General features: G+C 35.9%; 3 protein-coding genes and 6 long non-coding RNA genes across 19 annotated transcripts; 4 read left to right on the top strand and 5 right to left on the bottom strand.

Annotated features, from left to right (window-relative positions):
• The first annotated feature begins 6,211 nt into the window (after positions 1 to 6,211).
• LOC125384672 lies at positions 6,212 to 7,226 on the top strand. The gene is made up of 3 exons (XR_007223313.1): positions 6,212 to 6,653; positions 6,873 to 6,920; positions 6,995 to 7,226. It is a non-coding gene; the product is annotated as an uncharacterized LOC125384672 (long non-coding RNA).
• A 30,315-nt stretch (positions 7,227 to 37,541) lies between these two features.
• Positions 37,542 to 93,153, bottom strand: LOC125384779. Of its 6 annotated transcripts, XR_007223546.1 has the most exons (6): positions 92,846 to 93,153; positions 90,588 to 90,727; positions 89,340 to 90,472; positions 89,079 to 89,200; positions 41,468 to 41,632; positions 40,341 to 41,196 (listed from the first exon to the last, which is right to left on the bottom strand). XR_007223546.1 is itself a non-coding variant. In XM_048404675.1 (5 exons), the coding sequence occupies exons 2-5, from the start codon at positions 89,079 to 89,081 to the stop codon at positions 37,686 to 37,688; spliced, it is 816 nt and encodes a 271-aa protein (XP_048260632.1). In that variant the 5' UTR covers positions 89,082 to 89,200; positions 89,340 to 89,493; the 3' UTR covers positions 37,542 to 37,685. The 6 variants fall into 6 exon arrangements, 3 of the variants coding, with proteins under 3 accessions (XP_048260632.1, XP_048260633.1, XP_048260634.1); XM_048404675.1 differs by lacking the exons at positions 40,341 to 41,196; positions 90,588 to 90,727; positions 92,846 to 93,153 and adding exons at positions 37,542 to 37,904; positions 39,558 to 39,986 and having other exon boundaries at positions 89,340 to 89,493; XM_048404677.1 differs by lacking the exons at positions 40,341 to 41,196; positions 90,588 to 90,727; positions 92,846 to 93,153 and adding exons at positions 39,309 to 39,367; positions 39,558 to 39,986 and having other exon boundaries at positions 89,340 to 89,600.
• Positions 89,629 to 120,526, top strand: LOC125384780. 4 transcript variants are annotated; one of them, XM_048404679.1, is made up of 4 exons: positions 115,824 to 116,071; positions 116,160 to 116,514; positions 118,645 to 118,811; positions 119,732 to 120,526. In XM_048404679.1, exons 2-4 carry the CDS (start codon positions 116,454 to 116,456, stop codon positions 119,999 to 120,001), a joined length of 498 nt encoding a protein of 165 aa, XP_048260636.1. In that variant the 5' UTR covers positions 115,824 to 116,071; positions 116,160 to 116,453; the 3' UTR covers positions 120,002 to 120,526. The 4 variants fall into 4 exon arrangements, with proteins under 4 accessions (XP_048260637.1, XP_048260638.1, XP_048260636.1 ...); XM_048404680.1 differs by lacking the exons at positions 115,824 to 116,071; positions 116,160 to 116,514 and adding an exon at positions 89,629 to 89,760; XM_048404681.1 differs by lacking the exons at positions 115,824 to 116,071; positions 116,160 to 116,514 and adding an exon at positions 105,095 to 105,125.
• LOC125384783 lies at positions 95,288 to 95,864 on the bottom strand. Its single transcript, XR_007223551.1, has 2 exons — positions 95,546 to 95,864; positions 95,288 to 95,469 (listed from the first exon to the last, which is right to left on the bottom strand). It is a non-coding gene; the product is annotated as an uncharacterized LOC125384783 (long non-coding RNA).
• Positions 120,527 to 121,463: 937 nt separating the features above from the next.
• Positions 121,464 to 123,245, bottom strand: LOC125384784. Its single transcript, XR_007223552.1, has 2 exons — positions 123,107 to 123,245; positions 121,464 to 122,913 (listed from the first exon to the last, which is right to left on the bottom strand). It is a non-coding gene; the product is annotated as an uncharacterized LOC125384784 (long non-coding RNA).
• LOC125384782 lies at positions 122,910 to 124,410 on the top strand. Its single transcript, XR_007223550.1, has 2 exons — positions 122,910 to 123,072; positions 123,156 to 124,410. It is a non-coding gene; the product is annotated as an uncharacterized LOC125384782 (long non-coding RNA).
• An 897-nt stretch (positions 124,411 to 125,307) lies between these two features.
• Positions 125,308 to 127,054, top strand: LOC125384781. Its single transcript, XR_007223549.1, has 4 exons — positions 125,308 to 125,487; positions 126,140 to 126,264; positions 126,733 to 126,825; positions 126,979 to 127,054. It is a non-coding gene; the product is annotated as an uncharacterized LOC125384781 (long non-coding RNA).
• A 4,170-nt stretch (positions 127,055 to 131,224) lies between these two features.
• Positions 131,225 to 135,694, bottom strand: LOC125387227. Of its 3 annotated transcripts, none has more exons than XM_048414737.1 (3): positions 135,142 to 135,338; positions 133,232 to 133,660; positions 131,225 to 131,587 (listed from the first exon to the last, which is right to left on the bottom strand). In XM_048414737.1, the coding sequence occupies exons 1-3, from the start codon at positions 135,304 to 135,306 to the stop codon at positions 131,369 to 131,371; spliced, it is 813 nt and encodes a 270-aa protein (XP_048270694.1). In that variant the 5' UTR covers positions 135,307 to 135,338; the 3' UTR covers positions 131,225 to 131,368. The 3 variants fall into 3 exon arrangements, 2 of the variants coding, with proteins under 2 accessions (XP_048270694.1, XP_048270695.1); XM_048414738.1 differs by lacking the exon at positions 131,225 to 131,587 and adding an exon at positions 132,854 to 133,044 and having other exon boundaries at positions 135,142 to 135,694; XR_007227806.1 differs by lacking the exons at positions 133,232 to 133,660; positions 135,142 to 135,338 and adding an exon at positions 131,706 to 131,847.
• Positions 134,015 to 135,141, bottom strand: LOC125387228. The gene is made up of 2 exons (XR_007227807.1): positions 135,003 to 135,141; positions 134,015 to 134,870 (listed from the first exon to the last, which is right to left on the bottom strand). It is a non-coding gene; the product is annotated as an uncharacterized LOC125387228 (long non-coding RNA).
• Positions 135,695 to 144,179: the final 8,485 nt, after the last annotated feature.

Below are 144,179 nucleotides of genomic sequence, written 5' to 3'. Positions count from 1 at the left end.
AAATGTATCACACAAGTATCGGGAAAAAGATCATCGAATTATTGGAAAAACCAATTTTGTTTGCTACGTCGATAAGCCACGGTAAATAGCGAGATCGTTTTTGAGACTAATAGTGCGTTTAAAACTACTGTTCATACCGTGTGCTAATTTTTCACTAATACTAAATAAACTACGTTCGCAAGTAAATGTCCAGAATAACGTAATTTCCATCTGCATTGTTGGTTTCGTTTCAAATTTCACTGTTATAATTCTCGCAGCGATTCCTGTCTCGTTACAGCGTTAACAAACTTTCGGAAAGTGTCGCGTAATGCGCATTTGGAAAAAATTTTCCGTTGCGAACGTTGGAATAGCAGCGCGAGCCACCGCGCAAATAGCGGGAAACAATTTTTCCTTGGGAAACTTGGAAGCTCGTGTCATCGTTTAGAACACGTACCTGCGTTGTGTTTTATCTATGTTTGGTACTTTGAAGTCTAAGTATAAACCTTGTTTGCACGGTGCAACTAATCCGTGACAAATCGAGCAAAGTAGAGGCTGCATTTCATCGAATCAAGGAACGTTTGACGTGTACACCGTGACATACAGAAACTTGTACATCTCTGAAAGCCAACGCTTTGATGTTTAACGATGAATGCTCAATTCTCAGAAACGATGCTGTCGTTGAAATTAAGCTAGTCGTTTCTGCCGGCGTACGCGGAATTTCCTTTCTATGGGCTCTCGCGTACAAACGTGTTTATGTTCATTTACACCGTCTTTCTATACGAGAGGTCTAATCAGTTCGTAGAGCCGATTTATCGGTTTCTGTGCGTACAGCTGCGTTACCGTTCGTCGAACGAATCATGCAAACCAGACAATTGCCCGATTTTAAGACGCGACGCGATAAACGCGAACAACTGGTTCAGTGGGACGACGATAATATCGATCAGAACGTTCTACGTAAAATTAGTTAGAAACGATCCGCCTGTTACGATCGAACTTGGGCTATTGGCATCGATTGTGGTAGTTACACTTGGCTAGCAAGTGTAATTAGAAGAATACGAATCCTTGGCAAATTAACGAATAGTTTCTTTCGAAATTTACTCTTAACCGAAGCATTTATCTTTTATACGATATCATACACAGCAACTGGAGAACCCGGAGAAGCGTTACCACTGCGAGAATTACGCTCAGCTAATAAACGCAAACGAACGAGAGACAAATATTCTGATAAGTTCGGCAAGCAAATGTTATCTCGTTTCTAGAAATAATTGTTAATAAGGAATATGCTAACAAGGAATTTGCTAATAACCGTAAGGTTGTATTAAGCGTACGATTTATGCTAAATATAAATTGCACGAATGCGACGACAGTTCGTAACAAATTGAGTTCGATAACGACAATGTTAATTGTTTATCGTTTGTGCAACGCCATGAGGCGATTCTTCTCGAAAAATTGCAAGTGCCGAAACGACGGTAATTAACGCCATATTATTATAAAATAAATTCTAGGTAGTTTTAACGCGAAAGATTTATACTGTTTGAATAAATTCTCGTTCGTAAGTATTTGCCCGAATGCTGGTCTCGTGCGAAACGCGATAATTAAAATTGCGGATTTTTAGCATACGCAATACACGCAAGAAGATATAAAATTGCACAAATATTTGAGATATAATTGTAGATGAAACTTTCAGCCTGAGATCCAATCGAACCGGTAGCCTTTCTAAAACCGATCTCTACTTTCAAATCAACTTTAAATTTCAGCCTGTTTTTATGAGAAAATTCTCAAACTAATACGATGCTCCTCGGACAGCTCTTCTCTGCCTTCTCTTTCGCTCTCCACTCGTCTCCCCCTAGAGAACAGCGTAATAGGACTACGTGTGCTCGTAGTCGGAGACAAAATTGGCGTTCAGGTGATATTCTACGGGAGCTTATTTTTCTAGATGACTCGTAACCCTGGAAAGTGTCAGTCTTTAATCTCTTAACGTACAATTTTGCTCCGCCTAACCGGTCAAAGACGCGCAATTTCTTCCTCGATCTACGTTCGCGATCTAAAGACGCTCGATTATACGCACACAGAGACGCACGAAGATACTCGAAGACTCTTAGAAACTTTTCACTTTTCCTATATTACACGAAATATTTAGAAACTTCATTAACAGCACGACGAGCCACGATTATACGTGATTATGAAATTTCTAAAATTTCTAATTTCTCTGCAAAACCGTATCCAGAAGTTACATAAAATATTCGTCGCGCAAAGACGATGAAAATATTTGAGCAGTCAATTATTCGCTGTGTTAAGCCACGATATTTAGCGAAACGATCTTTATCACCAGTTGTAATGTTTAAGACTACTTCTATTCATGCTGTATACTAATTTTTCGCTAAATGTATATTTGCCATAAATGTTACAATTACAAGACATCATAACTGTTACAAGAGAAGTTTCCAAAGTTGCGATATGAAGGTTGATGTTTTTAATTAAAAAATTTTTGATCGCGAATAACCGTTAAAACGGATTAAAGTTTTTTTGATTGCTGGTAATCGTTATCGACGAGAGAAATTTCACTTTGGTTACCAATAACCAACATAAATGACCGGATTTTTAAAATATTTTTTTTTTTTCTTTTTTCTGTTACGAGTAACTGTTATCCGTGGCGAGAAAATTTTATTTTGGTTATCGATGACCATTATCGATGGCAAAAATTTGCTCTACATTGTCAATTATCACTGGCTATGTTATCAATCGTTATTAACGTCACTGATAATTATTGGGTTGGAAACTAGGTGATTGCGAATTTTGTCAATATCATCTAATGACAAAACTCGCAATCACCTAGTTAACAAGCCAATAGTACGTGTGTTCGCAGTTATTCATAAAACTTGTGTGTTTTATCGAGCAAACAAAAAGATATGAAAATATATGAAACGAATAAGATGAAAGATATCGCAGTAGAATATTTTTATTAACAGTTGCGCCGTGATATCTTTTATCTTATGCTTTGTTTCGTACATTTTCGTATCTTTTTGTTTGCTTAATAAAACATATCAGTTTTATAATTAGGCTTCTTTACGTTGCCAGTGAAAACCGATTATCAGCAATGTCAATAAATATCGACGATAGGCGAATGTGACTAGAAAATATTTTTTTCATCGATATTGCTTGGCGATAATCGAAAATCAATTTCGTCATCGATAATGGTTATCGGTAGCTAAAGCAAAATTCGGTTTTCCTTGATAATGGACACTGTTCGATAACCGAACAAAAATTCAGGTCACTTCCATTGATTACTGTTTCAAATTAAATTCCCATGATCTAAAATTATTATCGAGCGACCGAGGAACAAATCGAATCGTTCGTAATGATTATTCGTAATCAGAATTATTAACGATTAAAATTCTTGAATCGTATCGCTTTTGGAGAAATTGAAAACTGGCTTTCGTTTAAATAAAAACTAGTTTCTACCCAATGATTTTCCTGCCAAAAAATATTTAACGTAGTTGTTATTTTGGAGCTTCGCTTGTAACTTCCACGTAGATTTCCAGATTGATTTCTAATTTTCCTATTGTAATATAACAATTAATACGATATAATATAATAATCTTAATATTAGATTATAAATATTAACATTGTAGGATTTTTTTATTTATTTATTTTATTTGGGTATGGTCGTTGTCACAAGATCACCGGCGATCTATCGGTTTCGTGATTTCTTGCGTTTCCGACGTGATACTGGCAACCTCACCATACACGCCTATTACATCAATGCACTCGTGTTCAGTGTCTCCATACACTGCACTCGCATTCAGTGTCTCCATACACGCCTATTACATCAATGCACTCGTGTTCAGTGTCTCCATACACTGCACTCGCATTCAGTGTCTCCATACACGCCTATTACAACAATGCACTCGTGTTCAGTGTCCCCATACAATATAATTTAGCTAAACTATAAAGGAACAAAATACCAGTTATATCAAGTTTAATGTTAGGAAAACCCAATATTTTAGATCCACCCGAGGACGTGTGATAATCAGAATGGCCGTGTCGGAGATGAAAGAACACCGGAGCCTCCCCTTTGGAGCGGTGGGAGGACCCCCTTAGTGCTGTAATCCAGATTTCATCATAGCCGCACTAAGAAACTGTTGTAATTCGATCCGACTGTACTTATTCGAAATTTATGATAGTGAGCTCGGGCTCGAGGCGACAACCGGTCGCCGAACGTAGTCGCGGTCAAGGGATGAACGTTTTATCTAACAAAGGCATGAAGTAACTCTATAGCTTTCCTTAAAAGAAATACTTGGGACGGGGCACGACGGTAAACATTTCAACGATTTCTGTCCCGTGGCTCGCCACACGCAGACTTTGTCCTTCGGGTAAGACGATTGCCAGATGCCAACGCATCTTCACAGTATATGTTTAGCTGGGCGAATATTAGCTACGAATATTAAATTTCAATTACACAAAGTCTCTCAAATAGACAAATGGCCTGTGCCTCAACTACGGGAAGATAAGAGAAATCTATTCTTCCACGAACGACGCTTCTCGCTAGCAACTTTCCCCAAGGACAGCTAATATCTTTTTCTAACCACCAACATGGAAATTGACCAATTAACAGCAACGTCAATTTCCCTCACCCTTCGAACGAAGACTTTTCTCCGCGAATCCGATGATCTCGTGCTCTTAGGTACACCCATCATAGTTTTCTTCGACAGCGTCACCGCGACGGAGAGTCACTCTCTAGTGCGATCTCATCAGTAATCGACCTGTCTTTCGTACACGTAATAATTGCCCCCTTGCTCTAACATACAGTGTAACTTAGACGCAAACGAAGGGTAAAGTTCAGCATCCGTTGACCGCGGAAACGTTGCCGGAGCCGAGACCATTGTCATAGTGCCGCGAATATCGAAACCTTGCGATTATCTATCGACGCTGTAATCTCCCTAATTTGTGTCAATAAACTCAACTATTGTTACACCGCACCTATGGCTAATTTCAACGAAGATTCACCGAACACCCCCACCCCCAATCCTGACGTGCATCCGACATATATATTATTATATTATTATATATTATTATATTAAATCTTCAGTTGGTTTAGTTGAATGTTCAGTAATGTAATTTTCACAAGGTGGTTTCGTATATTAGATGAGTAGTTGGTCGATATAATAATATGTGAATATATATATATATATACATTTCACAATGTAATTTTCCATTATGTAAAATATATATATGCATATGTATATGTGCGTGTATTGTTATTCTCATTGTTTCTCGGATCGTTAAATTTTCAAACTTTAAACAATATAGTAGTCGCTGCCACCAGAAACAGTCTAAGGACTGTTTCAATTAGATATTTCTTGTTAGATTAAGCAGCGTTGATTGGAGTTTAGGCCACTGGTCAACAATCTCCACGTTTCGGCTAACCTGCTATGCGCAGGAATACTAGCACTAGCACGGGAGAGGATTGTTTGGAATAAACAATTATATTATAAACAATTATTACTGGCGGAATTAATGACGAATTATACTAATTATTAATATTATTTATTATTTTAGTTATTAATTATTAATAATGATTAAAAGTTGACTCACCTGACGTTGGCCTCCGCTGATGAACGGGCAGGCCGCTGGGGTGATTCCGGTTTTACAAAGATTGACACTTGTATAATTTTTTTTTTGTTTTAATCTTTATTTAACTATTTCTTATTCTAACTGATAACAATTATTCTTCTTTATTTTAACTAAATTATTCTACTGAACCAACTAATCACAATTACTCTATTCTATTTCTTTATTCTAACTGAATCAACTGATCACAATTACTTCTTTTTAATTTCGTTAAATTCTCCGGAACGCTAACAATTTCTCTGACTCTGATTATTCTCTTATTCAACTGAACCGCTAACAATTTCTTTATTCTAACTGATAACGATTACTCTTCTGTAATTTCGCCAAAATCTCCCGAACAGCTAACAATTACTCTTACTCTATTTTCGCTAAATTCTCCCGAACGCTAACAATTATTCTTACTCTATTCTAACTGAACCAACTAATGACAGTTACTCTCTTTTCACAATTACTCTTCTTTATTCTAACTGAACCACTAACAATTACTCTCCTTATTTTCGCTAAATTCTCCCGAACGCTAACAATTAATCTGATTTGAATTGTGTCGCTACGTTTTTTATAATGACATCCCCAATGGGATGACAGTCATGTGACAGTTCGTTCCGGTGGGAATCGCAATGCTGCAGGTTTTTTAGAGTTTCCATGAGAGAACGTGGATTTTGATGATTGCTGATGTCTTGTTTGCTTCATCCCACGCCGTGTCTTGATTTCTCTTATACCTTTTCGATGCTGATGGAAACACTCAAAATACGTGATAAAATATAGATATTGCAGTGGTTTGTCTTTCGTCGAGATTGCGTCTGCAGTCCTTCCGAATCCTTTCCTGCTGATGCCAATGGGAACGATCAAGGCACGTGCAATCCGTTTTGTCAAAATTGCAAGGACTTTCCATACGCGTGTAGCAACGTGTCTTTGCCGAAGTTGCATCTGCGATGCTCTTGTAACCCTTCATAGCGGTGGTCATCTCGCAGTTCCGCCGTGGCTTTTGTATGTGTAGCACGCGTTATTTCTTGTTTCTTCCAATAAAATATTTTTACATAATGGTAAGTTTTAATATATCATTTTGAAGTCGTTGTAGTGTGATCGTGAGGGTTTGATTTAATTATAAAGTTGTATAGTTTTATATTTTGAGGTTATCTTGTATTCACAATGGCGTGCTATGAACTTTGGTTATATGAATCTCGATCAGTGATTTTTAATATGCGATCGCTATTTCGGTATTTTAGTTTATTGGGGTTTTTATCTTCTTTTGGTGATTACAGGTTATGTTGAGTCATGGACACAAAAGCGTCCGCGCCTGTGCGAACTGTGTGAGTATGTGTTTTTAGTATTCTATCTCGTTTCGCATGTTGTTTGTTTCCTTAAACTTGTGAATTTGTTTTAGCGCAAGAGGAGGAAGATATGTGAATGGTACAAGATGACGTGATCGACGTGCGTGTGTGAATATGTGCGAAGGATGATGCTGAAGTGGCGGTTTTCCACCCAAGTAGGCACAGTGGCACCTTCGTTGGCGTCGTGTCCTGATGATCTTTTGACAATTTGGTTTTATTTGACAATATGAGATATATTTTGCTCCTTGTAGATTTATATGTCCATATTTGTTATATATTAAATCGTGTATATTTTATATTACTTTCTTGTTATTAGGTTATTAGTTGTGTAACTCCAGTTTCTGATCTATGGAAAGTAGTGAAACGTCTTCACGAAATACAATTTCATTCGTTTTCCTCCCTTGCATTGGCACGCTGTGAGTGGTGTCGACTTCCAAATGAGGTTTGTGCATCTTGATTATTATGCGTTTAATGATAGATACGGAGGTATCTTTGTCAGAGGTTTCCATGCGGACTGTCTCGGTGTGTATCTTGTTATGATTTCTTTTATTTAGTTCATCCTGCTTCTTTCGTGTTTTATTCACTGCATATGATATTTCAGTGCAAGAAGAAGAAGAATTGTAAAGAATCCGTAAGTGGCCCTAGAAGACGCAGTCATCGTGTGAGGTGTTGTCGGCAGGAACGAAGAGTCGAAGTTGTTGAAGAAGTCGTGTGACATTTGTATTGTTTCTGGTTATATACAACGCTATTTCACATATCTATGTATATATATATATATTATTATATTATTATATATTATTATATTAAATCTTCAGTTGGTTTAGTTGAATGTTCAGTAATGTAATTTTTACAAGGTGGTTTTGTATATTAGATGAGTAGCTGTTCGATATAATAATATGTGTATATATGTGTCGGAGATGAAAGAACGCCGGAGCTCCTCCTTGGATTCGCGGGAATATCGCAACTCTGTAACTTGGATTAAACAAATGCCGCTCCGATTGTTCGAGATTTATGATCATGAGCTTGGGCTCGAGGCGACAATCAGTCGCCGAACGTAGCCGCGGTCAAAGGGATGAACGTTCTATCTAACAAAGGCACAGAGTAACTCTATACCTCTCCTTAAAAGAAATAGTCGTAGCGACACGTGGCAGTAAATACTTCAATAGTTTCTATCCCGCGGCCCGCCACACGCAGATTTTGTCCTCCGGGTAAGATGATCGCCGGGTGTCGGCATGCCTTTGTGGCGTATGTTTAGCTAACGTGAGGACCCGCTATAGATCTTAAGATTTAGTCAAGCGAAGTCCGTCAAATAGACTTTGTTGCAACTACGGGAAGATAGGAGAAACCTATCCTCCACGAGCGTTGCCCCCCGTCAACAACCTCCCCTCAAGGGCGGCCAGCATCTCTTTCAAAACGCCGATATGGAGATCGACCAATTAGCAATAGCGCTAATTTCCCTCACCTTTGGAACGAAAGCTTTCTTTGACGAATCCGAGGATCTCATGTCCTTAGACCCATCCATTATAGTTTTCCTCGACGGTATCGTCGAGACGGAGAGTTACTCTCCGGTACGATCTCGACGACGATTCAAGCAACTCTCGGATACGTAGTGATTGCCCCACGCATTAACATTGAGTACAACTTAGACGCTAAAGAAGAGTAGAGTTCGTCATTCCGTTGACCGTGGATTCGTTATTGAGCCTAGGATCATTGTCATTAGCTTCTCGAGTATCAATTTATCGCGATTACTTGTCCAATTCCAACATGGTCATGTTTGCACTAGTAAATATCTCCTCTATTGCATAGTGATCACGTCTAGTGTCAATAGGGATTCGTTTACGCCCTTAACCCTAACTCTAATCGTAACGCCAACCTGACATATATATATATATACATTTCACAATGTAATTTTCCATTATGTAAAATATATATATGCATATGTATATGTGCGTGTATTGTTATTCTCATTGTTTCTCGGATCGTTAATTGGTTGAATATTCCATAATGTGGATTTCGTATATAATTCTCTAGGTTCGTAGAAATGTAATTCTATATATTTATTTCTTTGCGTTTTAATGGCGTAATAACGTATACATACATACATATATATATATAATGAATTTTTCCGAAAGATACGCGTACGCATGTGTATATCTATATATGTGTGTGTCGCAGAGCAATCTTCTATACAATTTTCACTTTTATTAGAATGCTGATGTAGTGTAGTATATTTTATTTCTTTTATTTATTTTATTAGATTACCAATTATTCAGATTCACGAAGTAGGTCACACACACAGATATGCATACACGTGTGTGTATATACATGTGTTTTCGCAGAGAAATCTCATACATTTGATTCGCGGCTTGTTTTATTTATTGGTTCATTTAATTATTTCATTTTATTTGTATTTTCTATGTCATTGCTGATTGGTTGTAGTGTTTCTTCTTATTGATTCATTTATTTCATTTTGATTGTCTGTCGTATAATTCTTTTTATTTTGATTGGTTAGTTATTAGTTAATTTATTATTATTGGTCGTGTTTAATTATTCATAAGTTATTGATTCGTGGCGTCACGTGCGGAACGCGGGACGTGACAATGTCCTGTCGTGACATGTCGTGACTGTCTTTATACGATCGTTTGCCGTCTAACGTTTTTAAAATATATCTATCTCCTTCCAAAATCTCGGTTATTACGAATGGACCCTTGAATTTCGGCTCTAGCTTGGTTTGGTTTCTTTCCTCGTTCTTGCGTAGTACGAAGTCGCCGAGGTTAAACTTAACCACTTTAGCTTTGTTCCTATCAAATCTTTCTTTGTCGTATTGGGCGTTACTTTCTATGTTCTGTACGGCCTGCTGTCTTACATCGGAGATATCGACTTCTTTTTCTTCGATATTGTCGGGTAGCAATAGGTCATACGGTCTCGCCGATCTACCGATTAGTAGTTGTAAAGGGCTCGAATTAGTCACGCGGTTGACGGTGCAGTTCAACGCTAGCTGCATTTCCCCAATCGCGTCTTGCCACGGCCGCCCGGTCGTCTCTACTGTCGTGAACATGTTTTTCAACGTGCCCATAACACGTTCTACTTGTCCGTTAGCCCTACTGGCACCAGTCGCTATCAAGTGAACTTTAATTCGTTTGCTTTCGCAGAACTCGCGAAATCCTTTACCCGTAAAACATCTTCCCTGGTCCGCTATTATCCGACAGGGACTCCCGAATAAAAATATAGCGGATTTAAGCGCTTTAATGGTGTTAAGAGAATCTATCCTACGAGTATGATGCAGGAATACGAATTTAGTGAAGGCGTCGATCAACACAATGACGTACTCCTTCGAATCGCTTTTACCGCTCAGCTTGCCCGTTATATCCATGTGGACCGTGTGCCAAGGTATGCTGGCCTTAGATATGGGATATAGTTCGGCTTGTATCTTACCTGAACTAGCCTTCGAAACTCTACAAGCATGGCAGTTCTCTACGAACTTGCGAACGTACTTCGCCATTCCTTCGAACCAATAATACTCGTACAGTTTCTCGAGCGTCTTATCCCAACCCAAGTGCATAATTGACTGATGCACATGGTTAATAACGGACCACCTAAACCCTCTTGGAACAATAGGTAAACTGAGAGTCCTGCCTCTTCACGAATTTTACGTTATACGTTAATACGTAATAGTATATATCGTTATACGTTATATGGTAATACTATATATCGTTATACGTAATATGGTAATACTATATAACGTTAAACGTTATTACGTAATAGTATATAACGTGATACGTTATTACGTAACAGTATACAACGTTATACGTCATATGGTAGTACTATATAACGTTATACGTTATTACGTAATAGTATATATCGTTATGCCTTATATAGTAATAATACATAACGTTATACGTTATTACGTAGTAGTATATAACGATATACGTTATATGGTAATAATATACAACGTTATACGTGATATAGTGATACTATATAACGTTATACGTTATTACGTAATAGTATATATCATTTTACGTTATATTGTAATACTATATAACGTTATACGTAATATGGTAATACTATATAACGTTATACGTTATTACATAATAGTATATAACGTTATACGTTATATGGTTATAATATACAACGTTATACGTGATATGGTAATACTACATAACGCTATACGTTATTACGAAATAGTATATAACGTGATACGTTATTACGTAATAGTATATACCGTTATACCTTATATGGTAATAATACATAACGTTATACGTTATATGGTACTAATATACAACGTTATGCGTGATATAGTGATACTATATAACGTGATACGTTATTACGTAACAGTATACAACGTTATACGTTATATGGTAGTACTATATAACGTTATACGTTATTACGTAATAGTATATATCGTTATACGTTATATGGTAATAATACACAACGTTATACGTGATATGGTAATACCATATAACGTTATACGTTATTACGTAATAGTATATATCGTTATACGTTATATGGTAATACCATATATAGTTATACGTAATATGGTAATACTATATAACGTTAAACGTTATCACGTAATAGTATATAACGTGATACGTTATTACGTAACAGTATACAACGTTATACGTTATATGGTAGTACTATATAACGTTATACGTTATTACGTAATAGTATATATCGTTATACGTTATATGGTAATAATACACAACGTTATACGTGATATGGTAATACCATATAATGTTATACGTTATTACGTAATAGTATATAACGTTATAAGTTAATACGTAATAGTATATATCGTTATACGTTATATGGTAATACTATATAACGTTATACGTAATGTGGTAATACTATATAACGTTAAACGTTATTACGTAATAGTATATTACGTGATACGTTATTACGTAATAGTATATAACGTTATACGTTAATACGTAATAGTATATATCGTTATACGTTATATGGTAATACTATATATCGTTATACGTAATATGGTAATACTATATAACGTTAAACGTTATTACATAACAGTATATAACGTGATACGTTATTACGTAACAGTATACAACGTTATACGTTATAACGTAATAGTATATATCGTTATAGGTTATATGGTAATAATACACAACGTTATACGTGATATGGTAATACCATATAACGTTATACGTTATTACGTAATAGTATATAACGTTATACGTTAATACGTAATACTATATATCGTTATACGTTAATACGTAATACTATATATCGTTATACGTAATGTGGTAATACTATATAACGTTAAACGTTATTACGTAATAGTATATTACGTGATACGTTATTACGTAACAGTATACAACGTTATACGTTATATGGCAGTACTATATAACCTTATACGTTATTACGTAATAGTATATATCGTTATAGTTTATATGGTAATAATACACAACGTTATACGTGATATGGTAATACCATATAACGTTATACGTTATTACGTAATAGTATATAACGTTATACGTTAATACGTAATAGTATATATCGTTATACGTTATATGGTAATACTATATATCGTTATACGTAATGTGGTAATACTATATAACGTTAAACGTTATTACGTAATAGTATATTACGTGATACGTTATTACGTAACAGTATACAACGTTATACGTTATATGATAGTGCTATATAACGTTATACGTTATTACTTAACATTATATATCGTTGTACGATATATGGTAATGATACACAACGTTATACGTGATATGGTAATACCATGTAACGTTATACGTTAATACGTAATAGTATATATCGTTATACGTTATATGGTAATACTATATAATGTTATACGTAATATGTTAATATTATATATTGTTAAACGTTATTAAGTAATAGTATATAAGGTGATACGTTATTACGTAACAGTATACAACGTTATACGTTATATGGTAGTACTATATAACGTTATACGTTATTACGTAATAGTATATATCGTTATACGTTATATGGTAATAATACACAACGTTATACGTGATATGGTAATACCATATAACGTTATACGTTATTACGTAATAGTATATATCGTTATACGTTATATGGTAATACCATATATAGTTATACGTAATATGGTAATACTATATAACGTTAAACGTTATCACGTAATAGTATATAACGTGATACATTATTACGTAACAGTATACAACGTTATACGTTATATGGTAGAACTATATAACGTTAAACGTTATTACGTTATAGTATATAACGTGATACGTTATTACGTAACAGAATACAACGTTATACGTTATATGGTAGTACTATATAACGTTATACGTTATTACATAATAGTATATTACGTGATACGTTATTACGTAACAGCATACAATGTTATACGTTATATGGTAGAACTATATAACGTTAAACGTTATTACGTAATAGTATATAACGTGATACGTTATTACGTAACAGTATACAACGTTATACGTTATATAGTAGTACTATATAACGTTATACGTTATTACGTAATAGTATATATCGTTATAGGTTATATGGTAATAATACACAACGTTATACGTGATATGGTAATACCATATAATGTTATACGTTATTACGTAATAGTACATAACGTTATACGGTAATACGTAGTAGTATATATCGTTATACGTTATATGGTAAAACTATATATGGTTATACGTAATGTGGTAATACTATATAACGTTAAACGTTATTACGTAATAGTATATTACGTGATACGTTATTACGTAACAGTATACAACGTTATACGTTATTACGTAATAGTATATATCGTTATACGTTATATGGTAATAATACACAACGTTATACGTGATATGGTTATGCCATATAACGTTATACGTTATTACATAATAGGATATAACGTTATACGTTAATACGTAATAGTATATATCATTTTACTTTATATCGTAATACTATATAACGTTATACGTAATATGGTAATGCTATATAACGTTATACGTTATTACGTAATAGTATATATCGTTATACCTCATATGGTAACAGTACATAACGTTATACGTTATTACGTATAGTATATAACGTTATACGCTATGAGGTAATAATATACAACGCTATACGTGATATAGTGATACTATATAACGTTAAACGTTATTACGTAATAGTATATAACGTGATACGTTATTACGTAACAGTATACAACGTTATACGTTATATGGTAGTACTATATAACGTTATACGTTATTACGTAATAGTATATATCGTTATACGTTATATGGTAATAATACACAACGATATACGTGATATGGTAATACTATATAACGTTAAACGTTATTGCGTAATAGCATATAACGTGATACGTTAATACGTAACAGTATACAACGTTATACGTTATATGGTAGTTCTATATAACGTTATACGTTGTTACGTAATAGGATATAACGTTATGCTTTATATAGTAATCATATACAACGTTATACGTGATATGGTAATACTATATAACGTTATACGTTATTAAGTAATAGGATATAACGTTATGCGTTATATAGTAACATTATACAACGTTATACGTTATTACGTAATACTATATAACGTTAAACGTTATTATGAAATAGTATATAACGTGATACGTTGTTACGTAACAGTATACAACGTTATACGTTATATGGTAGTACTATATAACGTTAAACGTTAATACGTTATAGTATATATCGTTATACGTTATATGGTTATCATATACAACGTTATACGTGATATGGTAATACTACATAACGTTATACGTTATTACGTAATAGTATATAACGTTATACGTTATGTGGTACTAATATACAACGTTATACGTGATATAGTGATACTATATAACGTTGTACGTTATTACGTAATAGTATATAACGTTATACGTTAATACGTAATAGTATATATCGTTATACGTTATATGGTTATCATATACAACGTTATACGTGATATAGTGATACTATATAACGTTATACGTTACTACGTAATAGTATATATCATTTTACGTTATATCGTACTACTATATAACGTTATACGTAATATGGTAATACTATATAACGTTATACGTTATTACGTAATAGTGTATATCGTTATACGTTATTACGTAATAGTATATAACGTGATACGTTATTACGTAATAGCATATAACGTGATACGTTATTACGTAATACTATATATCGTTATACCTCATATGGTAATAATACATAACGTTATACGTTATTACGTAATAGTATATAACGTTATACGCTATATGGTAATAATATACAACGTTATACGTGATATAGTGATACTATATAACGTTATACGTTATTACGTAATAGTATATAACGTTATACGTTAATACGTAATAGTATATATCATTTTACTTTATATCGTAATACTATATAACGTTATACGTAATATGGTAATACTATATAACGTTAAACGTTATTACGTAATAGTATATTACGTGATACGTTATTACGTAACAGTATACAAAGTTATACGTCATATGATAGTACTATATAACGTTATACGTTATTACGTAATAGTATATATCGTTATACGTTATATGGTAATAATACACAACGTTATACGTGATATGGTAATACTATATAACGTTATACGTTATTGCGTAATAGTATATAACGTTATACGTTAATACGTAATAGTACATAACGTTATGCATTATTTCGTAATAGTATATAACGTGATACGTTATTACGTAATAGCATATAAAGTGATAAGTTATTACGTAATACTATATATCGTTATACCTCATATGGTAATAATACATAACGTTATACGTTATTACGTAATAGTATATAACGTTATACGCTATGTGGTAATAATATACAACGTTATGCGTGATGTAGTGATACTATATAACGTTATACGTTAAGACGTAATTGTATATAACGTTATACGTTAATACGTAATAGTATATATCATTTTACGTTATATCGTAATACTATATAACGTTATACGTAACATGTTAATACTATATAACGTTAAACGTTATTAAGTAATAGTATATAACGGGATACGTTATTACGTAACAGTATACAACGTTATACGTTATATGGTAGTACTATAAAACGTTATACGTTATTACGTAATAGTATATATCGTTATACGTTATATGGTAATAATACACAACGTTATACGTGATATGGTAATGCCATATAGCGTTATACGTTATTACGTAATAGGATATAACGTTATGCGTTATATAGTTATCATATACAACGTTATACGTGATGTAGTGATACTATATAACGTTATACGTTACTACGTAATTGTATATAACGTTATACGTTAATACGTAATAGTATATATCATTTTACGTTATATCGTAATACTATATAACGTTATACGAGATATGGAAATATCATATAACGGTATACGTTATTACGTAATAGTATATATCGTTATACGTTATATGGTAATAATACACAACGTTATACGAGATATGGAAATATTATATAACGGTATACGTTATTACGTAATAGTGTGTAATGTTATACGTTATAGTGTAATACTATATAACGTTATACGTTAATATGTAATAGTATATAACGTTATACGTTATTACGTAATAGTATATCACGTTATACGTTAATACGTAATAGTATATAACGTTATACGTTATATGGTAATAATATACAACGTTATACGTGATATAGTGATACTATATAACGTTATACGTTACTACGGAATAGTATATAACGTTATACGTTAATACGTAATAGTATATATCATTTTACGTTATATCGTACTACTATATAACGTTATACGTAATATGGTAATACTATATAACGTTATACGTTATTACGTAATAGTGTATATCGTTATACGTTATTACGTAATAGTATATAACGTGATACGTTATTACGTAATAGCATATAACGTGATACGTTATTACGTAATACTATACATCGTTATACCTCATATGGTAATAATACATAACGTTATACGTTATTACGTAATAGTATATAACGTTATACGCTATGTGGTAGTAATATACAACGTTATACGTGATATAATGATACTATATAACGTTATACGTTATTACGTAATAGTATATAACGTTATACGTTAATACGTAATAGTATATATCATTTTACTTTATATCGTAATACTATATAACGTTATACGTAATATGGTAATACTATATAACGTTATACGTTATTACGTAATAGGATATAACGTGATACGTTAATACGTAATAGTATATAACGTTATACGTTATATGGTAATAATATACAACGTTATAGGTGATATAGTGATACTATATAACGTTATACGTTACTACGTAATAGTATATAACGTTATACGTTAATACGTAATAGTATATATCATTTTACTTTATATCGTAATACTATATAACGTTATACGTAATATGGTAATACTATATAACGTTCAACGTTATTACGTAATAGTATATTACGTGATACGTTATTACGTAACAGCATACAATGTTATACGTGATATGGTAATACCATAAAATGTTAAACGTTATTACGTAATAGTATATATCGTTATAGGTTATATGGTAATAATATACAACGTTATACGTGATATGGTAATACCATAAAATGTTATACGTTATTACGTAATAGTACATAACGTTATACGGTAATACGTAGTAGTATATATCGTTATACGTTATATGGTAATACTATATATGGTTATACGTAATGTGGTAATACTATATAACGTTAAACGTTATTACGTAATAGTATATTACGTGATACGTTATTAAGTAACAGTATACAACGTTATACGTTATATGATAGTACTATATAACGTTATACGTTATTACGTAATAGTATATATCGTTATACGTTATATGGTAATAATACACAACGTTATACGTGATATGGTAATACTAAATAACGTTATACGTTATTGCGTAATAGTATTTAACGTTATACGTTAATACGTAATAGTACATAACGTTATGCGTTATTTCGTAATAGTATATAACGTGATACGTTATTACGTATTAGCATATAACGTGATAAGTTATTACGTAATACTATATATCGTTATACCTCATATGGTAATAATACATAACGTTATACGTTATTACGTAATAGTATATAACGTTATACGCCATGTGGTAATAATATACAACGTTATACGTGATATAGTGATACTATATAACGTTATACGTTATTACGTAATAGTATATAATGTTATACTTTATATGGTACTAATATACAACGTTATGCGTGATGTAGTGATACTATATAACGTTATACGTTAACACGTAATTGTATATAACGTTATACGTTAATACGTAATAGTATATAACATTTTACGTTATATCGTAATACTATATAACGTTATACGTAATATGGTAATGCTATATAACGTTATACGTTATTACGTAATAGTATATATCGTTATACCTCATATGGTAACAATACATAACGTTATACGTTATTACGTAATAGTATATAACGTTATACGTTATATGGTAATAATATACAACGTTATACGTGATATGGTAATACCATGTAACGTTATACGTTAATACGTAATAGTATATATCGTTATACGTTATATGGTAATACTATATAACGTTATACGTAATATGTTAATACTATATAACGTTAAACGTTATTACGTTATAGTATATAACGTGATACGTTATTACGTAACAGTATACAACGTTATACGTTATATGGTAGTACTATATAACGTTATACGTTATTACGTAATAGTATATATCGTTATACGTTATATGGTAATAATACACAACGTTATACGTGATGAGGTAATGCCGTATAGCGTTATACGTTGTTACGTAATAGGATATAACGTTATGCTTTATATAGTAATCATATACAACGTTATACGTGATATGGTAATACTATATAACGTTAAACGTTATTATGAAATAGTATATAACGTGATACGTTGTTGCGCAACAGTATACAACGTTATACGTTATATGGTAGAACTATATAACGTTAAACGTTAATACGTTATAGTATATACCGTTATACGTTATATGGTTATCATATACAACGTTATACGTGATATGGTAATACTACATAACGCTATACGTTATTACGTAATAGTATATACCGTTATACCTTATATGGTAATAATACATAACGTTATACGTTATTACGTAATAGTATATCACGTTATACGTTAATACGTAATAGTATATAACGTTATACGTTAAATGGTAATAATATACAACGTTATACGTGATATAGTGATACTATATAACGTTATACGTTACTACGGAATAGTATATAACGTTATACTTTAATACGTAATGGTATATAACGTTATGCGTTATTACGTAATAGTATGTAACGTTCTACGTTATTACGTAATAGTATATAACGTTATACTTTAATACGTAATGGTATATAACGTTATGCGTTATTACGTAATAGTATATAACGTTATACGTTAAATGGTAATAATATACAACGTTATACGTGATATAGTGATACTATATAACGTTATACGTTACTACGGAATAGTATATAACGTTATACTTTAATACGTAATGGTATATAACGTTATACGTTATTACGCAATATTATATATCGTTGTACGTTATATGGTAATAATACACAACGTTATACGTGATATGGTAATACCATATAATGTTATACGTTATTACGTAGTAGTATATAACGTTATACGTTAATACGTAATAGTATATATCGTTATACGTTATATGGTATTACTATATATGGTTATGCGTAATGTGGTAATACTATATAACGTTAAACGTTATTACGTAATAGTATATTACGTGATACGTTATTACGTAACAGCATACAACGTTATACGTTATATGGTAGAACTATATAACGTTAAACGTTATTACGTAATAGTATATAACGTGATACGTTATTACGTAACAGAATACAACGTTATACGTTATATGGTAGTACTATATAACGTTATACGTTATTACGTAATAGTATATTACGTGATACGTTATTACGTAACAGCATACAATGTTATACGTTATATGGTAGAACTATATAACGTTAAACGTTATTACGTAATAGTATATATCGTTATAGGTTATATGGTAATAATATACAACGTTATACGTGATATGGTAATACCATATAATGTTATACGTTATTACGTAATAGTACATAACGTTATACGGTAATACGTAGTAGTATATATCGTTATACGTTATATGGTAATACTATATATGGTTATACGTAATGTGGTAATACTATATAACGTTAAACGTTATTACGTAATAGTATATTACGTGATACGTTATTACGTAACAGTATACAACGTTATACGTTATATGATAGTACTATATAACGTTATACGTTATTACGTAATAGTATATATCGTTATACGTTATATGGTAATAATACACAACGTTATACGTGATATGGTTATGCCATATAACGCTATACGTTATTACATAATAGGATATAACGTTATGCGTTATACAGTAATCATATACAACGTTATACGTGATATGGTAAGACTCTATAACGTTATACGTTATTACGTAATAGTATATATCGTTATACGTTATAACGTAATAGTATACAACGTTATACGTTATATGGTAGTACTATATAACGTTATACGTTATTACGTAATAGTATATATCGTTATACGTTATAAGGTAATAATACACAACGTTATACGTGATATGGTTATGCCATATAACGCTATACGTTATTACATAATAGGATATAACGTTATGCGTTATACAGTAATCATATACAACGTTATACGTGATATGGTAAGACTCTATAACGTTATACGTTATTACGTAATAGTATATATCGTTATACGTTATAACGTAATAGTATACAACGTTATACGTTATATGGTAGAACTATATAACGTTAAACGTTATTACGTAATAGTATATATCGTTATAGGTTATATGGTAATAATATACAACGTTATACGTGATATGGTAATACCATATAATGTTATACGTTATTACGTAATAGTACATAACGTTATACGGTAATACGTAGTAGTATATATCGTTATGCGTTATACAGTAATCATATACAACGTTATACGTGATATGGTAAGACTCTATAACGTTATACGTTATTACGTAATAGTATATATCGTTATACGTTATAACGTAATAGTATACAACGTTATACGTTATATGGTAGTACTATATAAAGTTATACGTTATTACGTAATAGTATATATCGTTATACGTTATATGGTAATAATACACAACGTTATACGTGATATGGTTATGCCATATAACGCTATACGTTATTACATAATAGGATATAACGTTATGCGTTATACAGTAATCATATACAACGTTATACGTGATATGGTAAGACTCTATAACGTTATACGTTATTACGTAATAGTATATATCGTTATACGTTATAACGTAATAGTATACAACGTTATACGTTATATGGTAGTACTATATAACGTTATACGTTATTACGTAATAGTATATATCGTTATACGTTATAAGGTAATAATACACAACGTTATACGTGATATGGTAATACTATATAACGTTAAACGTTATTACGTAATAGTATATAACGTTATACGTTATATGGTAATAATATACAACGTTATACGTGATATAGTGATACTATATAACGTTATACGTTACTACGTAATAGTATATAACGTTATACGTTAATACGTAATAGTATATATCATTTTACTTTATATCGTAATACTATATAACGTTATACGTGATATGGTAAGACTATATAACGCTATACGTTATATAGTAATAATATACAACGTTATACGTGGTATGGAAGTACTATATAACGTTATGCGTTATTACGTAATACTATATAACGTTATACGTTAATACGTAATAGTATATAACGTTATGCGTTATTACGTAATAATATATAACGTTCTACGTTATTACGTAATAGTATATAACGTGATACGTTATTACGTAACAGAATACAACGTTATACGTGATATAGTGATACTATTTAACGTTATACGTTATTACGTAATAGTATATATCATTTTACGTTATATTGTAATACTAAATAACGTCCTACGTAATATGGTAATACTATATAACGTTATACGTTATTACGTAGTAGTATATAACGTTATACGTTATATGGTTATAATATACAACGTTATACGTGATATAGTGATACTATATAACGTGATACGTTATTACGTAATGGTATATGACGTTATACGTTAATACGTAATAGTATATAACGTTATACGTTATAGGGTAATAATATAGAACGTTATACGTGATATAGTGATACTATATAACGTTATACGTTACTACGTAATAGTATATAACGTTATACGTTAATACGTAATAGTATATAACATTTTACGTTATATCGTAATACTATATAACGTTATACGTAATATGGTAATGCTATCTAACGTTATACGTTATTACGTAATAGTATATATCGTTATACCTCATATGGTAACAATACATAACGTTATACGTTATTACGTAATAGTATATAACGTTATACGCTATGTGGTAATAATATACAACGCTATACGTGATATAGTGATACTATATAACGTTATACGTTATTACGTAATGGTATATAACGTTTAACGTTGATACGTAATAGTATATATCGTTATACGTTATATGGTAATACTATATAACGTTATACGTAATATGGTAATACTATATAACGTTAAACGTTATTACGTAATAGTATATAACGTTATACGCTATGTGGTAATAATATACAACGCTATACGTGATATAGTGATACTATATAACGTTATACGTTATTACGTAATGGTATATAACGTTTAACGTTGATACGTAATAGTATATATCGTTATACGTTATATGGTAATACTATATAACGTTATACGTAATATGGTAATACTATATAACGTTAAACGTTATTACGTAATAGTATATAACGTGCTACGTTATTACGTAACAGTATACAACGTTATACGTTATATGATAGTACTATATAACGTTATACGTTATTACGTAATATTATATATCGTTGTACGTTATATGGTAATAATACACAACGTTATACGTGATATGGTAATACCATGTAACGTTATACGTTAATACGTAATAGTATATATCGTTATACGTTATATGGTAATACTATATAACGTTATACGTAATATGGTAATACTATATAACGTTATACGTTGTAACGTAACACTATATAACGCTATACGATATTACGTAACAATACACGACGTTATACTTTATTACGTAATAGTATATAACGTTATACGTTATAACGTAAGAATATACATCGTTATACGTTAATACGAAACAGTAAAATGTATGTAAATATGAAACCGGAATTTTTGTATAGAAAAATACACGTGTATTGTATGATAATTATTCGTCATAAGGTGACACCATATAACGTTATACGTTATAATGTAACACTATATAACGTTAAACGTTATGTGGTAATGCTACATTACGTTATACGTTATAACGTTACACTATATAACGTTATACGTTATATTGTCATACTATATATCGTTATACGTTATAACGTAACACTATATAACGTTATACGTTATATGGTAATACTATATAACGTTATACGTTATAACGTAAGAATATACAACGGTATACGTTATTACGTAATAGTATATAACGTTATACGCCATGTGGTAATACTATATAACGTTATACGTTATTACGTAATTGTTTATGTCGATAAACGTTATATGGTAATACTATATAACGTTATAAGGTATAACGTAACACTATATAACGATATACGTTCTAACGTAAGAATATACATCGCTATACGTTATTACGTAATAGTAAAAGGTATGTAAGCATGAAACCGGAATTTTTGTATAGAAAAATACACGTTTATTGTATGATAATTATACGTTATATGGTAACACCATACAACGTTGTACGCTATAACGTAACACTATATAACGTTATATGTTGTATGGTAATGGTATATAACGTTATACGTTATAACGTAACCCTATATAACGTTATACGGTATATGGTAATACTATATAACGATATACGTTATTACGTAATCGTATATATCGTTATACGTTATGTCGTAACACTATATAACGATATACGTTATTACGTAATAGTATATAACGTTATACGCCATGTGGTAATACTATATAGCGTTATACGTTATAACGTAACAATATACAACGTTATACGTTATTACGTAAGAGTAAAAGGTATGTAAATATGAAACCGGAATTTTTGTATAGAAAAATGTACGATTTTTGTACGATAATTATTCGTTATATGCTAACACCATATAACGTTATACGTTATAACCCAACCGGCGAAAGTGAACACAACGTGCTCCTATCCTCCGAAGTGTTTCCTATCCGCCAGAGAGAAGAAAATCCCTAACGCATCTAACCCCTACCCAAACCTTACCTCATAGCCTCACGACTAGTTATTTATATTGAAATAGCTAGCTCGATGATGGCCCAGCAATCACCACCAGGCTCGCCCACGCAAACTTTCAACTACCCCGCACTACTCCCCCCGTGGCAGAAGTGCAGCAGATCCCCTCGCGCCAACGACGCCAATAAGGCGAAAAAACGCAAAATTGAATCACCAAACACAATCTCAAACCAACAGCAAACAACACAAATCAACACCCACAATATGTTCGCAATACTAGAATCCTCAAACGACGCCATGGAAATCGCAGGCCCGCCACCATACCAACAAGCACAGAGAAGCCCCCCTCCCCCACCAATATTTGTTAATGATGTCATCGACATCCAGACAATGATCAAGTCCTTAGAGAGAGATATCTCCAAGGAGGACTACAACCTGAAGATAACCAACAACCAAGTAAAAATCCTGCCGACAAATCCAGAAGCCTACAGGAAGCTCACCAAGACACTTAGGGCCCTGAATGCCAATTTCCACACCTACCAACTCAAAGAAGAAAGACCTTTTCGGGTGGTGCTACGAAACATCCACCACTCCGCAGACATCGACGAACTAAAAATAGAACTATCGAAACTCGGCCATGAAGTCACCAATGTTAGCAACATAAGGCATAGAGTCACAAAAGACCTGCTATACCTATTTTTCATCGATTTAAAACAGAAACCCAACAACAAGGAAATCTACAACATCAGCCGCCTAATGAACGCCATCGTAAAATTCGAACCACCGCAAACCAAAAAGGAGATAGTGCAATGCAAAAGGTGCCAAAGATACGAACACACGCAGAAATATTGCAACCATACCTTCCGCTGCGTCAAATGTGCAGGAACACACCCCACCGACCAATGCAGGAAATCACCGGAAACCCCAGCGAAGTGCATCCACTGTCAAGGTGACCATCCTGCCAACTACAAAGGCTGCTCAGCCTACAAAAGTCTGTACTCAAGCAAATACCCCAAACTTAGAACAAAAGAGGAAAATCACCAAACACCCAGCTCGCCGAAATCCACAGTTATCCCAATCCCCCCAACCAATCAAACACCCAGCCCTATCAAACTCACCACTCCCTCAAACTCCTATGCCCAAGCGGTACAAGGCACTCGAAATACACCAAATAGCCACAGGGATCCTCCCCAAAATAGTGCCCCCACCTCACCTAATACAGACAACATCTCTAGACTTGAAAAGCTAATGGAGAAACAATCAGAGCAAATAAACAATTTGCTATCGTTATTAACACACATCATGGATAAATTAATACACCCCGACACAAAATAAAACCAAGACGCATAGCTCTGTGGAATGCCAACGGTCTAGCGCAACGCAAACTTGAGCTAGAACTCTTCCTAAAACACCAGCTAATCGACATAATGCTCATATCTGAAACCCACTTCACCGACAAAAACTACCTGAACATAAACGGATACAAGTTCTACCACACCCAACACCCCAGCGGAAAGGCCCACAGCGGCACCGGAATCATAATCAAATCAAACATCAAGCACTACGAACTTCCACCATTCCAGAAAGACTACCTCCAAGCAACAAACGTAGCAATAGAAGACTGTCATGGTACAATCACCACTTCAGCTGTATACTGCCCTCCCAGACACTCCATCGCCAAAGAAGACTTCGACAACTTCCTGGACACCCTGGGCAATAGATTCATAGCCGGAGGAGACTACAACGCTAAACACACCCAATGGGGCAGCGGACTGGTTACAGTAAGAGGCAAAAACCTCCTCAACAGCATAATAACAAACAACCTTAACTACCTTACCACATACGAACCCACACATTGGCCCACCGACAAACCACAAACAAAATACCCGATCTCCTTGATTTCCTCATAACTAAATATATCTCGTCAAGACACGTCCAAATCAATTCCTCGGCTGATCTCTTCTCTGACCATTCCCCCGTGATAGTAACAATCAGTTCAACTATCATCGAGAATACACCTAATGGCTCCATTCATAACCAACACACCAACTGGCAGCTCTTTAGAGAAATCTTCACACACACAACTTCAGCCTCAACTTCACTAAAAACCAATGAAGAAGTCGAAGCAGCCACGGAATATCTAAACACGAGCATAATAAACGCTATCCGCTTCTCCACGCCGGCAATAACGTCCATCAGCAAACACGAATATCCCCAGTACATATTAAAAAAAATAGCAGAAAAACGTGACTAAGAAGAGTATGGCAGACCCATAGAACACCGGAGGACAAACGCAAACTAGACAACGCAACTAGAAAACTATCCAAAACCATAAAAAACTACAATAATGACTGTTTTCACAAATATCTCGCCAGCTTGTCCCCCATCAGTTCGTTCGTGAGTGCCGAGGCGTGCAGACGTGTGTCCAGTGCCCTGTGAAGTTCACAAAACTCCACGTGACGCCCATCTGTCGAAAGCGAATCCAACTAACCTAGCCAGGGGTGAACAGCCTCTCGACTAGTTCTTTCACACTGAATTAACTAGCTCGATGATGGCTCTATCATTTCCAACAAGCTCCCCGGAGCTAAATTATCACACCGCCATTTTTCCTCCCCCGTGGCAAGAGGGCAACACATCCATCCTGGTAAACGACCAGCACACGAAAAAACGGAAGCTCGAACCGACCATGACAAACGTAAACAAGAATCAAACCAAACCATCAGCCAGCCAAGTGACCACCTACAATAGATTCTCAATACTGGAGTCCACGGAAGACCCCATGATTACAACCGAAAAGGTAAACAATCTCCATACTCAAAGAATTCCCCCTCCCCCACCGATATTCATAAACGACGTAATCGACATTCAGTCAATGATTAAGACTATCGAGAAAGAAATCAGCAAAGAGGACTACAAACTAAAGATTAACAACAACCACGTGAAGATACTGCCGACCCACCCAGACGCCTATAGAAAGTTAACCAAGCTATTAAAAACGTTAAACGCTAAATTCCACACATACCAGCTCAAACAAGAAAGACCATTTCGAGTGGTGCTACGCAACATCCATCACTCAGTCGATCTAGACGAACTAAAGTGCGAACTGTCAAACCACGGCCACGAAGTAACTAATATCAGCAACATTAAGCACAGAATCACAAAAAACCCACTATCCTTATTCTTTATAGACTTAAAACAAAAAACAAACAACAAAGAAATCTACAATATCAATCGGCTGATGAACTCCATAGTTAAGTTCGAGCCACCTCTTGTAAAGAAAGAAATAATACAATGCAAAAGGTGCCAAAGGTACGGCCACACGCAGAAATACTGCAATCACAACTTCCGGTGCGTAAAATGTGCAGGTAATCACCCCACTGACCAATGCACTAAATCCCCGGAAACCCCCGCCAAGTGTATCCACTGTCAAGGAGAGCATCCTGCGAACTACAAAGGATGCTCAGCCTACAAATCGCTACATAATATAAGGTATCCAAAACTGAGACCCAAGGACATAAACATACAAGAACCTAAACCCCAAAAACTCACCTCACCAACAGTATCCTATGCGCAGGCAACGCAAGGAAACGTATACAACTCGAAAACACACAGTGTACACACAGAAAATAGAATTCCCACCCCACAAAGCACCGACAACTTTACCAGACTCGAAAAACTTATCGAGAAGCAAACTGAGCAAATTAACAACTTGCTGTCACTACTCACACTCTTCATGGACAAATTCATAAGCACAGAAGCAAAATAAAACCAATGCGAATAGCTCTGTGGAACGCCAACGGTCTAGCTCAGCACAAACCTGAGCTAGAACTATTCTTAAAACAACAGCAAATCGATGTGATGCTCATATCCGAAACCCATTTCACCGACAAAAACTACCTCAAAATACACGGCTACAACTTCTACCACACGCAACACCCCAGCGGAAAGGCTCACGGTGGCACCGGAATCATAATCAAGTCAATCATCAAGCACTACGAACTTCCACCATTCCAGAAAGACTACCTCCAAGCAACAAACGTAGCAATAGAAGACTGTCATGGTACAATCACCACCTCAGCTGTATACTGCCCTCCCAGACACTCCATTGCCAAAGAAGACTTCGACCACTTCCTGGACACCCTGGGCAACAGATGCATAGCCGGAGGAGACTACAACGCTAAACACACCCAATGGGGTAGCAGACTGGTTACAGTAAGAGGCAAAAACCTCCTCAACAGCATAATATCCAACAACCTCAACTACCTTACCACATAGAAACCCACACACTGGCCCACCGACACAAACAAAATACTCGATCTCCTTGATTTCTTCATAACTAAAAATATCTCGCCAAGACACGTCCAAATCAATTCCTCGGCTGATCTCTCCTCTGATCATTCCCCCGTGATAGTAACAGTCAGTTCAACTATCATCGAGAATACACCTAATGGCTCCATTCATAACCAACACACCAACTGGCAGCTCTTTAGAGAAGTCTTTACCCACACAACTTCAGCCTCAACCTCACTAAAAACCAATGACGAAATCGAAGCAGCCACGGAATACCTAAATGCGAGCATAATAAACGCTATCCGCGTCTCCACACCGGCAAAAACGTCCATCAGCAACCACGAACACCCCCAGTACATATTAAAAAAAATAGCAGAAAAACGTAGACTAAGAAGGATATGGCAGACCCATAGAACACCGGAGGACAAACGCAAACTAAACAACGCAACTAGAAAACTATCCAAAACCATAAAGAACTACAATAATGACCGTTTTCACAAATATCTCGCCAGCCTGTCCCCCACAGCCGACTCAAACTACTCACTATGGAAAGCCTCCAGGAAACTCACGCGCCCCCCACAAATAATACCACCAATCCGCCGCCCTCAGGGTGGATGGGCGCGTAGCCCTATAGAAAAAGCCAACCTATTTGCCAAACACTTGACTGAAGTATTCCAACCCCATTCCTCCATAGCTGCAGCGGACGTCACCGAATACCTGCACACTCCCTTCCAAATGTCCCCTCCTATCCAACCCTTCACTTCTGCAGAGATCATAGAAGCAATCAGTCGCCTAAACCCCAAGAAAGCAGCAGGTCACGACCTAATAGGAAATAAAGCAATCAAGGAACTCCCCATAAAAGGGATTGCACTCATCGCATCAATCTTTAACGCCATCCTCCGCCTTGAACACTTTCCTAAGGCGTGGAAAATCTCACTAATCACCCTCATCCCCAAACCCGGTAAACCAATATATGAAGCCAGCTCCTATCGCCCAATCAGTCTCTTACCTACCCTGTCTAAACTATTCGAGAGGCTACTCACAAATCGTCTCCTTCCACTCCTAGAAGAATTGAAAACTCTCCCAGATCACCAATTCGGCTTCCGAAAACAACACTCAACAGTAGAGCAAATCCACCGCATAACCCACATGATCAGCCAAACCCTTGAAAAGGAAAAATACTGCTCAGCCGTATTCCTAGACATCCAACAGGCATTCGATAAAGTATGGCATGAAGGGCTACTCTACAAGCTTAAAAAAATCCTACCCCACCCATACTACTCCATCTTAAAATCCTACCTAACCAACAGACAATTCATAGTTAAATGTCTAGGCGCCACTTCCGCAACATTCCCAATAGAATCCGGCATACCGCAAGGTAGTGTCCTCGGACCCCTACTATTCTCCATCTACACTGCCGACTTACCCGTACCAAACGAGGTAACAATAGCAACATTTGCCGACGACACAGCACTATTAGCTACCCACGCAGACCCGGCAATTGCCTCATCCACTCTCCAGCGAAGTCTCGACTCCATGGAAAAGTGGTTCCAAAAATGGGGTTTTAAAATAAACGAAATAAAATCCTCCCATGTAACCTTCACGCTCCGAAAACAAACCTGCCCCCAGGTCACCATTAACAACACAATAATCCCAAGCAAGGACTCCGTAAGATACCTGGGCATGACCCTGGACAGGAGGCTAACTTGGAAAAAACATATCTCAGAAAAAACAAAGCAACTAAAGGAAAAACTAAGAAAATTCTATTGGCTCACGGGCCGACGCTCCAAACTAAACATACAGAACAAAATAACCCTCTACAAGGCCGTAATAAAACCTGTCTGGACCTACGGAATCCAACTATGGGGAACAGCAAGTAACTCCAACATTGAAATACTCCAACGCTTCCAATCGAAAACGCTAAGATCCCTATTAAATGCACCCTGGTATGTTACCAACGAAACAATCCACCGTGACCTCAAGATACCTACAGTCAAAGATGAAATACACAAGTCCAGAAGCAGATATAACACAAGAGTGAACAACCACCACAACCCACTAGTCACCCAACTACTGGACACGACGGACCAGATCCGCAGACTAAAAAGAAAATAACCTCTAAATTAAATCCTTAGTTTCTACTAGAACCAACAATATAAAACTATTATAATCCATGTCATTGTATCACGCCAAATTAAGTTACTGAAAATTGTCAACGAGAATTGATTGTAAATATTCTAATAAATTAAAAAAAAAAAAAAAAAAAAAGCTTGTCCCCCACAGCCGACTCCAACTACTCACTATGGAAGGCCTCCAGGAAACTCACGCGCCCCCCACAAATAATACCTCCAATCGGCCGCCCGCAAGGCGGATGGGCGCGTAGCCCTATAGAAAAAGCCAACCTATTTGCCAAACACTTGTCTGAAGTATTCAAACCCCATTCCTCCGTAGCTGCTGCAGACGTTACCGAATACCTGCACACTCCCTTCCAAATGTCCCCTCCTATTGAACCCTTCACTTCTGCAGAGATTATAGAAGCAATCAGTCGCCTAAACCCCAAGAAGGCAGCAGGTCACGACCTAGTAGGAAATAAAGCAATCAAGGAACTTCCCATAAAAGGGATTGCACTCATCGCATCAATCTTTAACGCTATCCTCCGCCTTCAACACTTTCCCAAGGCTTGGAAAATCTCACTAATCACCCTCATCCCTAAACCCGGTAAACCAATATATGAAACCACCTCCTATCGCCCAATCAGTCTTTTACCTACCCTGTCTAAACTATTCGAGAGGATGCTCACGAATCGTCTCCTCCCACTCCAAGAAGAATTGAAAACACTCCCAGACCACCAATTCGGCTTCCGAAAACAACACTCAACAGTAGAGCAAATCCACCGCATAACCCACATGATCAGCCAAACCCTTGAAAAGAAAAAATACTGTTCAGCGGTATTCCTAGACATCCAACAGGCATTCGACAAAGTATGGCATGAAGGGCTACTCTACAAGATCAAAAAGATCCTACCCCATCCATACTACTCCATCTTAAAATCCTAGCAAAATCCAAAGCAATTAAAGGAAAAACTAAGAAAATTCTATTGGCTCACGGGCCGACGCTCCAAACTAAACATACAGAACAAAATAACCCTCTACAAGGCCGTAATAAAACCTGTCTCGACCTACGGAATCCAACTATGGGGAACAGCAAGTAATTCCAACATTGAAATACTCCAACGCTTCCAATCGAAAACGCTAAGATCCCTATTAAATGCACCTTGGTATGTTACCAACGAAACAATCCACCGTGACCTCAAGATACCTACAGTCAAAGATGAAATACACAAGTTCAGAAGCAGATATAACACAAGAGTGAACAACCACCACAACCCACTAGTCACCCAACTACTGGACACGACGGACCAAATCCGCAGACTAAAAAGAAAATAACCTCTAGATTAAATCCTTAGTTTCTACTAGAACCAACAATATAAAACTATTATAATCCATGTCATTGTATCACGCCAAACTAAGTTACTGAAAATTCTCAACGAGAATTGATTGTAAATATTCTAATAAATAAAAAAAAAAAATGATACATGTTTCGATGATTGAGCCGTTAAACGTGACAAAGCGATGGAATTGTTTTGCACAGAAATTCTGGTTCTAAAATTATGTTAGGGATTCTAGGGCGTAATAACATCTTGGAACGCAAAGTTATCGATGTGTCGATGAAAGTTAAGCGAGCTTTATCGAAGCACACGTTCGAGTCTTTGGGCGATTGCTAGGAATACGCGTAATGTTCTTTTCTGTGAGCTGAAAAGTTGAACGACTATAAAAGGCGTTTGTAGAGGATTTCAAAGCGGAAGAAGAGGCAGATTATTTAATACATAATGTCTTCCTTTATAATATATCTAATATCCTAATAATTAGATGAACGTAATACAAATGTTTAGAATCAGAAATTATCTGTTTATATAGAGATCTGTTTGATGCAAGATCTAAAATCAATCAAATCGAATTGTATGGATTGTGTATTTGTCTGTGTTAATCCTTTGACGTCGATACCAACGATGTATATAGCGAATGGCGGTTATCAGCCAAGATTGTGAGCACGTACGCAAATAGACTAGAATATTTTGCAAGAATGAAATGTCTTGGTATGGTACGCTTTAATCTATCTATCCAAGTCAAAATAAGTATAAAAATAGCGTGGCAATCAACATATTAAAAAAAAAAAAAAAAAAAAAAAGGAGAAACAGATGCTTCTGATTGTTTTTTAGTGCATTTTCATAAAATCCTCTAAATGTTTAATTCTCATGGAATAAAAGGGAGAGCATACGTTTGAATCTCAGCAGATTTTATTAATTCTTTGTAACCATAAATACAATATGAGTATTACATCAACTTTAGTTCATACATGTAACAACATATTATTCTGCACGTAACAGTTACATTTAATGAAACATTTACTTATCCAGTAAATCCATATTCTCTACTAAACGTTCGTTTATTAATAAAACTGCCATAATCGTCCACGCATTGTTCGCTTCCTTAATTATTTTTCAAAGTATAACGATAATCAATGATGCAACAGAAATATCACGTAACATCCCAACAATCTTACATGAGATTTTAGCTGTTTTTACTATACAAATTAAGTCATTATTAAAATAAGTCATTATAATAATATATATGTCGGAGATGGAAATACACCGGAACCTCTCCTTGGATTCTCGGGAATACCGTAATGTCGTAATTTAGATTAAACAAATGTCACCCCGATTGTTTGAGATTTATGATAGTGAGCTTGGGCTCGAGGCGACAACCAGTCGCCGAACGTAGCCGCGGTCAAGGGATGAACGTTTTATCTAACAAGGGCATAGAGTAACTCTATACCTCTCCTTTAAAGAAGTGGCCGTAGTGACACATGGCAGTAAATATTTCAAAGGTTTCTGTTCCGTGGCTCGCCACACGCAGATCCTATCCTTCGAGTAAGATGATCTCCAGATGTCGATATACCTCCGCAGTATGTTTAGCTAGCGTGAGGACCCGCAATAAATTTTAAGATTTATTCAAGCAAAGTTCTTTATTTAGACAAACAGTCCTTGTCGCAACTACGGGAAGATAGGAGAAGCCTATCTTCCACGAACGATGCCCCGTCAACAACCCCCCCTTAAGGGCGGCCAGCATCTCTTTCAAAACGCCGATATGGAGATCGACCAATTAGCAACAGCGCTAATTTCCCTCACTTTTGGAACGAAAGCCTTCTTTGACGAATCCGAGGATCTCACATCCTTAGACCCACCCCATATAGTTTTCCTCGACGACATCGTCGAGACGGAGAGTCATTCCTTCGTGTGGACTCATTGACGAGTGACAGTACTATCTTACAACCAGTGAATACCTCACGTCTAGTTAACAAAGAGTTAGACTTGAACTGTGCGATAACATATGTTCATCATCCCGTGACCGCGGATTCGTTCGAACCTAAGGTCATTATCACTAGTGCTACGAGTGCTTAATCTTGTTAATAAGCCTGTGCTAATAAACTCTCCGTTGTATCACAACAATGGCTAATTCTAATGAAAATCCATTAAACGCCCATCTCCTTAATCCTGACTCTAATCCGACATATATATATATTTATATAATATATTACAATCATTTAATAAACTTTCATTTTCATTTAATATTTTCATTTAATAATTTAATAAACCTTCGTCCCGCAAAGGCAAATAAATTCACGCATAACATTTCTCTTCAGCGCCATTGTTCTAGGATTGTATTTGTTGAAAGATGGATAGCATTAAGCGCTGGAATAAAGAATGACGAATCGTTATTCTTTAACCATCGTACTTAGACACATATTTATTGAGCTACTTGTATTTTAATCGAAGTTTAATATCCTCCATCTGTAGGCGTAAATATTACTGCCGTTGTTAATGTTATTTAAGTTTTACTACTGAAAAGGACATTTAAGTTTGAAGGCAGGCAAGTCTACTGTTCTTAAAGCTGACATTTAGACATCTAAGATTTTTTGTGTCTTTATTGACAAAAATATATTTGACTTTGCATATCTAAAATAAAGGATTTGCGTTATCTAAAATAAATAGATCATCTTTCTTTAGAAAATTCAATGTGGTGAAATTAGGATATGAGATACTATGCATAAAGAAATACTATGCATATGATTTGATTGAAATTTTGAAAGTGTATAGACCCTGTTTTAGAAATATCAGTATTAATTCGGTAGACTATAAATTTATATTACAAAATTGACTGTTTCCTACTTTTGTTGTACTTTTCTTCTACTTTCTGGACATTTTACTGAAAATGCTGGAGATTTTAAATCAGTAATTAATAAAGTGAATTCATAAAATAACTTTTAAACGCATTGCTATCTAAAGTACAAATTCTTACGTTTTTAAAAATATATTCTTATAGTTATTGTATGTAACGTACTTGAATCTTTACGTGTATGGTTAAAATATTTTGTCCGCATTTTATTCAGTCATTTAAAATATCAAAGCAAACTTATTTCAAGTGAAAAATAATCCTTATTTCTATAAGCAGTATTCATTAAATGAATACTCATAATCCTAAAACATCCTTTCTATGTTGTACTAGATATATATACAATTAAAATGTGTAATAATGTGAATGATAAACTAGTTCGAATAATTATTTTGCTTAAACGTAAGTTAATTGAAATCAGATGAATGTTATACACGCATTATACCGCGCATTATGAACTATTGATTGATTGATGCTCATATTTAATTATTAACGAGAAAATTAGAAAAATCAAATTGAATTTAATCTGTCCTTCTTATATTTATTAAGATGAGTTCTGGGACTTGAAACACTCGAGATTAGAAATTTTGATTAATGTTTCACATTATCACTGGACGCTTGTTGTAATATCTTTTGTACGAGATACACTATACATACACAAGATCAAAATGGAATTTCGAAACGGTCGTATCGTTCAACAAAAATCTCTTTTATCTTTGATCCTCTTCATAAAAATGCAATTCTCCTTTACAGAACATCATATAACATTTATTGTACGATATATTGTTCAATTATATTTCGAAATTTTCAGCTTCGAATCTTTGTTTAATTATACTGTAGAATTAAATATCATGCGTTATTTAAACATAGAGATAGACTAAACTTTTGTCCACATTTATTAAAGCTGTATCAACTGAGATGTTTAAATTTGCGAAATTTCATGGACTTTTATATTTAATTTTTCATCATGAATCCCGCTTTGCGATACAATACATATTAGATTTATAATATCTTAAATTTACAGTATCAATGCTGATTTTATCCGAAACTATTTGTTTGCAAATGATATCTTTCTTCGTTGGAATTACCCTTCACTTATAAATTAATAATTATTAACATTGAACAGTATTGTTAAACTTCAATAAAAATAGGATCGATAACTAAATGTTAGTTAAAGAAACTTCCTATTACAGGTATAACAAATCATATTGAATTTTGTTTAGAAAACAATAATAAAAATGGGTGTCTTTTTGTGATAATAATTTACAGCATATCACTCGACTTATTCATATAAGAGATATTAGTTTGTTTAAATACCCTGTTGCACCCTTTTATTCATTTTCAACCCAATTTTTTCACAACATTAAAAAATATTTTAAGCCTGAAGAAAAACATGAAAAACTTCTTATTAGCATGATTTCATGCTAAACATCCTCTTAAGATATTATAAATCTTTCTTGTTTACTAAAACCAGAGCCTAACTGAAATATACGAGTATCGCAACAGGATTAATCGTAATACATGATTAAATACAAGCAATATGTAAGCTATATTTTTACTTTTTACTTCAGAAATAAATATTTCACGAGCATCGTCTTTAGCTTAAGGAAAATAAACTTGTGAAATTTAATTTAAAGCTTCGTAAAACATGGAAATGTTGCAGGATAACAAATCAGGAAAGATATATTAAATAAATCACAGTTCAGGTATCTATAACATGTGATTCTCTTAACAAATCTGTTTCATTCATCAAGCAACTGCAAAATTTCCGTAAAATCAGAAGCGGTTTCACAAATTATAGGCATTCGTAAACATGATAGATAAGAGTTAGTATCGCGGCGTTTTAGAGTATCTATGAGCGTAATATGGAAAGTAAAAAGATGTATAATAAAAATAGTTCACTTTCCAAGCTATCACTAACATTGTAACGAATTATTATACATATAACGGCTCACGAAAGTACTCGGACGCTTACAGAAACTTTCCATGAATATTTTGTTGAAGCTTTTCATGAATTTCAAGATGCATTAGGCTGTCTCAAAAGTTTCTTTCGTTTTGTTCTATTACTACAAAATAGTTCATACATAAATCGATAAAATAATATAAAACAAAAAGTGTCGTGCATCTATTATTTCCTTATGAAACGAAAGAAACTTTTGAAACAAATGTAAATAGGAATTATAAGATGCTTATTGATTACCATCGGTATTTGGACAGTTAATTATGTATTGTATAAATAAGTCACAATATTTTTAGTAGGAGCATTTTTGCTACCTAATCAATCATATGTTTAAAAATACTCTTTACATTGTACATTAGTTTTTTGCTATGTGTACGTCTGCAATAAGCAACTTCTAGCTTCCATATATATATTTCCAAATTAGTCTCAATTTTTACCGGTGTAATCATGATAGACACGTCTCGTTACATTGAAGTGAAGTGAAGAAAGACACTAACACACATAATATATATTCGCAAAAATCTTCTATCTAATATTTTCGTCAACTACTGTATACACATTTATTAGATATTTGTGTGAGATTAAAATCGACAGATACGATAAAAGAATATTGTAGAGGTATAGCAATAAGAAAGTACAAGGAAAGTATAGCTCGTTAATTTGAATTACACCAGATTGTCAGTCATCTATTAGGTCGTGTTAATCTCTGAATAAATTCTTAAATAAATAAGTGTTAATTAAACGAGAGAAACTTAGCATTTATTAGTATTTGTGCTTCTACATTACATAATGAATAGGTCTTTTAGGGAAGAAATTCTTAGATAAAGAAGTGTTAATTAAACTAGAGACACTTAACATTTATTAGTATTTGTTCTTCCCCATTACTTCTTGAATAGGTCCTTTAGGGAAGAACAGAGAGACGGTTCGCTGAATTCCGTCTGCTTTTGGTTCTTGCTATTCCAAAACAAATTTGTCACTTCACCTGACATTGGTTTGTTCGAAGATACCGAGGGCTTTCCGCTCGACCCGGAAGCCCTCGGTATCTCCGTATCGTTTCCCTTCTGCGCCGTTAATATCTTCTCAATTGCGCTACCAAATACCTACGGACAAAATTGTTCTTATAAATTTATGAATATTATGTGTTTACGTATTTGAATGAAAATTTTTATGAAACGAGATTTCGCGTTAAAATACGTAATAGTAAATACGATAACTTACATGCTCTTTTTACCAAGATGAAAATGTATATGTAAATTTACTTGATGTATATGTAAATAGAAATATTTATATGTAATATTTATATGCTTGTATTTAAAATATTTTCATGCTTAAAGAATAAAGGTCATAATGTTATAAATATTTAAATCCTTGCACCTCTCCTTTATCGCGTAAGAAAGAGAAACTAAAAGTTTCACTCCAGAGAATGAGCTTCGTTCTAAAACAAATCAAATAACATATATTCAAGTATTTAACTGTTATTTAATATTCCTATATTATTAATATAGATGAGAGGTCGATAAGATAGTTTACAATCATTAAGTACAGTATCGCAGATCCACCATCAGAGATCAGTAATATTAAAATAAAATTCATGTTGGATTAAAAGTGTGGTTAAGTTGGGGCTAACCCCAAATTTGCAAATTTTGACCTAAGTCAAAAAGTGGCCATTTTTGCATCTCCTCGCGAACGAAAAATTCTTGTGCGACGTTTAAGAGAATTTATCAAAAAAAAAAAAGAAAGAATTATTAGCATTTATACGAAATGTGACATGGAAGTTGAAAAAGATGAGTGTAGAGATGAAAAAATTAAGCAGAGGTCAAACTTACGCGCTACACTTGATCTTCATTTTCTTTAAATTTTGATCCAGCTGATAAATCAGTAATTAAACCAAGGGAACTAAGTTTGAAATCAAGCGAATCTGAAATACTATCAGACTGTTGCTACGTGAGAACAATAGCCATCTTGTACTTCGTATTTGCTCGATTCCAAACTCTAATCGATATACCAGCAGAATTTACCAGCAAAATAATTATTCAGAGATTCTGTCGGTAAAACAATTGAAGTTTAAAATCGAACGAATCCGAATTACTGCGAGATCGTTGGTGGCTATTGTTCTCGTAGCAACAAACTGATGGTACTTCAGATTCTTTTGATTTCAAACTACAATTGATTTATCAATAGAGTTGTCGAAGAATTATTTTGTCGATATCGGTGTAGAACAATAGCCAACAACGATCTCGCTGTACTTCATATTTCCTCTATTACAAACGTCGATTCATTTACCAGCAGAGCATCTGAAGAATTATTTCACATGGATCATGTAGAAAAAAAAAAAAAAAAAACGAACACGAAAATGGAACTGTAATAACATTTTTTATTCCTTGTTGAGAGCCGTTCTTAAACATTTTGCAGGAATTTTCCCTTCGCAAGAAGATCGAAAAATAACCACTTTTGACGCTCTGTTTTCATCCCATATGAATTTTATCTTTAATATTACCGATTGATAATAATGTCACTGCGATATTGTCCGCAATGATTGCAAATTATCTTCTCCACGTTTCACCTATATCGATAATACAGAATATCAAACAACAATTATTTAATTTCACGTTGTTGTTGACTTTATTAATTTTTACGATAAAGTGCATTCTCTGGAAGAGATTTTACGATTTACGATTTTCTTTTTCATTCCTCCTTTCACCTATGATGGCTCTTAAACAAGAAACGATATCGTAACGAGAAATACAACTTACCTGAGCGTCCACTTTGGTTCCACTAGTGTTGTCCCATACGACCTCGCTATTAGGGGACTTTTTACCGAACATTTTCTTCATCGCCTTCACTACCTTCAATTCATCGAACCTAAGACTTGAACTGGCCGTTGCTAAATCTTCCGGCTTCTTCGACATTTCCGTCGCGGAAGACCCTACCGAGCTTAGGATCGATATCAGATCCCTATTAGAGCAGACCATGCCCGCAGCACCGAAAACGGGTGTTCTCGCGGCTCTTGGCAGTTCCGAGACGCGCTTTCGGAGAGAAGACGTCGGCGAAACCGACAGAGTAGGCATTTCAAAGAATCGTTGTTTCGGCTGTTCAGTGTAACGTTGAACAGAACTGTTACCCTCCAGCGGCTGCATTTCGTACACTTGCTCCGTCGACGTCCTGTACATCCTTAAGCGCACCTGGCAAACGGATTGCTTTTATTCGAAAGACAGTTTCTTTTTTATCATAATTCGTGCGTTATGATACATGTTTCGATGATTGAGCCGTTAAACGTGACAAAGCGATGGAATTGTTTTGCACAGAAATTCTGGTTCTAAAATTATGTTAGGGATTCTAGGGCGTAATAACATCTTGGAACGCAAAGTTATCGATGTGTCGATGAAAGTTAAGCGAGCTTTATCGAAGCACACGTTCGAGTCTTTGGGCGATTGCTAGGAATACGCGTAATGTTCTTTTCTGTAAGCTGAAAAGTTGAACGACTATAAAAGGCGTTTGTAGAGGATTTCAAAGCGGAAGAAGAAGCAATACAAATGTTTAGAATCAGAAATTATCTGTTTATATAGAGATCTGTTTGATGCAAAATCTAAAATCAATCAAATCGGATTGTACGGACGTATTTGTCTGTATTAATCCTTTGACGTCGATACCAACGATGTATATAGCGAATGGCGGTTATCAGCCAAGATTATGAGCACGTAGGGAAGAACAGAACTGAACGCTTGCTGTTCCAATAATGACGATCCATAAAAGTCTGAACTCTAATAAAAAAAACGCATGATAACGAATACAGCGCGTATTCTTTCGTATGTCTTCAATGAATATGTATAAGTTTGCTCGTAACAGAGTTGAAAAATGCCTGTAGCGTTCCAAGTTTGAACAACGTTTGTGTCGCGCGAAAGTTGATCAATATCTGAACCGCTTGAACGTTAACAAGTATCTTTTTCTGTGTTCGAGGTGTGAATGCCGCGAGTGTCATGACCAGCCTTTCACGTGCTCTTGGCGCGCCTTCTACTGGCAAAGATGGGTCGCTACTTGAACTAACACGAGATGTTAGTTTTCCGAGAAGATCACGATATCTCTGCGGGTGAGGAAGTTCGGCAACTTGTACCGCTGTAATATAATTCCAAATTACCCTGCGGAGATACCGAGTTTACGACACGTCCCTGGCGATTGAGCGCGGGATGAAGCAAATTTCTATGTTATTGCTTAATAATTTATGATTCCAATTGAAAAATAAGCTTCTTCGCGACCATGCTATAAGCTTCACCGACGAAGACGTGCTTCCTTAGCGAGGCTCCTGACGAACAAGGAATGAAAACCATAGCGACTCGATTCGTCCGTAATTTTAACTGTTAATTTTCGCCTATTTAATAATTGTTCTAACTCCATCTAAAAAAGAAGAAAAAAAAAGTAATTGATGAATCCACGTATGCGTACATTGTTATAAAGAACGATATGATGTGTAAATAATTATAAGTTACAAAGAATAAAATAATAAATAATACGATGAAAATTGTATACCTGGAGAGCAACGAATATGTGGTTCTTTCAAATCTTAACTTCGCACGATCGTATAGAAGTTCGTCAACTTTAAACTCGGTTTTTCTTAGTCTGCAAACTAGCGGAGATAGAGCGACTAAAATAAACGAAAGATCCTTACCTTCCTCGCTTTTAGGTCTGCGATGTTGTCCATAACGTCCAACTGACGATTACTGCCAAACAACGTCGATGACACTCTTTCCATCGTAACGACCGAATTTCTTCGGCCATCTAGCTGAGGAGCTGGTCCTGATCCTTCTCCGCCACGATCGCTCATTCGTCTCATCTGTCGACACAAACATCAAGATAGTTTCGATACGCGAGAACTGTCGTAGTGACGATCGAGCCTGGCGAAAGTCAAATTGACCAACTTCATCTTTGGACAATCTCATAATTTCGCAATTTCATCGTCCAAATACACGATTGATTCTCACAAAACCTCTAGTTCCTTAGAGCTTAACGCCACGCTCATCTTTTCACTTTTATCGCATATTGTCTCACCACTTGCGATACTTGTAATTACTTTTCACTACTTTTCAATTTTGGAGTTGGTCAATCTGATTTCCGAATGGCTCGATTGACTATGCGAGTCATGGATAAAGATGACAATTAAACTATTCAGATTAGTCATGTTGCTTCGTCAAACGATTTGAATTCAAGCAATTCGAAACCATTTTGTCAATGTGAACCTATTATTTTACCAATGTGAATCTGTAATTTTGTTTGAAATATCCTTCCAAGTTTTTATGATGATTCAGACTGGTCAAGTTACCTGAATCAAGCAACTAATTTCAAGTTACTTGAAACTATTTTGTTAACGTGTACAGTTGCTTGAATCAAGCAACTATTTTCAAGTAAGTTAGAATCATTTTGCCAATGTGAACCTGTAATTTTGCTTGAAATATCCTTCCAAGTTTTTATGATGTTTCAGAATGATTGCCACGTTAGAACGAAGTAGCTTCAATAAATAATTGATATGCAGCGACATAAAGAAAGTAGTGGCAAAGTAAAAATTTTAATGTAAATCTTTCGATGGATTCAAAGGCGTAATAAAAAAAGGTAATAAAAAGATTTCGAAGCAGAACTAGATTATTTGAAATTCTCTGACGAAAATGCTACGATAGAAGGTCCTTTAGTGCGGAAATTACGTTACAGAATTTTTTCGAATGGAAAGAACACAATGTAGTTATTGATTTTGAAGAACGTTCCATAAAATATTGAGTTACTTAAGCTGCTTATATTTTGATTTTTGTAAATAAGCAAACGCGTATTGTTTATCATTTTATTGTTAACTTATTTATTCCATCTTTTCTATTATTCGTTATTTAATATTAAAAATTATACTTATTTTCTTAAAGTTGATTCATATAATTATCATGCTTTCCTTTATGAATTAATTGAATGTTAACGCGTCGCGTAATTTATAAGTATTAAGAAAAATCGTTTATTCGAGTACATTATTCACCTGGTGTAATGTCACTCAATTAAGAAGCACGAAAGAATATATTCTTGTTCGATTTATCGCGAAAAATAAAATCTTGCACGTGTGTACAAGCTGTTGGTTTCATCCAAAAACTACGACGCATGGGATAGAGAAACAGATATATATGCAAATGCACGTAATATATAAGAGAAAAACGTATGTACGAGTCCATAAATCGAAGTACGAACTGAAAAGGGAAATTTAAATTTTATCGAAAATTCTACTTCTAATCGACGTCTGCGTAAGATACGAGGACTAGCTGTTGGCGAGATACGGAAGCAATTTGTAGGTTCGAAGGGGAATATCGAGAAACTGGTGGAATACGCGAAGCTGTCGCCAAATTTTAACGTCTAATAACTTCCAATGGCTGTCTGATATCCGCACGGTAACACTTCCAACGAAATAACGAGAGCGATTCGCAAAAGAAAATATCGACTCGCAACATTCGCTCTGGGCACGTGCTGCGTGAGCGCGTCTGCGTAATCCGTTTTTAACGGGCGAAAAAGTCAGTGTTATTGCTAAAGCGAACGTACTAGGAAAAAGGTAGCGAAGCGTAGAACTTTAAAAATAAAACAACATTTTTCCACGTTATATTCCTTCTGATATTTACGAAGCCTTCGTGTGCCAAAAGAATCTGACATTCTAATGTGACAATAAACAGGACATCTTTTAAGCAAAAAGAAAAGAAAAATACATATATCTCGAGTTCTCATTGGGATTAGGGGCGTGTAACGAATCTTCATTTGGATTAACCATTGTTGTTATACGATATGGATGATATTTACTGGTACCGATATGATTACAGTACCGATATGGTACAGAGTTTGACAAGTAACCGTGGCAATTAGATACTCGAGATGCCAATGACAATGATCTTAGGTTCAATAACGAATCCACGGTCAAAGGGATAACAAATACGTCTTCTTCCAAAGTCTAAGTCGTACTGAGCTTACTTGTCCACAATTCAAGTGTAACTTGTCTACTTACTTGTCTACAGTATAAGTAGAACTCCCTCAGTCCAAATGGAACTGCACTTATATACTCGTCTCTGTACCCCTCGGGTCAACTATATTTTTAAGGAGATCTATACAATTACTCCATAGCTTTGTTAGGTAAAAACGTCCATGCCATGACCGTGGCTACGTTTAGCGACCAGTTGTGTCACTTCGAGCCCAAGCCTACTGTCATAAATCTCGGGTAAACATAGTCGGATTAAATCATAAACAACTACTTCTGAGTTTTATTATTTAAGTGCAGCTATAATAAAAAGTCTAGACTAAAGTATTGGGGGTCTTCCCAAAAATTCCAAAAGAAAGGCCCCGATGTCCTTTTATCTCCAACATGTATATAGGAGAAATAAAATAGTATAGTAATTTTTTAATTGCACACTAAATTAGTATTAAATTCCATACGATATTTTCAAAGATCTTGTATCTTTGAATCTATCAGATAATTTTCGAGAAAGGTCCTGTAACTTCCATATACATTTTCCGATCCATTTCAAATTTTTCCAATACAATACTCGCGTCTCGTTACAGCGCCAGCGAAATTTCCAAATATCTCGCATGACACGCATCGCACATTCGTGAAAACTTTCCGTGATAAACGTTGGAACGCTTTCTCAAGCCATTGGGTATATCGCACCGATGAATTTCGAAATTTCACTGGCGCTGTAACGAGACAAAACTATGCTGATTATTATTATTATACGTGCAAAATGTGGAACAGATTTGAAAATGTATCACACAAGTATCGGAAAAAAGATCATCGAATTATTGGAAAAACCAATTTTGTTCGCTACGTCGATAAGCCACGGTAAATAGCGAGATCGTTTTTGAGACTAATAGTGCGTTTAAAACTACTGTTCATACCGTGTGCTAATTTTTCACTAATACTAAATAAACTACGTTCGCAAGTAAATGTCCAGAATAACGTAATTTCCATCTGCATCGTTGGTTTCGTTTCAAATTTCACTGTTATAATTCTCGCAGCGATTCCTGTCTCGTTACAGCGTTAACAAACTTTCGGAAAGTGTCGCGTAATGCGCATTTGGAAAAAATTTTCCGTTGCGAACGTTGGAATAGCAGCGCGGGCCACCGCGCAAACAGCGGGAAACAATTTTTCCTTGGGAAACTTGGAAGCTCGTGTCATCGTTTAGAACACGTACCTGCGTTGTGTTTTATCTATGTTCGGTACTTTGAAGTCTAAGTATAAACCTTGTTTGCACGGTGCAACTAATCCGTGACAAATCGAGCAAAGTAGAGGCTGCATTTCATCGAATCAAGGAACGTTTGACGTGTACACCGTGACATACAGAAACTTGTACATCTCTGAAAGCCAACGCTTTGATGTTTAACGATGAATGCTCAATTCTCAGAAACGATGCTGTCGTTGAAATTAAGCTAGTCGTTTCTGCCGGCGTACGCGGAATTTCCTTTCTATGGGCTCTCGCGTACAAACGTGTTTATGTTCATTTACACCGTCTTTCTATACGAGAGGTCTAATCAGTTCGTAGAGCCGATTTATCGGTTTCTGTGCGTACAGCTGCGTTACCGTTCGTCGAACGAATCATGCAAACCAGACAATTGCCCGATTTTAAGACGCGACGCGATAAACGCGAACAACTGGTTCAGTGGGACGACGATAATATCGATCAGAACGTTCTACGTAAAATTAGTTAGAAACGATCCGCCTGTTACGATCGAACTTGGGCTATTGGCATCGATTGTGGTAGTTACACTTGGCTAGCAAGTGTAATTAGAAGAATACGAATCCTTGGCAAATTAACGAATAGTTTCTTTCGAAATTTACTCTTAACCGAAGCATTTATCTTTTATACGATATCATACACAGCAACTGGAGAACCCGGAGAAGCGTTACCACTGCGAGAATTACGCTCAGCTAATAAACGCAAACGAACGAGAGACAAATATTCTGATAAGTTCGGCAAGCAAATGTTATCTCGTTTCTAGAAATAATTGTTAATAAGGAATATGCTAACAAGGAATTTGCTAATAACCGTAAGGTTGTATTAAGCGTACGATTTATGCTAAATATAAATTGCACGAATGCGACGACAGTTCGTAACAAATTGAGTTCGATAACGACAATGTTAATTGTTTATCGTTTGTGCAACGCCATGAGGCGATTCTTCTCGAAAAATTGCAAGTGCCGAAACGACGGTAATTAACGCCATATTATTATAAAATAAATTCTAGGTAGTTTTAACGCGAAAGATTTATACTGTTTGAATAAATTCTCGTTCGTAAGTATTTGCCCGAATGCTGGTCTCGTGCGAAACGCGATAATTAAAATTGCGGATTTTTAGCATACGCAATACACGCAAGAAGATATAAAATTGCACAAATATTTGAGATATAATTGTAGATGAAACTTTCAGCCTGAGATCCAATCGAACCGGTAGCCTTTCTAAAACCGATCTCTACTTTCAAATCAACTTTAAATTTCAGCCTGTTTTTATGAGAAAATTCTCAAACTAATACGATGCTCCTCGGACAGCTCTTCTCTGCCTTCTCTTTCGCTCTCCACTCGTCTCCCCCTAGAGAACAGCGTAATAGGACTACGTGTGCTCGTAGTCGGAGACAAAATTGGCGTTCAGGTGATATTCTACGGGAGCTTATTTTTCTAGATGACTCGTAACCCTGGCAAGTGTCAGTCTTTAATCTCTTAACGTACAATTTTGCTCCGCCTAACCGGTCAAAGACGCGCAATTTCTTCCTCGATCTACGTTCGCGATCTAAAGACGCTCGATTATACGCACACAGAGACGCACGAAGATACTCGAAGACTCTTAGAAACTTTTCACTTTTCCTATATTACACGAAATATTTAGAAACTTCATTAACAGCACGACGAGCCACGATTATACGTGATTATGAAATTTCTAAAATTTCTAATTTCTCTGCAAAACCGTATCCAGAAGTTACATAAAATATTCGTCGCGCAAAGACGATGAAAATATTTGAGCAGTCAATTATTCGCTGTGTTAAGCCACGATATTTAGCGAAACGATCTTTATCACCAGTTGTAATGTTTAAGACTACTTCTATTCATGCTGTATACTAATTTTTCGCTAAATGTATATTTGCCATAAATGTTACAATTACAAGACATCATAACTGTTACAAGAGAAGTTTCTAAAGTTGCGATATGAAGGTTGATGTTTTTAATTAAAAAATTTTTGATCGCGAATAACCGTTAAAACGGATTAAAGTTTTTTTGATTGCCGGTAATCGTTATCGACGAGAGAAATTTCACTTTGGTTACCAATAACCAACATAAATGACCGGATTTTTAAAATATTTTTTTTTTTTTTTTTGTTACGAGTAACTGTTATCCGTGGCGAGAAAATTTTATTTTGGTTATCGATGACCATTATCGATGGCAAAAATTTGCTCTACATTGTCAATTATCACTGGCTATATTATCAATCGTTATTAACGTCACTGATAATTATTGGGTTGGAAACTAGGTGATTGCGAATTTTGTCAATATCATCTAATGACAAAACCCGCAATCACCTAGTTAACAAGCCAATAGTACGTGTGTTCGCAGTTATTCATAAAACTTGTGTGTTTTATCGAGCAAACAAAAAGATATGAAAATATATGAAACGAATAGGATGAAAGATATCGCAGTAGAATATTTTTATTAACAGTTGCACCGTGATATCTTTTATATTATGCTTTGTTTCGTACATTTTCGTATCTTTTTGTTTGCTTAATAAAACATATCAGTTTTATAATTAAGCTCCTTTACGTTGCCAGTGAAAACCGATTATCAGCAATGTCAATAAATATCGACGATAGTCGAATGTGACTAGAAAATATTTTTTTCATCGATATTGCTTGGCGATAATCGAAAATCAATTTCGCCATCGATAATGGTTATCGGTAACTAAAGCAAAATTCGGTTTTCCTTGATAATGGTCACTGTTCGATAACCGAACAAAAATTCAGGTCACTTCCATTGATTACTGTTTCAAATTAAATTCCCATGATCTAAAATTATTATCGAGCGACCGAGGAACAAATCGAATCGTTCGTAATGATTATTCGTAATCAGAATTATTAACGATTAAAATTCTTGAATCGTATCGCTTTTGGAGAAATTGAAAACTGGCTTTCGTTTAAATAAAAACTAGTTTCTACCCAATGATTTTCCTGCCAAAAAATATTTAACGTAGTTGTTATTTTGGAGCTTCGCTTGTAACTTCCACGTAGATTTCCAGATTGATTTCTAATTTTCCTATTGTAATATAACAATTAATACGATATAATATAATAATCTTAATATTAGATTATAAATATTAACATTGTAGGATTTTTTTATTTATTTATTTTATTTGGGTATGGTCGTTGTCACAAGATCACCGGCGATCTATCGGTTTCGTGATTTCTTGCGTCTCCGACGTGACACAGGCAACCTCTTGTACCATGGCTCCGGTATACACACGTTCCACAGAGGTGGATGACCCATGGTCAAGTAGACTTTCTTAGTTAATCAAGGTTTTCCCCGATATTACAATATTACAGCAACGATAGTTCCAATGCGGTGCATTTGATACACGTCCGGCAGTGAAAAATGACGAGGATACAACAACAACAACGTTCGAAAAACTTTGAACCGCAAGGCGGGTAATGCTTCGAGAATTCCTCTTTAAACGAAGAACTTCGATGCAGTTGAACGTTCTCAAATTAAAATTACGCCAACTATGTTCGAGTAGTGCGCTTTCCAGCTTTATGCTGTTTTTACGTTCTGAAGAGAAAAATGATTTAAGTATTTCGGGTGGAAATTCTGCGAGTAGAACGAGAGTTTTAGTTCTTGCTTTTCCAGCAGTTGTCGTTTTAATAATTTTAACCTTCTTAATACAACCTGCATGCGATAGTTTCATAGTTGAAACATTTATTCCCTGGCACAGCACTTAAAAATGATATATGTACGGTTTTCATTATCAGATTCGAATACGCGCGTATTGAATTTAGTTAAAATTTTAATTGAATATAAAATACATTATCGCTTGTTTCATTGGATAATGTAACGAATTTCTCGTAATAATATAGGAATTTCATCAAAACGAGTAAATAAACACGTTGATTGACGAAGTTTGAACTACCTGTTGAAAAGTTTAACAATAATGTATTATATATGTATCTGTTCATCAACCATCACGAATCAGCCAAATAATAATTGGAAATAAATTTCATTGATATTTCGTTCCGTTAATAATTAATATGATATTGCCTATAAAAGCGAACATACTTCTTTATTAATACGTTGTCTCAGCGTAGTTTTAATATGTAGATAGATATGAGAAAGACAAAAATAGCGGAGATAGTTCAACGTGCAAGTTTGATGTACGGTGCCCGGGCCGAGTGATACGAAGAAGCAAGCACCGCGTGATTCTTCGTGGAAATATAAATGAAATATATATAGCATAAAAATTTTTGCATTCTCGACGTGGTTGTCGAGAAAATTGAGTTTGAAAATTTATCAAGCATACCGGAACGTGGGTAATTCCGGACTGGACGGGACTGAATAATCGACATGGAGGTCATTTTACGTGTGGAAACAAGTCGAAAATGTGGAGTAACATGTTCCCGTTTAAGGCTTCATTTTCGAGATAATAAATGTTAACGATTAAATGAGAAATTTTCAAATTTATTTTTCTGGGAAACAAAGCGTTCTACGAAGAAATGTTATTTTACGTTTTCGACTTATTTTCACACGTGAAACCACCTCCTGTCGATTATCTAGTCCTACTTATTCCGGAACATACCGTCGTTTAAGTATACTTGATAAATTTGCAAATTCGACTTTTTCGCCAACTAAGTCGAGTTAAAACTAGCAAAATGTTATTTTTAAAATAAAAATTAGATAATAGAAAGTAGATAGAAAATAACATTTTGTCAGTATATATATAATTATATATATAATTTATCAAATTTCATCTGTCGGCTACAAAATGAAATTCATTTACGCACGTGGAGTTCTCATTCACATTTGTCGGAGTTATCATTCAACCTCAATGCACAGATTAAACATAGATTATTATATAGATATATAGTACACTCTATACAGCATAAACATTGTATTAATTATCGGTTTATTATTATTATTATTATTACCTATTTATCGCAGCAAGGTTTAAAGGATAGTGCTGTCTGTGTTACGAAACACGCGCGTTGCATGTTAATTGGTGAAGTAACTTTACATGTGAGAACGACGAATGTAATTTCTCTTTAATAGACAGAACATTGTCGAAATTTTCGACAAATACAAACCCGTAACACGTAAGTAGGAAAGCGATAAAAGTCAACGATTCGTTTATCGCAATTTCCACTTTTAACAACGTCTCAAACGTTATTCCAGCGTATATTGCTCGAAATTGAATAGAAATTTGTGCAAGTTCTTAGTTAATAACGTTAGAGAAACGAATAGCGCGTTAATAATTTGCAACTCGTATTAGTTGGTGAAAGTTTGCGTATTACGTGTTCCGGTCGAAAAGTTTATCGACTTGATAAATTAACATAGCATTGTGACAGCGTAGCAAAGAATACGTGCTTAACATTCGATTAATATTACCATTCGCTTGAAATTAACTTCTTCGTGAAAATTTAATATCGATAGGATAAAGAGGATATCACGCGGATTATCTCGAGATCAGAAATTAAATTACTTGGTAATTTGATGTTAAAATTTCTTATTATACACAATGTGTTTCAGTAATTGAATATACGCGAAATTAACTTACGATATTATTCATCGAATTATAATGAAACAATTAGCTAGCAATTCGTTTATTCTATTATTTTATTATGTGTATGTTGAACAGAATTTTATACGTTTCTCGTACCTACTACGTGGTAGACATAATTTATTATTATGGTTTATCATCGTTTATAATTTAATAATCATTTAACGTTGAAATTCGATATAATATTCCGGCGGAATTATTCTTTCACTATCATAATGAATTTAATAGCAGCAAATTTTATATATAAACGTAATAATGAATGCAACGAAAGTAAAGGTATTATATTCACTTTCGTTAAAGTAATCGGTTAATCATTAGAATACAATCTAACGATTATCAATATTAAAGAGCATCGCTTGTTTACTTCTTATAGCTTCGCCGCCTTCCGCATATTTTATATCTTCGTTCAACGTTTTAATTTTAGTACACGAACATTAACTTTCATAAATCGTCAGAGCTAATCTGTTACAATGTAATCAGGAAAGATAATTAAAAACTGAGCAGGTTAATTAGCCTAGTTCCATAAAGGACCAAATTAAAAATCCAATCAACAACGTACTTGAGCCAAGCTTAAATTCGATGCATGTGTTAAATTAACATTTCAACTTATTAATAATTCAACGATACTCTCCGCTGCAATGATCCTTTTTTTTTTTTTTTTTTTTTTTTTTTTTTTTTTATTTAGAACGAAATACAATAGCCTGCTATTTTATTTATTGCCGTTACACGCTGTCGCTATTATCAGTTGTTTCGGAAAACTAGAAATAACAGGGAACTACATTTCTATATATCCGTCGCTCGTTACATTACATTGACGTTTCATAGATATTTATAACGACGGTCTCTGACATTTACGTTGTCGATCGATGTAAGATAAATGAATTTCAGGAAGGAAGAGAATTGACATTTGATCATTTCAATTGCAATTACACGTAATCACAAACCATTTCGATAAAGGGAAATTTAATTTTACAAATACGAAATAAACCGAACAGATCGTCAACATATTTTTAACCCTTCAATAAATAGACACAGTAGAGGCCATTCGATTCTGAAATTGAAATCTGAATTTTCATTTCGGTTATCACGGTATAACGGAGAACTTTAGAATCTTTAACGTTCATGTACGTCCGAATATAAAAGGAAAAACTTAACGAGTAAACGCACGTTAGATTGATTTTTATGAAACAGAAATTACAATAAATGAAATTATCACTCAGAAACATTCACTCAGCGTTTCGTCTATCCTTGGTTCGTACGAATACCGAAAAATTCTATTTTATCATATCATTTATCTAGTAATCCTGATCAATTATTTTCTAATGTTATAGAAAACCAGCAGGTGTTGCAACGTTCATTAACGAGCATGTACACATGTTAGCCATGAGATGTAGATTATACCTTTTAGTAAACAATTTCATTTGCCGTGGAAATTGAAGTTAGGACGTTTTAACGCTTTTTATTCCCCTTTTTTGCTTCTTATGACGCTATAACCATAACGCACTGGCAATGGTGATAATGTTTTTAAACTTTCTTTCTTTTGTTCATATTATGTTGCACATAAATATACGTGAAATAAGGTAATAATAATAATAGTAATAATAATAATAATAATAATAATAATAATAATAATAATAATAATAATAGTCGCTTATAAGTTTCCACTCACAGGGATGTTGTTACATTAGGCTGTTGCAATTTGTTTGAAACGACAAGTATATTCGTCAAACACAAAGTGACTGCTACAATACAGAATTAAGTTGTAATAAAACGACCGTTTCATTTTTTAATGTTATTACCAACAGGGCTCGTCGTGAGGCAAAATATTACCACTTCTTCGTGACGACTATACTCGTCGAAGACGGCTAACTGGTTAAGTCTATCCGTTTAATGTACTTATCATTTTCCACAGCTGCCTGCTGTCTTCCTATGAAATGTTCTACTTTTCTCTTATAAAATTTCTACGGAGACGAGTTCCATTGTCGCAAATTTCGCTCCTCGATCAATCGAATTATTTATGGGATGCTCCGACAACCATAATAGGTAGAGCAACGCGATGAAAATAATATAATACGTTGATATAACGTATAAATTAATTATATCACGTATCATGGAATGATATATCATCGATAATGTCATTACCAAAGCGTCGATCTGAATAGTTTCGTTTAAGTTTGATAGCTAATCGCTAGCAAACTGCGTCGTAATAAATTGTCCTGGCTGATAGGAAGCAATTATACAAATTGAACGCGCGAATAGTCCGAGGAATTGTCTGAAGAAAGCATTATCTCTTGGAAATTTCATTAGAAGGTAAACACTGCGTGGGTGGAACCCTATCTGTAAATTTGCAGTTATTTCTTATTGGGTGATCTCCTCATTAATTTTACAGGGGGTGCTAACAAGCAGACTGACGAACGAGGGTAACATTCCCTTTTGAACGCTTCTGCGAATTCTCCGTTGCCTTTGCCAGCTTTCTGTCCGATTATACAAAATCTATCAAACGAGAATTTATCAATAAACCGCAGATTGTCGTACAAATTAATATAATTGTATACATTAATATAATTGTAAATATTATTGGCGGAACGCACAAATTTTCTAACAAACGTATAAATATTAGCGGCATACTTGAAAACCACAAATACGATAAGTTCGTGTTTGTTCATTCGATGACCTTCGTGTCGCTTGTTGACTACAAAGAAATATTTTGATAAATAAGACATAATCGATAAATAATAATTATAAAAATAAACGAATAAGTAAATCTAGAATATTTTGCAAAGGAACAGTAATAATACTGGAGCAACTCTTCTGTTGATCCAACTTAATAAACTTGATTGCAGAAGATAAAATTCTCGATCGTTGATCAAAGCAAAGTCGAAGACGAAGTGCAAAGACACCTCTCTACACGCTGGAAGCATAAAACTTCACAAGATAAAATAAAAGATCGAAATCGTAAATTTGAAGGGATAAAGTCGCTGTTCCGATGTAAGCGAGATATCATTAACTTTCACTCTCACCTACGAATGGTCATAAATGTCTCAAAGCGTACAGAAGACACCAGGGAGAAACGATATAGCATCGATAAAACTTTTATTATTAAAAAAAAAATTACCACATTCGAAGTTTTTATTTGGGGACTTTGAAACGCTCCCTGCTAAAAACCTTTAACGCCCCCCCCCCCTATATCTTCTTCTTTTTATACCTCGGAAGCAGTTTCACAAGTTTCCTGCCCTTTTCATTATTTTAGACCTAATAAGAAGATATTTTTAAGGTGAAAAAGACAGTACGTTTATCATCGATGTCAGTCCGGTTAGATTCTATGGTAAATTCATACAGAATATCTTAATCAGTTAATTGTCTTTGACGAGTATACTCGTCGTGCGTAAAAAATAGTTAAAACTTGCTGTTTTCAATTGCGATAAATTTCGGCAATAAAGTTGAAAAATAAAAAAGTCGTTTCGTTACAACTTAACGCTAGAACTACCGATAGTTGACACGAAGCTATTTCTACTAAAACCAGCGAAAATGACTGGTCTTTAAAAAATACGTAACAATGGAATATTTTTATATTTAGTGATTTATTACTTTCTTACAGAAGGAATTCCATGTTATGTAGTGCATTTTTGGGATTATTAATCCATCTGGGACCATCATCCCTGAACTAGGATTGATACACTTATAATAGGATTGATACACTTCCTGATAAATGTTATCATTATATCGAATAACACGCAGTAAAAATTTTAAGAACGCGTGGCAAGTTGTACAAAACGAGGCAACTGGTTAATTGGGATTCAGATTGTGGGAAACAGATTGTGGGACCTTTTTACCCTTTTACACCTTGACAAGTACCGGTAATTTTAACTGATATTGGTATAGGTAGCCTTGATACATTATTTTGAGTTTGAATACATAAAAAACAAAACAAGATTCATTATATTATTCTTTTAGTTATCGTTGCAAAAGTCATTACATCATTGCGGAAAAAAATATAACATGAAGTAGGAATTTTAAAATAAAATTGTAAAACCAGTCAATTTCACTAGTTATTCTGGTTTAGTTTATTTGACAACTTAATTCCATACTACACAGTTGTACATACCCTGTGTTTGAATATACTCGTCATCGCTTTTTAGGAAAACGTTTTCCAAACAGGTGGCAACAGTCGACTGGCCAAGTAGATTATTAGCAACTTCGTCAAGAAAGTTTCTAATTTTATGAAGGAAACGTAAAATGTAGAAATTGGTAATTTTAAACACGAAAAAAATGTAAAGATTGTATAGCTTCAGTATAGGTTCAGTCGCTATCTCCCTTTCAGAACATTTTAGAAATCATCTACAAGATCATATTGACCATTAATTCTCAATCTTTTCGTCCCCTTCGTGTCTCTTATGTCAGATTGAAGGGAATGTCAACGATAATTTACCTTCTACCCTTGGTGAACAACTTTCAGATAGAAATGGCGGAACCTTCAAGATATATCGAATGATATTTATTAAGCCGTCCCATTAGGGTGAACGAGAACGGAATGTAGCATTAACTTGGTACATAAAATCCCACCCCACTTTGTCTCCAGCATATTGCTTGTACGGTTCTGCAACCATGTAACATTTGCCCCTAATGCGATACAAGTATGAGAAGAGCTTCGGTATGTTGCAGCCTAAGTATCGTGAATTACGAGCGCAATAAAAATGTTAATGCTACAACAAGGAAAACAACGTTCCGATTTGTTTAATTCTTTTAATTCGAATCACGAAAAAAGCACATGTTCATTCAAAATGATAGTAATCCGTGTTATGAAAGAAGCAAGGACGAGCATATAAATTGATTTGAATTTTTCAAAATATTTGTTCAGATGGCGAATCGAAGAGATGAAAGGCGAATCGAAAGTTGAAAGATTTCGGAATAAATTATTTTTTTAACGTTCTGTACGTGTGCGAATCTTCGAAAGATGTTCAAATTTCCGTTGCTCTAAACCCAGATAAAGAAAGCTTGAAAAATAAACCTCTACCTTGTTCATCGCAAAAACTCAAGTCGTTTGATCTGACCTTACGAAGAAATTATTCAATTGCGAAGGATGTTGCGATAGTATTGCCGTTCACTGTACATGACCATTCTATGGCAAATCGATCATTTTTTCACGTCGATGTCAGGGATTCTTTTTTTTTCCAACTTGCCAACTCGAGAAAGCGAAAAAACTTTCGACAGATCTAACTCACGAAGATGGAAGAGATCGATTTACGTAAATGGAAAGATGCGTAGCTATCTTTGAATAAATAAAAAACTTACATATTATTTAAACGAAAAAGGTCGTTTCAACAAAGATCCATTTTGAGATCAAAACAAAGATCCAAAATTTCTCCCTATCGCGCTCTCTTTTCTCTCATCTTTACACACTCATTGTGTAATATCATGGTCATATAGCAATTTCAACAATGTTTCGACCATGTAACGAGCTATCCTAATCACATCGAACTACCACGGAAAATGCAGTCGAACAAGCAGACTAACGCCAATGATTCATAGACTCGTGGCAAACGAAAATTAATCGCTGCGAGTCTTTTTCCTGTCGTTGCTATATACTATGTATGTATGTATATATGTACGTACATTTATATATGTAGCTTGCTCCGGACATACAGACTAACAGATAATAACCGAAGAGAAATATCCAGGCTGTGTCACACGACAAAAGCCACTAGCATGATTTAGGATGCCACCAGTGTTAAAGGATATGCATCTATTATTTATAGTGATAAAAATTCTATTACTTTCTTCTCACAGTACTGTGTCTAACTAGACTGTGAATATTTATTGCGCGCTCATATTTCCACGAAAATAATTAAGAGAGACACTTGAACCGGAAGTTGCCGTTATTTGTTAAATATTATATTAGATCGTGGCAAAAGTTTCTTTCGTTCTATAAGGAAATCATAGACGCGCAACATTTTTCTGTTTTCTATTATTTTATCGAATTACGTACGATCCATTTTGTCCTATTAAGATGAAGATCGCATTGTTTGACTGAATTTTCGTGTTTGTATAAAGATGCGTTGTCGTAAAAGATACGTTCGTAAAACAAAGACGATTAGGGGACAACCTGCTGTTGTTACAAGCAACAGGTACTCTACTTTAGATATTTTATACGTTTACGTATACGACATCCGATACGTTTTTACACGTTATGAGCACGTTGTATCCATTTCTGCATGATTTCAGATTTCTCTTGAACGTATAAAACGACCACGATATACATATTCCAACGAAAATAAATAAAAACGCGCTTCATTAACCAGGCACACGTCAACGCGTAAATTCAACAAATTGTGGAACTTTGAAATTGCACGCAGAGAATACGTGGATGCGTATGGCGCAATTTTTATTTTCTGCCACAATTCACCCTCGGAGAGTGAAATCTACCTCTGAAAATTTCCCGCTATTGCTGTAACATTGTCGGATACTTTTATCGAACGATAGGCGCTGATCGAAAGATGTAACTCTCGTCCGAAAAGTTTCTTTCTATGTATACTTGTGGCTTGAAAGCTATAACGGAAAATCGGAAAGTAGGCCGATTCTCGGAGGTGAATTTCATCCCCTTAGAGCAACTTTGGACAGCGAAAGAATGTCCTGTACGCGTCTCGGAAGTTTCATAATCTTTCGAAACTTGTCTTGTAAGTAGAAAATTTGCTTATATCTGTTTTGAATATTTTATACGCTTCTGCATTATTTCGTACACTCTGTGTACTCGTTTTCGAATTTCTCATAAACGCAGAGAAAACGTACGCGACGACTGTTCTATGCATCTCGTTTTTTGAAAATGAACGATAATCGCAAGAACTTGTAACGTTGAAGAACGAGCCACTGACTGTCGTCGTTGATCTTTCAGATCATCCTCGCTTTTATTTAATTACAGCTAAGTGGAAAACATCGGTAGCGAACACAACGTCGTCGATATCCCGTACAATACGTCGTGTTACGATATTACGGTGAACATCATTTGTCAGCATAGGCTTCCCGTTGCTTCGGCTTGCCATCTGATCTTTACAATTCTTGCGAATACGCCTTTCAACGACGCTTTAAACTCGTGGCCGTATTCCAGGACAACGCACACCGCGCCCGATAGAAATATCGAAAGCGAAAGCTTTCTCTTGTTGGCGGATGAATGCCCGTGAAAGCTCCGGATCGATAAGGGACACGGTATGTTAAATTCTTTTTCTTCGAAACAGGTCTGATGCAGCTTTCGATTTCCCGGAGAAGCGATTCACGCGATAATCGTTTCCCTTTGCGACGATTCTGTGAAAAGCTTCACACGCTTTTCCGCTACACACGACAGATCGTCACTCTTTCTATCGAATAATCCAAGCCGAATCCAAGTTCGACAAGACCAATTCCGCAAAATTCCTGTCTCTCGCTATTCCTCGTGTAGAAGATTTACTAAGTTGAAATTTCACAGATCGTAGCTGCTAAGCTACTCGTAAATTACTCGCAAATCCTTTCGTAACTTGTATCTCGTCCTTGCATCGTGTTTCTGCATATTCTTCCCAATAAATTCTAATTAAACCGCGGATCCATATTTTGGAGAATGTAAAAAGGTAGAATCTCGGTTGAAAATTGCCTTACCAACCAATTGCTGTAGAAAACGCTACTTTATATATTTTTTCGTGTTCCATTTCGAATTTCCTATGAATGGAATTCAGGAATCCTAGGAATGGAATAAATGGAGTATTAAAATCTTTCCGTTTAATTACAAGGTGGTCACAAAGCGGAAAGGTCAATGAAAATATTCTTGTCGCGCTTTTTCTCCTCTGCGATCTTCCGAGACGTTAAGAAAATCGAAATTGTAGGATTTTAAAAACGAACGTAAGACTTTGACGTTATTGAGAAAAATATTTTGACGTGAAACGATATCGCGATAAAGCCCGCTTAAGCTCGGTATTATCCTCGACGTAGAATAAACTTCTGCCCTTTTTTTAACTCGTCGAAGTTGCCTTAAGTTGTTTTAGCTGTCATCCTGCGCTACTTTCACTATCACTAAAAATTTCTCTCAGAAATTCCAACGAGAAGCAAAATTAAATAAATCGGCGTGCATAGTAATTGATTGCGTTTTGTTATCACGACAAGAATCGCGTTAGTAGGAACGCAGTTTCAGCTTTTTTATTCGCCGCCAAAACGTTCATTTTTAATACTGTCAGTTTCGTTTGGATGGAAAAAGGGAAAAAAGAAAGGGAGATAATTCGGACGTCATACTCGGCAACTTTGCCTTCTTAATTAGCAGCGAGTCAACGACTTGTACGAAATTCTCCACATTAGTCGGCGGCAGCTAATCGCGACAAATGGCGTGCAACGATGTGCAACTTGTCGTACAGCTGCGAAAAAAGCTATTCAGCTCGTTCGAGCAGGTTCAGTAATTTTAACGGCATAAGACATGTCCAACGTTTCGTGGAAAATTTTATCTGCGCTCTGTTTTTCTTTTATCGTTTTATTTCCGTGACTTGGAGATCACTTCCAGGCTGAGCAAAGGGAATATTTTAATACCAGATCAAAAAGGGAAACAGCCTATCAAATCGAACGATGGAAGGTTTTTTAAAATAGATGACAAATCTGCCAAGTTCTGGGTCCCGTTAAGAGCATAACTAACTTACAACTGCGTGATACCTAGATCGCTGGTGTTCACGCGTAAATTCATTCGTACCTTCATCGAAGCGATAAAAAATATTTTTTAATAAAATTTCGGATCGATGGAATTACGAATTTCCATAAAAATATGCGAGCCAAATTAAAAAGCCAAAATTTGTTTCGTCCACTACCGATATTGCCACATCTACAATGTGTTTTCCGCTTCTCACGTTTCGCGTATATTCTTTTTTTTTTTTTTTTTTTCATGCTACACGAATTTCCATAAATATATAAACATCGGCAGTCTAATTGAAACCCTGAAACCCTCGAACCGATGTATTTCGTTCGAAAATCAATTAAAGCGATGTTTTTCGATAATTCGAGAAATTAGTTAACAACGAATTCGATTTGATATGTTTTCATTGGACGCGTTCGCTTTAATTGCCCTTTCATCGAACGCTTTGCCTCGGTCCCCTGTCTTAAACATTTCCTCGGAGGATGAACTTCTTAACGGACTTGATGAACGGTGTGGACTTAACGAAGGTAATTTTTTATACTCGCGGAATGATCTTTTTCAGAGAATCTTAACGATGGTCGAGCTGATAGAAGGAGCAATGCATGTCTTTTAAACGTCTTCGTTTAAATCATTACGAGATATTCGAATGAGTTGTAATCGACCATAAGCGTATCGTAATTGAATTATTAATTATTTATTAGAACAAACGATAATTAATATATATTTCTCGATGATACGTTTCTACGTGATATATCTCTTTTTCGTGAAAATTATCTCCTGAATTTTCCACCGTTTTGTACACCATGGTAAATATGTTCGTGAAATAGCTTTCACGATAAAAGTCTCTCGTACCTGCACGATAATAAAACTGTTTTTATTAAATCTCTTTCATTGTTTTCGAACAGAAAATCTATTCTCTGTTGTTTCTTATACGACGCGAAATACGTTCTACGACAGTGCGTTACCGTATAAAGGTTAAACTGTGTACCGTAAAAGGTCAGACCACAATTGTTGAAAAAGTTGTTTTGAAAATAATGGAAAACGTCAAGATAAAATCAGCATTTCTATCGGTTTAATATCTTTGCATGGAATACAAATTTTATTAATTTTAAAACAATTGGCGTTATTTTCAGCAAATTATTCGGTAAAAAATTCGATCGATATTTCACAAACTGGTTGTTCAACGGATATTCCTTTCTCCGTGGTTGCACAGAATACACATTATTTTTTCATTTTTTTTTTTTTCCTTATCGAACCTCTGAATTCGTATCACAGTTGCATATAAATATGCACGACGTAAAATTGCGTTAGACGCTTAATTTGCAATTCTTTCGAAGAATAAAAACACGCGAGTAGTATCTCTGCAGTAAATTAATAAATTTACTTGAAGGGTACTTGCGCGAAGAAAACATTGTAAATTGCAAAATTGAATAATTTTGATGTTTTACCGGAGAACGTTCTACGTACCGATAAAAATACCGTATTATGAAATTTAACTGTGATTTCCCTTACCGAATAAGCTACCACTAACACTGGAAGATTGTGTCGCAACGTCGTTTCTGTGAAAAAAGAATATAAATTTCAATAAACATTGGTCGATCGTTTCTTAGCTTTCGTCTATGCCATCGATCTCGACGAATAGAATTTCCTTTGCAAGTAACAGCCGACACACACACACACGCCTCTCTACCCGTACGCTTCCCTCGTTCGTGAATCTGGAATATGTTAAGGCTGAACTACATCAAGTTTTCTCCTGCTGGCGAAAAAACTTGTTTCTTGGCACTCGAGGTGATTTCTACGAGAACTCTTAGCTTGGTACGTTAAGAGCTGTACAGGCTACGCCGCCAAACTATACGTCGCTTGATAACTCGAATCACTTTGAATCGCAAACAACTGCAACACGAGCCAGAGAAGCGTTAATGGATTGCCGATCCCCGAACCGAGTGCCAAAACGCACTCTACGCGCACTGTTTTTACTCTGCTCAAACCGAGGAGGAAAAAAAAAAAAAAGAAATAAAGGCACCTCATCCTCGTTGATCGATAGAATCGTTCTGTTTTGTGTCTGTTGGGGTAAACGAAGTAGCACAAGGTACGTTCCATCACGTTGCGAAACTCGTTCGCACATCGAAGGTAAATGAAGATACGTTTGAAGGAATGAATCCAATTAACTCCGCGAATTGGATGTGAATTCGAACAAAGCCAATAGGAAGCTGCGTCGATTCTCGAATTCTTCCAATAATTGGACAATAATGCCGGCCGCGGGTCAAAGATTGCCGCGCCGGGTTGAACGATAATCGATACTCGGCAATTTTATCAACGAACAATACGCAAACTGTTGTTTCGCGACGGACGCTATCGATAGAACTGACGGTCGATGACGCCACTCGAGAATCGTGCAAGGAACAGCAGTTATTTCTTTGCTATTATTCGGATTAAAGGTTTCCATGCACTTCACCACATTCGAATTGTTAAATTGTACCGCTGTTGACGTACTTGCGTCCTCTGCTCCCATTGCCACGCGCTCGAGCGTCGCATCGAATTTTTGTTGTTCGCTGTTATTCAAAGTCACGTCAATCACAAAGGCTTTCGGCTGCTATTTCGCGTTAATTCAATTCGAGGATCAAAAAGCGGAATAATCGCGTACCAATAATCGCGACATTGACGCGAACGAGGCGAGTTATTGTTCCCTCGAGTTTGCCAGCAACCTATATGTTTGTTTTATATTCGCTTCTCATTATCCTCGCTCTCCTGGGTAGCACAGAATTTCAGTTACGTTTCTCCTTGGTTTACGTCCATGGTCTACTCTTTCAACCAACGACCTTCGCGTCTCTCCTACTGAACATCTACGCTCGAAGCTTGAAACTTGAACTTCACCTTCGAACGTACCTCTAACTACTTGTACTATCGCTGCGCCTAAACTTCGACAACGTACAGACGTACAAGATGTGAAACTCAGTGTGAGAATATGCAAAAGACGTATCAACACGACGGACCACGAACAGGCCACGAAGGTCTATTACGAAACTTCAAGACACAAACGGAAGTTGTGTAATTAAAAGAAAATAGTTCGACGTATTACTACGAAGTAGCTCAATTTCCTTAACACTTTGACTGACACGCCGAAATCACATGTTTCACTCAGCACGCCACGGGAATATTTTTATTGTTCCAAGCATATAATGGCAAAATAATAATAAAATGACGATGTAAGACAACATTGTTCCCCAATGGACCATTTATCTTATTGGTGGTCAGGGGAGGCCACTGTGGCGCCTTGGTAACAATTGATAGCGACGCATTATAACAAGGCTTCGTTTATTTCAACAAACCAGTCTCATTCGTTATTTCGTCGCAAGCAAAACGTCCAGAATATATCGTTGAAACGTGTAGAAGATATTAGTAAACAGTATTTGCTCATTCTATATATAATAGTAAGGTATGTGCACACTTCTAACTTGAATTATATGATTATAAAGCAGCATTTACGATTATTTTCTAGTAATCTTAACTTAATGAAGAACGAAAAAGATTTCAATTTGAACGTTGAATCGCGAAAATTTTAAATATAATATAAATTAATATAAATTTTAAATCGCGAATTTTAAAAAGCAGGAAGGGCAGGCAGGGACACGGCGCAGCACGCGCTGGAGCTTTGTCCGGCGTGGGAGCTACACAGCTACTTCCTGCGGCACGTCATAGGTGAAAGATTGACACACCCTGGGCGATTCTAAAAACGATGTTGAGAGCGAACCATAGGAATACGAGGCTATCCGCCTCTTTTGCGAGCGAGCAGAAAGGGAGAGAAAGAAGAACTCTCACCCTTGTAGGATAACGCATGCAGGGGGATGGCGGTCAGGCGGCCCTAGAACCGCTTCATCGCCGTCCCAACGGACCCACGACTAAAACAGGGGATAACGCTAGGGGCAATGCCCCCCCTCCCCATCCTAGCATCAAATTCAACAGTCGGAGAATTATTAGGATTGGCTCGAACAAGAGGACGACGGAAAAGGGTGCAACTGAAGACAATTCATGAGAGGTTCCTGGAGCACTCCTGTCGTACGCGTAGGATGATCATCGTGAAATTTTAGTCGGTAAGAGTCCGACACTACTCTACTGTTACCGATTATTAGCAGCAGCGGAGTGTTCATGAGGATTTCTTCACGTACAAAAAGAAAGAAAAAGGTGGAAGAGTAATAAATAGCAAGAAGAAAAATACCGACTAAACAGTCGCAAATTCTTTTCATAGTTGCAACGTGAATCCCATAGAATTGGATAAAGTAAATTGATCGAAAAAATGACGAATGTTAATGTTACGCATGAACGCAACTATCCTGTTATCGGGTTCAAGAATGCGCATGGGTCGTGGCTTATTAACGCGTATATCGTCAGGCACATAGCTGTGCTGTGGTACTCCGGGACACAAGGACCTCTGTTTTCGTGTTACCTAAGGGTAGTTACGGTACAAACGGGTCGATTGAGCGGTCGATGAGAAATTTGAGTAAGTCTCTCCCTGCGGAAACGCGAGTTTGGTCGACTAGTCTGGGTCAAGGGTCTAGCGACGGATAAAATTTTCGCGTGCAAACGCAAAAATTTAATTGCGTAGATTGGTAAAACCTCGGTTCGGTAATAAATAGAGTTCGCTTAAAAATAAAGAGACCTCGTTTCAAACGAATCAATGTGCACAGTGCACGACGTCGTAGTAATGATCAGTGGCTTCTTCTTTGCAACTTGTAGCGAGTTAGACAATGAGTTTCCACTATATCTCGTTTATCTCACGAGTAACCCGCGCATCTCGCGAATTAGAAACGTAGTTTAAAGTTTCGATATCCAGTAAACCACTCGTGGCCATCAGCGACGTGTTTTTAACATTTTAGATCTTGTTTAGCAGATTCGCTTGTTTATGAGACTCTGTTGTCCTCTTCGATTTGTTCGCGCAGTATCGCCCGACGGAACGGAAATTGCAAGCTGCAAGCTGCTCTTGGCTTTATTTGCAAATTTATTCGTGCGCACATATTTCTAATTACGATTAACATCACCAAGCAAGAGCAACGCAATCGATTGTCACACGAATCTCTTGACACGTGCGTTTTATGGCGAGAAAGAGGCAAAACCGTGTCGGCGGATTTGGCACGACTTGCAAATTGCCAGTGTTACACGGTCGAGTGAATAAATATTCGCGTGTCTATTTCGTTCGTCGATGGAAAAATTTTATCAGCTCTGTAACTGATACGTTTTACGGCACGACGAACGATTTATAGCAAATTCTTAATGCTTACGATATAATTTGCCAAGAGTTTATACCATCGAGTTTATAGGAGCTTGATCACCGGTCGAATATCCTGTCAAGATATTTGATATTTCGAATTTACATCTATATCGATAAAATCAGCAACACGGTAAAATGATACAGCAGTTGCCCTACGCGTTATTTTATATATTTTTATCAATAGCGTAGCATCGTTTTAGAAAATTATTGTAAGAAACTACTAGAATTATTTTCTGTTTATTATTTTACGTTTTTCTCTAATTTCAAACGCCACGATCAAGTTGGAATAAAGTTAAATTGAAATATATCGATAAGGAGTGAAATTGCATGGCATATGTCAAAAAATAGACGAAATAGATTTTCATGATCTTGATGGCGTAAAGCGTCAAGCGTAATACTAGCAATGTCAGTACTAATGTCGATACCGGCAGTAAATTGATCTTGGTGGTTTAACGCACGGACAATCAAGTGCAACCGTGCAACATGCGGATTTAATCAAATTACATTAGAAAATTATGTATGTACACGAACGATACATGGCATATTTAACCTTTTGTATTCCTGTGTGGAGTGTGACTCGACATCAGTTTTTACCTCAGGAACTCCTTTGTCGAGTCCCACTAGACATTCTTTCAGACCCACCTTTTTTTGTGAAACGCGCGAAAAAAAAGCCAGGATTGCATCCTGGAAGTTGTTCCAAGATATACCATACACTTAAAAATTACAAGGTACGACAATAGTGTGAATAAAACTGGTATTTAAATGAATTTGTTTCTTCCTTTTGTTCTGTCGCGCAACACATCTGCACGCCATCCCGCGCGGCTTGCCAACCACCGGTCTACCTGCCGTCCTTCTAACACTCCATAGTCCCAAGGACCCACTATAAAGTTGCAATTCTAGCTGCATTGTTCACACACATGGTCTAAGCACATCTGTTTGCCAGAAGAGACTTTCTAATTCCAGAAGTATTTTCGGCCGGTTTTTAGAATTATGTGCTCTTAAGAATTACGAAGAAAGCGGAGATATACCTAACGAAAAATCTGAGTTTCCCTGTAAACAATGTCGCCTAGGACCCAAGTTGGTAGGAGGTTTCTTCCTCCTCTCTTCCTTCCTAACATTGGTCCCAACCAATCGACATCGCGGATTATTGCCCTCACTCTACTAACTAAAAATGTAAGCAACGAATCCGCGTTCTTCGTTCAAAGGGCACACCCATACCAAGCTTTCCTCCTTATTCACATTAGAATAAGCTTCAGAGTTTTCCATCGTCTCTCACGGTGACTAGAGTTCCTGCATTCCCTACAACTCTCACCGTTCCTATATCTCTCACATTTTCCTACCACAGTCAAAGATCTAACGCCTAACTTCTAACATTAAGTCTCATACCGTGCTAAGTTATTAAGTGATTATATCTATTCAATCGTGTATACTAAGTGTTGGAAATATAAATTTTAACTCTGTGAGCCACAGTGTTATCATACCTGAATCACCCCTATTATCTTAATCGAAATACGGGGATCGAACTATTCGTGGTGTCGATCATTCTAATCGTAACGGGAATTTACGACTCCCGTTGGCGCGTATTCTAACGACCGCGTCTCCCCGCGATAGCTCGAAAATACATGGTCCTTCGAGCCGGATCACGTGCCATCAAAGAAGTGCACTGACCAGTGACTATACAGTGTCACGTGAAATCCACATTCCAACACCTAGTCAACTGACCAAAGGAGCCGCCACCGGAGAGGAACACCTCCTTCGTTCAGCATCTACACGAGACCACGCCACACTGTAGCGAGTAAAAATCGACTGTCAGACCAACGCCCATTTGATCAAGGTAAGATCGTTCCTACCATTAAAATCAAACATGGCTCAACCTGACTCGATCAGCACATTGCGGCGGAGACGAAACGGCCTCGCCAACCGCTTTACAATCACGAAGCGCCAACTCGATGAATACGAAGAGTCTGGGCAAGTAAACAAGGGCTACTTAGTATCTTGCCGCAATTCGTTCGACGAGTATTGGAGGAAATTAAGCGCGGTTCAAGGCGAGCTAGAAGTGTTAGATCAGGGGGAAATTGCTTGTAGAGCCTCTTTGTTGCAAGAGCATCTGGAGATTAACACACGACTCATAGATCTCTTTGACCAAATACCAGCAACAACCCCCTCGACAACAAAAACACGCGACTCATGCGTGAACCCTGAGCCGACACCAATCACTTTACCAGAGGTCAGCTTGCCTCAGTTCGACGGTGCCTTCGAGAACTGGACCTATTCCTATGACACGTTCTCATCCACAGTGGACCGCAATGAACATTTGACCGAAGTGCAAAAAGTCCAACACGAGTCGACGCATCAAGTCGAAGCTGTCCAACTCGAGATAGAATTATTAGACTCGGATGGACAATCGCGCGATCTCGAAATCAGAGAGCAATATGAAGATATATACGAGCGGCTAAGACGTAACCAACGTGTCGCACGGCAAGCCCCGTCATCGAGACCGAGAACCAGTGAATCCGTCGCTGCTATCAAATCGCCACGAAATGTCTTCATTCAACCAACCTCTCACGATCCACTGGACCGGAAGGAAGTGAATCCCGTCCAGGACAACAAGAATCAAACTCCGCCGACGGGGAACACCACTTTACATATTACACCTGACATGGACGTCATAGCAGAGAATCTTTCTCCGGGCCCTAACGTGAAGAACTCTCCATCGCCATGGCGGCGAGGAGCCACGCCTGCGAGTGACCCAGATCGAGATAATCTCCACGCTATTACTACTATGACTAATCATTTAATTGTCGGTAGTTTTCAGAACGCGCCAGCTGATTTCAACACTTGTCCACTAAGCCCACAGATCACTACGTCGGACAAATCGCTGATTTTGTCTTTTGCGGATTGTTGGACTACGCCGGTACAACTACCAGCCATCAGCGAGAAGACGCAATCCGAAGGGGTCAACGGGGGGAGCCTCATCCCTCAATCAACCATGACCTCCTTCACGTTTCCACAGCCGAAACAAGAACGAGGATGTCCAAATGATATGCAATACTTTCACGGGTCTGATGTTGCAGAAATACCATATAAGAAAGGCGAAACCTGCTCGAGGTCTTACCATGAAACAAGCTACGATACCTGGGACAAGACAACTCAATTGGGCCAAATCATCGGGGGGAGCTCAGTTCCCCAATCAAACACAAAACTCTGCGACGTGTTTGAACCTGTACCATGCATCATCGGAGTTTCATTCAATGACACCTCGTGGGCCGAGGTGTTCCACAATACTTCATGGGCCAAGCTGTTTCACGACGCGTCTTGGATCGTGAATTTCATCGCGCCCTCCGCGCGACGTCGAACCAGACTCCAGGACAGACGAATACCCTCAGCGCACCGGCCTTTCGGTCGTATCATCAAATTCCTCCTGGCGATCACGACATCTTCTGGACGGCCACAGTCCACACGGCAGCAACAATCAACAAGAAGGCGGATAGGAGATTTAATTAACTCTACCTCTACAGAATTTTGATCGGTGCCCTCTCAACGGGGGGAGGATGTTCTGTCGCGCAACACATCTGCACGCCATCCCGCGCGGCTTGCCAACCACCGGTCTACCTGCCGTCCTTCTAACACTCCATAGTCCCAAGGACCCACTATAAAGTTGCAATTCTAGCTGCATTGTTCACACACATGGTCTAAGCACATCTGTTTGCCAGAAGAGACTTTCTAATTCCAGAAGTATTTTCGGCCGGTTTTTAGAATTATGTGCTCTTAAGAATTACGAAGAAAGCGGAGATATACCTAACGAAAAATCTGAGTTTCCCTGTAAACAATGTCGCCTAGGACCCAAGTTGGTAGGAGGTTTCTTCCTCCTCTCTTCCTTCCTAACATTGGTCCCAACCAATCGACATCGCGGATTATTGCCCTCACTCTACTAACTAAAAATGTAAGCAACGAATCCGCGTTCTTCGTTCAAAGGGCACACCCATACCAAGCTTTCCTCCTTATTCACATTAGAATAAGCTTCAGAGTTTTCCATCGTCTCTCACGGTGACTAGAGTTCCTGCATTCCCTACAACTCTCACCGTTCCTATATCTCTCACATTTTCCTACCACAGTCAAAGATCTAACGCCTAACTTCTAACATTAAGTCTCATACCGTGCTAAGTTATTAAGTGATTATATCTATTCAATCGTGTATACTAAGTGTTGGAAATATAAATTTTAACTCTGTGAGCCACAGTGTTATCATACCTGAATCACCCCTATTATCTTAATCGAAATACGGGGATCGAACTATTCGTGGTGTCGATCATTCTAATCGTAACGGGAATTTACGACTCCCGTTGGCGCGTATTCTAACGACCGCGTCTCCCCGCGATAGCTCGAAAATACACCTTTGTTTATTTAAATTGTCTTCTTTTTTAGTTAAAGTAAATTTCAAATTGAATTTAAAAGCGTTGCGAGCTGCTGGTAACGAAATTGAAATAAAATTCGGAGTGCAAAGGGTTAATATCAAAGTCACCTAAAGAAATCGAAGTATCCGATATGATTGAAACTTAAAGACAGCCTCTCGTTTGACAAAACAATATTTTACCATTAAGTTCTTTTCTATCAGGTAAAAGCTAATTCTCGGATTATCGAAATCCACGATTACAAATATTAATTTCGACAAACGTTCTCGAGATCGAGCCTCCGTTCATCGATTAAAATATAAACTGTGTTTATCTGAAATTGCTCGTACATGCTGCGACGTAGAATTTTTTTTCAACGATGCTCGACAATTTCACTTTCAATTGTAAAAAATGTTACGCATCGAACGGAAACACCTGACTCGAAACGATAACGTTTCATCAGAAAAATCGGAATGTTTCTATTTTTCTATGTTTCGTAGAACTGGCGTTTCTCGTTCGTCGTTTAATTCGTGTTTTGAATGATGTTGAGTTTGACGTTGACTGATCGAAGAACGAGTGGATGAATTTGTAATAGAAAAGTATACTGAAATGATTAAAGGTATAAATATAATATAATATTGATTCAGATCCTTAATCTTTTAGTATTACTAGAAAATGGAAGGATAGGGAGCACGTTCATAAATTTATGGCAAAAGAATATTACCAAAAAAGGTAAGCTTCTGGCTTTGGCTAGAGGCTACAGGGAACATAAAGAGAAATCTGTTTATTAGTTTCTTTGTTCCTAGACCTTGCAACCCAGAACATAATATACATTCAAGGGTAGGATAATATGCGCCGCTCCTTATTTGCAATATATCTGCGTAATAGCAGTCTCCAGGCCATGGATATACATAAATAAAGATGTAGAATTTTTCATGAAGTTACTTCAACAGATGAAATATACGATAAATCGCAAGTTAATCACTTCTAAAACAGCGTCTTTTTGTGATTTTTTTTTTAGAAGGAAAAGAAAGAAACGAAGTTATTGAATTTTGAGGTATGTTTTTATATATATTTAAAGAATACAAAAAATTTCTTTTTAAAGTAAAAGAAAAATTATAACAGCGTAAAATTATTTCTAAGCCTATTTCATGGGCTGCATTTTTCAATCGGCGTGATCCTCGACTGAAACGAAGAACCAAAAAAGGATTAAATTATTATATATTTTTCTTTTCTTTTATATCTTTCTTTTATGGACTAAAAAAAAAGAAGGCGGAAAATAAAAAAATGTGTTTTTTAAGAAGAAAGAATAAACTTCAAGGTGCTATAACAATTATTTAAATCAACTTTTTGACAAACTTTTTTAGTTCATCGAGAAGAAAAATATATAATAATTTAATCCTTTCTAGTTTTTCCGTTTCAGTCAAGAATTACGAGGTGAATCTTTCACGCCGACTGAAAACGATTAGAAATCTGATATAATTTTTTTGTTAACATTAAAAAAAATTTGTTGCATTCGTTAAATATATATAAAGCCACACCTCAAAATTCAATAACTTCGTTTCTTTCTTTCCCTTCTAAAAAAAATCACAAAGAGACGCTGTTTTAGAACATTCTAATTCAGGACACCCCGTTAAATAATCATATCGTCGAAGTACGTAAGAATTTAAAGCGAGGATCAGCTTCGTGACAGAGCTCGTCTCTGCGTACGAGCGATAAGTCAGGAAAACGTTGATATTTAACTAAAAGTTATTACCGTATACGCGTAAACGTGTTCCTGTCGCATCTACTTCACGCGCTGCAACGCTAGGCGTTCTGACGCGTCATAATCTTTTAGTCGGCTAAATGTAATATCAATCGTTAGCAGAGAAACGTGAAAGCACTTCGGAGTATTTCTATGTACGAGGATTTATCGAGAAAGATATTAAAAATACATTTATCAAACAGCTTACAGCTTAAACAACTGCACACGCCTCTCTGCCTGCGTCTTTACGTAGAAAATATTTTTTCTATCCAAGAGATGTACGCAGATTTTTCCAACTGACCGTATTTTCACTGTATTAAAAGGCTCTATACTACGAAACACGTAATACTTTCTACGAAACCATTTAATAACAAAAGCGACGTAGAAACGTTCGTTCTGTTGCACAGGCGAACGATCAAAATGCGTTTCTTCCATTTCACAGATTTTACGGTATTCAGAGAGACCGCTGCGGATGTTAAACCGCGTTCGACAAATATGGCGGAAGACGATTTATCTAAAGTTGTCAGAAAACGAGAACAGTTTATATAATTGGAGTTTGTATAATGGAAGCTTACCAATTTTTCTCGCTACGTATCGCTCTTTGCTCGAATAATACCAGCAAACGTTCCGTTAATTGGGCGTTAATTAAAGTTTTGTTTCAATAAACGCATTTATACTCTACTTGTATTTTTACGATACATCCCGTATTTTACGATAAATCCCGTATTTTACGATAAATCCCGTGTACGCAGCGAACGCTGAAATGCTTCTACATTTCCATGCTAACGGTCCATGTTACCATTTAGCCGACTAATTGTCAGTGATTAATAAATTGTGATAATTGCTCGATAAAAAGCGAAAGAGTGATAAGTGAATTTATGATACGATTAATCAGCTCTTCCAGATCTCTTTGAAAGCGTGTGCCTACAATGTGTCGCAAAAGGTAAGCGGTGACGAGTATACTCGTCAAACACGGAGTACGTGTGGCTGTTATAACGTAGAATGAAATTGCAACGAAACGACTGTTTTATCTTGTAATTTTATTAATGTCGGGCTAACATTTGGCAATGGCGTAACTCGTATGATGTAACTGAGTGAGAAAACGTTGTTTATAAAGCTTAAAGTGTCGTGTAAGGTAATACCCCATACAAAATGTTTTATGGAAACATCGATGGATCTCGAAGAGGAGTTTCGCGTTTTACACCTTTCGCTGAAAAGGCGGATGCTGAAATGACGTTATAATTCACATTATATGCAGGTGAGAGGTCAGTGATAAAAGATAAAATGTAAAGACACGATGGATCTGCTATATTCTACGTTCCATCGAACCACGAAGTATCTTGGAGCCTTTAAAGCGTACGGAACAGAAAATTTCGTTATCGAAGCAGATGAGAATGTAACAATGTAATGGTGCAAAATTACAATACATATATGCGATATAAAAAGATAAATCTGTTCGTTTCTCATTTGTCTTTTCAACAAAATCCATTATCTTTTATTATCGTAAGTCAGCAGCTAGAATATACGATTAATTCTAAAAATAGTGCAAGTGACTTAAGCATTTAAGAGGCACATTTTCGAACAAACTGCTCGTAAAATTGTACGACGCGTAAATCTCACTTTAGAAGATCGTATATTTTACGAAACGTTTTATTGCGTGTCGGAAAAATACTTTTTAACGTGTTCGAACGCCGAACGTCGAAACGCGTCTAAAAACGAGATACAGCGGCGATCGAAGGGAAGTTTAAAATTCACAAAACTGTGTACGATAACTGCACCTTACGTACTAATTGCAACTTTCATCACCAACAACGTTGAAGACAGTCATCCGTATCAAGCTTGTTCGCAATCCAATTCTTCTTATCAATTACAACTTTTCTTTGTTTCTAAAACTGTCGCGTTTCTTTTATCCTTTTTTTTTTTTTTTTTTTTTTTTTAAACTTCCTCTCGTCCTCCATCGTATACGACTTGCTGCAATTTCACAGCCACCGGCACGTACGTGCCACAGAATAGACGACCATCGTCGACGATTTTGAACAAATTTTAGAAAGAAGAAAACTTAATAAAATTCGTGATGTATCAATTTGAAGCTGCCTCACCTTATCCGCCAACGTAGATGAAGCAGTAAATACACCGACGTACGGATACTGTTTGCAACCACTGTGCGTCTACATTTCTTTTCCGCCCCTGTCTTTCCCATTCGCCCACACATTTTTTCCCCCCTCACGTATCTCGCACACACGCGTGCGCTATACGCACATACGGAGAATTACAGCACGCGAACCACACAAATTAGTCTCAATTACGAATTAATAAAGAAAGTCGATGTTTCCCGCGGAGATGGTCCGCGAACTATATCTTCCGGGTATTCGGACGTGATTTCCATTTCGAGATACGATTTGGAATGCCAAAATGAAATTAGCGTGGAGATTTACGTCCGCCAGCCGTGCGATCGACCGATTGCCTCGAAATTAGAGTTGATTGTGGAACAGATTGGAGTTTGTTACTGGCGACGGTTAGCAAACTGTGGGACGGATCGTAAAAAGGATTTCGTGCGGCGTATCCTCTGATTAATAGTCTTTTGAACTGTTCATTAAGACGAAACACTGCTGGGTAATGGGCGGAGAGAATTTTCCTGAAATCTGTTTTGCTCCGCAGGGGGTAGACGATCCACGGATATTTTTGACTTGGACGAATTCTACCGACATCTATGGAGGCGTCTCCTAGCGAGCGATTCGTCGTAAGATTGTTGGGGGCAGACCAATTGGATTCAAAAACCCGAGTACGACGAATTGAAAAATTTCGAAAGCGGAACAAAACCAATTTTCATATCAATGACTGAATCTTTCTGACGATTGGAAAATTGGACGGTTTCCCGAGAATTTCGTGAAACCACGTGTATATATGTCCGCGAATCTTTTCGTCGAGTCTGAAGAATAAATGCACGAATAGAAAATTAGATAACAAACATTGGATCGAGGAAAGCCGTGGAAAACATTAAATATCTTTGCATAGACAATTTTTATCGGATTGTCGGGACGTTTTTATCGAAGTTTCAGTCCTTTTCTATTGCGATTATCTGTGTCGCGGAATGATTTACATAAAAATGAATTGAACAAAGGTGAATGTAGAATACGAAATTACCTTTTCCCCAACTTTCAAGCTTTCCCTGCAGTAATATAAAGATTCATGTTCCCTTCGTACATAAGATCGAATGTAAAACTTCTAAATAAGAAAGCCAAGCCATCTCTTTGAAATCAGAAATGGTCGATCACTTGAATCTGAATCTTAACAAATAAACATAGATGGTGGCTTCAAAGGTTATTCGATATAAAGAATCTTCGAGTTCGTCATCGAATCTACATGCAATCGCGAAAGGTTAATCGCTGTTCCACGGAGTCTTTCTCGCCCGAAACATTTTACCCGTATTTTATTATGCATCGCTTCTAATTTAACCGACTTATCGAAACAAACGAAATTTACCTATTGCGTAAACTCTCTCGAATAGGACGATGAAAAATAATTTCCAAACCGCAGGTAGGTAACTCATTGTCGGCGCATTGAAATTCAAATTCTACGAGACACCCGTACACTGCACAGATCGTGGACAGATGGAACATTGGAGGAGACAGAAACGCGAAATTATCGGTAGCGGAGAAAGGAGAAACGAGGTTAAAATGGAAATATAGAAAAAATGTATGAAAGAAGAATGAGTCTAAATATCACATGGCAGAATTGAACTCTTCAGGTAGGTTTCTCCTTTCGATAGACCAGAGGTTACGTGCACTGCATTTAAATGAAAATTGAATTTCCTGTATACGTACTACAAAGTATAGAGTAATTTGCCCATGCGAGATAAAATTTCAAAAGAAAATTCACCTTCATTCGCTTTCTATTTAGTTCATTAGTTTCGGGAATAAATAATACAGACAGGTAATTCTATTTTACTTTTCGATCATTCTTTCGATCTTTACGTATTAAGCTCTTTCTTTATGTTGCCTGAATTTTCAATACTTGGGAAAATTATTCCCACAATCACGCAATCCAGAATTTCGATTAGTTTTTATTTATTTATTTATTTGAGACGTTAAATATTTCCAACTCTAATTTACTGTCGTTCGAGAAGAAGGCGCGAAAAAGTCGGGTTTAAATCGAATAGACGAGAAGAAGAAGGAATTTTATAACGTTTAAAGCCACGTTTTATTTAATTCTATGGAATAGGTTCGCGGAATATTTTCAATTATTCGATAAACTTAGTTTCTCGTTCGAGCATAAACATGCGCTTGCACGTTTCGTCCACGCATTTCCTGCGATACCACGCTCAACGATTAACTAATTATATCATTGTAGAGTATATAGGCTTATTAATTAATATAATAAATTATTATATACTTCAGGTGAACGTACAAGCGCGCGTGTGTGTGATGACTTTATTCGAAAAAAAGAATTTGTTCTTGTCGTTGCGTTGTTCGTTCATTCATTATTCATCTGATTAGTAACATCTAATATCAACATAATACTCGGTCCTAATAGTAATAGCAGTAAGCTGGCTTAATTTTCCTCTAATTTTTAAAATTCTAATTTTTAAAATTTTAAATTTTTAAAATCTAATTTTTAATATTCAACGCTGTTTAACATTTCATCCTTGGAACACTCTCAGTACGTATGTATAAATAGTGTGTACGTGTGTATTTTTTATCGTAGTTTAGGGTATCTTCCACCTCAATTTCCAAATAGTTTCCTTTAAATTCATTTTTATGAAACAATACTGACACGCAAGAAGGGTACATCAAACAGTCTTCGACTGTTACTTCCTCGTCGATTATTCCACATCACTTAGAAATATTATTTGAAATTTTTATATTTACATTGTGGATATACGAATATTTATATTTTAACGGTCACACTAAAGTGTTAAAACCCGGACAGATATTTGTTGTACTTCTTAAATATCCTAACGAAGATTATACTTTGAATGTCCTATATATCGTTGCATATTCTGTGAATTCTATGCATCCTTAAATTCTATTACTCGCTTCTTTTATCTTCCGAATCTTTAAACATTTCCCACACAAACGTACAAAACTCTATGATCCGCTTATATCTCGTATACGCGTCACAATCTGATTGTTTCGCACAGAACATGAAACCGGTATACCTGGTCGTTAAAACGTCATCAAATTAATAGTGAAACGAACGAATGATGATATTCGTCACATCGTTATTGCTACTTCAACCAACAACCAATCTCGTTCTTTCTGCTCGAGTAAAAAGTCTCGTTAAAAATACCAGTTTTCATTTTATATAAAAAGGAAAAAAATTCCGACCTTACGATATTAATTCTATGCTAATTGAACGTAGTTATCTTCGAAGAAATTGGCTTGCGCGCTTCTTATGCATAAATGCAGCATTTCCGCGTAAGCTGATTCGTTGTTTGCTAGGTCGCGATTTAGCGAGCCATCGAGAGTCAAAAAGCAATTTCGCTTCCTTTCTTTGACCCTTGTTCCAATTGGACCGAAACTACGCTCGTTACATCGACGGAAAAAGTACGAAAGATTTCGCAAATCGGAGGAGACGACGCTGGGAACAACGGAAAAGTTCCTCGAAACGTTTATCCGTGGTCGTATCTCGTGCGAGTAATTCCAACCGATGCCCGGGATAAGCGTGACCCGTATTCCATACCGCCGGGTGTTCATCGATGTCACTGAAATTTTCTCTCGCTTTCAACTTCTCTACGCTAGTTAATAAAGCGCGGCAATCGTTGCAGGGTATCTCTCCCACGCGTTTACGCCGAATCGCCTACAACATGAACCGATATCGCGCCTTTTTTCGTTTACTATTGCGCAGCTTCAACTACGACCTTTCCGCGACACGTATTTCAATGCTAGCGGCTGCGACAAAAGCCGCATGAAGCACGGCGAAATAAAAGCGCGTCAGAGTAACGCGGAAAACATTGTTCGTACTTTTCGTTAAAAAATGATTTGGAAAAGAATTTTACCGTTGCAAAAACGGTGTATGTAAATGGTGGAGATAGGAACAAATGGATAATAGATTTTTTCTTTTGTAGCGCGGGCGATAATATTTAACTTTATCAAGTAAATAGAATACCCGCTCGTTCGACGAATTTTGTTTTACGATCGAGCCCCTATGACTTCAAAAACCTGCACGAGGCTGCAACAATTTTGTTTGATTCCTTTCGTTTCGCTGCCTCCTATAAGTAAAAATAAAGCTTGCTTTAACTCGAATCATCTACACGTCCGGATACGTTATTTTAGCTCTGTAACTCGAGTTTAGAACACGATCTAACCCAGCCCAGACTTCTACATGGCCAAGTTTACCTGTGCGAGTACAACTTCCATATTGCCGCTACTCTAACAAGTTGCTCTCTGCAACTCTAACTTTTCCAGCTATACGTTACGAGCCGTCAGGAACCAATCTTTCTTTCTATTGTTGGCATTGTCTGGAATAACCATAAAGATATAGAGATACAGAGTACGAGAGTCGTACGTTACCGTGTAAATGGATGCGATATGAGAATGGGAAGAGAATGCCGTGTTAGACGGATAAAGGCGCCTTTTGTCCTTGTTCAACGCTAATCTTACCAAGCCCGGTGAAACGACATAGAAAATTTTATTTAAAATTGTGCATTTGCCCTTATTCATTTCGTTCGTCTAACTTTATGCACATTCTTATATTTTTCGATTTCTCAATTTTTGTCAATACGAGAATTTACATAAAGTTGAATGAACAAAAAAAGAAGAAGAAAAAATAACGACTAATGTACAATTTTAAATGAAACTTTAAACGAAACCTTCAAACTCGTCATTTGACTTTGTCAGATTTGGTAAGAGTTAGTGTTAATCAGGTACGATGGTTAATCTGTACACACTTACGTATGTAACTGCGATAACAAAACTTTCCAACGGTTTCGTCGATACAAGTATAACATCGAAGCGTAAGTGCCAATAGGCCTAACCAGTCATCGATATCCCTACAATCCCTCCACCAAATATTTGGAAAAAGGCGTGACGAAAATGACGTTCGAAAACGAAAATTCGTTTCCTTTTGTCGTCTCTCAATATCCCCACTGCGCACGCGGTTGGTAGGCGTCCTTGACCGTTGTCACGTGTCAACGGTCACGGACGAAAATGACGTTCGAAAAATAAAATTCCTTTCTTTTTGTCGCTTCTCAATATCCCCACTGCGCACGCGGTTGGTAGGCGTCCGCTACCGTTGCCACGTGTCAACGGTCAAGGACGAAAGGACGTTCGAAAAGGAAAATTCCTTTCTTTTTGTCGTCTCTCAATATCTCTACTGCGCACGCGGTTGGTAGGCGTCCGCTACCGTTGCCACGTGTCAACGGTCAAGGACGAAAGGACGTTCGAAAAATAAAATTCCTTTCTTTTTGTCGTCTCTCAATATCTCTACTGCGCACGCGGTTGGTAGGTGTCCGCCACCATTGCCACGTGTAAACGGTCACGGACGAAAATGACGTTGGAAAAATTAAATTCCTTTCTTTTTGTCGTCTCTCAATATCCCCACTACGCACACGGTTGGTGGGCGTCCGTGACCGTTGTCGTGTAACAATGGTCGTGGACGAAAATGAAGTTTGAAAACTAAAATTCCTTTCTTTTTGTCGTCTCTCAATATCTCTACTGCGCACGCGGTTGGGGTAGGCGTCCGCTATCGTTGCCACGTGTCAACGGTCAAGGACGAAAATGACGTTCGAAAAATAAAATTCCTTTCTTTTTGTCGTCTCTCAATATCTCTACTACGCACGCGGTTGGTAGGCGTCCGCCACCATTGCCACGTGTAAACGGTCAAGGACGAAAGGACGTTCGAAAAGGAAAATTCCTTTCTTTTTGTCGCCTCTCAATATCTCCACTACGCACGCGGTTGGTAGGCGTCCGCTACCGTTGCCACGTGTAAACGGTCACGGACGAAAATGACGTTGGAAAAATTAAATTCCTTTCTTTTTGTCGTCTCTCAATGTCCCCACTACGCACACGGTTGGTGGGCGTCCGTGACCGTTGTCGTGTAACAATGGTCGTGGACGAAAATGAAGTTTGAAAACTAAAATTCCTTTCTTTTTGTCGTCTCTCAATATCTCTACTGCGCACGCGGTTGGTAGGCGTCCGCTACCATTGCCACGTGTAAACGGTCACGGACGAAAATGACGTTTGAAAAATAAAATTCCTTTCTTTTTGTCGCCTCTCAATATCCCCACTACGCACACGGTTGGTAGGCGTCCGCGACCGTTGTTACGTGACAACGGTCACGGACGCCCACCAACCGCGTGCGTAGTGGGGATATTAAAGGGCGACAAAAGGAAACGAATCGGATCAAGAAAACATTTGTTGAATCGAGAGTTGTACGTAAAGAATCGAAAACGAGAATTGTTAATAAATATACTATTAAACATCTACACATCCTGCACCAAATAACCTCACGTATTTACCGTACGAATGTGCGTGCGTTATTAGACGAACGCATTATATATATATTTCGCATTTTCAGTCTTCGTCGTCGTCGATCCTTATCGTTTGAAAAGTCGTACGGTTCCAGAGCATTTGGTCGCAGTCGCAGACCTTTCGGTTAGCGAGCTCGTTAGCGACTGTCTTATGAAACTCTGGGCAAAGAATCACGAGAACTGCGTGCGGATGGCGAAGTATGAACCTACAGTTTTAGGTCTGAATTTAGATCCCGAACGATCGGAACCACACTGAGACAAACGTCTGTCTTTCTTTGTATATTTACGGAAATAACGCGAGACGAAAAATGTAAGACGCAAGTTGTATCCCAACTTCTTCGAAGGTCGACGTCAGACGCATATCGATGGAAGCTAAAGGTTTTTCGTCATTGCGCCAGTCATTTCCACCGTGTTTTTACCAACACCTGTCAAATTGGCGGGCAAAGGAAAACGCGTATCTTCTTTCCAAACGACCAATCTAATTTAAAATAATTCGGTGTTGGTTGCACGAAGCAAGGGATTTGTCTGGAATAAAATGTTTTAGCTATCAAAGATACAATGGCCAAAATGTTCTTAAAAAAGATTTAATTTATTTATACGATATGAAGCTGTTAGTTGTTGCGACCTTTCTGAGAAGCGTGTTAAAATGCGTCGCGAAAAGTAAGCGACGACGAGTATACTCGTGAAACGTGGAGTATGCGTGGCTGTTATAACACAGAATTAATATTCCACGGATGCTCTGACAAGCATATAGCCTGAATTGCCACGTATTTTTCGAACCATTGAAAAGATCCTTTGGTTCTAATTTGCATTTCTACTCGAAATACGTTTATCGAATTATACAGGCACGATTTTTTGTTCCGCAAACTTTTCCCATATTTCACGCAACTTGAATATCCATTCTTCCAGAACCTCTCAGGCTTTCCGGCGGGAAACTTTTCAATATGATTTTTTACATCGTCCAAAGAGTTAAAAATCCGAACGAACTTTCCCAGCAGCGTTTAACACGTGTAATATTTTATTAAAAATCAACGAGCATATTTAAAAACATTTACAGTAACGTTTTTTCAGCGTGATATGCTTAAAAACATAAATGAAAACATACTTGAAATTTCCTCAATGGAAAGGTACTAAGCAAAGCTTTTATTTTATTAAATTCCTTAAAAATCGGAACGAACTTTCCGACCAACCGATATTATAGCTAATATATCGATAACGATTTCGTATTATCCATCGTATCCATCGTATCCATTCGTATTACACATCGAAGATGTAAAGGAGATTGCAACGATTTGTCTGAAAGTTTGTGACCATCACGGGTGAACGAAATCCGATATCTCCGAAAAAAAAGAACGAATTAGAATGCGTGCAAATGACAAAGAGGAAAATTAATTGTTTATCCTTTCGCGTAGTCGATGTTCTACTATTCTGTCAATTTGACATATTTGAAACGAGAGACGCATTAAGTCGCAAAAATGACAGGGGTTGATCTTTTGCGTCGAATCAAACGAATTCGAAGAGGAAGCTTAAAACGTTTCCTGAAAAGATGAACGCAATTCAACCTTCGTATTCCTTCGAATTTCCGCTTGTCGAACCTCATTTGCTCGACGTTTTCGATAAGAAGAAACCTCTAGAACTCGGAAATTTTTGCTCATCCCTTGGGCTTCGAGCTAACAAGGTTCGACTTTAGCATTTTACGTTATGAACACTTTACATACATAGAGGAAAGTGGCCAAATATGGAACAGGTCTCCCTTTCTTTCTTAATCCGATCGATGATGAATGTCTGCCAAACGACTATAGGCTACTTCACTCAGTTAGTCGTTCATTTTCTGAACGTTTATTTTGCCAGAAACTATTTTCGCTAAATTTTAGATTTATTATTCTGGTGGCAAAATGTGGATCATCGAGTAGTCAAACAATTTGATGCTCGGATCTCGATGATTGCGAACAACTACATTTCTGTTCTGTTAACCGATGTGAGTATTCCATATTTTACCTTTTCTGCGATGTCGATTCGATATTAAGAATTTATTTATAACGTTAGAGGTATAAGGCTAACACTTAGATGGAGCGTAATTACAAGAATCTTTTACGTATCGCAACTGAGGGTAAAATAACAAAAAAAGAATAAAATAAAAGAATAATAAAAATAAGGTTTTGCGTGTGTGTGTATGATTAAGCGAGAATACAAGGCAAGAGGGAGGATAATTATTGTAAATCGAGTTTATGGCCAGCAGTCTAAACATAAAGTATACTACGTTGCAAGCTACGTATGCGAGTGAACGTAAAAACTGTATTACTAGCGTTACGTTACAAGGCACACGCACGACCGAAATGACAAAGTTAGGATAAAAAGATTAGAAAATAAAACCAAGCACACTGTAATGGTATTCCGCGACGTATTTTATTCTGTAACGTTATATCTGGTATGGTTATACCTTTCGATAAAAATCACAGATAATAAACCGAGTCTCCGTTTCAATTGTAAGAAAATAAATTTCATTTTGTATTATGTGACGTTGCACTTTGTACAGCAAATCAACCGTTTCTCATATTTCGAAATATACACATAGCGTTTTATGCGTAAGGAGAGATAAGAAGCACACGGGACACTTGTGTACGTACGTTGTAAAGGACTTTCAATTTTGCATATGTGTCATCACGCATGATATAACCGGACCAAAACAGTGGATACGGCGATATGTGTTTGACACGGCCAACCAGCGTTTGATTTGCGTTGAAATCAAATTTTTCGGTTCAACTTCACCGAAACTTCGCGCTGAAATAACGCGTGATACACATAGCTTGCATTTCACTCTCAATATTATTTTGATCGATATCCGAGCCGAAAGTACTTGCCATTTCGATTCAATAACGCACTTACGTATTTATATCTCATTTATATGTGTCCTATGGTTTTAAAAATATTACGAGGCTGTACATGACGATAACAAGCGAAACGAGAAAGTAGAATATTGCTTGATTTTCGATGTTACATCGATGTTTTAGCTGTATATTCTACGATCGATGGAAATTCGTCAAGCACAATGAAATTTGAATTTTAATCAAACCTTCGAACTAAAAGTATTTTCCATTTCGATCTCATAATACAAATTCTATGCCATATATTCGTCATGTCTTTTGAAATATTATTCTCCGATCACGATAACAATAATGACAATGACGTAGAATACATTTAACTTTGCACATTATATCCGTTATTATATATTCTAATATTATATATTCTGCAACCGATTAAAATTTCCAAAGTACAAATCGAATTTCAACTAAAGTTGATTAAAATCAACTGTTCGAACCGAAGGTATTTTCCATTTTGACTTAATAACGCAAATAATAACAAAAATACTTATTCATATTTTTTCTTCTGTCTAAATATTATTACAATCATGCAAGGTGGTGTGCAACGATAATAAAAAAATCGAGATGACAGAAATGGCCCTTAAACTGCGCAACTATACGTGCAATTCCAAGCATTTCAATAACAGTCCCCGGAGTAGGAAACACTTCAAGTATGCGCTATCCTTGAATAAAGGAGTTAGACAAACTGACCGTCTACTCATTGTGGAAGCGCTCGATAATTACCAGTTCCTGGGGATTTTCTTCCTTACCGGTGTCCTCAATGAAAAGTTAGTCCATGTATATTACTTTAAAGATTCAACCGGGATAATTAAGTTTCGAAAGTCCTTTAGACGCAATCGTTTTACGGAAGCCGGAAAAAGAAGAGAAATTAAATTTCGTGCTACAACGTTCGTATAAATATCAGATTTTAGATGCAAAGTTTCCAATATATTTTTCGATCTTTTTTTTTCTCCATTCGATATGATGATTACGGTGACTCGAAGTTGTTCCCATTCGTTAGAAGATGCGTATGTACTAACAATTAAATAATTTCCTTATAAAAGGAAAGAAACTTTTGGGACAAAGTAATATGTTCCTTCTTACGATAAAATACCCACTGTACGTAATATTTGCGCGCAACGATGGTAACAATAATATTAATTTCTTGATCCTTTTTTGTTTTTATTTGTACAAGGTTTACGATAGTTTCATTAATATAATTGCGCGTAATTAACGACATTAAAATGCGATCGATCGATACTCATTGAAGACTGGGTTGTTTAAATTGGAAGTTTCCATAACATTCATCCCTAATCATCTATGCAGATTCGAGATATGTACCGTTATACCGTGTTGCGTGAACAACGAAATAAGCGTAACCCGTATCATCGGTTGACACAGCCAACATAGTTAAGGTAAACCAATTAAGGCAACGAGTTAGTAAAACGATTACCCTTCACGTTTTCTCCGCGTTATAATCGTGTACGATCCGCCTACCATGAGAAAGGTTATTTGGCAATAGACAAAAAATAGTAAAAAGTCATGTAACAACTATAGCAAGAATCCGATATTAACCGGTTAACCGAGTCATTTTTTAAACTAATTTTTTAAACGTAATTTATTTTTAACGGAAATTAAACGTCGCGCAGATAAAAGAACAGCAATTGGTAATTTGTATACTGTTCGTGGATTTCTAGCCATGGAACGTTAAAAACATAGACAGTTAAAATACTATAATAATACGAATCCGACAGACAAGCAACGATAATTTATTGAAAATTGGTAATGAAAAACGAACGGAATTTGCAAGAAAACAACGTTATAAGTTGTTATTTTTAATATTAGACGCTTGCCTATTATTGGGTTGGCTGGCAACTTAGCGATTGTGGATTTTGTCCTTAGGTGGTATTGACAAAATTCGCAATCACATAGATGCCAATCCAATATTTATCGTATGCAAGAAGAACCTTACGATATCTCGAGCGATTTTAATCGAGGTATAGTTGCAAACAACTTTTTTCATTAACTGCTGCAACTGCTATCTTAAAGTATATAAGCACGAGCGGAATATTTGGAAAAGAAGCGAAGAAAGAAACGTTTTGCGTTTGTAACAAAATTGAAGGACGAACATCTTCTAGACAAACTGTCAAGGCGGATATTCATAAATAAAATTGTTCGTTGTATGACTACGGATACGGTGAAGAAAGCTTTCTCGCTTTAGTTAGAGTTTAGACATTCCCACGTCGGATAAATAGATTCGCAAAGCGGAAATAATAGTCTTGCGAGTTCTTCTCGCAAAAAGTACGACGTTGGCTGATAACGAATTAACGAAACTTTACGAGATCTTGTACGTCGTGTAATTGGGAACTTCGTTCGGGTACGAATGAAACTTCTACAGGAGTGACGGGAAGCATAATATCGCCGACAGCCTCAAAATATTTAAAACAGCCACAATGTGATCAAATCGCGAGTTTAAACGAATGATCCGTTAATAAATATCAGACGAAGCAGGGAATTGTTTTGACGGAAAGGTAATAAAAATTGGTTCAAGTTCGTGGAATTTTCCTTCCGATGCCAAAATACCTGATGGAAATATCTACGTTAAATTTTTGAGATTCGAAGCTTAGCGAAAGAAATAATTTGATTCTAACGACAAGTTCTTCGTGTATCATAATCTTTCATAAGCAGATTAAAACGAGTATTATTTAACAAATTGTATATTCGATGATATACATTTGATTTGTATAAATCGGTTTCGTTCGACAACTTAAATTCGAATATACAGGATTCTTTATTTTCGAGAAGATCGCGTTTGAAAATTTACCAAGCGTACTAGAACATGGCTAATTCTGGACCGAAGAGGAGTAAACAATCGACAGGACGCTATTCTACGTGTGAAAATAAACTGAGAATGTGGAACAAAATTTATTCGCAAGACGCTTTGTTTTCAAGAAAAATACATTTTTTTAATTTATCACGTAATGAGCCAAGTTCAAGTATACTTGGTAGGCAAATTTTCAATCTTGGAATCTCTTGAATACGAAGCGTCCTACGAATAAATTTTCCTCTATATTTCCCTACCATTTTCTCTTTTTTCTTTATAATAAATATATTTCGATAAATTTATAATTATCGTTTCTTACTTTTACAGCGTGTCATACGAACGATACATAAACATATCAATCTATAATTTTGTGACGATCTAACAAGTCCACCTGCTATTTGTTTCTATTAAATTTCTATATATACATATTATTTTAAGTTTTCAAATTATTTAATTATGCAAGAGCAAGGTAAAGGATGATCTTGAAAAAAATTAATCGAAAACGTAAGACGGAGCATCCGCGTGCCAATGCTCATTCTTGAGAAAATCGATTTCGAAAATATATTGACTATGCGAAGACTGAATTAAAATTTGGTTGAATAAATTCCATTGCGTACGTACATATACAGAATGCAATTTCCCAAGGGTTTGAGCCGTAATATTTTCGACACTATTCATTATATCGAAAAATGCTTCGGATAAAAGTTTGATGGTTGTAAGGAGGACATATTTAGACGTTGCTAGCTTTTCTATAGGTGGTGGCACAACCATCGTACTAAGGTCAACTTTGTTTCTTCAAATGGAATCACACAGTTCTTAATACATTAATCGATGCAGCTCAAAATTCTCTATAAAATGTTATTTATTAACCTACTTGCGTCGAAAAACCATTAGTTTAGTAAATATTTTAGGTATAAGAGACAAGGAAAGACACAAGACGCTACTTTCGTATTTGTCTTCGTGCTTGTCTTTCGTACGATAAATTTCACTAAATAAAAATTAAGATATCTGTTAAACTAATATTTCTTCGACGTAAGTGAATTAATAATTTTATTAATAATTAATAATTTTTACACGCAGAATTTCAGTTCAGCTTTTATCCGAAACATTTTTCGATATATTTAAAAATATAAAAAATATTTCGTTTCAAACTCTCAAGTAACTCGCCTTGTATATATCGTGTTAGTATGTATATGTTAATATTGCTTTAATTTTTATGCAAGGGAAAATAAGAAAGATAAGTTTGAATCGCTAAAATCGAGAGTTGTCATATCGCACGACTGCTTTAAGATCAAGTTCGAGTTCAATGATCATCGTTTTCTGTTTAATCCACTGTAATTAATCCATCTATCGATACATCATCACATAGGATAGAAACTACTGGAAATCCTAATTTCTAATATTTCTCTCTTTAGTCCAAGATAAAAAATACATCAACAAATACCGTCGACATCTTTAGCTAATTATGCAATAACGACGATGAAATCATTGAATATATTCGTTTAACCGCATCGCAATTATGGTACAGATATCTCACGACATTGCATATACACAGCCCGTACGATGGCCACGGACAAGTTATTTCACGACGCAATACGTTTGTACGACGCTACGAATGCGTCATTTCGCAACACAATACCGTTCGTACATTCCCACGGACGAGATATTCCCCGCGTCTGTTTTTCCGCAATTAAGCACAGCTCTCGCCCTAATAAACAAACACTTGCTTTTATACGAGACGTTTTTGTCACATTCGGATACGTATTATAATTTATCTCACAAATTTCCTGCCTTTCTATCCATTGTATACGTCAGAGACGAAGATTTCTAGTAGAAACACAATTCCATTGATTTTAACATCCAGATGAAATACGTACGATACACGTATTGCGTAATATTTGTATCATTATGTATGTATCATTATGTTAATACAAATCTATACAATATATTCTTACAGGATTTATCATAATCGACAACGTAACGATCTGCAATGTTTATGAAACTTCGAATCAAAACATCGATAAAAACGGGATCGACGAAGCAGAAAATACGAGTCCCGTCGGATGCAATCCGACAGTTTAAAATCTGTTGTTCTTGATATCCGATCTTACTTTAAAATCGAAGCGTTCGTAAACCGATTAAAATCATAACTGCTTAATTACGATAATCAGGTGAACTCATTGGCCAAGGATCAAGGGTCTAGAATTAATATCGAGCTTAGTTGTTGGGTCACAAATAGGTCGTATACACCCGCTTGATGGCTATTCGACGTGCTTTGACCATAAAGGTTCGCAATACTAGAGTATCTTCAACGAAACGCAGTGTAACGTTGCAGCAGACAATGAGAGGCACCCACGTGAAAACGTACATACTTCATGGCTGCTGTCCCTTTCATTCTCGCTTTCTTCTTAACTGACTAAGAACGAGGAAAGGAAAAAAGACTTGTTCTCGACTTTTCATTTCATCCCTTACGTTACACGAAGGCATTGTCAGCGTCTCTTTGAGATTTTGCTCGGCGCGTTTCTTTCGCGTCGCCTATCGTCGATGCGCGATATTATTCGATATCAACGAAACAACGCCATTAAGACACGTATGGTCTCGCCCTTGTAACGCCACTGTGGCTGGGAAACTATATTACGCGTGATATAAAACGTATTATAGCAACGTGATATAAAGCGATAAAAATTATGTGGTTTATATAGTTTGTATCTTCTACTTCTTTTAAGACAGGGAAATTTATAGCGGCGAGGATTTGTAGAGCGACAAGTAGGTACATACGTTGATTTTTAAAGGCTTGTACAAGATTTTTAAACGGAAATTCAATTTCGTTGGATTCTGTTTAATTGGATTTGAATTTTTAAAAGGTAATGAATTTTCCCGATCGAACTGTTAGTTTAAGCGCGGCCTTTAATTGTATCACGAACATTATTTTACGTTACTCTGCAACGTTTTCTCTATGTAATATATTCGCGATCTTCGCCTTAAGAATTACTCAAATATTTGGTTTTAATACGAAGGATTGTTTTAAAGATCATTTTCACCTCTATAAATATTTATTGTGTAAACCGTGTGTATAATTTGCGTAAAGCTTAAAAGATTTCCAATTTAACATTCGCACGTGAATTAAGACTGTTACTTGGAAAAATCATCGAACTCAAGAACCACACTCTTTCTCGCGTTCAAACTTATCCGCCTGTGCAGTTCGTAAATTCACTTCTTAGGTTTCTAATGAATTTTCAAAATAAACCTTCAACCTATCTATGTATGTATCTATACGATTAAACAAACCGTGGATTTTTATGCATTTCTAAATAATTCGTAGATATTATTCTAAATATCCATGGAACTATCGATTAAAGAATTATTATTCACGAGAATATAAGAAACAAAGTAGTAGTATACTTATAGCATTCTATCTATTCACATTAAATAAGTGACATTTAAGTTAAAAAATTATTTGTATATTATTATTTATACACTTTTGTTTGCATATATCATTATAAAAATTAATGGAATAAACTAATAGGACAACATATTTCTTAAACAAATGGAAAAATGAAAAGTCGATGGATTTTCATTTAACAAGCGTGTATCATTTGTAGCGTTATGACAACTTCGCGATCCATTTGCTCAGCAAGTACTATCTTCAATAACTAAATCGTTTTAAATTAGTTAAATCTTCAGTGTCCTATTTTCCTATTCACTAAACGACATTTTTAATACGAATCAATTCGTTTCGCTAAAGACACTAAAAATTGATTATTAAAATAGAATTATACGTTTTATATATTTTACACTAGTTCTCGTTGTCATATGATTACAATAACCTTAATGAATAAACGATCCTAAACAGTAACAGCATAAACGAGCTTATCTCAAGTATATCAATATTATACCAATATGTAGAAGTTTATATTTCCAAAATACCTGTCTTTAAAAGTAAAATAATAGCAAACAAGGCAGTAAATAAAGTAAACGATCGTATTGCTCAACAGTCTTAACAAATAAAGCAACGATGCTAAAAGTAACAAAAATTGCTCCATAGCATATGTCCTCACAATTAAATTACGAATTAAAAAGGAGAATAGGAGTAAAATTAACAAATCGAATGTAAGCAAATGAAAGAATCATTCTGTATTATGTTTCCCTCGCTAGTGGCGGGATATTCAAACTTTTAATAATGATAGCGTCTCTTCAATCAAGAAATCACGCATCCAAAAACTTTTACCTCGTAATAACGGTATTATTATACCATCGAATAAGTAAAAAATTAACACTCACCATGAAACCGGTATAAGTAACGAAGATTTACAGCTTTGGCCTTTGCGAGACAATATGCCCTACTGCGCAGTTATAGGCGTAGATTGTACACCCGAATTGTCCCGTTTGTCGATGGATATTACCTGCAACAACTTCCGTGATACATTTCTTGCGCTACGCGAATAGATGCACCTGTTTGCGTGCCGCTTAATATCGCGTACGCACGAAACAGCTCGAGAATTATCCACGAATTCTACGAATTCGCAGTTACTAATCGCTTACCAAACGTCGATTATATCGTTAGCGCTTGAAAAGACATTCGAATGTAATTATTGCAAAAGATAAAGGAGCTTTGTAAAATAGACAATCCAATTCCTATCGCGTTCACAGTCGAAGCGGTACTGTGAGGCTCGTTGCGACCCGGCGTCCCTTTATACGATCGACCCCCGAGCTCAATAGCCAATCAGCGTTACGCATTCTCCAACGTTCAAAATCCTTCCGTTGGATCCACGGACGGCCGATGTCAGTTATGTGAGGGGGTGGAAAGCACTTTTGGCGGTATCACGTGTTGCTTCGCTGTAAACATGGACGATCTGGATTTGATTCAATTATCCAAAGCGAGAGAAACGGTGTTTGAGTGGTGGCGCGAAAATTACCGATTTCGTTGCGCATATTGACAAAGTTATGGCGAGGGATCTGTATGGTATGTACTATGTAGCTTTTCTCGCGGACTATGTTTCTTTATATTGTATATCGAAGTACGCACCTAACGTTTCAAGAGAAGCTTTGCATGCCTTGTATAACTTGAACTGTAGTTTAGATTTACAACTTTACTTTAGTCTTTATGTTTTCTTACTTTTCAAGAGGTAATCTGCGATACTTGTAAATAGATACTACATATATATGTACGTTAACTTGTAATGTGTAATATTCCTGTTTGGTTAGGTCTACATTTTCTAATGTGACAAATATCTGTATGGTGGCCATCTTGTACAAGTAAACTGATATTATTAGCGTAATTTTACAAATTACAAGTCATAAATTATTCCTTTTTCCAAACAAGGAAATATACGAGAAAAAATAGATCAGATTCTTACGATTATTTTTGTGAAGTTTTGTAATATACGAATTAGCATTTTTTTTTTCTTTTTTTTTTTGCATTTGAAAAAATCATGTATTCAAGTATTCATGAGAAAGGGGAGACAGAAAAGAAATGCAAAGATGGAAAGTTTCGAATATGTAAAACGTAGTGAAATCCGTAAATGATTTCATAACTGCTCTTGAACATTTCTTACAAACAAACGAGTCATCTCATAGTTTCCTACAGGAGAAGTACATATTCATCAGAAAAAATTCCATTGATGCTGTCTATGAATGCTTATGCATCCAGCGAAGTCTGTGATTATTTTCTTTATCTGGAAACATACGTTATAGTTTTGAAGGTTATTTTTACATTATTTGTTCACAATCGTTATAAAAAGACCGGAAATGTATTCAGGTCACGCACATGCTTTACTGCTTTATACGTACCATCGATGTTAAAAAACAACTCGTATCGAAAGGATTAATATAATTTTTATTTAAATTTTTTATTTCGTATTTATAGACGAAAACTGTGTTGTGTTGTTTGTCCGCAAATATGTAAAACGATTCCATTATATTATAAAGTTCTGAAAATCGATAGTTTTCGTTATACATTTCGTTAGTTAAAATAGTTAAATGACTTTCCAGAAACAAATCATGCTTCATGGACATTTTGAGCTTAATTAGCGTAAAAGTTAAACCTTGTTCTGTAATTAGTTAAGTTACATGAAATTAAATGGATTTCAAGTAGCTGGTATGTAAATGATACTTAAACTAACATGTAATGCTTAAGTCGTAAAATAAATATACATATAAAATCAGTTAAATTTAGGGAATCAATATCGATAAACGCGAAACTATAAATAACATCTTTAAGTCAAAGATTATTTGAAAGAATTTCAATTTCACTTCAAACTTGAAAGGATATTTCAGATCAAGTAAATAACAAATTTATACCGGTATAGTGATCTCATGTTTCTTGAATTCAAACAATTTGTGTAATCGGTACGAGAATGTATGCAATATGGGATATTAAAGAAAATCGCATTAGGCATTATTGCACCATGTACGTCATAAATCGTCGATGAAAGCTCTGAAGTGGACAAAAAAGTTTATAGCTTCGATAAATAAACTGTTCTTTGTAAATGATAGGTTAAAAAGTAGGTAATCAGCATTAATATCAATAGGATATTCCATCGAATAATTTTAAGAATCTTTGTATTATAACATATCCTTTAGATAAAAGATAATTGTTAGTTTTATAACGAAGAATCCACAAGTGTTTCCACAGTAACAAAGTAATTAACGTTTCCTTAAGGGACTAATTCTTGTTACAGATTTCTTTCACCTTCATCTTTGAAACTATTCATAAATTATATTTATATCTTTCAAAAAATCACATCCTAATCCTTAATAATGCTCACAGTTTTGTAGTATTTAATATCTTTTGATTTATTCGAGATTTCTTCAAATCTAATACAGAATTCAAAATGTTTCACGTATTTATTATAGTCTATAGATTATGCTTACAGACTTGGTTCATGTATGTATGTATGTGTATTATACATTATTGTATTTAAGAATTTATATGATCGTCCCATGAAATACCTCTAGTCTGTAGGAAACAGTCTGTTGCTACTATGGTTTAGATGAAAGAATATTATGACATGTCGTTTAACTGTATGATACCATCTATTAATGTACCAACGATGACTTTAATGACAGTCTAATAGATATTGCGCTACAACTTTGATCGACGTGACTTATTTCTATGATGCACTTCGACAAGCTGATTTCAGCCAAATCAAGTCAAACGAAGTTTCTTATATTTAATATTCATATAAACTTACTATGCATGTACGTAGTTTGTTTCAATAGCATCTACGTACTTTAAGAAACTAGTTGATGACGTTGTTTCAATAACACAATCATAGTGGTTTTTAGAATAATCATGATTCGAACGCAGACTATTAGGGGATGATATGTTTTAAGAACAAAAATTATAGTTTTCCCTTCTAAAACATGAGATTGAGATTGAAATAATTTTGAAAGAAGAGCCAAATAATTTTAATTCTTTAACCATTTAACTCTACCTTAATAACAAAATACAAGAACGTGTTAAGTATACATTATTACTAATTTAATTATTTATATCACTAATAAACAATATTCTTAATTCGCAATTCTTATATCATTGAACTATACTATTAATGAAATGATTTTATATAACTTGCAATTCAATGGAATAAAAACATGAATGAAATATTTAAACATACCTACGTACATAGATTTCCAATAATTTTACGTAACTTTATGGATTAACACGTTACAATATATTTTGCATATATATACGGTATATATCTGTTACATTTATCAAAAATGATTCTTGTTCAATTACATTCGCCACTTATATCGCGGAAGCGTAAAATTATTTCAAACAATATGAAAATAATTTATCGTGAAAAATATTTTACGTATTGTTTCTCGTTTTTATCGTAAATTAAGCACGTTCCCATTTCTTGCCATAAGAAATAATGGATAATCGATAACAACAGCGTAACGAAAGTAAAAATTATTGTTCATTCACGTTTTGAACGTAATTTTATCAGCTGTACTTTTTCAGCTACTTTGATTTTACTTAATTTCAAAGAACATATTTAAATAATAGCTGGCTTAACGTATGGAATATAACGTCGAAACATTACCGCGACTGTCTTGAACAGATTTCCGCCTGTAGATGACTTTAAACGTTTCCGTATCTCGTAATTTGCGAGAAACGAATCTCAACATTTCTACGAGACCTTGCTCTGTCCATCTTGCAGTTCCTTCCTTGATTGACTTTCAAATTTCCCCCTGGATTCTAGGCTGTTTCTGTCATATAGAGTGAAGAGTTCGCTGGCCCTCGAAGCAAAGAGACAAGCAAAAAGAAAGTCTGCCTTTGCGGTTGGAAGTAAGCATAATTTACGATACGATGATCTAATCCCTTCATCACGCTTGGAATATACATGGTTGCCTGTAAAAGGACGCAGTTTTATATTCAGCAAGTTGCAAAGAAAAGATCTATGTCATTTTGTGATCTTATAGTACTCACTCGAGAGAAAAGGAAATTTTAATCAACGTTATATAATATTTGAAATCCAATTGCTGGGTCAAGAAGAAGAGAAAAATATCCTTCGCCATTGATAAGAAATATTTCATTTGACTTTCTGTTTTAATATACTGCGGGCACGAGAAAATATTTGCGCGTGTCCATATTTTCCAATGAACCGTTTTCCTATCAGCTTTTATATTTCAAATCAAATCCTTATAATCGTATGAAAGTACCAGTAAATAATACCAAGTTTAATACATGTATCATGTATTTATATTCATATTATTTAAATACCTTTCGTAGTCACTGTATAACTGCCATCTGTGGATAATACATAATTCTCTATTTATTCCTTCTGTAGCCGATATTGCACGACATGCATTATTTATTGATTTGTACGTGTGTCCACAATAGGTAGATTTCTCTCTATGTGTATTCATAAAAAAAAATTTGTTGAATTCAAATCAGATGATGGAGGAGATTATTTTATTGGACACGTTTATTCTATCTATTCTATCGAGGGTTCGATTTAAACGTTCGATTTAAATGTTAAATAAAAAGTACGGTATATCAAATAAATAGGATTAATTTTTGGATCTACGCTTATCAGATATTTTATACTTCTCTCATTAAACATGTACTACAAATTTACGAAGTTTTAGATTACTTCCTTGTAACATTCTCTCTCTCTCTCTATATATATATATATATATATATTTATATATATATATAAATATACAAATATGTACATATATGTAAGATCGCAATCCGGGGATAATTCAGGGATCTATTCTGTAGTCTGAAAATCGAGTTTTTATTATGGAGTAAATAATAAAATAGAAAAATAAACAACAATTAATATGCGTCTATAACAATAAATAACAATAATTATATAAACGGGAAATAAGAAGTCTTTAGTACAATGTTTACCTGAAAATCGAGAATCGATTATCAACGTCCTGAGCTACCGATCTTTCTTCTTCAGTCTTTAAAATTTTAAATAACTATTCTGTAACCTTGTCTGTCTCTAATGTAACTCTCTGTCCGTCCGTTCGCGAAAAATTTGCTTCTTAAAATGGTCGTCCATAAAACAAAAGAAGGTCTGTCCGTGAAACACAGCCTGTCGTGCTACCCGTAAAACAAAAAGAATCCCTATCCTACATGAACTCTAGGGAGTTTACACCGCCCCTCGAATGGGGAGTGGAACAGATTCCCTTCAGATCTCCGATTACCGTTATCCACTTCATATATGGAGTTTGAAATCCTTCTTAGAATTATGAAAGGTCCTTTCCTAATTTCTTCCAGCTTATTTCTATTCATTTTTTTTCCGTTATGGGTGAAGACCATATCACCGATTTTAAATTCGTGTTCTCTTCTTTTTTTATTTGTTGATTTGTTTGTTGATTTCGAAATTTCTTGTTGAGTTTTTGAATGCTTCTTCTCTGTCTCTTTTTAGGTTTATCTTATTCTCCATTATTTCCTTAGGGACTATGATTTCAATCATTTTTCCATTCAGTAAATGATTTGGCGCAAACCCCGTTACACTGTGTCTGGTGTTATTGTTCTTATCTTATTGTTCTTATCTTCTATGCTTTCTTCTGTGATTTTTGTCCAGTTTCTCTTATTTTTGTCTGAATTACATCTGATCCTGTTTACTAATGTTTGATTTACCCTTTTGTTCAGTCCATTGGAGGATGGGCAGTCTGTCGAGGTGAAAATTAATTTAATGTTCCTTTTCCTCCTATACTCTTGAATTTCTTTGGATGTCATTACTGGGTATCGGTCTGCAAGGATAATTTTTATGGAATCAGTTTCTCCTGTCGAGTCTATAAGTTTTATGATATCTTCTGTGTGTTGTGTTTTAGATGTGGACATAAAAACAGCCCTTGAAAAATGATTGATGAGTATGTGCATGTATTTCTTTGGTGAGTTGTTATTGGGTGAAATTGACCTGGAAAATTCAGTGCTTCATAAATCACACAAGGTTGTTTCTTGGGCGGTGGCTCTGGCTTTCTGTCCAATCTTGTGTTACTCCCTTGTGTTTTTCTTCCCTTCGTCTGATATTGCCCCAAGAATCCTATTAAGCCATTTGTTGATTGTACTGTTTCTTATTGATTTTATCTTGAATGTGTATGGGTAACCCAATAACAATTAGATTTATCCCTGTCTCTTCAGAAGTCTTCCTCCTTACTTCCAATATTAATCATTCCTTTTTTATGGCATATTCAGTGAATGAACCTGAAATGTATTTAAAGTTATAAGCGTATCGTACTGCAGACCAACCTTTATTGCCAGAAGCTTTTTGAACTGCCACCTTCCAATTTTCCCAGTTGTATTCTTCATCCTTCAGCAGATTTGTCTGGTACCATTCTGATGCTGTTTTTCCCAAATATTTCTTCAAATTCTTGATCCTTTTTTCATCAGTTTGGATTTCGTATTCGGTTTCATACTCATATTAGAGTATGGAAGGGATGCATATGTGAAATATGAATATTTCATACTCCAATCTGTGGTTTTTTGCGTTCCATCAAATTGTTTTATGACAAAGTATGTGCCTTCTCTCTCATGCATGTTTTGTTTCTGGAAGATCTCTAATAATGTTTCTGTTTGAAGATTGGGCTTTTCGATTTCGGTCTTTATTTTCCTTGTGGGGATGATCTCCGATTCTTCTAAGTAAATATCTCGAAACACGAAGTTTAAACTTGTACCGATGTATGACGCTGCCGTTGCGTCATCCATCGTGAGTGCAATGTTTCTGTAATGGCTTACCTTGGTTAAGTTGTTTGCGGCTTTCTTCACTATCGATAAACTGAATAACCGCGGATGATGATCTCTTGCTTGATATTCTGGAGGAAAGACATCACATACTTCATCTTCTGGTTTTCTTATGGATTCTTATGCATTCTATTTTCTCCCCCCCCCCCTTGCGTTCTCGTTCATGGCGATACGTAGCTTCACTTCTAACGGCATGGCGTAGTGAAAATCGATTTGTAAAATCGTAATTTGGTGATAATTCAGGGATCGATTCTGTAGTCTGAAAATCGAGTTTTTATTATGAAGTAAATAATAAAATACAAAAATGAACAACAATTAATATGCGTTTATAACAATAAATAACAATAATTATATAAACGGGAAATAACAAGTCTTTAGTACAATGTTTACCTGAAAATTGAGAATCGATTTTCAACGTCCTGAGCTACCGATCTTTCTTCTTCAGTCTTTAAAATCTTAAATAACTATTCCGTAACCTTGTTTGTCTCTAATGTAACTCTCTGTCCGTCCGTTCGGGAAAAACGTGCTTAAAATGGTCGTCCGTAAAACAAGGGAAGATCGGTCTGTCCATGAAACACAGCCTGTCGTGCTACCCGCGAAACAAAAAGAATCCCTATCCTACATGAAATCTAGGGAGCTTGCATATATATATGTATCCTTTTAAAATTCTAAAAAATTATACAGATTTATAAAAATATAGTTAAAGACTTTGTAATATAGCGGTTTTTAAATACATATATATAGTTTTTAAATAAATGTTAAATTTCTTCCGACTATTCGTATCACATTACGATTATGCTCTTTTAGTTCTATAGCTTACGAAGTTAGTTTAGAAGTCGAGGCTTACCTCACAGGCTTACACAAAAGTATTGGTTGAAGTTTTCCTATCAAAAAAAAAAAAAGTAAAAAAAAAAGGAAAAAGTTGTAATCGCTTTAATCCGCAGGTTGTAGTTAACACGTTTGTGTTTCGATTTAAAAGTTAATTCAATTAATCCATAATATCGAAATGTTGCTAACTGTTATTTTATATTTTTTTTTATATTATTTGATATTTAATCGTTTGATGAATACCATAGATATCTGATATTTAATCATTTAGATGAATTTCATAGATATGTAATATTTCATCGTTAGATGCGTTCCATCACAATTTAATATTCATCTGCCCACGTTCTCTAAGGGAAGATTTCATATAAACTAATATTCATAACGTTTTAAGACATTTATAAAATAATTACGTAACACTTTATGTTAATTTGTAAGTTGTAATCGCTTTAATCCGCAGGTTGTAGTTAACACGTTTGTGTTTCGATTTAAAAGTTAATTCAATTAATCCATAATATCGAAATGTTGCTAACTGTTATTTTATATTTATTTTATATTATTTGATATTCAATCGTTTGATGAATACCATAGATATCTGATATTTAATCATTTAGATGAATTTCATAGATATGTAATATTTCATCGTTAGATGCGTTCCATCAAAGTTTAATATTCATCTGCCCACGTTCTCTAAGGGAAGATTTCATATAAAATAATTTTCATAACGTTTTAAGACATTTATGAAATGATTACGTAACACTTTATGTTAATTTGGAAATTTAAATAAATTAGAGAATTATCAACACCATTCGTTGTTATAACGATGCTTAATAACTCGGAATACAAACAGCTTTCAAGTAATCGGATAAAATTTATTATGCTGCTAAAGTAAAAGTATGATTTATACAAGGTAAAATCTTCTTTGTAAGTAGTGTGATGCTCGTAATGTCAGGCACACGAAGTATACGCGCATATTATATCACGTAATTTCAGCTTTATTCCATCTGTTAATCGCTTGGTTTGAAGAAGCCGTAAGTAACAAGCGAAGCCATGGCGTAAAATAGTTTTATTAAACTTGTAAACAGATATAAGAAATATAGTCGTAGTATCCAACTGCAAGTTCAAATGCGAAAAATAACGTTCGGGAAAATTTGTGACATGGTGAGAAATTTTATACTCATATCCTAAATTGATAACATATATATTATTTGTAGAAAATTATATTTATTTGTATATATGTAAACATAATATCTATTAATGAAAAAGTTAATTAAGAAATATTCTATTATTATTACTATTCGTATCTATTATTTTTCATTTAATAAAAAACTAGTGTACACCAACTCATGTTCATTCTACTGATCTTATTTTTACGGTTCGAAATATATATCGAATTTCGATTTTCCATCGTGTTTCACTTATGATTCATAAATATTAATTAGCATGCGATTAATTGGTGTTATAATTCAGAATGTTCGATATTCATTTACATTTATATTACTTTCACGTTATAGTTAAATATTTAACGTTGGTTAAATATTTTATTATTTGAAAGACTTGTGGCTATACTTCATATGCGACAAAAATTGAGAATTATTCACGTTTTTTAATTTAACGATCCTACTTTTATTTCAATTAAATCTCGATTCTTAAACTTTCATTTATTCGCGTCAAAATTAAATCCTAAGCTTCAATCCTACGCTTCCCTATGTAAAAACCTTTTAATCCTTATTTTTCGAATAGTTTGCGAGAATTGATTTTCGCGCAAGAATTAACGCCACTCAAGTACTAATTGATTCCATCTCCAGAGCGCTTAAGTGACATTCGATTGTCGCTTGAGTAGTTCTTATCCTCGCTGTAAAATACGACAGAATTTCGATTCCTCGATCATTAATTACATTATGAGACTACTTTCTCACGCTTTTCCATTCCACGCCGTGATTCCGCTCGCCTAACTACTCTTTCGTTATAGCGCCGATCAGACTTTCAACAAGGTCACGATTAATCTCGATAATGAAATTTCCATCACTATCGCAATAAAAAAGATTATTCTACGTTAAGCTATATCTTCTTTTTTTAATTGACAGAATGCATCAATACGTTGATCGCCACGTGAAATTTATAGATTTTGGCCAATAGATCGAATAGAAACACAGAGTGTGATTCTACGTGAAAAATAAGAAAGATAGGAAAAACACCTGGTATGATTTATTACAATTAATTTTTTTTCATCCGAGGATCGAAATTGAGGATTTAACCGGTGTACTTAAATTTTTACAAAATTTTATTCCACATTTTCCACTCGGTTTTTCACGTAGAATCAGTAATTGCTCGCTTCTGCCGCAATATTTTTCAGCCCATTTACATTATTAAAAGAAACGTTTTACTTTTCCAAGGTATTGTATTACATTCGCGCACTCTTCTCCGACAACGTTACCTAATTCCTTCATATCGTCGGAAATTTCTTGGTCCGTGAGATTTAGCCTATTTTAGCGATCCTGGAAAATTCAATGAATAACAGTCGATTCGATCGATTCGCCAACTGGAAGTTACATAAGTCCGTCGATTTTTATTTCCACGAACTGTTAGAATAGGATAAAATTTTGTTGCCATAAATTGTATTTAACGCGGAGTTATCAACCACGAGCTATTGTATAAAGCTTATTACTTATTGTATAGAACTTTTACTATATCGTAGATCAATAACGTACTAAGATTATGAAAAATAATTTCACGTGGCTGAGATACGACGGAGATTCGGAAGATTTTGGAGATTTATGCTCGTAATATTAAGACTTATGTACGCGACTCGAATATTAATGTATTCTCCTTCAATATCCTTAATCCCTTCGATATGACGTATAAAATTTACAAATTGCCATTTTAACACAATTCAAATATAGTTCACGTGGACTACACGCGAACGATGTGGTTTCGAATTTATTAACTAAGCGTTATACGTTCCTCAATGTGGACATTACTTATGTACATGGAATGTACGATTATAGTTAGAAACGTGGCTGAAAATACAGATTTGTTAATGGTATAAGTTACAGTTGCACAATGATGAGTCATAGCAGAAGAGATTACCATAACTTCGAATATAACTTTTATCGTTACAATTATATGTTAACGTTGTATTTGCATCTGACAGTTTGTTGAATTGCGTAATATCACGAAGATGGCGAACTAAGTTTAACTTGGTTTAAGAATATAAATTTAACGATAAGTAAAATCTACCAGTTTCTTCCCTTTTTTCTTCTTTTTTTCTTTTTATTTTGCTTATTTCCTTATTTCGTGAGTTTCGTATAATTCCTATCTATCCAAGAATAATTTAAATGTAGAAAACAATTCAACGAAATGAGAAATTTAATATATCAATTAATAAGTATTATATTTGTTTGGAATGTTATTTCTGCAAAATTGTTTAGAATTGTTCTTTGGATATTTAATAATACGTATCTTGTAAGTTAACGAAGATACTCGCGATTTGTTGTTTTTTTTTTTTTTTTTTTTTTTTTTTTTTTATTAATGTAACTTTTACATACTGCTGTGTCCGCTAAAATAAATTCAGATATTATGGAGGTTTCAAATACGTAACGACAAGAAGATATTGTGCCTGGAAAATAGTAGTAAATGTTGAATATGTCGATGTTAAAACGTCTTTAATATATTCGGTATAAATATATCGAATTTAATTTATTTTCAAATTACATTATTATTTAATGCTCGCGATTAACAACCATTTCCAATTACATATTTAATGATGCATCTATTATCAGAACTTATTAAAACATCGCATCTCATCGAAGATCACGTTATTCTGTGATTGTTTCGTACTCGCTACGTTTTATGTACGTACACGTAATGAGAATTAAAATTTATCGAAGGAGGAGCTGCGGTCTGCGAATAATTTTTTAACAAAAGCGAAAAAAAGAATCGTGTTAAATCTAACTAAGTATCTCTGTCTGTTGTTACAAATATTAGGTTAAAATTGTGTACGAGACGAATAAATCGTAGAGAAATAGGGAATCGAAGAGGCAATTATGGCATAGAAATTAACAGGAAAAAATAATCTTATCTGTTAATTTTTATAGGATAGTTTGCTTTTTAATTTTTATCTATAGGCATAAGAGTAACCATTAGAAATACTTATAGAAATTTAATGGAATTTTCTGTTAAAATTACATCTACCTTGATTGAAGGAAATTTTAATTAATTTCACTCTTAAAACTCAACGAATCAAAGTAAATGCTTAACATTCGTCATACATTAATTGAATTCGCTAAAATTGATGTACCAAATACATTTCACCATGATGAAAATGTTTTAACGTTTGCATCGATATAATAGCGTTTGTACTGGTGTATTTATCGATGATATGTTTACTTGAAATACGTGAAAACAAAGTATAGCTACAACAGGCTGTTTAAAAACAGAATATAAATTATTGAACGTACTTTCGTACTGTGACGATAAATCGTGGGGATTGTTAATGAATTATTATGCACTCGGTAATAAAATACGCTTGCAAAATACAACATCTTTTTGCATGGAAGCTTTGATATTAATATTAAATATGCAAACAGGATATACAGCGTGATGAAGGCTATTCATTTAGTTTGCTTATTACTTTATAGAATGTTATAAACGTTAACTTCACATAGTTTAAGAAAATTATCACGGAATGCACGTCACGTTGCACATGGAACATTTGCGGTGACATTTCAAAGGCTGATTAACAGAATGTTATTATTGTGCCGTAGAGAAATACGATTAGTGCGCGGAATTTACTCGAAACTATAGTAGAAAAATGGTAATACGGCGTTTATTTAATTAGAATTTCATTTTACGTTTTAATCATTCTTAAGCAACCTTCCTCTTCTATATTTGTAAAAGAGGAAACGAACACCTCGCTTTTTTTCTTCTGGTAACTTCAATTTTGTAATTTTGCTAATAACTTAACGTTATAATAACTAAGATTAATATATTGTATAATAAAAATCCGTAATTCTTTCGAAGATTGACGTTATGTAAGGGTAAAGCTGTAAGTAAACGTTGGTTTATAAATATGAACGTTAACGGTATAGCAAACGTTTATTAAAGTAATAACGCAAATAATAAATGAAATATTTCCTTAAAAATGAAAGCATGTTGTTCGAATGCAGTTGATTGTTACGTTTGACAGCCTATAAAATTTTTCTGAGAATCGTGTTAAATAATGAACGTAAAAAATATTACTTTTTGCATAATTTATCATTAAACATGTTTGTTTAATAGAGCGAGTAAAACAGTCCCGGAAGGATTTGAGTTCTCATCGGCCCTTTTTTCCCAGAAATTACGCTCTTGGTGCAACAATTTCAACAATTTTCAGCAGTTGCCAAAATTATTTTAATACAACTTTCAGCTAAAAAATTGTAAGAAATTGTTAGAATTTAATATTAGGAAAAAACGTAATATCGATGTTAAAAGAATTTATAAAGCGACACCGAAAGGACTTATTAATTTCTCGAAAGCAATTGAAAAGAAAAGCATGTTTCTCTTTTTGGGAAGCTTTTAAAGTCAGGTGTTCCATATTAAGTGCAATTAACTAGCAAATATTTATATTTGCGCAGTTCCTTCATTTTGAAATATTCGCAAAATTTGCTGCATATTTCGTGTTCGTTCCATCTTCCGAAATGAAAATAAAAATTTTTATTCAATGTCTGAATATATTTCATTATATTCTATCTTTCTCATGATTGAAAGTTTCTTCTTCTTTTTAATAATTATATCGTAGCAAATACACAAAGATATTCAATTTTGTACGATAAAACAATCTTTACTGTAACATCGTCATTTCACTATTTTATATTTCACTATTTGGAGAAATATTATACTTCAGGTAGTATACATAAAGATGAGACTTTGAAAATATAATTCCAACGAACGTTAATTTAATATTAATAGTTTTCACAACTAACAGTTTAATCCTACGCTCGGTATTTTACCGACGGTAGTTGGTAAGAGAATATTTCTTTTTAAAAAAATTCGTCTCCCTCATGGCTATGTTAAAGAGAATCAATTAATCATTCAACTGCTTCATCATGCTTAATGTGAAAATGGCAGAAAAGTTATAAATACCTGCTATCAATCTTTATACACGTAACAATTGATTTAAATAATTAACTGCATTATATCCAATTATAAATTGCAGAGTACTGATTAATTGCAAAGCGATCATCTGCTATCGCCAAGATATTAAATGAATTAATATCCTCTGTATCGATCAGTAATTTCATTCTCTGTATCTATATGGTGTTTCCTATTAATAAGTTCGCAATTTCACAACTTCCTAAATACGATATTGATATTATATAATCCTACTAGAAACGAAGTACTTTTAATACTATCCAGATAAATGATTATACACTTTACAAAAGTATCTTTGGTCTGAAAAATCTGCAAATAATCCTTGAATACGTATTCGAGGTAAAATACTCTCGATGTGTATTTTACTCTTCTTTTCTTTTCTTTATTTATTTGTCAAAAAACAAATATATCATTACGTGAATGTAGCCGATACGATATTTAGAGCATTTCGAAGTTTTCTCTTGGGAGATTGCAATTCAGAATCCCAAACATAGTTGCAGTAAATCCACGAACAATATACTTAGGCAGAGCGCTCAAATGAAAGCAATAACATTTGTCCCTTGTAGAACTGGAATCGATTTCTCTGCGGCTATTCACCCCTATAAAACATGCAACTGCGGCAGTCTGTTGTGAAATGGTCGATGGGGAATTTGTGATTTCAATTTACGATCAATCGTCCGTTATACTTCACGTCGCTAATGCGATAAATTTACGAAGATGTGCAGAAACGGAAAATAGAAAGCGATAAGTTTTATTGCAACGATTAAGCTGCAATTTCCTATAAGTACGCGGAACGCCAAAAGTAAGAAATATAAAAGGCAAATGCTTGCAAGAGAAATGCTTTTCGCAAAAACAAGATATAATAATAATAATATACGTATGTTCGTGCAGTTTGCTACTTTCACGAATACGACTGAATAAACCGAAACGGATAGAGATTTATTTCATCCTCTACGTTTCCTAAACGTTTCATGGACTTTTGCATTTTTAAAATTCCCACAAATGCACGAACATCCGCGATCTAATAATCTAACGATGAGTCCGCTATTTCGGAAGATATTTCTATATTTTGGGTAAATCGTTGCTTTGTAATATTTGACATAAGAGATGCTCGTTAACGAACGCGTAACGTCAGATATCCACGTTTACCGCGACTCTTTCAGGAGAAGAACTTTGCAGCTAGGAAAGTTTTAAGGAACTTTTAATTTAGAAGAATTTTAAAGAACGACCGTAACATGTATATCCCGACGCAAATGTCGTTCCTGATAGGAGAATCACACAGTCGAGTTCAGCAATCGAATCGATGTTCAACAGATGCGAGGGCAGAAGCAGACGAAGAATAAAGAGAGAATAAACACGCGCTCGTTAAATCAGCGCAACGAGTAAAGTAGATCTAGCCATTATTCCGTTCTGAAAAGGAAGACGAATGGAAGAGGAAAGGAAGGTTCAAAAGAGCATCGTTCGCTTTGATTATTGACACACGCTCACGCTAATAACGGTCATTGAAAGGCGAACGGAGAATGAGAATTATTGAAACTTGGAAATATCGAAAGCTTGAAGCTTCGCTAATTAAGAGAAGTCAACTGTCATAAACATCGATGAAGATCCTATCGACGGAAAGTTAGGAAATTTAATCTTTTCCCTTTACGTTTGACTCGAACGCAAACAGTTCGATCTGTTTCTCGTTTAAGGAACGACCTAACGAGTATACAGAGTCTTTCGCGTACATTACTCGTCAGAAGTTTCGAGTCATTGCGCGTTTCATCAAATTTTGCAGAATTTAAAGAATCGAAGACTTCGCTTTGATAAATTTTTAATTAAAGAAACGTATAGTCGAGTGCAGGCGATTATTGCTGATAACTGTAACATTTATTTTAGTAACGAAATTGACAGGAGATTTGGCATAGATAATACAGGAAAAGTATTTTAAGCTTTCCGTATACGAGGGAGAAAAAATTTAATTATTTATATCGTAAAGTGGCGTCAGGGAAAACCGGTGTCTTATTTCATGAATCTGAGTCTTCTATCGAGTAAACGTTCCTCTTTAATAAAATCTATAACGTGTTAGAACGATACAACAATTTTAGTTATTCCGTAGAGTATTACGACAACAGTCTTAGACCATTTGCATGATGATCAGGATCGCATGGTCAAGCAGAGAAGTAAGTGTCACAGCGTAAAAGAAAAATAGTATCGGTGCATGACGTAGGGATGATGTACGGTGGTAAAGCGAAAGCTGAAGGACATTCGAATAAAAAGAAATAATAAAAAGAAAATAGTTATCGGTTATACAATGTGAACAAAATTACGTACGTGTTTAGAGCAACGACGTTGCCTACTACAGTTGTACGGTAACGAGCCTTTAGAATTTAAAGCCTGGATATTACTCTCGCGATGCTCGTCGATTATACGATGGACATTTTTCTAATAGTTTACAGTAAAAATATTCCTACGTCCAATAGATTGAATTTCAAGTTGAAAAACAATATTAGAAAAGATTGAAAACTTCACGATTCCTAGGATTACGTGTAACATTGCGTCTGCGGAGCCAGAAAATTGATCCACGGATTGGTCTCAAAGGAAAGTTATTTATAAGTCAAAGAGTATCGTATTGCATCGTTCTTTCTTTATTCGAAGCACTCGGGAACGTTAGCTGTAAACATTTCCATTGTATCGCGATCAACGAAGAATGATTCGTTTCGTAACTATAATCGCATTTTCATCCATAATGGACAAGACGAAACAAAGCGAAAGGAAAGTTGTACGTTCTCAATTACTCCTATACGGAACAAAGATCAGAAGTTATAAGTTATAGTCATAAGGGGCGACTTAATTGAACATTACCAATACACTTGACATCACGCGTTGCTCGAGAGCGAAGTTACGCGGATGTTTATATCGTCTGGGAGTCCCAGAGCAGCAGTTAAGGGTTAATATCGAGAGCGCAGCGATGGTAAACGTTATAATAATACAAAGTTCCGATATTCTCTAACTCTAACCATTCTACAAATTTCATCTTTAAACGGTATCGTGATCTGGTCCTGGTTTAACCAATTGGCCGTTTTCCACTAGTATACTCGTCACGAAGAGATGGCAGTATTTTACGTTACGACGAGCCCCGTCAGTACTAAATTGAAAAATAAAACAGTCGTTTCGTAACAACTTAATTCTGTATTATAACAGTCACCCGTACTCCGTGTTCGACGAGTATACTCGCCATCGCTTACTGTTCGCGACACACTTTTAGGTACACGCTTTTCAAAGAGGTCGCAACGGCTAACTGCTAAACTTTTTTATTCTGACATTGAAATTTAACAAGAATAAATCAATATCAGCGGCAATTTCAGTTCTATCCTTGGCACGTAAATACAATATAATTTACCTTTAACGAAAATGAATGCAATTATTCGTAATTATTCGCGATACTATTTACTTATATATTTTTCTATGTTGTCTTACGTATCTGTTATTTGTAATAGATGAGATCGAACGAGAAATATTAGAGGATCAGCAGCAGGGTTAATTTATCAGTGTAAAAATATGCGCAAACTTCCACGATCCAGTTATAACACGCGATATAATTCGCTATTTGCTTAGCTCGCTTCGCCAACTAGAAGCCTCGCTAGCTTTGTCCATGAGGATCTATTAAGATTATCATTTTAATTACACGTTGGTTGATCGAACGGCCAACGAGAAACGCGGCCGACAATTTTGATTAAATAGCCGTTAGCGTTACCGAGAACACGGCCCGTGTAAAACAATTTCGCCAGACAATTTTAGTTATCGAATTTGTTCGGCGAGACGCGCAAACAAACAAACCGCAAACAAACCGGCTTTCACCTCGTCAAAGGCTACGTTTCACGCGAAACTCGCGCCAGTTACAGCGTTAACTTGCTTTGTAGTATTCATGGTGAAATCGCCAATTCATTTCCACCGTCTAACGAGAAAGACGAAACGGACGTATTCTCGGTGAACGCTTCCCTTTCGCGTCTCTGCCGTTCTTCGAATCGCTCTGCTTCAACGCAGTACAACCAGCCAGCTCTCTCGTTCGACAGCTGACAAATTGCCTGCGTAACTTGTTTGCCGCGACCGCGAGAACTATGTTTTAAGTCGAATGATCGTCAGATGTTACGAACAATTGGAAATTATCTTCATTTCCCATATCGCTGGCCGATGCTCACGATCTGTTCAGTTTGGAAAACACGGAACAGCTCGCTGGACGATTAGTTTGAATTTTACGGAATCGCGTTTGAGGTGGAATATGCCGAGATCGTAGAATCGTTGATGTTCGACTGCTCCCACGAATACTCTGGTGTCTGTACGTTTTATCAGTCGAACCTAACATTTCTCAGTGACGGATAAGTTTCTTTTTAAAAAATCTACGCATTCTTTTCTCTGTTCGATAGAATAGAATTCCGATAAATAAGAATTTGGTATGAAACTAACAACGTTCCAGTCGTACAGAAAGAAAATACAATTTAATTAAAAACGTGGGAGGTGGTGTAAGAATCGGCGATAGAATTCATCAAGAGTACGTGACGTTGGAAAAGCTACAGTCACGGATGTTAGAAAATGGAAACGTGATATTGAGAATTATGTAAAGCACGTGGATTGCTCGAATGATGGGGTAACTGTGGGGAAACCTTAAATACACTGATGTAATGGGATGGTTTCGTTGTGATAAAGACGATAATAACGACGATTTTATACAAATGGAAACAGCCAGCTAAAACGATAATGGAGAGGCACTTTCCCATGCCGAAGCACCCATGCCACTCGAAAAAGGGGCTTCGATCGTATAAAATTTACCGCGCAAAAGCTCCCAGGTACAGAGAAAATGTAATTTTACGCAGTTATTTCTACCGAAAGAATCGTGTGACGTGGTGCTTAAAAAGATATGGAATGTATAAATATTCAAAAAATCAATTTTATAAAATTAAATCTATCGATCCATTAATAGGATTAAAAGAAAGGAATGCATCCGAAATGTACACAAAATTGAAGGAAAGGAAGATTTGTATAAAAATTGTAATAATACGATGCAGCAATTTCACGATACCATTTAATTAAAGTGGGTGTATATATTTTTGAGAGCATCCTCTGTATATCAGAAATATATTACGAAATAGAAATATGTTATTACTGGTTTTCCGATGAGAATCCGAAGTGTATCGAAAATTTAATCGGCGTAGATATTTATCGACGCAACAGTTGCAATTTCACAGATACAAATATCTTGCGAGTTCTCTCATCGTCGTAATTTGTATCTCCTTTATATACATCGTCTGTCTGAATATTCTTTCTAATATTCTAATTAGACTGTAGATTTTGATGCAAATTCATATTTTTGAGAATATGATTGAAAAGAAAAAAAAAAAAAAAAGAGAAGTAAAGAGTATTTTGTATATTTTATATTTTCTTTCGTATCACGTGCATTTTGTACAATTTTATTGAAATTGGATTAGAAGAGCCAAGCAAATCGAACATCAAACGGACTACGCGTCGTGTGTTACTTTATAGGAAAATCACGACAATGTCTGTAACATTCGTAGTATTTTACGATCCTATCTACGATAGCACTTAAAAGTTCATCAAACAGATGATTACATCACGTACAAGCCATTTGAAAGTCAAATTGTTCCATTTTCCGAAAATTTATTCTTTAAACTCTTAAGAGTTTATTCTCTAAAAATTTATTCTCTAAAAATTTATTGAGAGTTTATTCTCTAAAAATTTATTCTCTAACTCTTTAAGAGTATTACATCGTGGTTTATTAACATACTAAATAATAATTGACTGTTCGAATAGTTTGATGATTTTTGGAAAGTACGTGTCCCTGATAAATATAACTTCTATGCACACTTCCAAATCCGTTTGAAATTTCACCGATACGATCAAGTTAGGCGTGTCTCGCTACAGTGCTGCAATGATCATTTCGAAATGCTTCGTATATCATATACGCAAAAAGTTTCCAGCAACGTTGAAACAGCTTCGCGAGCCACGTGTAATTTATTTATAAAAGATTTTTGCAACTGTCGAGACATCTTGGTATCTGTTAATAATCGTTGAGATATCATTGCAATCAAGTAAGTGCACTGTATCATACGCGATAACAAAGTTACTCGATTATTCGAATGGTATGTACTGGGATTAGTTTCGATGGATGTTTGAATGATGACGGAATATTTGGCCAGCATAAGAACTGAGGCGTGTATGGCGTTATGTTGTCGTCGGTGATAGTAGTAGTTGCCGGCTGTAGATATCGCTGCTGGAACGCTACTAATTATTCTTTTATTTTGATGCGTGGTAGAAAAATAGGATGATCACGGGCGCCGGGAACCGAACCCGGGTCCCGAACGTTCGAAACCTAGAGCGCTAACCACTTCGCTACCGTGTTTTTTTTTTTTTTTTTTTTAATCTCTGTTTATTTGTTCCAGGTTATTTACATATTTTTTTATATCATTTTTTTTCCAGAATAAACGCTGAATTCTAATTGTAGGGTGGTACAGGCAAGAGTACCGATACGCGGCGGTACGACGTAGCCATGCATTATTACATTCTTTTCTCTTTTTTTTTTTTTTTTTTTTTTAAGATTATTATTGTTAACTAAAATAAAATTAAGCCGCTGTTGCGCTGTGCTTATGTACGATATTTTAATTTATGTCCTGAAAGCCTGGACGCAAAAACAAGACAGTTCGCTAGCCTATTAGGGAGGGGCTGGGAGGGGCTGGGAGGGGATGGACTGGGAGGGGCGGGGAGGGGTGTTCTGTGGGATTAGTATAATATTTGTTTATCTATTTACATATTTACATATTTACACTTTGATTCGGTGAGCGTTGCCGTTCTGTGGCTCTTTATCTTGTTGTTTTTGTTGTGAATTCCGTATCCACCAATATTTTTTTGTGTTTTTTCTGTGTTTGTCTTCTGTATCCTTTTGGGGGAGGGCCATGTTGTATCTCCACCTAGTGTCTGCCGTGCGGCCATCTAGGTTTTCCTCGTATTGAATAGATTTCATTCCTATTTTCCTTTGCATATGATAAATTATGGGTATGTTGTTTTGGTCTTGGAGATAGTTTCTTTCGTCTAGGTATAGAAAGGCTTCGGGGGGGATGTAGCCTGTTAACAGAGTGTTTTTGAAGTATGCGTCGTTTGGGTATAAGCAGCCGAAGATTAGGCTGTTTTCTTTGATCTTCGCGGCTTGCGAGAAGTGATTTCTCGTTAGTTTTAGGATGTGACAGTCGATGCGGTGGATGTTGGCTAAGTCGTATATTTTTTTGTTTTTTACGTATTTTCTGTATCCGCTGTGTTCTGATCTGTAAATGCTCAGGCAAGCTCTGATGCATTTTCTTTCAAATATGCGAATTTTTTCCATTATTGACGCAGGTATGTTGTACCATATTGGGCAGCCGTAGGTTATAATGGGTCTTATTAGCGATTGGTAGCACATGATTTTTACTTTGCTATCGAGAAGTCTGGAGTAAAACAGCCTTTTTGTATTCCAAAAAGCTTTGCTGGCTTTGGAGAGTTGGATTTCGATGTGTTGCTTATAATTTAGTTTTTCATCTATGTTTATTCCTAGGTATTTTACGCAGTTTTTGTGTGGTATGAGGTTCTCTTCGTTTGCTTTTTCTTTTAGGCGGAATTTCCTGACTTGTTCCCTTTCTGCTGGGCCGATTTTGCTTGTTCTGGGTCTGAATAGTATGGTTTCGCATTTGCTTGCGTTAATTTTTAGTTTCCATGTATGATAGTAATCGCTGATTTTGTTAAAGAGTTCTTGCAGTTCTGTTCTTATCGTTTTGGTTTTGCGGCCTGTTACGTAGATGATTAGGTCATCCGCGAAGGCTATGGAGCGTTTGTGTGTGGATGTGTTGAGGTTAAAGAGGTTTAGTAAGTCGTTATTGTAGATGCTGAAGAGTAGCGGGGAATTTACTGTTCCTTGTTGCAGGCCGTTCTCTATGGAGAATTCTTTGCTTGAAGTGTGCGAGCCGTCGGTCATTATGAAAGTTTTGTTTGTTACCATGTCCCATACTATTTTGATTAGGTATTCGGGGAAGTTCTTTTTAATCATTTTATAAATGAGCCCTGGGATCCAGACGGTGTCGAAGGCTTTTTCGATATCTATTAGGCAGGCGGCTACTCGCTGGTTTGCGTTAAGTGCCCAGCAGATATCCGACGTAAGTTTGTTTATTGCGTGGATTGTGGAGTGTTTGTGGCGGAAGCCGAATTGGTTTTCCGGGATTATCTTATTTTTTGAGCAGAAGGCTGCTAGGGGGTTGTTTATGATCATTTCGTATACTTTGCTTATGTTGGGGAGGAGGCTTATGGGTCGTAGGTTTGCAGGTGATGAGCCGTCTTTATTTTTTTTTGTAATGGCTATGAGTTTGGCTTTTTTCCATTTTTTGGGGAAGTACGTGTTGTTTAGTGCATTATTAAACAGTACTGTGTAGTACCATTTTATTTTGTTTGGTAGGCGTTTGAGCGAGATATTTGGGATGCCATCGAAGCCGGCGGATTTTTTGTTGTTTAGCGTGGAGAAGATTGTACTTAGTTGATTGAAGTTTGTAAAGTAGTTTATTTCTGGGTCGGGCTGTTTGGGGTCGTCCGATGTGTTTTCGTTTGAGAATGTGCAGACTGTTTTGTTTAGCGCTATGTCTTGTTTTATTTTATTTTTTAGTATGTTTGTTTCGGCGATGATAATTCTGTTTAATTGTTCTCGGCCCATGTGTTCGTTTTGTGTGTGAGTTTTGGCGAAGTGGGTGCCGATAATGTCTAGTTTTTCCGTTGTTTTTGATATTATGAAGTTGCCCTCTGTGTCTTTGTTGGTGTTGTGTATCTCGATGCCTGCTTCTTGGATGAGGGAGGCTTTTTCTGGAGGCAGTTTGAGGGGCGGGATGGAGTTTTGTTCCTTTGGTCTGAAAATTTGATTTATCTGCGGGAACATGCTAGCAGAGTCTTTTTTGGAGATATTTTTTATTTTGTTTGTCCAGTATTGATTTATAGAGTTTGCGAATTCTTGTTTTAGTTGTGATTTTATTTCGTGTAGCAGGTACTTTAGGAATTCTATGTCTTCTCTTTTGTCGTAAGAGTAGTTATGTCTTAGGTAGTTTAATTTCGATAGTATGTAGCTTTTATCTCGTTGTAGTTTTTTTATTTTATAGTTTATATATGGCTCGCAGGAGTCTTTTTTTTTATATGTCGGTACGGATTCTTGTAGGGCGATTTGTATATGTTTTTCTATTTCGTCTATGAACGAGTCGATTTGTCTGTCTGTTAGGTTGACATTGTTGTAGATTTTTAGGTCGCAGTTCTGTTCGAGCAGGTTTTGGAACTTTTTCCAGTCTGTCTTTTTGTAGTTGTACCTGGGTGTTTCGGTCTGCGTTTCGAGTGTTAGGTAGTCGGATGTGTTTTTGCTTATCTGAAATACTATGGCGTTATGGTCGCTGTCGTAGTCTATGGTTTTGAGAGTGTTATTTGGTCGTAAGTTTTGGAATTTTATTCGGGCGTCTGCTAGGCATATGTCTAGGTAGGAGCGTCCTTTTGGGTAATAGGGTAGCTCGGAGCCATAAAGGTTTGTTTTGTAGAAAATGCTTTTATTGTCTAGCCAGGTTCTGACGGAGTTTCCTCTCGTGTTGTTTATTTCGTTTTTCCAGCTGGTATGTTTGGCGTTAAGGTCACCGGCTATTATGTAGTAGTTTTCCTGTTTGTCGAGCTGTAAAAGTTGGAAGAGATTGTCGAATTCGTCGTTAAATTGTTTCTGGTTTCCGTAGGCTGCGTAGGCTGCAGAGATAAATAAGTTTTCCTTATTGTTTATTTTTATTTTTATGATCGTCGTCTCTAGGATTTTGAAGTTTGTTATTTTGTCGTTTTGTATTGTTTTGAACTTCAGGGGGTTTTTTTTGAGGATTGCCGTTCCTCCTCCTTGGGTGGCGTTTGGTCTGTCGTGTCTTATTATAGAGTAGTTTTTGTATTGCACCTTATGTCTATAGTTCAGTTTGGTTTCTGAGATAAGTACTATGTCGGGGGTTTCTTTCTTAATTAGAGTTAGTAAGCTGTATCTTTTTTGGTTTGAGATTAGAGAGTTGGCGTTTATTGATATGATTTTCAGATGTTTAACTTTTATCTGGTTTATTTTCTGCTGTGATTGGTGGGCGGGTGTGTTTTGGCTAATCTTCGTCTATATTTTCGATGATGTTGAAGATGGAATCGATTCTTTCTTCATGCGTATTTAGTGCTTTTTTGATTTCGTTTAGTTGGGTTTGTTGGTCGCTTAGTGCTTTTAGGATGCTTTTTTTGAAGTCTTCAATGACATTTATTATGCTTATTTGGGGTGCGTCTATTGTTGGGTTTGGGTTTTGTTTGGCTTGTGCCGCTAAGTTTGTTACTAGCGGTCTTGTCTCGTTTATACTTGTTTTTTGTTTTACTATATCCGCGAACTTTAGCTCGGGGACGTACTTACGGCTTATTTTGGCGATTCTTTCGGTTTTTGATGTTTTTGCTTTGGTGATTTTTTCATTAATCTTTTTCCGTAGTTCGACGAGTTTTGGACATCCTTTGTAAGATGCAGGATGTCCGTAGTTTTTGCAGTTTACGCAGTAGATTTTTTCTTTGCTTACTGCTGCTTCTTTTTTTATTTTGCACTCACCTGGCCCGTGCGGTTCAGTGCATTTTACACAGCGATAATTTAGGTTACAGTTTTGTGCAGTGTGGCCTATTCGCTGGCATTTGTAGCACTGCGTGATATCGTTGTTTTTTTTATTTTTTCCCATGCTATTTTTAGATAGTTGAGTCTGTTTATTTTTAATAGGTTCCCAATATTGCTATCGGGGGAGACTTGAATTATATAGATTGGGAGCAATGTGTTGTTCTCCCTTGATTTTCTTGTTGTGAATCGGGTCACTTTGGTGAAGTTAACTTCTTCGATATTCAGGGCTTTTAGATCTTCTAGTATTTCCGCTTCTGTGTAGCTGTTACCTAGACCTTTTAGTAGATACGTATGGGGTTTTTGAGATTTTGGAGTATATGTGAAGTAGGCCGTGTTGGCTGCAGTCAGTATTTTTTTTGCATTTGTGTAGTCATTTATGTTTTGAAGGTAAAGCACGTGCTTACCTGAGTGGATTCTTTTGATGTGGAAATTCTTGATTTTGAGTGAAGTTTCCATGAGTGCTATTGTATCTTTTGGGTCTTGTAATGTTATGTTGCTGGGGGGTGGCCTGGCCCCTTTTGCCGATGTGGGGGGGTCTGCCTGTTCTTCAGCGGGGTGGCTGGGTGACAGGCCTTTATAATTTTGGTTTTTCAGTAATGTTGAATGATGTGGTGTTGTTGTTTTTTTTGGCGGAGCGGCGGGGGAGGTACTTGTCCGGGTGGCATTGTTTTTGTTCGTGGTTATCGGTGATGTGACCAGGGGTGTGGGCTGTCTGGTTGCTTTTTTCCTTAGTAAGTCGTTTTTTTTTTTTAATGTTTCGATGATAGTTTCCTGCAACTGCGGTGCGCAGGGGTCTTGAGCTTGGAGGGCTTCAAATCTGTTTTTTATTGGGATTGCCATTGGTTGGGGGCTTCTTTTTTGTTTCATGTTTTCGTTTTTTTCATGACACTCTTCTTGAGAATCGCTTTCTTTTTCTTTTAAATTTTCTTGTCTGATTTCTTTTTTGTTCCTGCTTATCAGGTTTGGAGGCGGATTGAGTTTCCGCGTCTTTTGTGCAGCGGGTCTTATGCTGCTATCTTTAATTATCTGTTGCTTTTCTATCTTCCTTTTGACCCCCTTTTTGTCGCACTTATGGCGGATTCCGCCTCCTTGGTTTCAATCTCATTCCTTTCCTCTTCTATTTTTGTATTGTTTGTAGTGTGGGTGATGTTATCACTATTTTTTCACTGCTTAGCACTCTTTTTGCTTTTTTTTTTTCTCCGCTCTCTCACTGTATACTGTACACTGAATAGCTTGCTGCGCTCACTGTTAGGGCCTACGCCTGGTAGTTCCTTAGGGCCGAAAGGTCCGGCCTGCTCGGAGGATCACGGTCAACTGGCTTCGCTACCGTGTCCGTTGCTCAGTTAGTGTCGTGTAGCGGTATTTGTTGTCGAGTGCCGCTACAGAACTGATCCCTTCCATATCGATCGCGTTTATCGATATTTGATAAAGAGATCGTTTGCAAATTACATTTACCGTCTACTGTTGCTCACGAAATTATTCCAACTCTGATACGTGCTTCTTTATAAATATATCGCGTGTGTACGTGTATGTTACATATTATATTACATATCGCATATTACATATTATATTGTATTTTAAGTAACAAGATATTTAGTGCGAGTGTATATTTCGCAGAGATTCCAAAAGTGATTAAACAGTCAATTATCCATCACATCGATGCATCTCAATGTTCAATGGGACAGTATTTAGCGTCTATAACATGTTGAAGATAGCTCTTTATGGTGTATCTCGTGGAGGAAATTAATTTCACGAAATTAATTAAACAGTCAATTATCTGTTGTACCGATACGTCTTGATATTCAATGGAATAATTTTTGATATTTATTATACGCTCAAAATACCTATCTATACTATGTACTATTTTTCCCCCCAAATATTCGCCACAACTATTTTCTGTCTTTTACATTTGCACTTTCAGGATGATTTCAAATTCTACCAATGTGATCGGGATAGTCGTGTTTCGTTACAAAACGAACAAAATCCCGAAGTCTCGTGTAACGGGCTATAGGAGGCGTTGGTGCGTTCTTTAAAACAGAATAACTTTTCAAAAATTGAGTCAAACAATTTGTTTCTTTCCTTTGCTTTCTTTTTTTTTTTTTTTTTTTTTTTTACGAGTTAGAAGAATTGGAAAGATTAACAATAGGTGACGTGTAAAGAAATGTTGAAAGAAGTACAATTAGTCGGAATAGCGAAGAAGAAAGTAAAGGTAGCTTTTTACAACTTTTCTAGCTGGACCTGTAACGAAGATTTAAATAACACATTTCGAAGATTTCCTCTAACTCGTCGAGCAAAATTCAAATGGTTCGGTCCACAGTTGCAGACGAGTTATTTCGTTCGAATGAACGTACGAAACGAAAGATATTTTTACGGCGAGTGTCGGACTATTTTAGCTTTCGAGGCATTGTAAGTTGAATTTTAGTTGCGGTGTCGACAAATCATTGATTCAGTGACAGTGAATTTTCTTTTTCCTGGATGTGATGCGAATGCGCAGAAACTTTGACGTCAAACGTTCCCGCTGAACGAACAGGACCTTCCGGCTGCCATGGATATTGATTTTCCTTGGGCTTCAAGGTTTCTGGAGCAGCTGTACCCATCCAGCGCAGACTCCGGCTATTCTCAATATGGCTGTCTATTGTACCCAAATCCGCCCGTTTTGCGTTGCAACGCGCTCGCCGCCATACACCAGCATGCGATCAATGCGCCAAGGACATCAGCCGATCGCAATTTAAACAGCCGAATTTATTTTCGAATGTGACGCGCTAGACGTTATCAACATGGCCGATACATGTACCCTGTCATGTACTTCCTGATCGTCGCGTCTATCTCCATGGTCGTAAGCATCAATGGTAAGCCTCGCATTTCACTCGCTTTGTCGGGCTGCTTAAACCTTCGCCTCTTTAATTCGACGCGTTTCTCACACGTTTCGCCACGAATCAAATTACATTTTTCTGAAATTAAAAATTCGCCGATACGCGTTGTCCATCTTCGGTATTTGCGAGAGAAGAAAACGATTCTTGCGCCTTATTCGTCACGCCGATTTTCACGTCGATCGGAATACCAAAGTTGATCGACTCGACAATGTATTGACCAGTTAGCCGTTGCGACTAATGCGACTAAAATGCGTTAGAAAGGACAGAACAACTACTTTGTTCACGCTGTATTATAGTTTTTTCATAATAATTATTTATATCTCTTCATTTGTTCGTTTTACCTGGTCCTGGCTTCCAAATGGTCGAAACGTCTTCAAATTTACGAATATATTTTAGTTTTCGCTGAAATTGCAGTTTAAACAGCAAAAATTGCTTTTTACGCGTGACGAGTATACTCGTCAAGAGTAGGTAACTGGTTAAGACGGAAGATAATTTGCCAGGATAGACAATGGCGGTATTTCGTCTTTGAGAATTTTTAATTTGAGGAATTTTTCTTTCAACAAAGAGCGTTTCTGTAATGGAAAATGGAAGTTTCTGTTTCTTCCCATTTTCCTCTTTCTTTCTCGAGGTTCCTTTCAGTTACATGGCCCTATTTGTTTTACGAGCAAGTTGCGTTTTAGGAGCGTGTTTCGTTGAGGGAGTTTTCACTAGATGTCTGAAGGAACGATTTATAGCGAAGATCTTCCTCTACATATAAACTGCATATAGAGGAAAGTGCACCTGTTGAAGCCTTCACTCGTAGGTGTTAGCCATTTGTGTTACGAATCGTGTAAACAACGATCATCGTACACGGTGCATTTAATTGACTTTTCTTCCGTGATAAGCTTCGCGATGAATTCTCATTTCGAGGCTACCTTTTTCATTTACCGTCTTGCCTATGTTTCCTATGTATAAAATAAATAATTCATACTGAATACATCTATTTCTATTTTCTCTTTTTCTTTAGATAAGAAGAATATTACAATCAACTTTCACAGAGAATTTTTAACATTAGATCGTCCCAAAAGTGTCTTTTATCTTATAAGGAAATAATAGACGCACAACATTTTTTGTTTTAAATTATTTTATTGAATTACGTTTAATCCATCTTATTCTATTGGAACCAGATGTGAAATAAAACAGTATAATTTTTAACTTCATGAAATATACATAGAATATTTCGTGGATATCGAATCTGCAGTCTTGCGTAGATCCAATTGTCGTATAGATGCAAACGTAGTCGTATACCGTCTGTTTAGTCTTCGGAGATGATCCAATCTGTTAAGAAGCTGAAACTCTAGAGGATTGGTACGATTGGTCAAACTTGCGTGGAAGCGTTTTTCCGAACTTGGAAATATCTTTCATAACTGTAGGTATTTTTAAGTACCCGTGTATGATTTCGTTGATTACCTGTCAGTGGATAAGCGTTAATAATGCCTTAAAATGAAATCGTTGAATGCTCTCGGAATACGTTTAATTGAAATAAATCGAAATAAATTTTTCGTAATTTCCAGATACGTTTACGATATTTTGCTTGCCAAGTCTCACCGTCGGACGTATCGCAAGAACAGCAGGAAAATTTGGCGAAATATCGTTAGAGACGCTATTCGACGGAAAAGCTAAACATCCGAAGAATTCCGTTGTAAATAAGAAACCTAAACCGATGTTTCACCTTATTAGACGATTTCCTCGATGATATCCCTTTCCGCAATCTTCCTAGCAATCTTGTCAACGAACGCGACGAAATTTCATCTTACGCATATCACCGATGTGTCTGTAAATGTCAAGACTAATATCTATTTATTTTTACAAAAATGTACAAAAGTCTGACGTTAATGAAAGCACGACACATTTGTTTGAAAAATGAAAGAAAGGAAGAAGTAGAAGGAAGTAATTTCTAAGAAATAAAAGAGAGAAAGATGCGAAGCATTAAAAAGTAGACAACGATTTGCCCAACGTCTTACGTCCGATTCCTACGTCGATTTTAATAATCTTTAGAAATCTAGGATAAATCACGATTTCTATTAATTAATACGTATTTGTCGGTTGATTGTGTCCGATGATCAGGCCAACTGTTAACTACGGAACATCGAACTCACGCAGCGTCGGAACGAGCAAACGATTTATGGTGTCATCAGTGTGATACAATGGAAGATGGAGAGAGATGCGCCAATCTGACCGGAAACTTCACCACTTTCGGGCACAAGTGCACTGGTGACAAAAGGACCTGTATGGTAATGACAAATGATAACAGAGATTCAAACGCTTGTTGATTATACACAGGTCACGCACGTGTTTCAGCAGATGTTTGATATTTTGCTTTGATCGCGTGCTTTTAAAGCAAACAGAATATAGCAAACAGCTAGCTAAAAGCGATATTAGTTATCGTCAACACGAGAGCGAAAGAAGACTGTTCAAGTTTCAAGTTCAAGTTCACAGTTTCATTTAGTTCATAACGCGATTTTAGTGTTTGGAAATGTTCAATATAGTCGATCAATTCAGTTTCATAATAATTACGTACTTTATTGAAATTGTTTCCGCTTTATAGGAACATATGTACATGGTGTACACATTTGAGGGAATATGCAAATGCAATTTTTTGTTTGTTCTTCTTATTTATTGATAATCAACAATGATATTGAATATGATATAATTGTACAATTTGCACATACACGGCAAAAATTTTACGAAATCCGTAATCGATATTAACCGACCGAATTAACAATGAACGAGTCGTATTCTCTGGAAATGATGCGAGATATTCTGGAAAATTGATATTCCCTTGACTAAAAATATGTTACGTTCACACTCACTCGTGTTCGTTACAAGTTCCAATGTGAAATGTCATACAGAGTGAAACAAGGAATTGTTGCAAATATTAATTTAATTTTAGTATCAAGAATCATTCTACGTACATGTAGAATTCTTTCTCATCTTTTCTTTTCAGTCTTCTTTTTTCTCTTTTCGCTCGATACTATCAAGTTCGTGGTTTAATGCCGCCCAAAATGAGCTCGTACTCGGACAAAATTAAAAGAAATACTATACTTTAGCGTACGAGTGTCTCTTGCGATCCGCTAGGACATGTCATATAACGAACATCGTGAAAGTTAAAAATCTGCAAATATTCCTTTCACGTTTGCTTCTTTCTCTTCAGGTAAAGCGATTTTCTTACACTACCAGCACCGAAGATTCAACGTCTAGTCCACAAACTTGGTCGGTGGAGAGAAAGTGTACTAACAAATGCGACTCCGGATGTATAGTGGTCGGTGAACGAACAAAACTCTCCGCTTGCACCACTTGCTGCGAGAAATCGTTTTGCAATATCGGTACCGGTGCTGCGAACGACTTGACGATAAGAGGGATCGATCTGTTTCTAGCTTTAATATTACAAATTACATTAACAATTATCATGTATCCGTCCTGACATTGCAGACGAAATAACACACGATCGTGAATCATTTTAGTCACCGATGAGAATAATTGGTTCCATTAACGCGTTTATACGTACATTGTAACATATACTGTAATATTACACAACAACACGATACATAAGATTTGTCGCATTACCAATGAAAATGCTGTTTTCATTTTGTAAATGTATACATGGAGTTTCATTCCTTATGTGTTTCATAATAATATTACGATGAATATTGATTAATAAGTCAATAAAATTACGACGATATCGATAATACGAAGCTCAGAAATAAGAAAATAATAATGATGTTCTCGTTCTACTGTCGATAAATCAAAGAACAATTGACAATATAGAAAGGGGATGTTCTTAAGAATATAATAATTCATAATTATAATAATTACAAATACAATCAAATCTACGAGAATGAGATTTAAAACACTGCTAAGTTATTACTCGATCGTTCAACGAACCAATGTAATTTAAATTGTAAATTTTAGAAAAATTGTTATAGCAATACACTACCAATAAATTGTATAAAGTGACAAACTTTTCTAAAAAAAAAACTCATTAATCTCGATATAATAATAAATACTTTTTATCGATTTCCATTTTTCCATTATCCTCTACTTAATTCCCAAGGATGTCAATGAGAAACATATTAGGTTGTTCCAAAAGTCTCTGTCTGTTTTATAAGAAAATAATAGATGCACAACATTTTTTCTTTTATATTATTTTATTGAATTTTGTATGGTCCGTTTTCTACTAATAGAACAAAATGGATCATAATGTAAAACAAAAAATGATGTGCATCTGTCACTTCCTTATAAAACGAAAGAAACTTTTGAGAAAACCCAATAGAATGGGAATTTTCTCGTGGACACATAACATTAGAAAATTGTACACAACTTTTATTTAAATTCCTTCGTACGATCTCTGTACAATATTCTTTTATTAATTATACCTTAATTTTCTTTTTATTTTACTTTAATTTTTAAGTATCCTCCGATTGGTTTCCAATTATTTTGATTATTTTGCAGGAAGCGAACAATTTTAACGATCGGCATATTTTTCGATACTCGTGAACAAGAGTGTACAACCTGGACGTTTATACACACTCACATTTCTCTCAAACGCACAAACATCCGCATTCCGTTTATAATACTAAAATTTCGCTGGAAACAAGGAAACGCGAGATCAGGTATCTACTAAATCGCTTAAACTATATAGTTTATACCAGCGCGTTTACAGCTGTAACCAATTAACGTAATTACACTGCCTAAATGAAAGCATTCAGTTTATACTCGTGCATTCTGTTCTTTCAACAGCATCCTGGAAATCTGCGTGTTATCATTTTCGTAGAAATCGAGAGAGCTTAGGTTGAATGTAGATCCGACATCGTCAAACGGAAAATTACAAAGTTCTTGAATTCCTGGAAGGTTCTAACGGGATATAGGGTTTTGTTCCAATGGAAAACGCATATTCGTTTCTAGGAATCGGTTTTAATTAAATTTCCACATCCGTGAACAAAGGGATATGATTTATCGTGCGATAGCATATAATGAAAACTAAGGCAAAGAATGGAATTATTTTGTTTTCGTAGAAAACGTGAGACGACATCGCCTTGTTAAGAGGAAATAAAACCATTCCAGGAAAGAATAACGATCGTCGTTAAGCGTAATGTAATTTCTTTCTAAAGAGTCATACTAATCTATCGCCCACGCGTAATGCCTCGATGCTAAGCATCTCTCATTTTGCATCTCGTTCGTTGCCATTCATCTCGTCGTGTAAAACGCAAATAAAATGGAAAGAAATATTTTTTATTCCAAGAAGCAATTATTCAAACAACAATTTATCAACGGATAAGAAAATCAGAAATGTCCCTTTTAATATTTTTAAAATTAATATTAAAACCATCTTTCTCTTCTTTTTTACACTCTTACTTATCTGAAATTCTTTATCTCCTAATTTCGATAAACCATTTTACAAAACGTAGGCTATTGTCCGTTTTACGTTTAACTGTTATGAAATTTTGCAGTCCATTTACGCATAATCTTGCGAGTAAAGTACATTTTGCCAAAAGTAATCGAGCGACTGTCTACTTTTGAACAATACTGTACCCAACAGCTACTTACAGTGGCTACAAAAAGTATTTCTGTATTATTTCTACTATTGTGTTTATCCCAGCGTGTTAATCAATTCTATTAATTGAAAGCATATTAATTGTCCTCTGTCTGCAAAAGCCTTACCGACATTTACACGCTGGATCGTTTAGGATCATGCAATATCTGTTTACGTTCTCGTGTTTTAAAAACTGTGCTCAAAAATTCTTGAATACTCTTGCAAGTTGCTAGAATATCTTCCAATAATTTTCATATCGATACATGTGAATCTTTTTAAACGAAGCGGAATCTAAGCAAAAATATGAAGAAAGTGGAAAATCGCTTAAAGTCACTGGTCGAAAACCATCCACTATGCAGATGGACAGATAAATTTCGCGTCACTTGATAGTACTATCGTATGACTACGAACTATTGACACTAGTTGAAAGTGAAATGTAACGGCTGATGAAAAAAAATTGAAAAAGATAGAGATACCGTAAGTATTAGCATTAGGTTGGCATAAAAGTTTCTTTCGTTTTGTGAGGAAATAATAAATGTACATTTTTTGTATCATATTATTGTATTGAATTATGTATGATCTATTTTGTAGTAATAGAATCCATTTTATTTTATTCGTACAGAATTCATTAATAATAACATTATATTTCCTTATAAAACTAAAGAAACTTTTGGGACAACCTAACGCATATAAATACCTTTTCACAGCCACTGTATAAGATTATAAAAGATACTGATATACAGGATATTGTTAGCTGTAGCTGCACAGCCACCACGCACTCAGCATCGCAAATATCGAAAGCCCTGAAGAAAATTTGATGAAGAAATGCTGTAATTTTATAAAACTGAATTCTAATCGACGAGACGAGTAAACGTGTGACAGATATCGTAGAATAGAAAAAAAAGTGTGTAATAGGCAAAAAAAGAAATGTTTAATATAAATTTTACTTAGAATTCATACACGTAAGTAGATATGACTTTTCTGCCAATCACTCACTGTGCATTATCTGACATAATTTATCTCTCGTACTTATTCTTTCATCCAGGCAAAGGAAGCTGTCGGAACAGATTTAATTCCCGTTCATTAGATTCGTCGCCTTACTGAATACGATATTCTCGAGTTCGCGGTTCAAGGGAAAGCAAAGAATTCTGGTGGGGTCGAGAGCAACGTTCAAGATGAAATCCTCGGCCCTTGTTAAATCGTCTCGGTCGGGGTCGAACAATGCGTTCGCCAGCATCCTCGTTTCTCGGTGATTGCACATAAAGCTGCCATTATTAGAACTTCAGTGAGCGGTAAGCGCTGGTGCTTTTTCCAGTCTCGCGTTCGCGCTTACTCTTGCGCACAATTCGCCGCTGCAATCGCGTGCGTTTCCAGCCGCGTTCATCCGTCCATGTGGCTGCCAGTCGTAGCACGAAGCTCGTTCGTCGCGTTTACTCCACTTTTTTCATCGAAAAATTTTATCCGGAATATCACGTTCGACTCGACGACCGATTAATTATCGTATTTTACTTTCACCGATGGTGCATCATTTTCATGGGAAACGTTTAAATTTCCACGTGGTGCCACGTGATGGAAAAATTGGCCACCGGTTGCTGCACGACGCTCCTTCGTCGCGTTTATTCCACCTCTTCGGCGAAACGTTCCATCCGGAACGTCGCGATCGACACGAGATCGAAATTAATTATATTCTACTTTCTCCAATGGTGGATCGTTCTTGCGCGAAAGAAAAATTTTAAATTCCTACGGCACGTGGTGAATAAATTGGCCACCAGTTGCTGCACGACGCTCCTTCGTCGCGTCTACTCCACTTTTTCGTCGAAACCTTCTGTCCGGGGGTATCGCGATCGACCCGAGATCCGTTCGATCGTCTTATCCTTCCGTCCTTTTCGCGAAAGTCGTTCGAATTTCTGTGACGCGCGCGTGGAAAATACTGGCGCGAATCTTCGAGTTAGTGAGAATCTTTGGCTCGAATTTGATGATTCGTTCGCGTGGGAATCGCACGGCGAGCCGTGCGATTGTCGCGATCGCTCTTATCGCTCGCTCCACTTACGTTCCGCTTCGTTCTATCGACTACTAGTTTGCTGCATTCCCGGTTACTTCACTGGTGGTGAATCGTTAATCGACGCGAGTTACCGCCGACGAGTTTGTTACGATACGCAAGTACAGTGGAAAAAGGAGTTTAGCGAAACAGTTTCGTAAAGCTAAACGATTGGACGAATCGAAAGGAATTGGAAGTCGTTCTAAGAATTCTGTTCGAAGACAGCTTTGAGAAGGCGAACGGCGATTGAAAAAAGAAGAAATTGAAACACGTGGAAGGAAATCGAGAAACGTTCGAATTCAACGAGGCAGTTTCGTACGCCTAGAGACGATGATCGAAGGAAATTGAGAAAGATTCGTCTGTATTTTAAGATTCTGTATCAATTTGGTATAAATAGGTCGAGCAAATATTCACGGTTAATCTTTTCGATAAAGCACTACCTACAAAACCACTGCATTCTATGATTTCATTTCATCTCTGGTGTACCGTAGAATCGTTCCCTTCTCCATTATACGATCGATTAAACAACACCCTGTGTATTAAAACCAACGATTCATCTTCGTATTACTTCTGCGCGAGCTACGTGATAAAGCGCGAGACATTGAAAATGTTAGAACGCGAGAGTATCGTCGCATCCGCGTCTATATGACACGGCGTTACATGACAATGTAACGTATATGTCGTTGATACGTTCCAGTCTGGTCGTATTTACAATTTCAGAAATTTTGCAACTATTTTTTCATTTTATCCGTAACGAGAATAGCGAAGATAAGACAGGCAAACGTGGTAAAACGTTGATAATTCGGTTACAGGGAAATCGAATAAATTTGAAGTTGAAGAAAGTAAGAGAAAGTGGAAACGAAGCAAACGCGATTCCTTAAGCCACGATGTTCAGGGATTTTATAATCTTTCCGGTGACGTCTTCGACGTGGAATACCCAGAAGCTGAGAAATTGATTCTGTACGATGAAAAAGACGATGTCTCCACAGAATACAACGATACAATAGCGGAAGAATTATCGATCGACGTAAATCCTGTTGAGAAATGCTCAGTTGGTATGACCGCTAGTTACTAAAAGGTTACTAGGGTTATGTTGGTACGACTCCTAACGACGCTCTTTTGTCTTGGGAGTCGACCACGTCTTAATTGCTAAGACGCATTGGGAAAGATTAGGCGTTTGCTGTGTGATTTGGTGTTTTGTATAAGAGAGAAAATAAAAGGTGTGATAACCAATCCGAGTGGATCAGCTTGATTATCAACCCCAACCTATATAAAATAACAAATCCCGAGGAAATTGGATACTTCTCTGGTCCTAAATGGCAAAGGAACAGATTATCAAGTAAGTATTATTTTTCCAAATGCCATTCTTGTACAATCGTTGCTTTTCTACTTACCACGTACAATATAGCGGTTAATAAATTAACGAATCATCGAATATTACTGAAAGAAAGAAATTGTACTGATATTCCAATCTATCGTGTACAAAAGTAATAATAACAGCATGTAATATAAGAATAGCTTATCTTCAGCCTTAAAAGGAACTCGGTTTACAATTATTCTCCCTATTGCGTTCCACTCTCGCTTGATCTTCTACACGTTCATCTATATTTCGCTGTTTTTAATTTATTTTATTATTCCCTGTCTATTATACATATGTATATTGTCCATTGCACGAATCTTTATCTATCTTGCCTAATTTAATGTAAAAAAATAGAAAAATAGAAAAATTTGCTGGAGGAATACGTTTACCAAAATTTGTCAAGAATTTTAAAGAAATTTGCAGGATGAAATTCACGGTGATACCGAATTGATAATTTTGAAATTATACTTTTGAAATAATTATTTATATCATAATAATTATTCCATGAATACTTGCTCGTAGATATTAATTTATGCTTTTAATAATCATGCGTTTAAGCTATCAAGTCGAGTCGAGTAGACTTTCTAATTTCGTGGAAGATAAGTCGATTTCTAAGATAAGTCATTTCTAGAGAAAAGACCAGCTGCTAAGGATTCGCCGCCACGATGGCTAGAGCTTGGAATAGCTGCTGATTACTCCGTGGTAGATTTTCATGGAATTCGAGTACAACAATATATCTTGGCTCTTTTAAACATCGTAAGTAATACCAAACGAAATTCTGTTATTATATTTAGATATAGAATACCTCCTCCTACATATGTACGCAAGCAACCGGGAAACATAGGGCAGAGTTATGCGTATCTCTGTATTTTCAAGGTACGCTACTTGCTTTCAAACATCTCGATCGTATACTCGGATGGAAGCTCTGTATTTTCTGTTTACATTGTTCAAAGCTTACACGTATCTTTTAAAAAGTTCAGCGAATAATTTATCCGTAATGGAATTTTGTAATCGATTAATTTCAGCCATTCGGTAATTGGTTTTCCAATGCTGTTGAGATTAATAACGTACATTTCCTAAGATAAATATAACGAATAAAATTAATTTTTTAGGAAAATTATATAAGATACGATGTATTTACGAGAGTTTTGAATAATAATTTATTTGTAAGGCTGTAATACTGTTTTAACGCCTGTTACATTTTCGTACGTATTTTAATCCTAGGTCAGTGCAATTTACATGGATCCATCGCTCGAATCCAACATGATTCTAGTGATCGTACGAATGATTTTATACGCGGAAAAACGAGACGGTATGGTAAGCGATTTCCATTAAATTAAATCATTTAAGTAAAGTAGTAACTATCTGAGATACGCATATGCGAGTGTCAATTATTTTATTTTCTACTTATCTGTACAGTGTATGGTATATAAATTATATAGGTCAAAATATCTGCGCATGACGTTTTAGATCGATAAAATGCAACGAGTTCCATTTTGTTAAATTGGACAACCGTGAACGATCCCTTGTCTTTGTTGCAACTACGGGAAGATAGGAAAAACCTATCTTCCACGAACGATGCCCCCCGTCAACAACCTCCCCTCAAGGACGGCCAGCATCTCTTTCAAAACGCCGATATGGAGATCGACCAATTAGCAACAGCGCTCATTTCCCTCACTTTTGGAACAAAAGCTTTCTTTGACGAATCCGAGGATCTCATGTCCTTAGACCCACCCATTATAGTTTTCCTCGACGGCATCGTCGAGACGGAGAGTTACTCTCCGGTACGATCTCGACGACGATTCAAGTAACTATCGGATACGTAGTGATTGCCCCACGCATTAACATTGAGTACAACTTAGACGCTAAAGAAGAGTAGAGTTCGTCATTCCGTTGACCGTGGATTCGTTATTGAGCCTAGGATCATCGTCATTAGCTTCTCGAGTATCAAATTATCGCGATTACTTGTCCAATTCCATCATGGTCATGTTTGCACTGGTAAATATCTCCTCTATTGCATAACGATCACGTCTAGCGCCAATAGGGATTCGTTTCACGCCCTTAACCCTAACTCTAATCTTAACGCCAAACCGACATATATATATATATACATACATATATATATTTTATACATACATACATATATCAATTTTTATACACACAATTATACATATTTATATATGTATGTATATATATATATATATTTATATAATATATTACAATCATTTAATAAACTTTCATTTTCATTTAATAATTTAATAAACCTTCGTCCCGCAAAGGCAAATAAATTCACGCATAACATTTCTCTTCAGCGGCATTGTTCTAGGATTGTATTTGTTGAAAGATGGATAGCATTAAGCGCTGGAATAAAGAATGACGAATCGTTATTCTTTAACCATCGTACTTAGACACATATTTATTGAGCTACTTGTATTTTAATCGAAGTTTAATATCCTCCATCTGTAGGCGTAAATATTACTGCCGTTGTTAATGTTATTTAAGTTTTACTACTGGAAAGGACATTTAAGTTTGAAGGCAGGCAAGTCTACTGTTCTTAAAGCTGACATTTTGACATCTAAGATTTTTTGTGTCTTTATTGACAAAAATATATTTGACTTTGCATATCTAAAATAAAGGATTTGCGTTATCTAAAATAAATAGTTCATCTTCCTTTAGAGAATTCAATGTGGTGAAATTAGGATATGAGATAAAAGAAATACTATGCATATGATTTGATTGAAATTTTGAAAGTGTATAGACCCTGTTTTAGAAATATCAGTATTAATTCGGTAGACTATAAATTTATATTACAAAATTAACTGTTTTCTACTTTTGTTGTACTTTTCTTCTACTTTCTGGACATTTTATTGAAAATGCTGGAGATTTTAAATCAGTAATTAATAAAGTAAATTCATAAAATAACTTTTAAACGCATTGCTATCTAAAGTACAAATTCTTACGTTTTTAAAAATATATTCTTATAGTTATTGTATGTAACGTACTTGAATCTTTACGTGTATGGTTAAAATATTTTGTCCGCATTTTATTCAGTCATTTAAAATATCAAAGCAAACTTATTTCAAGTGAAAAATAATCCTTATTTCTATAAGCAGTATTCATTACAAGAACTAATTTTACATATATAATCGTAACAAAAAAGAAACATTAAACAGGCATTTATAGTTATTGACATTTATCTTTTGTATGTTCATTTACGAGGAAATGGTACTTAATGTAAAAGCGACTGGATTTCATATTTTTAACTATTGTGTACATGTATTGAATCTTATTGTTCTTCTTAAAAATTAAATGAATACTCATAATCCTAAAACATCCTTTCTCTGTTGTACTAGGTATATATACAATTAAAATGTGTAATAATGCGAATGATAAACTAGTTCGAATAATTATTTTGCTTAAACGTAAGTTAATTGAAATCAGATAAATGTTATACACGCATTATACCGTGCATTATGAACTATTGATTGATTGATGCTCATATTTAATTATTAACGAGAAAATTAGAAAAATCAAATTGAATTTAATCTGTCCTTCTTATATTTATTAAGATGAATTCTAGGACTTGAAACACTCGAGATTAGAAATTTTGAATAATGTTTCACATTATCACTGGACGCTTGTTGTAATATCTTTTGTACGAGATACACTATACATACACAAAATCAAAATGGAATTTCGAAACGGTCGTATCGTTCAACAAAAATCTCTTTTATCTTTGATCCTCTTCATAAAAATGCAATTCTCCTTTACAGAACATCATATAACATTTATTGTACGATATATTGTTCAATTATATTTCGAAATTTTCAGCTTCGAATCTTTGTTTAATTATACTGTAGAATTAAATATCATGCGTTATTTAAATATAGAGATAGACTAAACTTTTATCCACATTTATTAAAGCTGTATCAACTGAGATGTTTAAATTTGCGAAATTTCATGGACTTTTATATTTAATTTTTCGTCATGAATCCCGCTTTGCGATACAATACATATTAGATTTATAATATCTTAAATTTACAGTACCAATGCTGATTTTATCGGAAGCTATTTGTTTGCAAATGATATCTTTCTTCGTTGGAATTACCCTTCACTTATAAATTAATAATTATTAACATTGAACAGTATTGTTAAACTTCAATAAAAATAGGATCGATAACTAAATGTTAGTTAAAGAAACTTCCTATTACAGGTATAACAAATCATATTGAATTTTATTTAGAAAACAATAATAAAAATGGGTGTCTTTTTGTGATAATAATTTACAGCATATCACTCGACTTATTCATATAAGAGATATTAGTTTGTTTAAATACCCTGTTGCACCATTTTATTCATTTTCAACCCAATTTTTTCACAACATTAAAAAATATTTTAAGCCTGAAGAAAAACATGAAAAACTTCTTATTAGCATGATTTCATGCTAAACATCCTCTTAAGATAGTATAAATCTTTCTTGTTTACTAAAACCAGAGCCTAACTGAAATATACGAGTATCGCAACAGGATTAATCGTAATACATGATTAAATACAAGCAATATGTAAGCTATATTTTTACTTTTTACTTCAGAAATAAATATTTCACGAGCATCGTCTTTAGCTTAAGGAAAATAAACTTGTGAAATTTAATTTAAAGCTTCGTAAAACATGGAAATGTTGCAGGATAACAAATCAGGAAAGATATATTAAATAAATCACAGTTCAGGTATCTATAACATGTGATTCTCTTAACAAATCTGTTTCATTCATCAAGCAACTGCAAAATTTCCGTAAAATCAGAAGCGGTTTCACAAATTATAGGCATTCGTAAACATGATAGATAAGAGTTAGTATCGCGGCGTTTTAGAGTATCTATGAGCGTAATATGGAAAGTAAAAAGATGTATAATAAAAATAGTTCACTTTCCAAGCTATCACTAACATTGTAACGAATTATTATACATATAACGGCTCACGAAAGTACTCGGACGCTTACAGAAACTTTCCATGAATACTTTGTTGAAGCTTTTCATGAATTTCAAGATGCATTAGGCTGTCTCAAAAGTTTCTTTCGTTTTGTTCTATTACTACAAAATAGATCATACATAAATCGATAAAATAATATAAAACAAAAAGTGTCGTGCATCTATTATTTCCTTATGAAACGAAAGAAACTTTTGAAACAAATGTAAATAGGAATTATAAGATGCTTATTGATTACCATCGGTATTTGGACAGTTAATTATGTATTGTATAAATAAGTCACAATATTTTTAGTAGGAGCATTTTTACCCCTAATCAATCATATGTTTAAAAATACTCTTTACATTGTACATTAGTTTTTTGCTATGTGTACGTCTGCAATAAGCAACTTCTAGCTTCCATATATATATTTCCAAATTAGTCTCAATTTTTACCGGTGTAATCATGATAGACACGTCTCGTTACATTGAAGTGAAGTGAAGAAAGACACTAACACACATAATATATATTCGCAAAAATCTTCTATCTAATATTTTCGTCAACTACTGTATACACATTTATTAGATATTTGTGTGAGATTAAAATCGACAGATACGATAAAAGAATATTGTAGAGGTATAGCAATAAGAAAGTACAAGGAAAGTATAGCTCGTTAATTTGAATTACACCAGATTGTCAGTCATCTATTAGGTCGTGTTAATCTCTGAATAAATTCTTAAATAAATAAGTGTTAATTAAACGAGAGAAACTTAGCATTTATTAGTATTTGTGCTTCTACATTACATAATGAATAGGTCTTTTAGGGAAGAAATTCTTAGATAAAGAAGTGTTAATTAAACTAGAGACACTTAACATTTATTAGTATTTGTTCTTCCCCATTACTTCTTGAATAGGTCCTTTAGGGAAGAACAGAGAGACGGTTCGCTGAATTCCGTCTGCTTTTGGTTCTTGCTATTCCAAAACAAATTTGTCACTTCACCTGACATTGGTTTGTTCGAAGATACCGAGGGCTTTCCGCTCGACCCGGAAGCCCTCGGTATCTCCGTATCGTTTCCCTTCTGCGCCGTTAATATCTTCTCAATTGCGCTACCAAATACCTACGGACAAAATTGTTCTTATAAATTTATGAATATTATGTGTTTACGTATTTGAATGAAAATTTTTATGAAACGAGATTTCGCGTTAAAATACGTAATAGTAAATACGATAACTTACATGCTCTTTTTACCAAGATGAAAATGTATATGTAAATTTACTTGATGTATATGTAAATAGAAATATTTATATGTAATATTTATATGCTTGTATTTAAAATATTTTCATGCTTAAAGAATAAAGGTCATAATGTTATAAATATTTAAATCCTTGCACCTCTCCTTTATCGCGTAAGAAAGAGAAACTAAAAGTTTCACTCCAGAGAATGAGCTTCGTTCTAAAACAAATCAAATAACATATATTCAAGTATTTAACTGTTATTTAATATTCCTATATTATTAATATAGATGAGAAGTCGATAAGATAGTTTACAATCATTAAGTACAGTATCGCAGATCCACCATCAGAGATCAGTAATATTAAAATAAAATTCATGTTGGATTAAAAGTGTGGTTAAGTTGGGGCTAACCCCAAATTTGCAAATTTTGACCTAAGTCAAAAAGTGGCCATTTTTGCACCTCCTCGCGAACGAAAAATTCTTGTGCGACGTTTAAGAGAATTTATCAAAAAAAAAGAAAGAATTATTAGCATTTATACGAAATGTGACATGGAAGTTGAAAAAGATGAGTGTAGAGATGAAAAAATTAAGCAGAGGTCAAACTTACGCGCTACACTTGATCTTCATTTTCTTTAAATTTTGATCCAGCTGATAAATCAGTAATTAAACCAAGGGAACTAAGTTTGAAATCAAGCGAATCTGAAATACTATCAGACTGTTGCTACGTGAGAACAATAGCCATCTTGTACTTCGTATTTGCTCGATTCCAAACTCTAATCGATATACCAGCAGAATTTACCAGCAAAATAATTATTCAGAGATTCTGTCGGTAAAACAATTGAAGTTTAAAATCGAACGAATCCGAATTACTGCGAGATCGTTGGTGGCTATTTTTCTCGTAGCAACAAACTGATGGTACTTCAGATTCTTTTGATTTCAAACTACAATTGATTTATCAATAGAGTTGTCGAAGAATTATTTTGTCGATATCGGTGTAGAACAATAGCCAACAACGATCTCGCTGTACTTCATATTTCCTCTATTACAAACGTCGATTCATTTACCAGCAGAGCATCTGAAGAATTATTTCACATGGATCATGTAGAAAAAAAAAAAAAAACGAACACGAAAATGGAACTGTAATAACATTTTTTATTCCTTGTTGAGAGCCGTTCTTAAACATTTTGCAGGAATTTTCCCTTCGCAAGAAGATCGAAAAATAACCACTTTTGACGCTCTGTTTTCATCCCATATGAATTTTATCTTTAATATTACCGATTGATAATAATGTCACTGCGATATTGTTCGCAATGATTGCAAATTATCTTCTCCACGTTTCACCTATATCGATAATACAGAATATCAAACAATTATTTAATTTCACGTTGTTGTTGACTTTATTAATTTTTACGATAAAGTGCATTCTCTGGAAGAGATTTTACGATTTACGATTTTCTTTTTCATTCCTCCTTTCACCTATGATGGCTCTTAAACAAGAAACGATATCGTAACGAGAAATACAACTTACCTGAGCGTCCACTTTGGTTCCACTAGTGTTGTCCCATACGACCTCGCTATTAGGGGACTTTTTACCGAACATTTTCTTCATCGCCTTCACTACCTTCAATTCATCGAACCTAAGACTTGAACTGGCCGTTGCTAAATCTTCCGGCTTCTTCGACATTTCCGTCGCGGAAGACCCTACCGAGCTTAGGATCGATATCAGATCCCTATTAGAGCAGACCATGCCCGCAGCACCGAAAACGGGTGCTCTCGCGGCTCTTGGCAGTTCCGAGACGCGCTTTCGGAGAGAAGACGTCGGCGAAACCGACAGAGTAGGCATTTCAAAGAATCGTTGTTTCGGCTGTTCAGTGTAACGTTGAACAGAACTGTTACCCTCCAGCGGCTGCATTTCGTACACTTGCTCCGTCGACGTCCTGTACATCCTTAAGCGCACCTGGCAAACGGATTGCTTTTATTCGAAAGACAGTTTCTTTTTTATCATAATTCGTGCGTTATGATACATGTTTCGATGATTGAGCCGTTAAACGTGACAAAGCGATGGAATTGTTTTGCACAGAAATTCTGGTTCTAAAATTATGTTAGGGATTCTAGGGCGTAATAACATCTTGGAACGCAAAGTTATCGATGTGTCGATGAAAGTTAAGCGAGCTTTATCGAAGCACACGTTCGAGTCTTTGGGCGATTGCTAGGAATACGCGTAATGTTCTTTTCTGTAAGCTGAAAAGTTGAACGACTATAAAAGGCGTTTGTAGAGGATTTCAAAGCGGAAGAAGAAGCAATACAAATGTTTAGAATCAGAAATTATCTGTTTATATAGAGATCTGTTTGATGCAAAATCTAAAATCAATCAAATCGGATTGTACGGACGTATTTGTCTGTATTAATCCTTTGACGTCGATACCAACGATGTATATAGCGAATGGCGGTTATCAGCCAAGATTATGAGCACGTAGGGAAGAACAGAACTGAACGCTTGCTGTTCCAATAATGACGATCCATAAAAGTCTGAACTCTAATAAAAAAAACGCATGATAACGAATACAGCGCGTATTCTTTCGTATGTCTTCAATGAATATGTATAAGTTTGCTCGTAACAGAGTTGAAAAATGCCTGTAGCGTTCCAAGTTTGAACAACGTTTGTGTCGCGCGAAAGTTGATCAATATCTGAACCGCTTGAACGTTAACAAGTATCTTTTTCTGTGTTCGAGGTGTGAATGCCGCGAGTGTCATGACCAGCCTTTCACGTGCTCTTGGCGCGCCTTCTACTGGCAAAGATGGGTCGCTACTTGAACTAACACGAGATGTTAGTTTTCCGAGAAGATCACGATATCTCTGCGGGTGAGGAAGTTCGGCAACTTGTACCGCTGTAATATAATTCCAAATTACCCTGCGGAGATACCGAGTTTACGACACGTCCTTGGCGATTGAGCGTGGGATGAAGCAAATTTCTATGTTATTGCTTAATAATTTATGATTCCAATTGAAAAATAAGCTTCTTCGCGACCATGCTATAAGCTTCACCGACGAAGACGTGCTTCCTTAGCGAGGCTCCTGACGAACAAGGAATGAAAACCATAGCGACTCGATTCGTCCGTAATTTTAACTGTTAATTTTCGCCTAATTAATAATTGTTCTAACTCCATCTAAAAAAGAAGAAAAAAAAAGTAATTGATGAATCCACGTATGCGTACATTGTTATAAAGAACGATATGATGTGTAAATAATTATAAGTTACAAAGAATAAAATAATAAATAATACGATGAAAATTGTATACCTGGAGAGCAACGAATATGTGGTTCTTTCAAATCTTAACTTCGCACGATCGTATAGAAGTTCGTCAACTTTAAACTCGGTTTTTCTTAGTCTGCAAACTAGCGGAGATAGAGCGACTAAAATAAACGAAAGATCCTTACCTTCCTCGCTTTTAGGTCTGCGATGTTGTCCATAACGTCCAACTGACGATTACTGCCAAACAACGTCGATGACACTCTTTCCATCGTAACGACCGAATTTCTTCGGCCATCTAGCTGAGGAGCTGGTCCTGATCCTTCTCCGCCACGATCGCTCATTCGTCTCATCTGTCGACACAAACATCAAGATAGTTTCGATACGCGAGAACTGTCGTAGTGACGATCGAGCCTGGCGAAAGTCAAATTGACCAATTTTATCTTTGGACAATCTCATAATTTCGCAATTTCATCGTCCAAATACACGATTGATTCTCACAAAACCTCTAGTTCCTTAGAGCTTAACGCCACGCTCATCTTTTCACTTTTATCGCATATTGTCTCACCACTTGCGATACTTGTAATTACTTTTCACTACTTTTCAATTTTGGAGTTGGTCAATGTGATTTCCGAATGGCTCGATTGACTATGCGAGTCATGGATAAAGATGACAATTAAACTATTCAGATTAGTCATGTTGCTTCGTCAAACGATTTGAATTCAAGCAATTCGAAACCATTTTGTTAATGTGAACCTATTATTTTACCAATGTGAATCTGTAATTTTGCTTGAAATATCCTTCCAAGTTTTTATGATGATTCAGACTGATCAAGTTACCTGAATCAAGCAACTAATTTCAAGTTACTTGAAACTATTTTGTTAACGTGTACAGTTGCTTGAATCAAGCAACTATTTTCAAGTAAGTTAAAATCATTTTGCCAATGTGAACCTGTAATTTTGCCTGAAATATCCTTCCAAGTTTTTATGATGATTCAGATTGGTCAAGTTACCTCAATCAAGCAACTATTTTCAAGTAACTTGAAACTATTTTATTAATGTGTGCAGTTGAGTGAAACAAGTATTTTCAAATAACTTGAAGCTATTTTGTTAACGCGTACAGTTGCTTGAATCAAGCAACTATTTTCAAGTAAGTTGGAACTATTTTGTTAACGCATACAGTTGCTTGAATCAAGCAACTATATTCAAGTAACTCGAAACTATTTTGTCAGTGTGAAACTATATAGACACTAGTTAATTCCCATACACATATATAATCGGACTCCTGCTCGGACAGCCGAGGAGGACGGACGTGTCTAGACGGTCGTCCTCTCCAGGTATAAGTGAATAGTGAAAAAGTGCTCCAAAGTAATAGTGCTGCAAAGTGATAGTGAGGAGGAAATAAAATAACAATGCAGATACCAACTATAAACATAGCAACAAAAGGAGAAACATATTATATAAAAACCAAACAAACCAACATGGAGACAGAAGAAACAAAAGAGCATCGGGGACAGGAAGATAGCAATTCAGAACATGAAAGATACTACCAGGATGAAAGCTGGAAGCCAGTGAAGGCTAGCAAAAAACGTAAAACAACCACAGACACAAGTTTTTTTTTTTTTTTTATTTATTAGAATATTTACAATCAATTCTCGTTGAGAATTTTCAGTAACTTAATTTGGCGTGATACAATGACATGGATTATAATAGCTTTATATTGTTGATTCTAGTAGGACTAAGGATTTAATCTAGTGGGTATTTTCTTTTTAGTCTGCGGATCTGGTCCGTCGTGTCCAGTAGTTGGGTGACTAGTGGGTTGTGGTGGTTGTTGACTCTTGTGTTATATCTGCTTCTGGACTTGTGTATTTCGTCTTTGACTGTAGGTATCTTGAGGTCTCGGTGTATTGTTTCGTTGGTAACATACCAGGGTGCATTTAATAGGGATCTTAGCGTTTTCGATTGGAAGCGTTGGAGTATTTCAATGTTGGAGTTACTTGCTGTTCCCCATAGTTGGATTCCGTAGGTCCAGACAGGTTTTATTACGGCCTTGTAGAGGGTTATTTTGTTCTGTATGTTTAGTTTGGAGCGTCGGCCCGTGAGCCAATAGAATTTTCTTAGTTTTTCCTTTAGTTGCTTTATTTTTTCCGAGATATGTTTTTTCCAGGTTAGCCTCCTGTCCAGGGTCATGCCCAGGTATCTTACGGAGTCCTTGCTTGGGATTATTGTGTTGTTAATGGTGACCTGGGGGCAGGTTTGTTTTCGGAGCGTGAAGGTTACATGGGAGGATTTTTTTTCGTTTATTTTAAAGCCCCATTTTTGGAACCACTTTTCCATGGAGTCGAGACTTCGCTGGAGAGTGGATGAGGCAATTGCCGGGTCTGCGTGGGTAGCTAATAGTGCTGTGTCGTCGGCAAATGTTGCTATTGTTACCTCATTTGATATGGGTAAGTCGGCAGTGTAGATGGAGAATAGTAGGGGTCCGAGGACACTACCTTGCGGTATGCCGGATTCTATTGGGAATGTTGCGGAAGTGGCGCCTAGACATTTGACTACGAATTGTCTGTTGGTTAGGTAGGATTTTAAGATGGAGTAGTATGAGTGGGGTAGGATTTTTTTAAGCTTGTAGAGTAGCCCTTCATGCCATACTTTATCGAATGCCTGTTGGATGTCTAGGAATACGGCTGAGCAGTATTTTTCCTTTTCAAGGGTTTGGCTGATCATGTGGGTTATGCGGTGGATTTGCTCTACTGTTGAGTGTTGTTTTCGGAAGCCGAATTGGTGATCTGGGAGAGTTTTCAATTCTTCTAGGAGTGGAAGGAGACGGTTCGTGAGCATCCTCTCGAATAGTTTAGATAGGGTAGGTAAAAGACTGATTGGGCGATAGGAGCTGGCTTCATATATTGGTTTACCGGGTTTGGGGATGAGGGTGATTAGTGAGATTTTCCACGCCTTAGGAAAGTGTTCAAGGCGGAGGATGGCGTTAAAGATTGATGCGATGAGTGCAATCCCTTTTATGGGGAGTTCCTTGATTGCTTTATTTCCTATTAGGTCGTGACCTGCTGCTTTCTTGGGGTTTAGGCGACTGATTGCTTCTATGATCTCTGCAGAAGTGAAGGGTTGGATAGGAGGGGACATTTGGAAGGGAGTGTGCAGGTATTCGGTGACGTCCGCTGCGGCTATGGAGGTATGGGGTTGGAATACTTCAGTCAAGTGTTTGGCAAATAGGTTGGCTTTTTCTATAGGGCTACGCGCCCATCCACCCTGCGGGCGGCGGATTGGAGGTATTATTTGTGGGGGGCGCGTGAGTTTCCTGGAGGCTTTCCATAGTGAGTAGTTTGAGTCGGCTGTGGGGGACAGGCTGGCGAGATATTTGTGAAAACGGTCATTATTGTAGTTCTTTATGGTTTTGGATAGTTTTCTAGTTGCGTTGTTTAGTTTGCGTTTGTCCTCCGGTGTTCTATGGGTCTGCCATATCCTTCTTAGTCTACGTTTTTCTGCTATTTTTTTTAGTATGTACTGGGGGTATTCGTGATTGCTGATGGACGTTTTTGCCGGTGTGGAGACGCGGATAGCGTTTATTATGCTCTCATTTAGGTATTCCGTGGCTGCTTCGATTTCGTCATTGGTTTTTAGTGAGGTTGAGGCTGAAGTTGTGTGGGTAAAGACTTCTCTAAAGAGCTGCCAGTTGGTGTGTTGGTTATGAATGGAGCCATTAGGTGTGTTCTCGATGATAGTTGAACTGACTGTTACTATCACGGGGGAATGATCAGAGGAGAGATCAGCCGAGGAATTGATTTGGACGTGTCTTGGCGAGATATTTTTAGTTATGAAGAAATCAAGGAGATCGGGTATTTTGTTTGTGTCGGTGGGCCAGTATGTGGGTTCGTATGTGGTAAGGTAGTTGAGGTTGTTGGATATTATGCTGTTGAGGAGGTTTTTGCCTCTTACTGTAACCAGTCTGCTACCCCATTGGGTGTGTTTAGCGTTGTAGTCTCCTCCGGCTATGCATCTGTTGCCCAGGGTGTCCAGGAAGTGGTCGAAGTCTTCTTTGGCGATGGAGTGTCTGGGAGGGCAGTATACAGCTGAGGTGGTGATTGTACCATGATAGTCTTCTATTGCTACGTTTGTTGCTTGGAGGTAGTCTTTCTGGAATGGTGGAAGTTCGTAGTGTTTGATATTTGCTTTGATTATGATTCCGGTGCCGCCGTGGGCCTTTCCGCTGGGGTGTTGGGTATGGTAGAACTTGTATCCGTTTATGTTCAGGTAGTTTTTGTCGGTGAAGTGGGTTTCAGATATGAGCATTATGTCGATTAGCTGGTGTTTTAGGAAGAGTTCTAGCTCAAGTTTGCGTTGCGCTAGACCATTGGCATTCCAGAGAGCTATGCGTCTTGGTTTTATTTTGTGTCTGGGCGTATTAATTTGTCCATGATGAATGTTAATAGCGATAGCAAATTGTTTATTTGCTCTGATTGTTTCTGTATTAGCTTTTCTAGTCTAGAGATGTTGTCTGTGTTAGGTGAGGTGGGGGCACTATTTTGGGGAGGATCCCTGTGGCTATTTGGTGTATTTTGAGTGCCTTGTACCGCTTGGGCATAGGAGTTTGAGGGAGTGGTGAGTTTGATAGGGCTGGGTGTTTGATTGGTTGGGGGGATTGGGATAACTGTGGATTTCGGCGAGCTGGGTGTTTGGTGATTTTCCTCTTTTGTTCTAAGTTTGGGGTATTTGCTTGAGTACAGACTTTTGTAGGCTGAGCAGCCTTTGTAGTTGGCAGGATGGTCACCTTGACAGTGGATGCACTTCGCTGGGGTTTCCGGTGATTTCCTGCACTGGTCGGTGGGGTGTGTACCTGCACATTTGACGCAGCGGAAGGTGTGGTTGCAGTATTTCTGCGTGTGCCCATATCTTTGGCACCTTTTGCATTGGACTATCTCCTTTTTGGTTTGCGGTGGTTCGAATTTAACGATGGCGTTCATTAGACGTCTGATATTGTAGATTTCCTTGTTGTTTGGTTTCTGTTTTAAGTCGATGAAAAATAGGGATAGCGGGTCTTTTGTGACTCTATGCCTTATGTTGCTGACATTTGTGACTTCGTGGCCGAGTTTCGATAGTTCTATTTTTAGTTCGTCGATGTCTGCGGAGTGGTGGATGTTTCGTAGCACCACCCGAAAAGGTCTTTCTTCCTTGAGTTGGTAGGTGTGGAAGTTGGCATTCAGGGCCCTGAGTGTCTTGGTGAGCTTCCTGTAAGCTTCTGGGTTCGTCGGCAGGATTTTTACTTGATTGTTGGTTATTTTCAGGTTATAGTCCTCCTTGGAGATATCTCTCTCTAAGGACTTGGTCATTGTCTGGATGTCTATGACATTATTAACAAATATTGGTGGTGGAGGGGGGCTTCTCTGTGCGTGATGGTTTGACGGCGGGTCTGCGATTTCCATGGCGTCGTTTGAGGATTCCAATACTGCAAACCTGTTGTGAGTGTTAATTTGTGTTGATGGCTGTTCGTTCGAGTTAGTGTTTGATGGTTCAGTTTTGCGTTTTTTCGCCTTATTGGCGTCGTTGGCACGGGGGGATCTGCTGAGCTTCTGCCACGGGGGGAGTAGCGCGGGGTAGTGGTGGGTTTGCACAGGCGAGCCTGGTCGTGATTGTTGGGCCATCATCGAGCTAGCTATTTCAATATGAATAACTAGTCGTGAGGCTATGCGGCAGGGATCGGGTTGGGGTTAGTTGCGTAGGCTTTTCTTCTCTCTGGCGGATAGGAACACTTGGGAAGATAGGAGCACGTTGTGTTCACTTTCGACGGTTGGGTAACACGTGTTGCTTTCGAACTTCACTGGGCACTAGAGACACGTCTGCACGCTTCGGCACTCGACAGCGAACTGGACAGACACAAGTGCCATAGGAAACCCAGTCACAGAAAAGCAGCGATGGCTGCAAGAATTACCACTAAGTAACTCCTTCAACTCACTAACTGAAGAAATAGACTCTGACCCCGTAAGTAAAACCATTACCCAAACAAACCATATTACAAAACCACCACCAATCTTTGTCGAGGCCCAAATAATAGACCCGCTCATTGATCTACTAAATAATCTAGAAGAGAAAAACAATTACACAATAAAGCAAACAAAATTGGATCAAGTAAAAATTCAAACAAACACACCAGAATCATTTAGGAAAGTTATAAAAGCATTAAAAGAAAAAAATGCCATCTACCACACTTATCAGCTTAAAACTGAAAGGAGCTATAAAATTGTCATAAGAGGATTGCATCCTAAAACCAACGTACATAAACTAAGCGATGAGTTAGCTAAAATTGGACATCAAACTAGAACAATAAACAATATAACAAGATTCGACACTAAGCAACCCCTACCACTATTCTTAATAGAACTTGAACCCAGAATCAATAACAAGGAAATATATGATATCAAACAAATACTAAACACAATAGTAACAGTCGAACCACCACGACACAAAAAAGATATACCTCAATGCATGCGGTGTCAACAATACGGACACACTAAAAACTACTGCAACAGAAGCCCAGCCTGCGTCAAGTGCGCAAAAAATCACTTAACTGCACACTGCCCATATTCAGGAAAAATAGAAAAAGTTAAATGCTTCAACTGTAACGGTAACCACCCAGCCAGCTATAAAGGCTGTGAAGTAAGAAAACAACTACAACGAAAACTGTTCCCGCCCCTACGAAGCAGGACAAGCACTAACACACAAGCCCATCATGACAGCACAAAACCTGAAACATTACCAAATACAGAGCAAGCAATAAACACCAAACCTATCAGCACCAACACCATTGGTGGTCTAAGCTATGCTCAAGTAACCAGCCAATCAACACACACACATAACCAATACCACAGCAATAGTAACAACGACACTGCAGAAATCAAAGAACTGCTCAAACAATCCATAAAGAACACCGAAATGCTAACCAGAATGATAAGTGAACAAAATGCAGTACTCAAACAGCAAACCCAACAAATCACAGTCATGCTACAACTAATTACAAACGTGCTAAGCAAAAAATAAAAACGGACACTCTAAAAATAGCAGCCTGGAACTCAAACGGCCTACAACAACGGGCCCTCGAAACTAAAACATTCATATACAATAATAATATAGACATATTACTTGTCTCAGAAACACACTTCACTACAAAAAGCTATTTGAAAATACCATACTACACCATATATGATACCAAACACCCCTCAGGAAAAGCTCACGGAGGGACAGCAGTGATAGTCAGAAACGATATCAAACATTATCTTCACAGCCAAGTTAACAAAGAATATTTACAAGCAACCACTGTTACAGTTCAAACTAGCAGCAACCACTTCCAGTTGTCAGCAGTATACGTGCCTCCGCGACACAAAATAACAACACAAATGTGGGAAGAATACTTCCAGGACCTAGGGGACAAGTACATCGCAGCGGGAGACTACAACTCAAAGCACACGCTCTGGGGATCAAGAAACATTACACCTCGAGGTAGAACACTGGAAAAATACATTAGAAATAATAACCTCAATATATTATCCACAGGAACACCGACACATTGGCCGACTGACCTGAACAAAAAACCAGATCTTCTGGACTTTGCAGTTACAAGGGGACTAAACACAAATAAACTAAAAATAACATCCAACCACGAGCTCAGCTCCGATCATACACCCATAATAATTGAATACAGAAACAAACCAATTCACTATAGCAAACCAGAAACACTATGCAATAAAACCACCAATTGGCAAACTTTCAAAGAAATAATAGAAAGCAAAATAAACTGCAACATCCCGTTAAAAACTCCTGAACACATAGAACAGGCAGTAGCAACATTGACAGCAACTATTCAGGAAGCAGCAAGGACAACCACTACTCCCGAACCAACCAGCAGATAAACAATAACAATACCGCAAGAAATACTTGACAAAATCAAAGAAAAAAGAAAAGCAAAAGCAAAATGGCAAAAATACAGAACCCGAGAAAACAAAAAACACTTAAACAAACTTGCAAAGGAAATAAAAAACAAAATAAAGGAGCACAACGATAACGAATTCTCAAAGTTCATAGGGACACTCTCCACACACGAGAACACCAACTATTCACTATGGAAATCCGCGAAAAAAATAAGGAAGCCTATAATACCCGTCCCGGCAATCAGAAAAGCAGATAACACATGGGCAAGAAGCAACGAAGAACAAGCTGAAGAATTCTCCAACCACCTCTACAACACATTCACACCACACATTACCAACAACAGCAACCTCAAAAGTCATACGGAGGAGGATCCACAAACCACTGCTACCGCAGCCGACAAGGAATACACCATACCTAAAACATCGGCACAAGAAATTAGAAACATAATTGATAAAACAAAAAACAACAAAGCGCCAGGAATCGACCTAATTAATGGTAAAATCTTAAAAAACCTTCCGCCAAAAGCAATAAGACTAATAACAGTAATATTCAACGCAATTCTAAGAATTCAATACTTCCCCAAACCATGGAAATTAGCACAGATCAAAATGTTACATAAACCAGGCAAAGACCCGCACCAAACTGCATCTTACAGACCAATATCACTGCTTCCAGTATTTTCCAAAATACTGGAAAAGATAATATACGACCGCATAAAACCAATAATAGAGACAAAAAAACTAATACCGGATCACCAATTTGGTTTCAGAAACAAACACTCCACGATAGAGCAAATGCACAGGCTAATAAACGAAATAATAGTAGCACTAGAAAACAAGGAATACTGCACAGCCCTCTTCATAGACATAGAAAAAGCATTCGATAAAATTAACCATGAAAGTCTACTACAAACAATTAGGAAACAATTCCCGGAGCAAATACACCACTTAATAAAATCCTACCTAAGCTACAGAACCTTCGTAATAAAAATCAAGGACACACATTCTCAAGTTAAAGACATCAAGGCCGGGGTACCACAAGGAAGCGTCCTAGGCCCAATACTATACACATTATACACGGCGAACATACCAACAACTACCAACAGCACAGTATTGACATTCGCGGACGACACAGCTATACTAGTCAGGCATACTAACCCAGAAACGGCAGTCAAAATACTACAAGAACACATCGTAAAAATAGAAAATTGGCTACGAGAAAAACAAATAAAAGCAAACCCCAATAAATGCAACCATATTACATTCACGCTACGGAAAAAGACACCACCAAAC

The sequence above is a fragment of the Bombus terrestris genome, chromosome 3 (genome assembly GCF_910591885.1).
Source record: "Bombus terrestris chromosome 3, iyBomTerr1.2, whole genome shotgun sequence".
In the NCBI taxonomy this organism is placed as follows: Eukaryota; Metazoa; Arthropoda; class Insecta; order Hymenoptera; family Apidae; genus Bombus; species Bombus terrestris.
This window is presented reverse-complemented; position numbering and strand designations above follow the sequence as displayed.

Coding starts and splice junctions, on each gene's coding strand:
- LOC125384779 (XM_048404675.1), bottom strand. Junction 39,987..41,467: donor CAGACCTAAAAGCGAGGAAG/GTAAGGATCTTT, acceptor TCCGTTTGCCAG/GTGCGCTTAAGGATGTACAG. Junction 37,905..39,557: donor GAACCAAAGTGGACGCTCAG/GTAAGTTGTATT, acceptor TTTTGTCCGTAG/GTATTTGGTAGCGCAATTGA.
- LOC125384780 (XM_048404679.1), top strand. CDS start 116,454: ATGTACCCTGTCATGTACTTCCTGATCGTCGCGTCTATCTCCATGGTC. Junction 116,515..118,644: donor CATGGTCGTAAGCATCAATG/GTAAGCCTCGCA, acceptor TCCGATGATCAG/GCCAACTGTTAACTACGGAA. Junction 118,812..119,731: donor GTGACAAAAGGACCTGTATG/GTAATGACAAAT, acceptor CTTTCTCTTCAG/GTAAAGCGATTTTCTTACAC.
- LOC125387227 (XM_048414737.1), bottom strand. CDS start 135,306: ATGAGACGAATGAGCGATCGTGGCGGAGAAGGATCAGGACCAGCTCCT. Junction 133,661..135,141: donor CAGACCTAAAAGCGAGGAAG/GTAAGGATCTTT, acceptor TCCGTTTGCCAG/GTGCGCTTAAGGATGTACAG. Junction 131,588..133,231: donor GAACCAAAGTGGACGCTCAG/GTAAGTTGTATT, acceptor TTTTGTCCGTAG/GTATTTGGTAGCGCAATTGA.